At 42.2% G+C, this 144,179-nt stretch overlaps 1 protein-coding gene and 1 non-coding gene across 2 annotated transcripts; one reads left to right on the forward strand and one right to left on the reverse strand.

Moving 5' to 3' along the window:
• Window positions 1-2,909: 2,909 nt before the first annotated feature.
• FOXO1 (forkhead box O1) lies at window positions 2,910-102,031 on the forward strand. Its single transcript, XM_032314322.1, has 3 exons — window positions 2,910-4,014; window positions 96,867-98,221; window positions 98,671-102,031. The coding sequence occupies exons 1-2, from the start codon at window positions 3,364-3,366 to the stop codon at window positions 98,202-98,204; spliced, it is 1,989 nt and encodes a 662-aa protein (XP_032170213.1). The 5' UTR covers window positions 2,910-3,363; the 3' UTR covers window positions 98,205-98,221; window positions 98,671-102,031.
• Window positions 66,816-66,922, reverse strand: LOC116574622. The gene has a single exon (XR_004279401.1). It is a non-coding gene; the product is annotated as a U6 spliceosomal RNA (small nuclear RNA).
• Window positions 102,032-144,179: the final 42,148 nt, after the last annotated feature.

A 144,179-nucleotide genomic window follows, 5' to 3' on the forward strand; every position in this document is an offset into this window, starting at 1 on the left:
TTGATGGGAAAGCAGAAAATTCCAGCCATGGCAGCAGCACTCGCTTCTGTGTGACTTTGGGCAAATCAGCCTCTCTGTGCTCTGATTTCCTTATGGAGAAATTAAAGGAGGCCACCAAGGTGATCTCTGTCTACTTTCAATTTTAAAAATTTTAACATTAATTTAACAAATTTAACATCAGTTTTAACATTAACATTCTGTGGATCTAGCTGAAAAGAACCTTTAGGGATTAGCTTGATACAACTCTTATGGAATGCAATTTGACAGTGTGTCTCAAAATTGCAAATGCATTTAACTGCTGACCCAGTGATCTCTTTTCTGGACATTCCTCCTGTGTATATACTTACACAGATGCGAAATGAGTTATGTATGGTTATTCATTACAGAATAGCTTGTGCAAGCTGAAGATTGGAAACAGGCCAAATGTTCACCAGCACCCTAAGGTTCAGTAAGTAGAGTAGGCAGCTGGAAGCTAGAAACACCTTAAACATACGTTCAGTGTTTTTGGAACTGTTGTGTCAGGGACGTTGGCCCTCTAGGTACTCTGTGCCTACTTCGAGTCAAATTTCATAACAAGGCCAAAGAAAAGCAAACTACAACACTTAAAACAATTAGGCAGGACTGTTCAGATTTCAAGGGCCTGAGTAAAGTCTGTAAGAAAACTTCCTTCACCAAGTACTGTCCTCTCATTGAAGCCATGAAAAACCGGAATTGAAAGGAAGGCAAAGCCAAATTTGCAGCTGGTTTCCTTTGCCAAGAATGATCCACTAGGGCACCGCCTATTTGCAGGGTGCGGCCATCTGAATGGGGGCTGCCTCTGCAGAGCTTGATTGGCGAGGTTGAGGGTATCAACAGTTCCACATTAACCTCCTTCCTCTGAGCTCATCATCTGGGTTACTGAGGTCCCCTAGCGGCTGGCAGAGGAGGCCCAAACTGTCCAAGTTTGATAGTAGATACAGAGACCACAGGTGGAGGAGGGTGGGAACTAACCCGATCCTTCATCCATCAGGCTCACGACCTTCTCCCCCAGCCCCCCATTATCCGTGGGAAGCTCTTGCGATAAGTGGATTATGAAGAAATAGGGGTCTGAACTAGGGAGATGATAGTGAGAAGGTAAAGGAAGAAATAAATCTCTAAGTTCTTTCAAACTTTTGTAAAGGAGGCCCAAGTTTTTTTAGACACGACTTTTTTAATTGAAGAATTAAACCTGTAAGGAAAAGGGGATTTTTAAAGTAATTGGGAGCTGTCATTTTGCTTTTCTTTCTTTCTTTCTTTCTTTTTTTTTTTTTAAATATTTTATTTATTTATTTGACAGAGAGAGATCACAAGTAGGCAAAGAGGCAGGCAGAGGCAAAGCGGGAAGCAGGCTCCCTGCCTAGCAGAGAGCCCCAAATCGGACTCATCCCATGACCCTAAGACCATGACCCCAGCGGAAGGCAGAGGCTTAATCCACTGAGCCCTCATTTTGCACAAGATATTTAAGACTCTGTCAATCTTCCAACCTGAGGGATCCCATCCCGAGGAAAGGAAATGCCTTCCATATTCTTCCTAAAAAACCAAACCAAAACAAACAAACAAACAAAACCCTGTTTCTTGAAAACTGCTTCTTTTGCTCCGTAGCACACAGGGATCATTGTCTTCCTACTTTTGGCCCCACTGATCTTCACAGGACCGGGAGCCCAAACGTGGGGTTGGGTGGGTGATGGGCTTACTGACACTCGAGGCGAACAGTTTAGAGGAAACTGGGTTTGGGGCAGGGCTGAGCCCCAAGGCTTTCGTCTTACCCTTTGGGCGCTTTTACTTCTCGACCGACACCTTGCCAATTCCAGCTTCCACAGCAAGGAAATAACAAGCAAATAGTGGAAGTGTATTGGGGGTAAGTAATAAAGTGACGAGGTTCTGTCTACATGCTCTTCTCTGATTCCTCCCCCGCCGCCCCTGGATTATTAGTCTGAGGTTCCCGCCGAGGGGAAGATGTTCCCACAGAGGGAATGAGGTCTAGGATGCTTGAGTCTGGGTGTGCATGTGAAATAGGATTGTCTTCGGCCGCGCTGAGTCCCCTTTCCCTCATTTCTAGCCTTTTAGGTCAAGAATGGAGTGAACCCAGCTGGCGGCTGGTGGGCTGAACGCCTGGCCCTCGGCCAGAGGGAACCGCAGAGGCTCCGCTTGGGGTTGCGGACAGGTGGGTTCCGGGCTCGGGGGCGTGGGGAGGGCGGCCGCCGCGCGGACTCCACCGCCGGGACCCTGGTGCGGGGGGAGGTTTGCTGTGCAGCCCGCGTGGGGGCTGGAGAATTTGACAGGTCGCAGGGAAAGAGAACAAAAAACAAACACAAAACGCACCGATTTCCCCACGTTTCTCTGCAAAAGAATCGTGGGTGGAGCTGAAAAGGGGGGCGACTGAGTAGAATTCCGCGAGGCCACCTCCGCCGCCCACCTAGCGCCTGGCGGAGCGAGGAGCGTTCCCCCGGCCCCCGCCCCGCCCCACTCTGGGCCCCGAGAGGAGGTCGAGGCGAAGCAAGAGACTCGTTCCACTCGAGCTTCCCGAGTACTCGGCTTTGCTCCTCAGTAGTAAACAAAGTGTCGCCGCCGCCTCCACGCTGGTTTGCCTCCTAGCAATCAAAACACTGAGAGGGCGAGAGACTCACAGAAACACTTGAGAATTACCAGAAAATAAAAACAGAGATCCAAAAAAAAGAAAAAGGAGAGAGAGAGAAAGAGAGAGAAAGAAAGAGAGAGAGAGAGAGAGAGTGAAAGAGAAAAACACCCCACTACCCCCCACCAAACCACTGCCGCCTCCCGGTGGAAAACCGGCCCCCGCCCAGGCGGGCGACCATTGGCTGCCTGGGCGGCGGCGCCGCGCGCTCATTGGTAGCGCGCGCTGTCCGTCAGGGGCGGGCCGGCGCGCGCGCCGCCGCGGGCGGGGGGCGGCGGCAGATCCCGTAAGTCGGGCGGCAGCGTAGTCGCTGCAGCCGCCGCCGCCGCCGCCGCCACATTCAACAGGCAGCAGCGCCGCGGTCGCGCCGCGGGGAGAGCGAGCGGCCCGCTGCGTCCGTCCGTCCTCCTGTTTGCGGGCCCTGTCAGCAGGAGTACGACGCCGACCGCTGTCCGGCCCAGTGACTCTGGCCTGCAGTCCTGCCGGTGCAGCGGACCTGGAAGAGCCTAGATGTTGATGGACCCGCGAAGTTAAGTTCGGGGCTCGCGCTTCCACTCCGCCGCGCCTTCCTCCCGGTTTTCGTCGGCTCGAGGCACGGACCTCGCCCCCCCAAATCTCGGACCGGCTCTTCGCACCCCCTCCCCCTCGGCCCCGTGTGGTGCGCTCGACCCCTTGGCTCTCCCGCGGCTGGGGGAGGGGTGGGGGTCACCATGGCCGAAGCGCCCCAGGTGGTGGAGATCGACCCGGACTTCGAGCCGCTGCCGCGGCCGCGCTCGTGCACCTGGCCGCTGCCCAGGCCGGAGTTTAGCCAGTCCAACTCGGCCACCTCCAGCCCGGCGCCGTCGGGCGGCGCGGCCGCGAACCCCGACGCCGCCGCGGGCCTGCCCTCGGCCTCGGCGGCCGCTGTCAACGCTGACTTCATGAGCAACCTGAGCCTGCTGGAGGAGCCCGGGGACTTCCCGCAGGCGCCCGGCTCCGTGGCGGCGGCCGCAGCGGCGGCCGCAGCGGTGGCGGCGGCGGCGGCCGCTGCTGCTGCCACCGGGGGTCTTTGCGGGGACTTCCAGAGCCCGGAGGCGGGCTGCCTGCACCCGGCGCCGCCGCAGCCTCCGCCGCCTGGGCCGCTGTCTCAGCACCCGCCGGTGCCCCCAGCCGCCGCCGGGCCGCTTGCCGGGCAGCCGCGAAAGAGCAGCTCGTCCCGCCGCAACGCGTGGGGCAACCTGTCCTACGCCGACCTCATCACCAAGGCCATCGAGAGCTCAGCGGAGAAGCGGCTCACGCTGTCGCAGATCTACGAGTGGATGGTCAAGAGCGTGCCCTACTTCAAGGATAAGGGTGACAGCAACAGCTCGGCGGGCTGGAAGGTGAGTGGCCTCGGGGCGCAAGGCTGGACAGGGAGCGAGGGGGCGCGGGGAGCCCTGCCTCCACCCCAGGTCGTGGTGGGGCACATGACGGGGCCACTGTGGAAGTTTGCTTGCCCTCAAAGTGCAAGGCATGCGGGCGGCGCGTGCAGAGAGAGCGCGAGAAGTGGCAGACGTGAGTGGTGGGCTTGCCTGGGACCCGTCGGGGGACAGGAATAAGTGTGTGTGAGCGCGCTCAAGTGAGAGTTCGAGTGGGACGGGGAAGGGGGCTCACTTGGGAATTAGGAGTGAAAAAAGTACGGTAAGAAGTGGACATCAGAGAAGGCAGAAAAGTTCGCCGGTGGGGGGAGGAAGGGGTTCACTGGGGTCTGCTCCCCCACGACTGGAGGGGACTCGTGCCATTACTCCTTTTCCTCCAGGACCTTGGGGGGTGAGGGCGGCTCCTCTCGGTCTCCTGCGGTGCGCGTCCCACCAGCTTTGGGCTACGCAGCAGAGCAGTTTCCGCCGCGCTGGGCGGAGGAGGGTGCGGCGGGGCTCTTCGGGGGCCCCGCCGCCCAAGCACCGAGCTGTAGGTGGAGGGGACAGACAGGTCCCCAGCCGGCCCCTGGGGGCAGGCAGCGCAGTTTTTGGAGGCCGGTGTGCATTTTGCTTTGTTTTTATTTTATCCGAAGTGGCCGCGAGTGCAGGAGGCCGGGCGAGCCGAGCTGGAGGTAGTGCATCCGACACGTGCGAAGAGGCTGCCACCGCTTGCGCAGCGCGGGCGCTGGGCCGCGCGGGGAGAGCTAAAGTTCAAGTGTGACCCTCGGCGGAGGCGGGGGCGGGGGCGGGAGCTGGAGCTGCGATGGAGAGGGAGGGGCCGCAGGCGTAGGAAGAGAGCGCCTTTAAAGGGCCAGCGCGCGCCCCGCGGCGGTGCGCAGCTCCCGGCCCGGCTGCGGGGCTGCGTGGCCGGCACTTCTCTGCGCAAGAAATGCCCCCAAACTTGGCCTCGCCCATGGTCCGAGGCCTTTAATTAGGCATGAAGAGGCTGCTCTGGGTGACGAGAGTTGGAGATGTGTGTACCTTCTCTCTCGCTTTGCCACCTCAGCGTTACCGAGCGTGGAAGTACAGACGTGGCAGGGGTCTTTGTGACAAGCGTTTCGGGCGAGTGGGAGTGGAGGTGCGCATGAAAGGAATGTGTGGGGACGTCCTGCTTCAGTAGAGGACTATAGATGAGGCGCCTCTGGTTCTTTCTTAGTTTTCAGAGAGAGGAGACTCAGAGGTTCTCAGGGCCGGGACAGGTACTTCCCTACTTGCGGGTCGAAAAGACCCGGGGGCTCTCAGGACAGGCTGTGGGCAGGCTTACCGGGGGTCCGTTCGCAGTGTGGCCTTCTGAAGCTGACGGTTTCTCAGTGTCGCAGGTGGAGGGATCCATACGAAAGTTAAGTTGAGAACTTCTTCCTCATCCCTTATCCTGACTGTGTAGCATAATCAAGATTGATCTTTGCTACGCAGTTGGTTACACCACGGTGGTTTTACATACGCTGTCATGTTTGTGGTTAATGTGTGTCAAAAAGGTTAACTTACTCATATCTTATTGAAGTTCCTGGAGGAGGAGCCAGGATTTTATTTTTTTCCAACGTGTGTTTTAGAGTAAAAGTAACTACTTACAATCTCATTCCTAGGCATTGCGTGCAGTTTTACTGTTTGAAAAAGCTTGGTATGTATTCTTTCAAGTCACAAAATCCAGATCCAGTTTTACTTAACATTTGAGTTTAAGTATTTGACTTGCTCATCTGGCAACCCTGCTTGACCTATTTATTATAAACTATTTGCCATTAAAAATTTTTTTTTTTTTGAACATTGAAAGTACCGTGTGTACGTAAACCATTCTTTTATGTCCTTGGAAAATGGATACAATCTACTTCAGTTTGCTGGAGTGCTTTCCTTCAAAGATGGAGAAGGGCATTGTTTGGGGATTATATTTAGTTTTGCCTCTCATAGGGTCTTAAATCAGAGTATTCTTCTTAAACTAGGAGTATAACCTAGACTTTTAAGATTAAGTGCTTTTAAAAAAAAATAGATATTAAGGCCAAATCAAAGCCCCAAACTTTTTTTTATTAGGTTCTTTCTTGTTATAATTTTTTTTTTACCTAAATGGAATTCTAATTTTTTCTTTAAAAATACACTTACTGTAGGTAGAAGATCCATCAAGTGATAGTAAGAATTGTTACTATTTGTTCAGAATTGGAGGCCCAGTGACAGTTCCTGGTGGAAACCAAGTGGGGCTTTGGGAGGGAGCGGGCTGCTGTTCTCAAGTGAGTAAATGTTTCAGGTGTAGTGAGAGTCCGTTGGTACAAGTCAGATTACAGCAAGTGCATTTTCACTTTGAGTAAAAGGATATTTTAAGAAGAAAAGAAACAACCTTAAGTATTCTAACTCATAACTGGTCTTCTGGTTAGAGTTTTCATAAAAATGAGTTAGTTGTTAAAACCAAGTTTCTCAGATTTGAAAGACTCATCTGTTACAGATTCATAAAAGGGACACATTTTACTATGACTTTTAGCTTAAAAAAGAAATCGAATTCTAAAATGCAAATCAACCCAAACCTAACTTTTAGAACTGAGGAGAGGCTGGTTTGGAACTAAATATTTCCTGTGATTTACTACTGGGAATTAGACTGAATCTTTAATTAAATGCAGTTTCTTGTGCTTTAACTTCCTGGGGCCTGCCAGAGATTTTGAAAGTCATTTGCATAGGACAGAATAGTTGAAAAGCTGATAAAGAGTTCATAAACTTCTAGTTCCTTAGACACTAGTTGTATTTGTGGGATGTGCATTTTATGTTTGTAGGGATGGTATATTACATCTGTTTTACACTTGCTTTGTTATTGGCCATAAGTGTCATAAGGTTACACTCAAAGTGGAAGCTAAAACTTTTGGAAAACCCGGGATCTTTTAAAGCATGTACAGTATTTATAAATAGTGAAACTTCATTTCCATGACCTGTCCCCCTCCCCCACCCTCCCACCCGCAGAGAGCTTTCTAGAGCTTGGGAAGTAGTATTGTGAGCTCTGGTTCCACTTCCCCTCCCCCCTTTTAATGGCAGTTTTAAGTTGACTCTTGTTTTTTGTTTTGACATTATTTGGAACACCTGGGTTAAAAGAATGTTTCAACAATAAGACTTGATACCTAAAGAAAATTTTAAATTGTTTTATATATCTCAGATATTTGGTTTGGAATGACTTTTCTTAATTTGGCCTATGAACTGACAGTACTTTAAAAAAATTTTTTTATTTTAAAATTCACATTTTGGAGGTGAGTGATTTAAATCCTACAGAGTCCTTGGCACAGGGATGACAGATGTTTTCTTGCTGCATACTCACATTTGACTTAAAGAATGGCCTCTTGGTGAGGCTAATTGCAGTTTATTACTGAAGTTACCTTAAAGAAAACCTTGTTTTACAGTGGAGTGACAATTTCCGTATATGTATTTGGGGAAGGGAGCATGAGGTAAGAGAATTAAAAATGAGTAGGGGAATTAATGCAGCAAAATTGATAAGCATATTTGCTGAAGACTGAAAAAGGTGTGTGGGACTAATGGGACAGTTCTTACGGCTGGTACTTTTTTCCAGAAATTCCAAAATCGGTGTCGGTGTCAAGTGTGAATCCCTTCATTGGTGATTATCAGAATTTTATTTTTATTTTACCTATGTTTTTATGGCAGGTCCTTGGGAGAGATGTGGCCAGAGTGGCGACTTTTATTTTTTTTGTGTCCCCCCCCCCCCCGATTTTATTTTCTCAGAGTGGCAAATATTTGGATACTGGAAAGAAGACATTTTTAATTCTCATGTAAATTTTTAAAAAAGGTTAAAGTACATTGAGACCCTTTTCCCCCTGCCCCACAATAACTTAGAAGCTATTACATTAGCAGTGGGCACAAATACGGCTAGATACCATATACTGCACAGAGAATCTTTTAAGGGACATATAAACTGGGGGGTGGGGATGGAATACTCAGTGGTGAGTTAGAATCCCTGATAGCTTGAAAGTGTTTTGCCTGTTTTTGTGTGTTACCATTCGAGCTCCCTAAACTACTATTCTATATGATTTTCTAAGACAGCAGCTGTCTGTATTTGCCTGGAATTTCTTTGGAGAGCCTGAATTATTTGCATTTTTCTAGAACACTCTGCCCTTGGAAACTACCCAGTAAACTGGCATCATGGGAATTTAATCAGCTGTTTTTTTTTTTTTCCTCCCCCCGTATGTGCCATAACTTTGGGGCTTCCTGGAATCCTTTTGGAGAAGCACTGTAAACCCAGTGGTGACTGGCGAGGGCAAAGGAGTATTTAGTTGTACAGAGCATTGGAACATTGAGTAGAGTGGATCTAGCCTTGGTTCTTTCAACATTTGCCTTGGCCTTCATAATAACAACTTGTAGAGACCTGCCCTTGGCCCAGCCTCGGGGACCTCCTTTGGGTCAGATAACTACCTTTTCTTGCTGTGTACAAGATTCTGAAGTTAGTATGGGTTCCTTCTCAGTTGTCAGAGGATTGGATGAACTTGGAAAGTTTTTATTTTGTTGTCTAAGGGGTGAGGGCTTGTGTTCCAGTGAATATGCTGTATATAAGAGCACTAAAGTTTGGAGAAATTCACCCTTTTTGCTAAATTCCTGATAAGGACTAACAGAACTCATGTCAGTGCTGCAGAAATTCTTTGCAGAGAATTACTGCTTGTTATCTGTGGTCTTCTAAGGAACATACGAAATGTGAAAATGGATTTTTATATATTAGTGATTTCACGTGGTTCAGGTTTTTAATAAACCACCCTCTTCATGGCATCCCACTTTATTCCACTCAGTCTATGTATGGTTTATAAACTTGTGGGGTAAGCACTGCAATTACTGAGACTTGATTTGAATTATTCTTGCCACTTGGAAGGCTTTTTTGGGGGGATGCTTTTCTCCCCACTCTTTTTCTTTTTTATTCATCCTTGTATAGCTTTGACATAAGCTCTTAAGAAGAGCGAACTAGTTTTGATATTATGCCAAATAAGATCAGAAAGCTAAATTTGCTGTCCCTTTCCAGTTTATTATGTAGTGAATTTTCACCTTAATGCATTACTTTAAATAAGGACAGAAATTCAACAAGTGTCCTTTATTTCAGGCTGTATTTATTACAGGAAAAAAAAAGTGAGGTAGAGCTGTGTGATGAGCTTCTGTAGCCCCCAGTTTTTGGTTTCTGATGATTGCTGAAGCTTGCCATCTTTATGGTCAGAGGTCACTAAGGCTGACAGGGGAGTGTCCAGGTCTTCCCCTTTTGCAGTTTACCGTTGACCACCCAGTCCATTCTGACTGGGCACTCAGTTATATGGACAGTATGGCTTCTCCTCCAGTTGGTTCACTTATTTATAATTTTTTTCTTCTATGCTCAAACCTAAAGATACCCCAGGACAAGTTGCAGACTTTTTCTCATTTTTTTCCCCCCCTAGATAATTTAACCCCTCTATTGTCCTGGTCTCCAGTTACTTAAAGGCCATAAATGTCCCACTTTCACCTCAAATTGAACACATTTAAACCCAAGCATGCTGTATTTCCTCTTACTCTGAGATGAGGTTCCCATCTTGAGTTTCCTGATTTGGTTAGTGGTCTAGTTAGTTAACCATTTACCTAGTTTTCAGACTTGGAAGTCCTCTTCAGCACACTCTTTTCATGCTGTTCAGTGCCCAGAGTCTCTCCCCTCTTCTTTCTCAGTCTGCTGAGACATTGACTTCCTGACCCCTACCTGTTACAGGTTAGGTCTCTTCTTTAAGTTCTAAAAAACCATCGTGTCCCCAGGACTTGGATCATTTTGTGCCTTTACTGGAGGTTTTGAAAATTTTGCTTAGTATGCAAAGCTCACACATCTGTTTGCCAACTTCCAGTCTTGGTTCCTGCCTGAAGGCATTTTTGCCTTCTTATAGTGAATGCCTGGTGATCTCTTGATTTCATGCTGCTTTGTATTATAACTTAACTTTAATGCCTGCAGTTATATTGTAAATATATGGTTGGGAAAAAGTTTTTCTTGAACTACGGATCTTTTCTATTTTAGCTTTCTGTGTTTTCACAATGTGATAATGTTTATATTAGTATAACTATAAAGTTCTGTGATGGTTTTATTTTCTGGAGATGGTCACAGTATCTTATTTTTTCTCCATTTGTTGTATGATTATTGGATTATTGGTATAATGAATGTTTACAGGATGTTGTATTAGATGTATCTGAATGATAGAAAAATGATTTAAACATGGATCCTGTAGGGATATATGAGGTATGACAAGTAAGTAACTGTATAATACACTGTAGAAAGGATTATGTGCCTTCAAGAAAAACTGAGTTCTGTGTTGGCTATTGAGATGGACCTTGAAAATGGGATGTTAGTCTCCCACGATTTCATTATAAAATTTTCAAATGTTAAGCAAAGTTGAAAGAATTCTACATTGAACACCTGTATACCTGCCATCTAGTTTCTATGACTAACATTTTATTGTACTTGCTTCACTGTGTATCTGTTGTTGGCACATCCATTTTTCTATCCATCATGTTTTTATGCTTTTAAAGATTCCATTTATTTATTAGAGCACAAGAAGAGGGAGAAGCAGGCTTGCCAGTGAGTGGGGAGCCCGATGTGGGGCTCAGTCCCAGGTCTCTGGGACCATAACCTGAGCTGAAGGCAGACACTTAGCTGACGGAGCCACCTGGGTGCCTCCCATCAGATTATTTTTTAAATTGATTTTCTAAATGATGGTTTGGCATTCATAAAGGCATGCAAATAGGGGAGCATCAGTTTCTCTGAGTGATACGTAAAACCTAGGAAGTTTGAAAAAGTATAGGTAGACTATTGTCAGATTGAAATTGGACTTGGTATATAGTATGAAAATAATGTTACAGAGGTGCCTGGGTGGCTCAGTCATTAAGTGTCTGCCTTTGGCTCAGGTCGTGACCCCAGAGTCCTGGGATAGAGCCCCACATCGGAGCCCCGCATTGGGCTCCCTGCTCAGCAGGAAGCCTGCTTCTTCCTCTCCCACTCACCCTGCTTGTGTTCCCTCTCTCACCGTGTCTTCTATCAAATAAATAAATAAAATCTTAAAAAAAAATCCTCTTGGGGCCCCTGGGTGACTCAGTGGGTTAAGGCCTCAGCCTTTGGCTCAGGTCATGATCTCAGGGTCCTGGGATTGAGCCCTGCATCGGGCTCTCTGCTCAGCAGGGAGCCTGCTTCCTCCTCTCTCTCTTCGCCTGCCTCTCTGCCTATTTGTGATTTGTCAAATAAATAAATAGAATCTTTTAAAAAAATCCTCTTAAAAAAGTTATAGATTAAATTTTTCTATGAAATTGTATTTTTTAATAAAATAAGAAATTATGAAAATATGGTCACATTTTTAGTTCTTAAAATTCAATTTCTTCGGGGGCACCTGGGCGGCTCAGTCGTTAAGTGTCTGCTTCAGCTTGGGTCATGATTCCAGAGTCCTGCTATGGAGCCCTGCATCTGGCCTGCTTCTTCCTCTCCCGCTCCTGCTGTTTTGTGTTCCTGCTGTTTTGTGTTCCTTCTCTTGCTGTGTCTGTCTTTGTCAAATAAATAAATAAAAACTTTAAAAAAATCCAATTTCTTAGAGATGCTCATATAAATATAGAAACCCATGGAATGCAAATAAAGACAAGGTATTACATTTGGTTTAAAATTCATACATAGAATTTGGTGATGGAACACATTATATAATTAATTTAATATGAATAGTAGGCATGGGGCTCCTGGGTGGTACAGTCAGTTAAGTGTCTGACTCTTGGTTTTTGTGTTTGTTTGTTTAATATTTTATTTATTTATTTGACAGAGAGAGACCTCGAGAGGGGGAACACAAGCAGGGGGTGAGGGCGAGGGAGAAGCTGACTCACAGTGGAGCAGGGAGCTCAGTGCCAGGCTCAATCCCAGGATCTTGGATCACAACCTGAGGCAAAGACAGATGCTTAACAACTGAGCCACCCAGGTGCCCCAAGTGTCTGACTCTTGAAACAGACTCTTGGTTTCAGCTGGGTTCATAATCTGAGGAGAAATCTTAGGCTCTCAGGATCGTGTCTTTCTGGCTCTGTGCTCAGGGCAGAGTCTGTTTGGGATTTTCTTCTTCTGTACCCCTTCCCTGTGCCCCCCACTAAAAAAATAAGAAAAGTATATGAACAGTAGGCATTTACATAATATTTAGCTTTTTGTTTGGTCTGCTCTTTAAAACTAATATTTAGGGGCTGCCTGGCTGGCTCAGTATGGTGGAGCGTGTAATTCCTGATCTCATGGTGGTGAATTTGCGCCCCACCTTGGGGGTAGAGTTTATTTAAAACAAAAAAACAAAAACCTGAACTTCATACTTTTCTGTCCTGGGAGAGTGATTTAAACAAGGAAAGCTCATTGTTGTTGGTTTTATCTTTTTAAAATATTTTATTTACTTATTAGAGAGAGTGAGAGAGAGAAGACGAGCGGTGGCAAAGGCAGAGGGAGAAGCAGATTCCCAGGTCATGGGATCATGACTGGAGCCAAAGGCAGATGCCCAGCTGATTGAGCCAACTAGGTACACCGCACCCCCCACCTCTTTTTTAAAGATTTTACTCATCCATTTCAGAGAGAGCAAGAATGAGGAGGGGGGGAAGGGGTAGAGAGAGAGAGAGAACCATACACCCCCCACCCCCCACCGTGTGCTGAGCAGGAAGCCCAACACAGGCCTCAGGCCTCACCCCGCCCTGATCCCAGGACCAAGAGATAATGATCTGAGCTGAAGGCAGATGCCCAACTGACTGAGCCACCCAGGTGCCCCAGAAAGCTCATTGTTATACATTATTATTATTATTATTTTAAATGAGAAATCCTAAAGCTGGAGTTAGCAATCTCAAAATATACCTAGGGCAATTGTGAGGCAAAGTTATATTGGCTTAAAAAGATGCCTCAAAATTTACATCAGTTCTAGTATTGCATTAGCGAAATACTAGAAATTCTTGAGAGCTTTCTCATTTTAATATGTTTTTACCCGGGGGGCCTGGGTGGCTCAGTGGATTAAAGCCTCTGCCTTTGGCTCAGGTAATGATCCTGCTTCCTCTGCTCTCTGCCTGCCTCTCTGCCTACTTATGATCTCTGTCAAATAAATAAATAAAATCTTAAAAAAAAAATACGTCTTTACCCACTGACCTTAGTATAGGATGAAGGTAATAATGAGATACTTCAGTGGATCCAAAGGGAGTTAAATTTTGATGTGCTAAACCTAAAAGTGATATCAGGCAGACAGACATGGAACTGAGTGCATCCTGAATCCTTGTGTGAGTGAGCCTGGCTAGCTCATGGAGAACTTAAAGATCTATGCAGTATAAAATGTACTCGGTGATAGCAAATGGCACAAATTCACACCTATTAGAACTTATTAGCCATGTTAGAAATAACAAGTGTTGAAGAAATGCAGAAAGCTATTTTAGTATTATATACATACCTGTAGTAGCAGACAGCATATCATTTAAAAGGTACCTTGCTTTGGGGAGTGAGGGACAGGGAATCAAAAACAAAGAGCTCACTACTATGAGGTTTTATTAAATGTGTAAGTTACATTCCACGTGGACAAAATAGCTTTCGTAGCACACCAGGATACACTTGTGAGATCAAGTGAGGTTCAGAATTGTAGCTCATCTTTGGTCTTTTCATTCTGTAAGTTGAGAGAGATGTAAAATATCTTCATCCTTTAACTTGTGTCTTATCTTAGTTGTGATCATGAAGGACAGCAATGTGGGGTCTTAGCTCCTAAGACGAGAGGCAGAGTCAATTTGTAGATCTGTGGGAGGGAAGGTCATTTTTTTCCAAGGTAGCTTATCCCTACTGACACTAAGTCACAGGAGTTCTTGAATTCTTAGGGATGGTGGATGGCACATTTCTCCAGAAGAGAATGCCACTTCTAAAGCCTGTGGTGCATTGGTGTGCAACTGTAGTGCCTGTGACCTGGGATGTGTGCTCTTATCTCCTACAACCCATGTTCCTTGTACACTCTCCTGTTGGCCACGTACGTGGGAGTCCCCAGGCTGCCACCTTTGTGAGTGTGGCTGGTTCCCACATCTCTGTATGGATTTTTGAGACCTGAAAACAGAATCTATTTCAGCCTTGAAAAAGATTTCAGCCTAAAAAAAAAAAAAAGATTTCAGCCTTACCTTCTCCCCCTAGTTGATGCTGGTTTTAATTACAGTGTGTCACTTTGTGTGGCTTAAGTTAGGAACTGATCCTGATGCTAAATCCTGTGACCTTAATGGCTGTGGAGATGCTGCTTACCTCTTCTGATTAAAGGAGAGCTGTTATGCGAAAGAGGGTGGGAAGAAGGGGTGGCCTGTATTCTTTTGTTGGATTAAACACATTTCTTGGATAAACAGAGTTTTCTCAATTGCCATTCCTCATAAATCTAGAAAATGGGTCATAGTTTCCTGAATCTCTTCTTTTTATTGTACCAAAATGTTTTTCTCCTTATAACGGGGATCCCGAAGTTGTTACAGAGCTGCCTGTGCACTGCTGGTGAGAGGCCTCCAATTACTGGTTTGCTGAGTTAACAGTCTGAAAGTAGCTAAAGGAACCTGACTTCAGGAAGGGGAGGGGACCTCAGTGGTTGCATTTTATAACTGCAGTAGAAAAGTCTTGAAGAGCAGGATTAACCCTCTCAGTTTTACTTGGACTCCAGCTAAGAGAGAGGCCTAATGAAGGAAGGAGGAAGAGGAGAACCAGCATGGATTCTTTGGGCAGATAAAGATCTTTTCATTTCAGTATCTCGCAAATGGTTATCTGAGGCCGGGAGGCACTTACCTTTTAGCTTTGCTTCCCGTGTTCCTCCCTGTGCAACACCCTCCACCCCACAAGTATTCCTTTTTTTTTTTTTTCTTTTGTAGTCTCTGTGCCCACCATGGATGGGGCTTGGGCTCACAAACCCTAGTTCAAGAGTCGCATGCTCTACTGACTGAGCCATATAGGCGCCCCCAGTTTTCCTTTTTTTAATCTAGAAAATTAGTGCTTTTCCTCTACCAGTTTCATGCTGCAGAAAGCCTGCCATGCAGGTGTCTTTAGAGAGGAACCATCTTGTTGTCTAGGTGAGAAATCCCTGCATACAGAATGGGAGAATACATACATCCTGCATACAGAATGGATTTCAGATCCAATTTGAAGAGAAATTAAAATGAATTGCATAATTCCTAGGGTTGTAAATATTGTGTCCTTCAAAGCTTGAAAACAAAATAACCACATATGTATTTGGGAATGGTCTGTACAAGTACATATCAAATACCTTAGACAGTTTGGTTGCTTGGAAGCAAGGTCAAAGGAAATGGTTTGCATATGGTTTAGCTAGAGGCTCTTATTTTGGCAGATTCTTGAGGTAGTGATAAGTCAAAATGTGGATGTTATTGTACTATTTTGACATGAAAGGAATTTTTTTTCCTGTTGTTCTCATATAACCTTAAATGTAGGGTTGCATCAGGATAAATCAGTCAAATTTTTTTTCAGAGATGATGTAGTTTCTTGAATTTGTGACTTGTAATTTGCAGAATCATCAATTTGTCACACCAGTGAAGTTTCAATGTCAGGTTCAGCCCACCATACTGTGATTTGAATGTAGGAGAAACCCACCTACCTGAAGGCAACTGTTACATCACCTGTCTGCATCTGGAACCTCTCTTGTCTCTCAGTCTGAGGGGCCAGCTCTGAAGTGGGGGGAGGAGAACTCGCCAAACTTGTAAATACTATCTAAGGTTGTTTGTGTACTGGGTACCAAGCTGGTTGCATCTCTCTAAATTTGAATGTAAACCTTTTTTCTCTGGATGGGTAGATATGCATGCCATCTTGAAATTTACATGCAGTGAATGTGAAAGCTTCCTGTGGACCATCCTGCTGACTTTTATGTAATCTGTGGCACTGAATTGGTTTCTCCTTTCTTTTTAATGTCCCATTATAACATTTGCATATACTGAATGTGAAAGATTCCTACACCTCTGTTACTGGTTTGTCTTAAGTGGTTTCTTAAACCTCTTAGAATTCATAAAATAGAATTGATTATATAGAGCCTAGATTTATGTCTATTATATATATTTGCATTAACAGGCGGCAAATTTGTGTATTTGGCGGGGAGGGGGGGATGGTATGTATATGACACTGATTTCAAACACAGTATTTGATAGCTTTACATTTTAGAAGAGATCACCAAATGGTTTTTATTGCTATTTTCTGAAGTATTGGGGAAAGTTAAAAAAATAAACACTAAGGAAAGGTGTTAGGGTTAAAAATTCCGGTAATTAGTTGTGTTTTGATGTGATTTACATCATCTTTTTTGGTTCTGTAATGGGTACTTCCCCAGCTGTGATCTCAGTGCTTTCTAGTAGCACTGTAATACTATATCCTAGTATTCCTGGATATTTCCTTAAGGTGCTTTGTATTTCATGAAGTGCCGTTTGATATCTTTGAATAGTTACATAGAGGACATTCTAAAAACAAACAAACAACCCCCCCACAAAACCCCCAGAACACAAGAAAGCGGATTTAGAATTACCAAAAAAGAAATTTTAGAATCACGGTTGCATGGTTGTAACAGCTTTCATAAGCTTACACTTTGGTGTTTAGATGGGTCCTGTGTATTTGGGGGCTAGTCCCCACACTGTCTGTTTTCACTTTTTCAGAGACAGACCTTCTGTATGATCCTTTTAGCCTGTGGTGTTTAACTCAGAAGTAAATATTCTGGAATCATCTTTCCAGGTTAGTTGGGTTTCAAGCCATTTAATAAGAAGTTTGAATATTGTCATTGCATTCCTTAGTGTAATTGCTTTATTTTTGCTTTATTTTGAGCTAAAGGTAGAGGATGTGGGAGAGAGATACAGGATAAAATGGAGAGAATATTATATTGATACATATGTAGCTCACATTACTTGTTCATTCTGCTCCGCAGACTAAGGGAAGGTGCATGTTTGCGAGTCAGTTTCAGAATTCATTACCATTGGATTGCATGGTTTATAAATTATATTTCTAAGAAATATAAAATTATATTTTATTTAAAAACACTAAAATAATGGCTATTGTGCCATGTGATTCTGTTGAACAGTGTAAATGATCTTGGGTTATATCATTTGCTGAATTCATTCGTAGAAAGACCCTTTTTAATTTCTTTTGCGATGAAATTTTGGAGACATTTTAATCAAAGACAAGCTGTTGAAGGCTATGGTTCTTAGACTAACCATGACTTCCGCCTGTGTTTGTATAAAAGGAAAGAAGAGAAAAAAGGAAAACACATGTAGTCACGGAAGTCAAGAGCTGAGGTCATTCTCCTTCCATTGACAGCTCGGGGCCTCCAGTTAAGCTCTTTCACACTTCCCACCCCCATTTGTGTTTCAGATAACTTTTAAAGAGGACCGGGAGAAAGAGTAAAGGTGTCAGAGACATAAAGTGAAAACTTTAAACATCTCAGATTTTAAGGTACTGCATCAGAGGGATTCCTTTCCTGATAAAATTCTTTTTGTGATCCTTAACTGTGAATATTATATCTGGGATTTGAAATGGAGAGCCCTCCTTTAGTTACATGCCTTTTTAAGCTGAGACTGTTTTAAGGACTCACTTAAATAAAAAAAAAATGACATTGAATTTTATTAAGCAAACTTTGGAGTCTTGTGACTTGCCTTTTGCACAAAGCGCATCTCTCCTGGTGAGGTCGGCCTGCTCCCTCAGGCTATTTTGTTACTCCGGCTTGAAACAAGTGAGCAGCAGCTTTCCTGCAGACCTTCGCAGGGCTTGTCCCGTCAGGGGCACACTGATAAGAGCATAATGACTTGTTAGACCATATTTATTTTGCAGATGAGCTTGGAGGTCGCCGGGACTGCACGCGTGTGTAGGCTTAAAAACTTCTGAATTTAATGCCTCTTCCATCTTTACTCCGGTTATAGCTTTTGAATTTTTTTATTCGTTCTAGCTATAAATATATTAATAGTATTTTTCTTTGGCCAAATATGGGGTATGACCTTTGACATCCTGCTTGGCTGTGCCTGGGAATTTAACATCCTTCAGTTTAGATGGAATTCCCTTGCTTTGTTTCCTGTGATAGTGTGGGGAATACACATTTTGGCTCTTTCAACCAGTGGTGGAGGAAGACAGGAAAAAAATAAAAATTGAACCACACAAAGAGGGTCTTAATTATTTCTGCTGGGTGTGGTTCAGAAACAAGCGTGCTCTTTACAGGAGTTTGAGTCTACAAAATTATTTAATGCAGAATATTAGGAAAATATTATAATGATATTTAGTTTTATTTATTTTTTTGATCTGGGTTTAATTTTTTGACTAGTTAGATATTTTAGGGTCTTTGAAATCTTGTATTTATAGTAGTATATAAACTATAGTATATTATATATACTGTATATATATAATATATATATTATATATATTATATATTATACTATACTGTATTATATAGTCTTGGGGTGCCTGGGTGGCTCAGTGGGTTAAAGCCTCTGCCTTGGGCTCAGGTCATGATCCCAGGGTCCTGAGCCTGCTTCCTTTCTAACCTCTCTGCCTACTTGTGATCTCTTTCTTTCAAATAAATAAATAAAATCTTTAAAAAAGGAGAAAGGAAGAAAGAAAATCTCTTTTTGTGATGCTTTTATATGTCTTAAGTATGCTCTCAATAGCAGAGAAAGCTGCAAAAGGGAACATATCACTCCTCTCCCCTGAGCAGGAGAGCGTTTTGCTGTTACTAAGTTTACATGTGTGATTGTTTTCCTGAACCACTGTTAGAACCTCCATCAAAAATTATTCCTTCCGAATTGTCATAAAATTCAGTACCTAAAATTTGTTGAGGTAAAGAGAAGTGTTGAAGCCAGACTTTTGCAGTATTCCCTTTTTAGAAGTCACAGAATTCCACTTTTGCCTTAAGTGCTTTAAACAGAAAATCATGACACCCTGTTTATGACACCCTTCTTGGCTACTGCCCTCCCACCCCCCAGCCCCTGCATTAAAAGGCTTTTTGTTCATTAATTTTCTCGTGGCCCATCTAAGGCTGATACCTGGGGTAGATTAGTTAAAAATGTGGGATGTAGGGAATCTATCTGATCTGGTCTCAATTAATTCACTAAATGAAGAATGCCACATAATCTGAGCTTTTGAGGGTACAGATCTAAATGGCTTATATTAGAAGGGTCTTTTTGATCATCTCCTACTTCTCCCCTCCTTATATTTTCATTTCCTTTTTGCGTTCTTTTTTTCAGTCCCCTAATTTATTTAATTTGAATAAATTTCTCCAACCTATTAATGTAAATCAGGTGAAACATTTATTCCAAGGTTATTGCTGGTTACTGGTACATTTTTACTTCGTTAAAACAACCCTATTGTATCAATTACTGCCATGGGAAATGGTCACTAAATTATTAATAGATCTAATCCCATTCAAAAGTATTTATAAGTAGAATATTTAATGTCTGACAAATTGTATAGGAGTTAGGTTAAAGTGTTTGGATTCTCATTTATTTCCTAGTTCTTGAATTTTGGCTTGGGCTTTCAAGTTCCTTTCAAGTTTGTGTAATGAAGGTATGACGAATCATGGAGACTATTTTTTTTTTAAGTAATCTCTATATCTTATGTGGGGTTCAGACTCCCAACCCCGAGATCAAGAGTTGCATGCTCTGCTGATGGAGCCAGCCAGGTGCCCCTGAAGTTTCATTTCGAACAAATTTTAGAACTACCCATCTGAAACAGAAGCCTCTCTTCGACCTTTTGCGGATTTTGAGTATCTTTTACTTCCCACACTGCTATAAGCCTAGGTGTTTGCCTATAATTCCTCCCTCCCCTACCCCTGGCTTGCTTCTGGTTCTGGATTTGGGAGCCATCTTGAATTAGCTTAATTTATTTTCCCTCTGGAACAGGAAGCCAGTTCCTATAATTATTCTTTTCCCAGCTAACTAGTTCTAACTCTTTAATAAGGCTTTCAGAAGACTTAGATTTCTATGTGTTGACAAAACAGAATCCCAAACCTAGTCTTCTGTTGTGGGTGGGGAATGACCAGTGAAGTACACAGCAGGGTTGCTGGTGCCCTTGTTTGGGCACCATGCTTCTGGGAGGGTGGCTTGAGCCTGTGCTAGTTTTTATATGCTGCCGCCATTTGACATAGAAGATCTGTAGTAGACTGTAGGGGCATAGGGACGTGTGCTTCTAACCTGTGTTTGGAGGGTGGTAGTACGGTGCCTCATCAGAGCATGTTCCACATTAAGCAAGGCCTATAAAGAGGAGAGTAACTGAGAGGGGTAAGCTAAATGGAAAAAACTCAGTGTACTGTAGTCTTTAAGCTAAAAAAATCTGTAATTGTGTGTTTACCTGTCTTGAAAATACATATATTTTTTAAAGAGGTTTTTTTTTTTTTTTCCTTAAGATATTTATTTATTTATTTAGCAGAGACACAGTGAGACAAGGAACACAAGCAGGGGGAGGGGGAGAGGGAGAAGCGGGCTTCTTGTGGGGTAGGGAGCCTGATGTGGGGCTCTATCCCAGGACGCCAGGATCATGACCTGAGCCAAAGGCAGACACTTAATGACTGAGCCACCCAGGTGCCCCCCCTTTTAAATATTTTTATTTTATGTATTTGATAGAGAAGGGAGTACAAGCAGGGAGAGGGAGAAGCAGGCTCTTGCTGAGCAGAGAGCCCAACGTGGGGCTCTATCCCAGGACTGACCTGAGCTAAAGGCAGATGCTTAACCAACTGAGCCACCCAGGTGCCCCAAAAGATAGTTTTACTAAAATTCAGCTTGTACCGGTAGATAGGCAGGGAAGGGAAGGGAACAGCTTTTCTGGCATCAGATAGTCTAGTTGTATAGATGTCAATTTCCATTGAATCTGCACTATCAAATCCATCCTGTTATGTGATGTGTAGTTAACCTGTATTTGACACTTGGAAAGAGAGAACCAACAAAGGTGCAAGATAATAAGTAAATACAGCTGTATCAGTGTTAATTCTGGGTGCATTTTTTTTTTTTAAGATCTTAAAGTAACCTCTACCATTGTGGGGCTTGAACTCACAACCCCAAAAGAGTCACATGCTCTTCTGACGGAGCCAGCCAGGTGTCCCTTTAGGTGCATACTGTTACTACTTGTCCTCGTGGAGTTAAAAGTGTATCTTCATGCTGTGCATTGGTGACTCCTAAACTGTGGAGCCATAATCTGGTCTAGCAGACTTTGCAGCCTTCCCGTCCCATGTGTTAAATCCAGAAATTACTAATTTGGAGATGGATGGTGTTGGCTGACTTCACATTCTGATATATCTCTGTGTTACCATAGTCTGTACATTAGTAAAAGGAGTTAAAAATCGCAGGGTTGTATGGTTTTTGTGCTTTAATGAGTATGAGCAAGAATGCTGTCCCTGTTTTGCTTTAATACTTGGCATGGACATTTTTGTCTGTTGATTACAGAGATTTGACCGTATCAAACCAGGCAGGCTTTATGGAGTTGGCATCTCCAGTGCTAAGGGCTCCAAGCTCCTGTAAACTGCTTGGGAAGTGCCTGAGCCAGCATTGCATGTGTGACCTGTTACATGCCTTGGGATGACCCATGTACAGATACTGTGCTATGAATATTTCTTCAGCTGCATTGGATTGGGTGTTCATTTCGTCTCTGCCTTCATCATCATCTCCCTACCCCTCCTAATAGTTCCCTTTCTGTTAGAAGCGGTGAAGTTCCCACGTTCCTCTGTTAGTCGATGTGGAAATTTTGCCTACTTGGCTTCATTTGAGGTGAGCTGAGGTGGGAGAGGAATACTAGTCTTAATCAGAGGTTGTTGGGATTGTGTGTTTTAATTTCCTTCTGTCTCCATTTTCCCATCTGTGATTTTAGATAGTCTAATTGGCTGGCCAGTGCCAGCGCCTGCAAAACATGCTCGGAGGTCTTTAGTCAGATCAGTTTTCTTACACCTCTGGAAGGATGTCCTTAAATTACCAAGGTGTTCCTGAACTGATGTTGGGACCATTGCAGAGCCATCAGAATTCCTAACATTTGTGTTTTATCAAATGACCTCAAGAGCCTCACCCAGATCTGTAATATTGTGGTAAATATTAGGAGTCCTGGATTCTGTTTTCAGATTGGTAACCAGATAATTTATATTTAGATAAATCACATCACTGCTGTACTAGTTTCTTGATCTGTGAAATGGGGTTAACAATTCCACCGGGAAGAACTTGATAGGACAAATGGAAGTGTTTAGAGCAGGAGCTGTATAATTACGCCATATTACACACTTCAGCATTAATCAGAACAGTTGGACTTAAAATTCAGAGTAGCTGAGAGTTTGGGGCTTTCATTTTTCCGTTTATGGGCTTCTGGATTATATGGAATATTCTTGTTTATTTATTAAAGAGGTTTTATTTAATTATTTATTCATGAGAGACAGAGATAGGCAGAGGCAAAGGGAGAAGCAGTCTGTCTCCCTGCAGAGCAGGGAGCCCAATGTGGGACTTGATCCCAGGACCCTTGGATCATGATGTGAGCCCTAAGGCAGACACCCAACCAACTGAGCCACCCAGATGCCCTGGGATATTTATATTTATTTATTTAAATTTATATATTTTTTAAAAAAATTTATTTGACAGAGCATGTATAAGCAGGGGGAGTTGCCGGCAGAGGGAGGCTCTCCCCTTGGCCCCCATCTGGGTCTCTTCTATGGAATATTTTCAGGTAAAAAGCACAGATCAGAACCAAAGAGCCAAAATACCTAGCTATCTTTCCTAATAGTACAGCATTGAGTTTGATAGGGACATTCTGGAAGACTTGTTTTGTATTTTGGAAGAGCTTCTGATGGCATGGGAAAATACCTAGCAACATGAAAAAGCAGAATATAAAATGGTATATAAATTGATCTGACTGTATGAAATACCTTTCAATTTCCGGTTGTGTCAAAAATCTGAAGGAAGTAATACCCAGATGTTAATGGTGGAAAGTATTTGGATTTTATAAATATGGGTAATTTATTTTTCCTTTATATATATATTTTTTTTTTTTTAATAATTTTTTTTAAGATTTTTTATTTATTTATCAGAGAGAGAGAGGGGGAGAGAGCGAGCACAGGCAGACAGAATGGCAGGCAGAGGCAGAGGGAGAAGCAGGCCCCCCGCTGAGCAAGGAGCCCGATGCGGGACTCGATCCCAGGACGCTGGGATCATGACCTGAGCCGAAGGCAGCTGCCCAACCAACTGAGCCATTTTGACTGCCTTTTCACATTTTAAGCACCAAACACATTAGAAGCATGTAAGCTTTTTGAAATGAAAATTAATTTTATGGTTTTCCATTCCTCTTTGAGAGAGTATATTGGATTCAAGCAAGTGTTGATTAGTTTTACTGTTAAAGGAAGGAGAAGAGGATGGGAATTAGACTGCATATTTATTATTCAATTGCATAAGCATACCAGGTAGATATTGTTACTATCCCCATTTTTAATTATTTTTCCTTTTGTTTTTACTATTTTTTTAAGTATTTATTCGTTTAAGCAATTTCTTTTCTTTTTTTTTTTTTTTTTAAAGATTTTATTTATTTATTTGTCAGAGTGAATGAGCATAGACAGACAGAGTGGCAGGCAGAGGCAGAGGGAGAAGCAGGCTCCCTGCTGGGCAAGGAGCCTGACTCGGGACTGGATCCCAGGATGCTGGGACCACGACCTGAGCCGAAGGCAGCCGCTTAACCAACTGAGCCACCCAGGCGCCCCGTTTAAGCAATTTCTACACCCGAGGGGCTTGTACTCATGACCCCAAGATCAAGAGTCTCATGCTTCTCTGACTGAGCCAGCCAGGTGCCCTCTATCCCCATTTTTTAGTTGAGGAAACTGAGGCACAGAATGAATTGCCCAATGTTACGTAGTAAGTAATGGTACCAAGCAAGATGTCAGTGGTTATTTATTATAAAACTCAGGCTTTCAACCACTTCACTGTGCTACATCAGAGAGAATGATTATCTTTGGACTCTTGGAGAACAAAACTAGAACTCAAGGGATACCTGGGTGGCTCAGTGGGTTAAGCCTCTGCCTTCAGCTCAAGTCATGATCTCAGGGTCCTGGGATAGAGCCCTACATCGGGCTCTCTGTTCAGTGGGGAGCCTGCTTCCCCCTCTCTCTCTGCCTGCCTCTCTGCCTACTTGTGATCTCTCTGTCAAATAAATAAATTAAAATCTTAAAACCCCACAAAAAACAGAACTAGAACTTAAATTTAAAATTGGAAATACAAGGGTAAAATAATACTAATGGATACTAATCAGTTAATTAACAGAATCTAAACTGTTAATGCAGAAACTGGCAATCCCAAGACAAATTTTTTTTGACTGTTCCAGTTGGTTAACTTTTTTGTTTTTTTAAAATTTTATTTATTTTATTGGCAGAGAGAGACACAGTGAGAGGGGGAGAAGCAGGCTCCCTGCAGAGCAGGGATCCTGATTCTGGGCTTGATCCCAGCACCCTGGGATCATGACCTGAGCTGAAGGCAGCTGCTTAATGACTGAGCCACCCAGGCGCCTCAAGCTGGTTAACTCTTGAGGATGACAAAGTACTTTGATGGAAAGAACCTTTGGGTTAGTGGGTTTTTTCCTCTTCTGAGGAGAGGAAAGAGTGCATTTGTGGTGATGATTAATGAGTGGTTGGGAAGAGATGACCAGGTGACCCCACATGGCTCACAGTGTGGCCAGAAGGAGTTGCCCGGTGTTTTCCTTTGTAGGTGAATGGGTGGACTTTACTCCTTTGTGCTGGGGACTCTGTCATTCCCTCCACATACTGCTTAAAAGAAGGAAAGTAGTTCCTTTCACAGATGGACTTGGCTTGCTGATGCTCTATGGTTGACAAATAGAACAAGCACTGACCCATTTGGACAGAAAAGACTTTGTTCTTGGGGTGAGCTTAAGCTTCAAAAAGCTTACTGAGTCCTCATTTGAAAGGCAAGGATGAGGTAAAATTCTCAAGCTATTTTTTTTTTTTTTAAAGATTTTTATTTATTTGACAGAGAGAGATGACAGGCAGAGAGGCAGGCAGAGAGGCAGGTAGAGAGAGAGGCAGGCAGAGGCAGGCAGAGAGAGGGAGAAGCAGACTCCCCGCTGAGCAGAGAGCCCGATGCGGGGCTCGATCCCAGGACCCTGAGATCATGACCTGAGCCGAAGGCAGCGGCTTAACCCACTGAGTCACCCAGGTGCCCCAAAATTCTCAAGCTATTAACTAAACTTCGCTAAGTGCTAGTCAGTCTTCCTTACCATTTGGCAGTGTCTCCAATGCATGGATAGGAAACTGAGGCCAAGGGAGGCCTTGGGGCTTGCTCCAGACCACCCTCCTGGCAACTCGTAGGAGTTGTGGATTGCCAAGCCTTCTTACTAGATCATCAGTTGACCTGTATAACTACTGGGATTTCCCTTGTTTAGAGAAATTGTTTCGGTGTTGCTTTGCAATATGTATGAAGAGAGTTGTGTGGTTCAGAGGCAGTGAGTACCTACTTGCCTTTGGATCTTGCTTCCAAATAATGTTCATTCCCATATAACTTTTAAGAAATCATGTTAGCTTAACAGTGGTTCTTTCTTTTCACTGCTTCTGTATGTTGCTTGTGTGAAGAGGTGGTATTTTAGATGTTCCTAAACAAGTAGTTCATAATAGATGGACAGGATTTGTGCCAGTGTAGCATGAGATTATGTAGGTTATTAATATTTGTTTTTTAAAGATTTTATTGTTTATTTATTTGACAGAGAGATCATAAGTAGGCAGAGAGGCAGGCAGAGAGAGAGGGGGAAGCAGGCTCCCCACTGAGCAGAGAGCGGAATGCAGGGCTCTATCCCAGGACCCTGAGATCATGACCTGATCTGAAGGCAGAGGCTTAATCTTAATCCACTGAGCCACCCAGGTGCTCCGTAATACTTGTTTTATTAAAAAAATTTCTTCTTTTTTAACAAGATTTTATTTATTTGACACAGAGAGCGAGATGACAAGTAGGTAGAGAGGCAAGCAGAAAGAGAGGGAAGCTGGCTCCCCACTGAGCAGACCCTCTGAGCCACCCAGGCGACCCAAAGTGATAGAATTTCTATTTACCTATGTAAAAGGGCTCCTTGGGGCAGTAAGTAGTGTTTAGAACCTTGAGTATTGTCACCAAATTTATTCAAGGTTGTTGAACTTAGTCGAACTTATTCATTAAGTATGGGTTTCTTCATCTCTGAAATGAGAATAATACTTCCTGGGGTTGTTGTGAGGGCTGAGATTGGGGTTGCCACGTAAGGAGGCAGAGGTTGCTGTCTCCCCTGTCCTCTATCCATTTTATCCACAGAGATTTTTTCAGATAGAGGGAGAAAGGAAAAAATTCTAAGTATTTCTGCATTCTTGTATAAAAGCCTAGGCTGGTTGTTCTCAACTGGGAAGGAGTTTGCCCCCCAGGGCACATTTGGCAATTAGGGAAAGACTTTTGGTTGTGGAAATGGGGCAGGAGGGGGTCACTACTGGCATATCTAGAGGCAAAAGGCCAGAGTTATTGCTAAACATCCAGCAGTGCTCTGGACAGCCCCTCAACAGAGAATGATCTGGTCTCAAATGGCTAATACTGCTGAGATTGAGAAACCTTGCTCTGTGCAAAATTACCCTATATATTTTCCCTATACTAAAATCCCTTTATTTATTGATCATTAAGTGTCTGCAAAACTCAGAATGGCATGGATATAAAGTTTGCTTCAGTTCTTCTCCTCATCGTCCTAAGAGGTCAATAGATATTCAGGACCCTTGCTGCCTTCTGAGACCTTGGGTTCCCCAGGTGTGTGTTAGCAAAATGCTCATCCCAGGCCTGGTTCTTCACAGAATGCGCATTGCTCTCACTGTGCTTCCTTCCTCCTCCCACACAACCTCTTTTACCACCTCCTTTATAAGCTTTTTTTGATTTCCTCAATGGAATTTCTCCCTTGGATTCCTCATAACAGGTGTGCTTTCTCATGGAGATTCTCCTGGATTTGTCTCTTGCTTCCTGTGTCTCATTAGGCTCTGAGCTCTGTAGGGCAATACTCTTCCTTCTCTTTCCTGGTTCTGGAAACACCTGAGTTTAGTTCCTCACACATAATGGCCGTGAAACAGACATTTAAAAAATAACACTTTGTGTTTTTCTTGATGAGGATGTGAAACTGTTTTATTCTTTAAAGTTCTGTCTTCCTCCTATTTCTTTACTGTTCCTCTGTAAGTTACATGATGATGATGATGATGATGAGAATGATGATGTCATCAGAGGTTCTCATCTGACTTCACATGTTTTTCTAGAGTAACCATTTAAATTATCAGGTCCACTGTTGCTCTTGGACTAACCTAACCTAACCTAACCTAACCCAGTCTATATGATTCTTACATGTAGAAAGGAAGAGAGTATTTCAACCTTTTCTGCCACTGTACTGTGCTGGTAGGAAAAGAAATTTCAAGAATTTTTTAAAAAAAAAGTACAGTTAAAGTAGGCAGACATACCATTGTTAAGGAAGCAGGTAGACTCTAGATAAACATGTGTATTGTAGCTTGGAAATAACTCTAAAGTGCTTAAAAATTTTAGTTTCGCCTATAATTGATTTATAGAGAAACAGAATGTTCTGAAATTCTGTAGTATTGGTTATCTAAACCATAGATTGAAGTTATTCTCATAAAGGTACTAGTTGCTGAGAAGTCGGTGGACTAGAGTGGCCAAAATCTTGGTTTCTGCTGGTCACACTGCTTGGCTCAACTTCTGCCTTTAGTACTTTGTTACTTGGGCAAGCCACCTCACTGTGCTGTAGCTTCTCATCTGAAAATGTGAATAGTAATTCTCCTCTAAGTTGTGAGAATTCAGTAAAATGTAGAATGTCCTAGTGAGGTGTTTGGTATGTAGGAAGTGTTTTATAAATGGTAGCTATTGTCATTACTTTAGCATAGAAGAGATTATAGAAGGGAGAAAATAGGAAGGACATTGACATATTTTGAGTTTGGAAGACTCAGGTCAAGGGTGAGCTCGGCATGTGGAACTGCTGCGAGGATTTATACTAATGTTATTAGCCATTCCATACCTCCGTTGCTGCAGGGCGAGCATTGTAAATAGTTTCTCCCATTCCGTGGATTGTCTTTTCACTTCCTTGGTATTTTTATCTTTTTTTTTTTGAATTATGGTCAACTACATGTAAAGTCACCATTGTAACCATGTTTAAGTGTGTAGTCCATGGCGTTCAGTAGTGTCATTTTGTTGAGCAGCCATCACCATCTTTCTCCAGTGTTCTTTTCATCTTGCAAAAGTGAAACTCTTTACCCATTAAACAGTAACTCCCCATACCCACCTATCGTCAGCCCCTGGCCACCAGCATTCTACTGTTTCTGAATTTGAATACGCTTATTTCACTTAATATAAGGTCTTCAAGCATATACTATAGCATGTAACAGACTGTCCTTTTAAAATGCCAAATAATATTCCATTGCATATACTACATTTCCATTCATCTGCCAATGGACACTTGGGTTCCTTCCATTTTTTTGCTCCTGCTGCCATGAACATGGATGTAGAATATGTAGTGGTGTTCTTGGAAATAAAAAAGGGGTTTTGTTTTTGTTTTTGTTTTTTTTGGTTGTTGTTATTTTAAGATTTTATTTATTTATTTGAGAAAGACACAGTGAGAGAGGAAACACAAGCCAGGAGGGAAGGAGAGGGAGAAGCAGACTTCCTGCTGATCAGGGAGCACTGTGCGGGGCTTGATCCCAGGACCCTCTAATCATGACCAGAGCCGAAGGCAGATGCTTAATGACTGAGCCACCCAGGCACCCCAGAAATAAAAAAGGTTTTAAGAGTTTTTGGTGGAGGCCTATTTATCTATATTTTTGTGGGTGTTGCTTATGCTTTTGATGTTGTGTCAGAGAAACTCATTGCCTAATCCAAGGTCACAAAGATTTCTGCTTATATTTTCTTTTAAGAGTTCAATAGCGTTAGTTCTTATATTTAAGTCTGATACTTTTGAGTTAATTTCAGTATATAGTATGAGTTCCCATTCATATTTTTATGGACTGTTGACTTTAAATGTGTTCTCCTGTTGTCCAGTCTGCTTTGGTTATGCTGCAAGTTTGGAGCATAAACACTTCTGACGGGGACCCTTCTTCACCACCTGCTACAGGACCCCGAGACCGCCCTCTCCTAGCCCCAGAGGACTGAGAAGTGTGGAGCAGAGACTTTGGCAGTTACTTATTTTTGCACCGTCTTCATGTTTCTTTATTCAGCATAATAGCTTCATTCTTTCTCACTAACCTCCACAGCATACTTTATGTTAGGTAGAAGACTTCCCCCTCCATGTAAGCCTCTTTGGGACTCGGAAGTCCCGCCTGTGTGAATGCACGTCCCTTTTCTCTTCTGACCACACTCCAGCATAGTGGTGTGCCAAGAGGGATCTTAGTGTTGTACCTCAAGGCAGCTTCCCTCCCTCCCATTTAAGAAATTTAAAACAAAATGACAGTGGTGTTGCCAAAGGATGTAGCCTTTATAGTACTTCAGTAGATTGTTTTAGGCCCTTTTCTTGTTTACCAGACCAGTCATTAGATGACAAGTCTCTCCTGGTTTTTCCAGTGTCGACAAGTAAGTTTTGCTCTTCAGTAGGAACAAAAATAGCCCAGGACTGTTTTTGAAGGATTCCCCCTGGCTTGTGTGTGTATGAACTACATGCAGAGTTTCTATACAATAGAGATTTTCAGGGTTTCAGTTCCCCTTGCATAGTACTTGAATTCCAAGAACAAAGTGCCTAGCATTTTGGAGGTCTGGGGTTCCTGGTTTTAGCTAATTATGTTTTAAAACCTCTTTCCCTGGGTGCCTGGGTGGCTCAGTCAGTTAAACATCTTCCTTCAGCCCAGGTCATGATCCCAAGGTTCTGCTCAGTTGGGAATCTGGTTCTCCCTCTGCCTGCCACTCTCCCTGCTTGTGCTCGCTCTCTTTCTCTCTGTCAAATAAATAAATAAAATCTTAAAAACAAAAACAAAAACTCAAACACAGAAAGCCAAAAACCTTCCCTTAGTTTTTGGAGGTAGATAGCCAGTTTTTAAGTGGTGAGCATTCTTTAGTAAGTTAAAAATACTAAATGAAGCCTAACTAAAGGTTCTTATTGCACCATATGTTGATGGGCTTGAGTTGCTGAGCATGAGAAAATCTTGGTGACCACCAGTTCCTATCTGCCTTCTAGGTCCTCTGGTTTCAGAATGATGCACATTCATTTCATTGTCCTGAATCCTGTCATCTGTAGCTTCCTCTTGAGAAACACAGTGTCCCCCAGAGAGCCATGTGGAGGCCAGTGCCCCATAGGGCAACTGGATCTGTGGTCTTTTTTCAGGCCCACCCACAGCACAGTATGTGAAAGGAGGGTCTGTGGTGGATGGGCCCCACATCCAGCCACTTTATACACCCACAGACTGCGAATGAAGTTGAGGCAGTAGAGAGCTTACTGCTCTAACCACCCATTGCCACTTACTGCCTGGGGCTGTTCACTGACCACAGTTGGATCACTGCAGTTCATTATGTTCCTGAATTTAGACATGGAGCTCTTAGGAAGCGCACAAGCCATAGGAAGCATAGGAAGATGAGGTTTAGAGGGAACAGGGGGAAAGGGAGAAGCAGGCTCCCTGCTGAGCAGGACCCTGGGATCATGACCAACTGAGCCACCCAGGCACCCCCATGTGGTATTGTGATGAATGTGGTAGACCACAGATGGTCTACCAGAGGATCAGGGACAGTTCTGTTTTAATTCAGGGGAGAGGGGAGTCTGTTTCCAAGCAGGCGCTGGGGGGGTAAACTTTGGGCTTTCAATATGTGGAGGTAATGATGCTCAACATTATTTTGTATTATTTCAGTTTACACAGTACTGTCATACTTTCAACCTCAGTTACTTGGACCTTAGCCACTCTGCCAGTTGCCAACTGCATCTTGTCAGTAGGTGGCCATAATCCCCATTTCACAGATCAGAAAGTGGGCTTCTCATTGCGCATTTGACACATCTTCGATTTGCATCTGGCTGCGAGTCCAAATTCCACTATTCCTTTTCCAGAAAGTAGTAGTAGAATGAGCAAAACAGCAGAAGAAAGACAAGCTCAGATAGTACAGTGAGTCCTTCAGGATTGTGGAAAGGAGGGGTGAAGAGTAAAGGGAACAGAGGCCCATGTGATCATAAGGTACGGTGAGACAAGTTGTCAGCCCAGAAGACTGAAACCCTCAGGCTTTGAGTGTGTGTGTTTTTAAGAAACCGCTTTTTGAGGTGTAACTCAGTACATAAACTGCACATATTTTAAGTACACAGTTTGATAAGTTTTGACGTACAGATGCACATGCGAAACATTACCACATTCAAGATAATGAACATATCTATCACTGAAAAGCTTCCTTATGCCCCCTCAAAGGGCTTTTTAAAAAACAAAACAACCTTTTGTTTAGAAATATTTTCGAGGGGCGCCTGGGTGGCTCAGTGGGTTAAAGCCTCTGCCTTTGGCTCAGGTCATGATCCCAGGGTCCTGGGATCAAGCCCCATGTCAGGCTCTCTGCTCGGCAGGGAGCCTGCTTCCCCCTCTCTCTGACTGCCTCTCTGCCTACTTGTGATCTCTCTCTGTGTGTCAAATAAATAAATAAATAAAGTCTTTAAAAAATATATTTTCGAAAGGTAAGCTTAAAAATATAAAGAATTTATGTGCACCCTTTATCCAGATTCACCAGTTTTTAACATCTGCCACATTTGTTTGCATTCCTATGTATATATACATGTATGTGTAAATTTATATAGACATATGCACACATTTTTCCCTGACCCATTCAGGAGTAGCTTACATAAAATGGTGTTGCTTCATTCATCCCTTAATGTTTCAGTGTGTATTTCCAAATATATAGTATTTCCTATATATCCATGGTACAGCTGGCACATTTAGGAAATTTACTACTTTTTCTTCCTACTTTAATTTATTTTTTAAAATTTTTAAATTTATGTTTTTGGGATGCCTGGGTGGTTCAGTGGTTTAGTTTAAGTGTCTGCCTGAGGCACAGGTCATGATCCCAGGATCCTGGGATCAAGTCCTTGCTCAGTGGGGAGCTGTCTTCTCCTCCTAGCTGCAGCTCCCTCTGATTGTGCTTGCACACTGTCTCTCTCAAATAAACAAATAAAATCTTTAAAAAAAATAAAAATAAATCATCTATTTAAAAATTTTATTTTCTGGGACGCCTGGGTGGCTCAGTTTGTTAAGCAGCTGCTTTCGGCTCAGGTCGTGATCCCAGGGTCCTGGGATCGAGTCCCACATCTGGCTCCTGACTCAGCGGAGAGCCTGCTTCTCCCTCCCACTCTGCCTGCTGCTCTCCCTGCTTGTACTCTCCCTTTCTGTTAAATGAATAATTAAAACCTTAAAAACAATTCTTTAAAAAAAATTATTTTCTTTAGACTTTATTCATTTTTTAAACATTTTATTTATTTATTTTAGAGGGTATGGGGGGCAGGGCAGAGGGAAAGAGAGTGGAAGAAAGAAAGAATCCCAAGCAGATGCCTCCCTGAGCCAGTTCCATGCAAGGCTGGTCTCACCACCCTGAGATCACAGCCCCAGCTGAAACCAAGAGCTGGAAGCTCAACCACAGAGCCACCCAGACACCCCTAGATTTCTTTCTTTCTTTCTTTCTTTTTATTTTTCCAAAGAGTAATCTCTGTCCCCAATGTGGGATTTAAACTCACAACCCCAGGATCAAGAGTTGCATGCTTAACCGACTAAGCCAGGTGCCCCCAAAATTTATTAATACAGTGCTTTTCATTCCTTTTTTTTTTTTTTTTAAGATTTTATTTATTATTTGACAGAGACACAGTGAGAGAGGGAACACAAGCGGGGGAGTGGGAGAAGGAGAAGCAGGCTTCCCACTGAGCAGAGAGCCCGATGCTGGGCTTGATCCCAGGACCCTGGGATCATGACCCGAGCCGAAGGCAGACGCCTAATGACTGAGCCACCCAGGTGCCCCTTCATTCCATTTTTTAATTCCATGTTCCACATTTGTCAGCTTCCCAGTAGCATCCTTACTAGTGGTGTGCTTTTTCTCCTGGTACAGGATCCAGTGCCTGGTTGCACCGTGCACTGAAGCATTAGTTTCTTCAGTAATGCCTTTGAACAGTTTCTCAGTTTCATCTCTCATGCAGTTGACAGTTGAAGGGACACACAGCAGTTAGATTAAAGAGTGTGAGGCTTTTGAGCAGGTGGTTGAAGTGATCCCTCTGGGTCCAGGGAACTTGAACAGGGTCAGGATGGGCAAAGAGAGGGTCTGGGGCAACGGTCTTGTTGAGATTCAGAGAGGTCTAGGTTAGGCTAGAGGAAGTGCTGATAAAATTGCTTGGCTGTGGGTAGAACTGGGGAAGTGCAGAAGAGATTGCAGGGTTCTAGTAATGCTCATGATTTAGCAAATTGAAGAAATACAGAGGAGGGAGGAGTAAAGAAAAATTGGACAAGGGCAGATTCATGTCCCCGAGTCATATACGTACGTTTCTTAATTCTTGACATCATGACACCTCTGGCCAGTGTTAACTTTGTTTAGAAAGAGGTGGTGAAATGTTAGAAGTTCTGGATCTTGTGGCAAGGTAGATAGAAGTTTGTTACACAAAGGGCAATTGTCAGCAAAGTCTCCCTTGGGCGCGTGTTGATAGCTGGTCGTCCTTCAGCTTTGGATGGAGGGAAGTTGGTCCTCTGACTCTAAGGAATCACAGCTAATGTCATTTTGGGTAGCAGAGTCTGGCTACCCAGTTTTAGGGAAGTTCATGAGCCCCTTGTCAGCTGTGAAACCACAACTCAGTACACATTTGGAAAGGAGAGAGGTGTAGGTGGAGTTTACAACTTTGTAATATAGACTACTTTAACTTCCTTTCGGTATTTAACACTGCACTAAGGGTAAGGAGTTACCTCTAGGTTTTCTGTGTAATACAGTTGAGTCAAGAAAATTTGGGAATCTAAACTGACATGGGAGGCACCTGGCTGGCTCAGTTGGTAGAGCATGCGATTCTTGATAATCCGGGTCGTGAGTTGAAGCCCCACTTAGGGATTACTTAAAAAAAAAAAAAAAGTATTAAACGGACTAGGAATTATTTTTATAACCCTTCTATAACCCTTGAGAAACCCTTGCGGGGTTTGGGGCAGGTCTCTCACTGATAGGACAGCTTTAGAAACAGTGTTACATTTCCAATTTTATAAAAGCTTATTGCTTTGTATTGAACTGTTATAACCATCTAAGATCAGTGAACTTATTTGGTTCCTTTGTCAGGAGATTGGGAGTATCTTTGAAAGTTTTTACAATATCTTAGTAGTGGGATTAGTTAAAAATATATCCTGTTGCTACTAGAATGCCTGTTGGTGGGATTTCTTTTTTTATTTGATTTTAGTTGAATATAGACTGCCCCTGATACATAATGGTTTGACTTAAATGATTTTCCAACTTTACAGTGGTGCAGAAGCCATACGCATTCAGTAGAAACCCATACTTTGAATTTTGAATTTGGATCCTTTCCCAGCTGGGCAGCAACGCCTCCCAGTCAGCCACGTGATGACGGGGGTAAACAATAGATACACTTATAGTCATCTGTACCCATATGACCACTCTTTTTCACTTTCAGTACAGTATTCAATAAACTACCCGAGATATTCAACACTGTTTTAAGATAAGCTTTATGTTAGATGACTTTGCCCAACTGTAGCCTAATGTCCATGTTCTGAGTGCATTTAAGGTAGGCAAGGCTAAACTGTGATGTTCAAAAACTGGTTAAACTGGGTGTATAAATGCATTTTCGGCTTAGGGTATTTACTTTACTTTTTTTTTTTTTAAGATTTTATGTGACACACAGAGAGAGAGACAGTGAGAGGGGACACAAGCAAGGGAAGTGGGAGAGGGAGAAGCAGGCTCCCCACTGAGCAGGGAACCCAATATGATCTCAGGATCCTGGGATCATGACCTGAACCAAAGGCAGATGCTTATCAACTGAGCTACCCAGGCATCCCTCAACTTAGGATATTTTCAGTTTACAGAAGGTTTAATCAGGATGTAACCCCATCGTAAGTTGGGGGAGGATTTATATTTCTTAGAACAGGTATTTGCTCTTTCTTTTCTCCTTCCTTCTTTCCTTCCTTCCTTCCTTCCAAACAGGTATTTTCTAAAATAGAGAGTAGTAAAGATGAAAAAAGCTTTCCACCCAGATCCCAGGTGCCCTCATTTAAACTCTCTTGTTTCAGTTTCAGCATATATAAAATAGAGCTGATAATCCATACTGTCCTGGATTGCTCTTAAAAGTGTACACGTGATGTCTTCAGGTAGCAGTAGGGAAGGTAGCTATCTATGTAACATCCCTACCATGAGCCACATTTTCCTTTAATTTGCACTTTAAATATATATATATTTTTTTAGATTTTATTTATTTATTTGACAGAGAGAGAACACAAGTAGGCAAAGAGGAAGGCAGAGAGAGAGAGGAAGGGAAGCAGGCTCCCCACCAAGCAGAGAGCCCGATGCAGGGCTTGATCCCAGGACCCTGAAATCGTGACCTGAGCTGGAGGCAGAAGCTTAATCTACTGAGCTACACAGGCGTCCTGATACCATTCTTTTTGATGGCCGAGTAATATGCCATTATATACTTACCACATCTTTAGCCGTTCATCTTTCAGTGGACACTTGGGCTGCTTCCATAGTTTGGCTATTGTAAATAATGCTGCAATAAACATAAGGGTGTATGTATCCTTTTGAATGAGTGTTTTTGTATTTTTTGGGGTAAATGCCTGGTGGTATGATTGCTGGATTGTAGGGTAGTTCTACTTTTAACTTTCTGAGGATCCTCCATACAGTTTTCCATGGTGGCTGCACTGGTGTGCACTCCCACCAGCAGTGCAGTGGGGTTCTTTTTTTTTTTTTTTTCCCCTATCTTCACCAACACTTATTGTTTCTTGTGTTTTTGATTTTGTTGCCAGTAGCTTTGATAACACTACTGTTCTGCTTTCTGTTGACGGCACTACCAGGCTGCGATGTGGTAACACTCCAGGGGCACGACATCTTAGAATTGAGACTAGGTTATATCTCCTTCCAGCCTCTCCTGCAGAAGTCACTTAGTCCCTGTTTATCTGCAGAAATGAGGGCTTTTTTGACCATATAGTTTATATTGTTATACTATTATTATAGTTTGCACTTTCAGCCTCCATTCCTTTTATGAGATGCACTCTCATTTACCAGTGTCCTTCTTGGGGTGTGCCAGTCAAGAGCTCACCTATCCTCTGGCTATGATGTGGTTAGTTTTGAGCACAGTGGGACTTTAATTTCCTGTGATCTTCCTTTGATTAATGCAGCCTAAGACCCTAACAGAACCTCACTGATGGTTCAATTGAAGTTTGCAGTCAGCAAGTGTTTCTGTTTCTCACATCTTTGTTTTATAATTCTGTTGAACTTTCAATTTCATCTTGATTTTTAACCCAGCATTCTAACTTGTCAGTGTAATTTAATTCTGTTGTTGGTTTTCTTGCTTGTCTCATTTTACTTCTTGTCAAGTTTTCTGGTCTTCTAGGTTATCATGTGATACACAGAGGTATACACATGGAATAAGAAAAGGTTTATTAGTAAGAGTCAGCAGTAAGAACTAATGCCCCAGGTGTTCCCCAGGGTCACGTTAAAAAGCCTGTGTTCATAGAGTGGCCTACCAATGGATTAATGTTTTATGGTCATGTTTTTGATAGAGAAATGTATTTCAGTATGATTGTGTAGTTTTTCAGAAGTCAATTTACCATCTTCATTGTTCTCTTCCCCTTTATCTACATTTCATTTTTTTTTTTTAACTTTACCATTGGAGGATTAAAGGAAAGGTGAATAAATGCAAATGAGGTTTGTTTTGATTTAGCAGGACTCTTGATAAAAGGTATTCTTTCAGCTGAGAATTTGTGTGAATGTGTTAACCATTAGCATACTTAAAGCCAAATAAAATGATTGGCATAGGCTTAAATCTCCCAAGTCTGAGCCTGGAAGCAGGGAGTGCCCTAGTGGGTCTTCTCCTGTGTGAAGGTTAGTAATGAGTAGAGCACTCTTCCTCTTCCATGCTTAGTTACAGCTCTAGCAATTTTTGGGAAATGGGCAGTATAGGAGTAAATTGGGAAATAATTTTTAAAGGATTGGAATTTTTCAGATGCCTGGGTGGGTGGCTCAGTTAGTTAAGCGTCTGCCTTGGGTTCAGGTAATGATCCCAGGGTCCTGGGATCAAGTCCTACCCACGTCCTTGCTCTGCAGGGAGCCTGCTTCTCCCTCTACCTGCCAGTCCGCATGCTTGTACTCTTTTTCTCTGACAAATAAATAAATAGAATCTTAAAAAATATTTTTTTAAGGATTGAAATATTTCAGTAAATAATAAAAGAGCTAACATTTTAAAAAAGATTTTATTTATTTATTTGTCAGAGAGATAGCACAAGCAGCGGGAGCAGCAGGCAGAGCAGGCAGAGGGAGAAGCAGGCTCTCCGCTGAGCAGAGAGCTTGAGATGACTCAATCCCAGGACCCCAGCATCATGACCTGAGCTGAAGGCAGACACCTAACCGACTGAGCCACCCAGGCGTCCCAAGCTAACTTTTTTTTTTAATTGCTTTATCTGTCACTAGGTACTTCGTGTATATTATTTTATTTAATCATTAAACATCACTGAAATAACTACCTACTGTCCCTGTTTTGTAGTTGTGGAAATGGGCTTAGGGAATAGTGGAATTATGTGGAATTGGCAGAAAGTTTGGTTACTTTTGTGGAGATAAATCTTGGATTTGAGAAAGGCAGATTGCCTTTTGCCAGAAAAGAAAAAACTCCATGGGTGAGCTGTTATCCAGGAGTGATATCTCATGGTGTCATGTTGAGGCTTAGTCATTTGAATCAGAGATTTTTTTGTTTTTTTAATAAAACCCCCCTTTATTTTTTAATTTTGTATTTAGTTATTCTTAAAGATTTTATTTATTTATTTATTTGACAGAGAGAGAGAGAGAGAGAGTGAGAGTGAGTGCGCACGCACGGGAGCACAAGCAGGGGGAGTGGCAGGCAGAGGGAGGAGGAGAAGAAGCAGGGTCCCTGCAGGGCAGGGGGAACCCGACTTGGGACTTGAACTTGATCATGACCTGAGCTGAAGGAAGTTGCCCAACCAACTGAGTCACCCAGGAGTCCACACACCCACTTTATAAGTGTAGCATTTTCCACAACTGTGAAATTTGAGATTTTAATTTTAGAATGAAGAAGTCTTTAATGGAATATAGTCTGTACCTAAGAGAGAAGTGTCAAGCTCGTTAGTTAGGATACAAATCTTTTTAAAATAACTGTATATAAATAATTACATAATACTGAGGAATAATATTAATACATCAGATCTCTTTTGAGGAACCTCAAGTCATATACAGAGTACTTCAGGGTTTTAAGGATTTGGAGGAACTCCAGTTTTGTACTGCTTTCTACTGCTGGAATGCTGATGGAAATAAAAATTGAGCTTAATGGGGCACCTGGGTGGCTCAGTTGTTAAGCGTGCCATCCACTTGGGTCATGCTCCCAGAGTCCTGGGATCCAGCCCCACATCAGGCTCCCTGCTCAGCGGGAAGTCTGCTCCTCCCTCTCCTACTTCCCCTGCTTGTGTTCCCTCTCTCACTGTGTCTCTATCAAATAAATAAATAAAATCTTTAAAAAAAAATGGAGCTTAAGCCATAGATGAGCTAATGACATAGCTGCTTTTTATTTGATACTTCTTTTGTACTAAGGGCATCAGTAGTTCTAATTCTTACTCCAGCCATACAAAGTAGATGATGTTGCTATTCCCCTTCTTTGAAGTGGAAATCAAGGCTTAGATAATTCATGCAATAATGCAGTTAATAGAAAGAACAGACTGGGATCAAATCTAGGTCTGTCGGTCTCCAAGGCTCTTAGTTTCTATTATTGTACTACCATCAGTTTTGTAGTTCTGGTCTTCAATAAAATGAAAGTACTCCTCTCTCTGCCTTTATCATCGATTTGAGCAGAATCATCCACCATAACATAATCCCACAACATGGAACACAGCTCTTGGGAGCTTAGAAAAACGAAGTGTTTATTTTATTTTGAACTGTATTTACACGTGTACTTTTAAAGTTCTTAAATCTTGAACTGGTCTGGAAGGAATGTTTGGAAATGTGGATAATATCATTTTGACAGGTGTTGTTACTTGTTGGTTTCTGTTTTGTCAATGAGAGGATGGGGTTGAAGTGGCAATTACTTGTTCAGTGGTCCAAAATGTGTGAGAGGACTTGACCTCTTCATTTCTTATTCATGATAATCTTAGGCTTACACTCTAGTTTCCATTCTCTCCAGATATTTTCACATATAGTACACCTCCTTTGTCATACCGAGTGCCATGTTGTGCCGTGTGGGGTGTAGTCTACTCATGCTTTCCTTGCTTTAGAAAAACTGAAATTAAAAATTAAATACTCTTTGGTTTTGCTTTCTTCTTATTCAGCATTGTTAACGTGTCTCTTTCCGTTTTTACATCGTGATTTCTTTCTTTCTTCTTTTCTTTTCTTTTTTTTTTTTTTAAAGATTTTATGTATTTGTTTGGCAAAGAGGGAGAGATCGCAAGTAGGCAGAGCAGCAGGCAGAGAGAGAAGGGAAAGCAGGCTCCTGCTGGGCAGAGAGCCTGATGCAGGGATTGATCCCAGGATGCTGAGATCATGACCTGAGCCGAAGGCAGACCCACTGAGCCGCCCAGGCGCCTCCAGATCGTGATTTCTTTTCCTCCTAACAACTCATTTGATAGATATTTTTTGTTCCTTCATCCAAATACAAGTTAGGATCGCAGAAATGCTGGCCTCTTGAGGCTTGTGTGCTGGGGCTCCTTGTCTCTACTAGCTTGGACTGTATTTCCCACCTGGCCCTTGCATACCGAGGACATGTTATTTGGTCGTCTTTTCTGTCAGAAGATTCTGTGGTCTGCGGTGATGTCACCTTTCTTTTTGTGGTAAATGTTTTTAAAAACCTTTCACCTTTTCCAGTTCCCTTATTCATTAGGGATAGTTGGTTCCCTAAAATACACTTTCTCTTCCTATTATCCCATTTGGATTCTATGCAGAAATTCTAATTAAAGTATCCACGTAAAGATGAATATTTTTGTATAATATTTAAAAAATCTGTTTAGTTTTTTCTTTTTAATTGAAAATTGTTTGGATTCAGCAAGGTGGGTAAGGGATGTCATTGTATGTATTTGTGTGTTAGGGTTCTAGAGCAGAAGGGATGTAACTTGGAAAAAGAACACCTGAAAAACTCGGAATTTGTCTTGTGTTTCCTGTATTAAGCAGCCAACCACTACCAGTTAATTGCAGTTTGAACTGGGGGTTTAGTTGCTACTTTTCCCACATACCTGCCCCCCACCACCCCCATCCAGACTACCAAGTACTGCCAGTTTATTTGAATTCTTGGGTCTCTTTTAGGTCTTAATTTCACTGTGCTTCTTTGCCTTTGCATCCACCCTAACTCACTGGTCTATTCTGTCCTTCAGCACAGAAACAAAGCTTCATCTCTCTCCTCTGTATTTCAGGTGGGTTCCATTCCCGTGGTAGCTTTTAACACTTAACCTCTTCCAACCTCTTACAGAGTAACATTGCTGATCACAGGCTTTTCGTACATCAGGTGTCTCTCTGTTACGAAGTGCCCTTTCTGCTACTCCTGTTTACGATTTTACTGATAGACCTCTTGTCCTAACCCGTGTGTTTTGCCCTCTCTTTGAGCCTCTTCATCTGAAATACTGTTTCCCTGTCTCTTCATTAGACCTACATTGTCTCATCCTCAAGACTCATTTCCTTCTTAAGAACTTTCTAGAGGTACGTGTTTTGATTCTTATTTCTGTCAATTAGTATTTCCATCTCTCTCCTTCGTACTTCTTCAAACATTAGTGTCTTTGTAGAGCTCTTCTGAGAGAGCTCAGTGTGGTCTACTAAAGATATTTGTGTTCCATTCAAGTAAATATTCCAGATAATACTTTTGAATTCAGAAAGACCTTTTTCTTTTCCCTCTCCATCCCATGTGCGATTTTATCAGCAAATTCTGCTCTCTCTAACCTTAGAGTGTTCAGATTTCCTTCCCACGTCTCACCTCCTCTATCCCTGGCCCTTGGTCCAAGCCGTATGATTTTTCACCAGTTGCTTGCTGTGTCTCCTAACTGGTTTCCTGCCTGTGCCTTTGCCTCTGGTCAGCCTGGCCCTCTCAGTGTAAACGCTGAGATTCCTCCAATGGCCTGTGAGGCTCCCGTGGCCTGATCCTGCAGTCATTTCTCTGACGTCCTTTTGCTCTCCTTGGTAACCTTCTGATCACATTGACCTCCTTGCAGGCTGGCATCTTCCTTCCCCTAGGCCTTTGGCACCATCCTTTGCCTCTGTTTGTAATGCTCTTCTCCAGGTATTCCCAGCATTCTCCTCTTTACTCTATTTTTCATGGTGGCATGTATTGTCACCTGACCCACTGCATGTATTCTGCTTGTCTGTCTCCCCTCTAGAGCCAGATGCCACGAAGACCAGCATTTTCTGTTATGCTCATTCCTTTGAACCTGGCACAAAGTAGGTGTTTGCAGCTGTTTGTTGCATGAATATACCTTTTTCTGTACCTCCAAGTTCACTGTGCCTTCTGTCTTACTGGGGAGGATTGGGATGGTCTTTGGGAACATCCACTTGTTTTGTGTTGTGTCCTAATGCTTTCTGGAGCTTTTGAAACCCCTCTTCACTTGTGCATTGATTGATCCCTCACTCCTTAAAAGTGGTCGTCAAATTAGCAAGGAATGAGGTTCTCAGGAGAACCTGTATAAACAGTGTTAAATAACTGAGCTTACTTTATACAAAGTTTAAGCAAGCTCCAGATGACGGTCTGAGAGGGTCTTTGTGCTTTGTAGGTTAGTAGTCGGTTTTCATTCTTTCCTTTCTGTCCTGACTTTCTGGTTCATGTTTGTCCAAATAGTCTAAACGTTTTCTGCTGGAAGGCTGCCTCCAGAGAAGGGGGCTGTTGCTGTGCTTTGTAGTCTGCCTCTCCAGGGCCTAGGGCATGGGTCTTCCACTGAGTGCACTGCACTGGAATTCCTCTAGCATCATTCTCAGTAACAAAACCCTCTACGTGAAGATTTGCTCTCAGGAGCCGTCTGTGCCTTAGTTTTAGAAAAGTGAGGGGGGCCTGACTGTGTTTTTAAGTCTTTTACAATTCCAGTGACCTTGAATCACTTAGGCCACTCTCTACGTGGCGATTTCAGATGAATTACACGTGCTGCCATCCTGCCTCAGGATTGTGCTCTGAAATGGAGGGCCACATTCCTAGCAGTGCTCTCCTCTTTCTAAAGTAGCCTTAGCTGGTGGTCAGCACATATTCTGATGGGTAGAGATGTCTAGCCTCGGAATTTCAGCCACTGGAGGAGGTGGGGACAGTAGGGCCCAAGTGTACAGCCCTCGGTTTGGTATTCAGAAGCACCCTGGCATGGCTGGGCGCACACGCACGTAACGAACCACTGACGCTAAGTCAGTTCCCGGGGACTTTTCCAATATTTGTCTCCGTATTGAATTTTGTTCTTATTCCTGAAACAGAATGGCTACTGAAATCAGGAACTAGATTGTTGGAAAATACCTTTGGAAACCACTGTGTTACATGGTAGAGGAAAGGTAACCACAAGTTGGTCAAATGCTGGGTTGGATGCTAGGACTTTTTTGTTTTGTCTATCCCCCACCCCCACCCCCTTCAGAGAGGGGCTTTGATTTGCTTTCTCTTCTGTCTGCTAAAGCTCTTCACAGACTTTTTAAAAAATGAGCCATTTAATGGTGCCAGCCATTAGGGTGCAGCTTGAAATGCTGTGAGCGCCATCCTGGCGGTCCTGGTCACTGGGCTCTGAGGAAGACTGCAGAACTGAAAAAGGGGGGCTGCCAGGCGGTCAGGCAGATGGTTCTGGTGTGGCCTACACTCATGTTTGTTCAAGTGACCTGAATGTGCTTCCTCTTTGGGGACCTGCTTTAAATGCAGATGCTAACACCCCATAATCACCCACTAAACTCAGCCAAGTGAGAGCCAGGAAATTCAAATTCATAGTGCCTGTGACTTGGCCGCATTGCCCACACACATATCAAGGTCTTAAATCAGAGAGACTACCATATACAGTAACACTCAAATTGCAGATGGGAGCAGAGTTGCTGTTGCTGTGGGAACTGCAACTTTGAAGTTCCAGACTTTGATGTGATTAAAGTCTCAGACTTAAAGTCCCTCTGTGTGTGGTAATCCTTTTTTTTTTTTTTTTAAACACCAAACTGAAAATAAAAATTGATTTAGATTGGGGATGGGTTGGCGAAGCAGCGTGTAAAGGGAGGAGGCCTCTTGCAAACCACATGTAACTGTGTCACATCTTTATGTGCTTAAGGAAGAGTGAGGTGACAGGCCACTGACCTTTTCACTGTCTCTTTCTGCTTCTAGCCATTTGTTCCTCACACCCTGCCCCCAACACACAGGCCCCTTCCTGCCAAAAGGAGGACACTTTGGACTTTGCTGTGTTTCACTGACCTGCTTGATCATCCTGATGGAGACATAAGAGTTTATATGCATTAGGTGTTTGTTTTAACAAAGATCCCAGGGTTCAGGTACTTGGGATCAATCTGGCGAGTTTCTTAAAATTCTGGCTGGTAAAAGTTTACTTCTTTGACTTCATGTTGCTGAGGAAAGAAGTATGGGAAAGCAGAGTTTGTGGATCATTTCCTTTTGAAGACGTTGCCATTAAAATTCTAGACCCCTTGATACCAGTAATGGAACTGACTTTAACAAAACAAGAAATTTTTGTGCCTAGGACTTTAAAATACCTTGGCCGCAGAAATTGTGGGGTGAGCTTTGTTTTGAAAAGAGTCTTGGGTATTCTTGCTCTTGTGTATGTATTTGTGTGTGTTTGTATGTGTAACACACGCACATATATATCAAAATCCCTTCTATTTTTTAAGGTTGAAACCCTGAGGTGTCATCCTCATACTTAATTTCGCAGACTCACAGACACCCTTTAACATTAATGGCACGTTCCCTTAATATTTCAGTGTCTGCCATGTGCTTGTGCACCTGCGCTGCTCTGTCCCTTTTGATCTTTATAGAACCGCATGCGAGAGGTGGTGAAGCCTAGATTTTGTGGAGGAGACTCGAGGTCTCCACAGTTGTGACTACTAGAAAATGCAGGATGAAGAGTGGGAACTCTGCAGGGCAGTTCTTGGCCAGGCCTCTAAGAATCTGTTGTCTCTGTCCTTGGTAATTCCTGCAGGGAGGCAGGGCAAAGTTCAGTCCCCTAGTTCTTGATTTTTGTATTGATAATACTAGCTGTGATAGGAGTGAGGTAACAGGGCTTATGAGAGAGCATAGTTTGTGCCTTTTAAAACTCTTGAAAATGAGAACAGCACTCCAAAATGTGCCTTCTGCTATTTGCCTTTCTTCATTCCCCCATTCATGGTTAGGGACATAAGGAGAGTCAGGTGAGAAGGGTAAGGCAGTAGGAACATTGGCAGGTTTTTCTCTCTCTTAGCACCTTTCAAGGGACATCTGGGTGGCTCAGACGTTAAGTGTGTGCCTTCGGCTTGGGTTGTGCTCCTGGGGTCCTGGAATCCAGGCCCCACATTGGGCTCCCTGTTCAGCAGGAAGCCTGCTTCTCCCTCTGCACCCCTCATTGCCCCACTCCCCTGCTCGTGTTCCTTCTCTCACTCTATCTCTCTCTGTCAAATAAAAAGCATTTAAAAAAAAAAAGGAGATGGAATGATGGCTTAAGTCTCTCAATGTGAACGTTCAGCAGAGCTATGGATTCTTTGTATTCAAATGTATTACGCACTGAGAGCCATATATAATTCTAAGTTAGTCATACCATGAAGCACATATATACCTAATATTGGCTACCATTTTGGATAACAAACAAGATTGCATTCTGAAGTGTTATCATCAGTGGTCTCTAGAACCCATAAGATTCCCACAGAATGAATTTAAGTAGCAGGACGGAACAAACTCATTGTTCCTAGAATGCCCTTCTCACTCACTGTGGTTATTTTATCTGCAGCCATGATGGTCTTAACGGTTTTGTATGCACTGTAGATGTCATTGGATAAGCATTTATTATGGCAAAGGTGTCCTTTTCCCCCTGACTTTAGTTGGGAGGTTTTGGTAGCCATGACTTTGGGTTCTGGAATGTATGTATATATTTGTGTATACATAAATGTAGTTTTATCAAACCTGGCAACCTTAACAAGTGGTGGCAAAATTTTTTGGTCATCTTTTAACAGTATTATCATGTGGTTGACAGTTTAAATAAGCAGCACTTTATCTTGATAAAAACAAATGCATTTTATTGGTTATCTTGGCCCACCAGGGTGTTTGTTGGTCAAAAATTTAATTTTCTTTCTGGGTGTTTATATTATTTTTCCTTCTAGATGTTTGCAAGGTATTGTTTTTATAGCTTATGTGGAAAACATGCTTTTTCTTTTTAAAGTGGATTGTAGTATAGAGCTTTGTTAATAAAACTAAAATAAAAATGGTAAGGCGGAATGACTTAGTTATTTTTATATTTTCCTGTAAAAACAGCCTCAGTGAAGTGAGCCACAATGAGCCATGATGTATTTCCTCCATCAGGATGGAAAATAAGCCATTTATTATTTCAGGTCTGACTCACAGTGAACCTGCTGACACTGGGATGTTTTAAAATCATAATCATAAGGAACAGGTTAGGGCAGAAACTTGGACGCTGGGTCTAGGATTACCTGCTTATTACAATGTTTTACAACTTGGATGCTTTAGGTTTTCTGGCACAATGTCCTAAACCTCACACACTAAACACCCCCTTGTTGTACAATTATTGCTTGCTGATTTTAGATGGTGCCAAACAGACAGATGCCTCATCATAATTACCCTTTTTTAATTTCACTGTTTTACACACACACACACACACACACACACACACACACACACACTGTTCTCTCCTCTCCCTTCCTCCAGTGTGCTCATCTCTCTCCGCATTCAGGATATTCTCAGTTAATAAGGACTGGAGAGTCAGAGTTGGAGCCCAGGGTACAGCACAAGTGATTGTGAAGAAAGCCAGTTATAGTGGGTACATTTATTGTAGGGCAGTAGATGTGCTTCTTTATCAGTATATTAAAATAACAGGATCTTTTGGTGAGTCATCGTAATTCTGAGGTAACTCATTACAAATAAATATTTTGAATTTTTGATAGCAATTCTAATGTGGAGATACCAAACTTCCATTGGTGCCAAAGTCGCAGGAACTGCTAATACTATGTTGTATTGCAAGTAATGCTAAATCTCAGTGAGAGGTTAGCTTGAAAGAAAGTGTATGTTGTTTGTTGCCCCCCAGTTACTACATCCCTGTTTTGCTCTGTGTTAGGAAATTTGGCTTCGAGGGATTTCCCTCACCCCCTGAAGAATATTTTTATCATTTTGAATATATGTAAGTAAGTAGTCTTTCATGAAGACTGTGCCATTTTCCTGGTCTTGATTCAGAAATGGGGAGCAGTGTTTAACTTGGTTTTCCTGGCCAAATTTTAATGAACCATCTGTAGACCACAATGGACTTCATTTTTTTAAAGAAGAGCACCAATTCGTTTGACATTAAAAAAAAGAAAAAAAAAAAGATGCCTTCAAACTTGTATTCTTTTTTTTTTTTTTTAAGATTTTATTTATTTATTTGACAGACAGAGGTCACAAGTAGGCAGAGAGGCAGGCAGGTGAGGGGGAGCGGGCTCCCCAACGCGGAGCTTGGTCCCAGGACCCTGAGATCACGACCTGAGCCAAAGGCAAAGGCTTATTAACCCACTGAGCCACCCAGGCACACCCAAACCTGTATTTTTTTGTGCTATTACATGAATGGACTCACAGGTGCCTGGACTCATGTGTAATTCTGTACATAGTCCAGGCATATAATACAGTGTATACTGTTGGATGAACTTGGAAGTTACGTCCTTTCGAAGGGAAGTATGTCCTCATTTTGTATACAGAAGAACAAAGAGAGGTGACACATTAACCTTGTCATGGCAACCAGAAGGAGAAATCAGCAGTAGGTTTCTCGTTTGGTATTTTACCCTCCAGATGACATAGAGTGTTCTGTGGGTCGAGATGTAGTCTTATTTCAAGTCTACTCAGCTTAAAAAATTACAGATGATAACTATAATTAATTAAGCTGTAGTAGTTTTAACAACATTGAACTATGTGCTGGAATAAGAGATGGCTACATTGAAGGACATTTACATGGGCCTTATCGTTTTAATATTACCCTGATTTGAGGCCCTTTAAAAATACCAGAATTAATTCAGTGCATTTTAACATTAATCGTAGTTGAGGGTTTTAAAGCAGCCTTTTAAAAGTCTTTAAGTACCTGTGCTGAAAGATGCATGTACTCCCTTCCTATCATATGAGCTGAGAATTATTTTTAATAAATTAGCTGTGAGGGTGACAAATCTTACTGCTTTGAAGGGGAAAGAAGACATTTTATGAGATGATACTGACAGAATATGTTTTCCCCCACTCTCACAATGCCTACCTTAAGAATCCGTAAAACATCTGGAGATGACACTGTAATTTGGAGACTTGTTCTTTCTGCAGGTAATTCAAATAGAAGATGGCCCTGAGGAATTAGTAAAATGGAAATAAAAAAGAGTAAAGTAATTGCTACTTAAACAGCAAGCTGATATTCTAAGGAGATATAGCCCTGACAGGTTACCCTAAGTATGCATTTTTTACTTGATGGTTAAGACAGTGTATCAGGCATCTTTTTCTGCATAACAAACCACCTCAAAATCTCTGTGGCATGCACCTGCCAAGCATTTATTTCTTGTTCATGTGTATGCAGTTGCCTGGGGCTGTTCTGTTTCTCACTTTGAGGGCCACACTGGAAGGTCAGTAACTCTGGGATAAGTTCCTCTCATGATGATGATAGATGCTCAGGAGAGGGAGGGAACCTTACTGTGCAAATCATTTCAAGCCTGTTAGTGCCAGGTTCACTACCATCCCCACTGGCCAAAATAAGTCATGGCCAAGTCTGAAATCAAGGAGTGGGGAAATGTACTTCAGCCAGCAAGAGGCCATAGAAATAGCCACATGGGAACAATTGGGATCAACAATTCTATTTACCACAAATGCTAAAAATGTTAGCAGCTGAGGAAGCATTTGGTTATGAGATTATATGGTGCTACCTTGTTGTCTTTGGCTTTTACCATTTCCCATGCTCCAAGAAATACCAGTTAGGTTTTCATGTGACTGTGGACTGAATTTAACACATCACAGAGGACATGTTACTATCAGGTAAGGGGTGAGCTGAGATTTAGAGATTTGGATTCTAAATCTGGTTTAGCCATTTACCTGTTGGAGGACCCTAGGCAGTTCTTGAAATTTGTCTCTGCCTTGGGCCGTTTGTTTGTAAAATGAAGATGTTGGGCTATTCTGTCTCTGTAGTTCTTCTACCAGGAGCATTTAAATTCCATTCTTTTATCTGTACGTGCAGGTTTCATTTATTGTCACCTCCTGTCCTTGCCAGGTATGGGAAGGGTGTAAAGCTTTAGGAAATGCTCAAGAGCAACAGTTACGATTTTATAGCCAAAGGAATTTCAGTAGCGGACAAGAATAAAAGCATTAAACGTGTGGGGATTGATCATTTGTGTGTATTGTACTAAGTAGTGTGGAATAGTGACTGCTGTATGCTGTATTTGGGGCTGTAGAAGGCCCCAGTAGGATCTAAACTCCCTGAGAGTGGAGACAGTGCTGTTTACTTTATCATTCATTCATAGTGCCTAGTACAGTGCCCGACATGTAGTAGAGCACATTGGAACAAATGAAGGTTGTAAGAAGCCCCAAATAGGAAATTAATGGAATTATATCTTAAAAGTGTTTCCAAGAAGAATCAGGGTTTTCTGGTGTTCCTGTTTAGTTGTTTATCTCTGGGGATTTGTGGTGTTACAGTAGTCCAAGATTGCAACACTGATGTGGACACATACACTCTTTGGTTTCTTGCTGTGTCTGCAGTATTTTGTTAAGTACTGAGGATGCAGAAGAAGGAAGCAGTCCCTGTCCTGCAGTTTCCCAGGTGTTGAGACTTTCTGTACCATGTGCCTCTTTCTGTAGCAGAGGCCTGGACAAGGCACAGGGAGAGACATGGCCAGAGGCAGCAGTGACCTCTGGTCAGGAGGAGCAAAGAGACCTCACTCAGAAGAAACTTGAGGGGTTTATGGAGAGCTTCTGGGAAGCACGAAATCTCACAGTATGTTTTGGTGGCCCATACAAAGTCAGGAGGGTGAGACAAGGCTGCAGAGAGGCAGGCAGGGTCAGATCTGAGAACCTTGCATGAACTTGATCTTTACCTGGTGGTACCTGTACCTTGATCTTCACCTTTCTAATCTGGGAAAAGAAAGGCACGAAGGGGTTTTAAGCAGGGTCAGGATGTGATCAGATTTTAGAAAGTGGGGAATAGCAGCGAAGTTGGATGGTGGTGACACAGGACCCTCAGATGATAGTATGTCTGAGGAGAGTGGAGGGACCGGGTAGATACCTGACACAGGTAGTTCGGGATGAACAGCCACTTCCATAGCCCTGCCCTTCTAAAAAACGAACACACAATGTGCAATCATTTAAGACCCCTTTTTCATAAGCTGACAGTAGCTAGTGTACTATTCTGAAATATTACTAGTTCTTGAAATAGTCTGTTTTAAGTTAGCTTCAGGTGACAGGATGGGTGTGGTATAGTCTCAGTATTGAAGGATGTTAAAACCTCACTTTGGTAAATTGTCAACTTGGTATGTTTGAAACCACCTTGGTACTAGAGTAATGGATTTTTTTTTTTTGATCTTCAGTTTTTACTTTGCTTTATCTTGCTATCAGACATTTGGAAAACTTGTTTTTTGTAGTATTTTGGTTAAGTAGACATGCCTTTCAGTCAATTCCACTGTATTATTGTGTCAGGGTATCTTTTTTCTGTTGCAGATTTGTTGATATTTTTATTTTTTATTATTGATATTTTTATTATTTATCATGTATCTCTTCTAGATTATTAGGTTCATGCTCAACTAGCTTACTTGTCAGCTGATATAAGAGGCATCTTTTAGTGGTTAGTGTTGGCAGTATTATTGGTATCATTTGTGGTATCCTTCCACATTAGTTGGTTGCATTGCTAGCCCTGTGTCTTCACTGATCACCAGTGGTGTCCCTTCCCTCTGTGATGTTACTGATGACACAGCCTCTTCCATGAGAGGCTAACCACTGGTCAGGGCTCCTGTAGCTACTGGCCTGCAGGTATGGTGGGCATGTGACTAGAGAGAAATGTAAAAGGGAATGCCATGGGGCTCCAGGGACTGGAAAGGTCATGTTGGTGGAAGCACCAGGAAAAGTACTGCCCTCCCCCTCTTAAATGGGTGCTGAAGTAAGGGTAGAATTTCAACAGGCTGAGGCAGTATTTGGGCCAGAAAGGAGGAAATACTGGGTAGTAGGAGCGGGCGTGACCAAAGGGATGCTTGTGGTAGAGGATGAGAGTGATAAAGTAATTGAGAAGTGCGCTGCAGTTGGAATTGGGTATACTAGAGATGAAGCTGGAAAAGTGAGGGCCATGTCCCCATCATATCTATTTGAGAGTAGGGCGTTTTGGGGAGTATGTGTATCGTTGACAATAATACTGTTAAAGTTTTAGATTTTTTCTTTTTTCTTCTTATTTTAAAGATTTAATTTTTTATTTGACGGAGAGAGAGAGAGAGAGAGAGAGAGAGCGAGCTTACAAGCAGGCAGAGAGGCAGGCAGAAAGAGGTGGAAGCAGGCTCCCAGCTGAGCAGAGAGCCTGATGCAGAGCTTGATCCCAGGACCCTGAGATCATGACCTGAGTCAAAGGTAGAGGCTTAACCCACTGGGCCACCCAGGCGCTCCTAGATTTTTTCTTTATTTAAGGGGGGGGGCACAAGCAGTGGGGAGGGACAGAGAGAGAAGCAGGCTCCCTGCTAAGCAGGGAGCCGGACACAGGGCTCCAGCCCAGGACCCTGAGATCATGACCTGAGCCGAAGGCAGGTGCTCAATTACTATTAGTTTTAAGCACCAGCTGTGACACGCTGGACTTCGTAGAATTGTAATGCAGCATCTACAGACAGATTGAAATTTACCTCAGAATATCCTGGAAGTTACTCACTTACTCCTTAATAAGGGAATAAAATGATATGATTAAGTGGTGGATTTTAAGAGTATTTTTCTGTTTTAGTTATTTCTTTTAATACTGACTTTTTCTACAGCATGTGGTTTTGCAGGCTGAGAAAAAGGACTGGATTACAGTTAATCAAAAGTGTGTGTGTGTGCTTGCATGCATTTTGAATAAATTGCAGTTTTGTTAATCTGAAAGCACACTTAAAAGGACTTTAACATAGGACTCATGGGTGGCTCAGTCGGTTAAGCATCTGGTTTTGACTCAGTCTTGATGTCAGGGTGCTGGGATTGAGCCCTGCTTTGGGTTCCCTACTCAGTGGGGAGTCTGCTTCTCCCTCGCCCTCTGACCCTCCCCTCCCACTCATGTTCTCCTTTTCTCTCTTTCAAATAAATAAATAAATAAATAAATAAATAAATAACATCTTTTTTTTTTTTAAAGGACTTTAACATAACTAAGCATAATTAGTTTTCCTAGGAATGCCCTTTCTTTTGCTGTTAGAAACTTGAGTTTTAGAAAATGTTAAATCATATTTTTTGAGTAAACAATGAGGAACAGCACTACCCAGTATTATTTGTTGGATTTTTAGTGAATCACAAAATATGTACCAGTTTTTAAATTCTGGAAACAAAGAGTTCAGGTTTCTATGGCATTTAACAAATGTGATTATTCATAGCAAAATTTGCATTCCTGAAGCAGTTTAGAAGGAAAGAATTTCTGTCAAAGAGGAACCAGTTGGATTTTAGGAGGAATTAAACATAGAGCTGGTTAACTCTCTATAATGTTAAATACATACACTTTCAGTGTCTGTCTGGGGGGAAAAATATTTTAACCCAGTGGCTTGTGGTTTATTCTTCCACATAGAACTGTATTTAGGGATGGCAGTAATATTTACAAATATGTGAACAAATACAGAGCTGTCTGGTTTAGAGCCATATTGCCTGTTAGGACATTTTCAGAGAAACCTTCCTGCAGGAAAGGGCTGTGATGATTAGCCTCACCTTTCAGTCCTCTGCATATGGGTTGTATGTCTCCCCTTTCATTGATGCTGGTGGCTTGGTGTCGTTGCCTAGTACTGCTCTGATACTGGGCTGAAAGCATCCTACTCAGTTCTAGTAGAGATATGTAGAACACCCAGGAGGGTGAACATATGAAGAGAACCACATACGGAAAATAACTATGTATTCCGAAGTTTAGGAGAATTAGAAAAAAAATTATCTGGTCAAGGTAATTATGAAATATTGGGAGTTACATGTCGTCATAGGTGCACATGAACACACGCGCACACATGTGCGTGCACACACACACACACACACACACAGTACCACTGTTCAGATTTTCCAGAAGGTGGACTTGCAGGAACAAGTAACATGCAACTCTTACACACTTAAAAAGTGTTCATATAAAGTGCTTCTTGGGTGGCAAGTTTTTTGTTTTTTTGTCCCCCCCCCCCCCCATAATGGAGCTCGAAACAATTCAGGCTAATTCTATCAGTTTAAACCTAAATCAGACATTAAAAAAACAAAACAAAACACCTTTTTATCCCCGTTTGGCACAAAAGTGTTTAGGGTATGTCTTGGTGGCCACACCAGCATCTACTGTTAGAAGCTCCTCTAGTTGGCTTTCACTGGTCAAGGTAATTATGGTAATAATTACCTTGGTAATAATCCATGCTCTCCATTCCCTCCCCATAAAACCCCTTACTGCTTGAGCTACCCTCTGCCTTAGTTGATTTTCTTTTGAAACTTCGTTGTGCTTTTTCAGACATGTTTGTGCAGCTTTACTTGTTTTCCCAATTAATAAAAATTATTGAATGAACCCATTAAATACGAATGAAATAATGGTTTTTAGGAAAACTACATTGAACATTTTGGGAAGACTTAAGTTGCTATTAAGTTAGGTGTGATCCGACCCTATAAAAGATTGGGGGGAAAGCATGAAGAATTCTGTAGTTGGATTGCTATGCTAGGGGCAGATTCCTTCTCTACTTTAGAGAAATAAAAAATGCAAGTATTTGGTGACAGTGCATTGTAGATTGATAAAGACTAGAAATCCAACCAGAGGAACTTGCCTCAAAGAAACTTTTTGTTGCTGTTATTTTGTTTTTTTACTTTATCTCAAGCACTTTTACATGTATATTTTTAAGTTAAATGTTTAAATCCTATATTCCTTTAAAAAAAATTCTGTACTTTTTTTTGTGGGGGAGATTAATTGACCAAGAAGGGTTTTGATCTAGTTTGGATTTGATTGGATAACAGACCTGTTTTGACCTAAGGGTCAGTGTTACTAAGAATATCAACTACTGGGATGCTTGAGTGGATCACTGGGTTGAGTGTCTGACTTGTGGTTTCAGCTCAGGTCATGATCTCAGGGTCATGAAATCAAGCCCCATGTTTGGCTCTGTACTCTGCAGGGAGTCTACTTGAGGTTCTCTCTCTGCCTATCCTCCTGCTTGTGTATTCTTGCCCCCCCCCCCAATAAATAAATCTTAAAAAAGCAAAAAACAGAAACTACTAAAAAGCCACATCACCTACTTTGTGATATGTCTTGTTTCACCTTATCACCGTGTATTGAAATGGTAGATTTATCTTTTAAGATGTGCTGAGAGAAGTAACATACAAATAAAAGGCATAGGCATAGTAAATTGAAAGAGACTTGAAAGATTATTAGCAGGGCCTTCAGTTAAATGACCAAGGAGATGGCCCTAACAGTGGTGTAGCTGTTGAGTGACTAAGACAGTGAGTGGGTGAGTTGAATGTATTGTGTTCACATTCATCCCTTACTCATCCCACACAAAATTGCCTCTAGATTGGGACCTTGAACTCTGCGCCGATTTTATGGTAGTATGAGTAACATGCAGAAAATTGTGCTCATCAAGTCGACAAGCTTGGTAGTATGGTTTGGTAGTTGGTAGTATGCTGTTTTTTATTGCATTTGGGACTATCTTACATGTGTCAGCTCAAAAGAGTATGTTGTTAATCTCTGGTACAAATCCTGGAAAAGACTTAAAATGATTGGCAGTTACTGGCCAGAGATGGTAAATTATGCCTGCTAGATGGGATGCATTGTGTTGGGATGAAATTAAAGTAACAGGGTTTTTTTCTTTAAATTTTTGGTGATTTAAAAAATTTATTTATTTTTATTTTTTGGAAAGATTTAATTTGAGAGACAGAGAGCGAGCGCATGAGCACACGAGCAGGGGGAAGGGGAGAGGGAGAAGATTTCCTAGTATGCTGGGAATCTGTCAGGACTCAATCCCCGGACCCTAGGATCATGACCTAAGCGGAAGGCAGTTGCTTAACTGACTGAGCCACTCAGGTGCCCTATTTTTATATTTTTTTAAAGTAACTGTAGGACCAACGTGGGGCTTGAATTTATAAACCCAAGATCAAGAGTCTTTTACTCTTATTAACTGAGGCAGCCAGATGCCCCTCTAAATGATTTTGTCTAGAAAAACATGGGCTTTAAAAAAAAAACTGTAGTATCAATTGAAGGTAAATACCTCTCTGTTGGTATTTGAAATAATCTTTTATATTGCTTCTGTGAATTTCATTCTCTCTTACATTAAACATGTACATTTATTATGCATCTTCCCATATTCTTCTCATTGAACCCCAAGAGATCTGTATTAATGAGTTTTATGCTTTGAACTTAAACTTTTTTCCTTGTCCTCATAAGAGACTGGGTAGAAAAAGGAGGAGGGTTTTTCATATTTCCTTTGAGAGCTTTTTTTTAATCTTATGAACCTATTTCTTTTGAGAATTTTTCAATTGCACAGCAGGCCTAATTTTTTTTGCAGATGACTAGTTTAAATACCTGAAAATAGATCCACTGTCCCTTGGTTGTTTACTTCCCAGTTCCTTCACTAATCCTAGATGTAAGTTCATTATTAAATCTGAAGCTGGTTTAAAAAAATTTTTTTAAAACTTAATTTGTTCCTAATGATGATGGAACTGAAAATAAAAAGAAAACCAGAATGCTTGTCTTTTGTGAAAGTTTACATGAGTTTTTTCTGTGTGTGATTTTAACCAGTGCCTGTTCACTTGAAAATTTATATATATAATAATTTCTTTAACAGCATATGTTCTTCCAGGGATGTCTGGGTGGCTCAGTTGGTTAAGTGTCTGACTTCAGCTCAGGTCAGGAGCCCAGGGTGCTGGGATTGAGCCCTGCATTGGGCTCCTTGCTCCGTAGGGAACCTGCTTCCCCTTCTGCCTGCTGCTTCCCCTACTTGTGCATGCTTTCTCTCTCTCTCTGACAAATAAATAAAATTTTTTTTAAAAATGGACTTCCATAGAGTACCAGTTACCTTTTTTTTTTTTTTAATGATTTTATTTTTAAGTGATATCTGCATCTTATGTGGAACTTGAATTCATAACCCTGAGATCAGGAGTTGCATGCTGTGTGGGCTGAGCCAGCCAGGCACCCACCTTATTTTTTTTAACCATAAACCTTACAGTTTGTTTGTTTTTGGATTACCTAACAGGTCTGGACTGAGGATCTTTGATGATATGTCCATTTCAAGGTATTTATCTAGTCAAGATTAAAAAAAAATTTTTTTATTCACTTGAGAGTGTGCCCACATGGGGGGGGGAGGGAGAGGGAGAAGTGGACTCCCCACTGAGCAAGGAGCCCAGGAGGGGCATGCAGGGCTTTATCCCAGGACCTGGGGTCATGACCTGAGCTGAAGGCAGACATTTAACCATCTGAGTCTCCCAGGGACCCCTCAAGTCAAGATGTTAATGATTAAAAACTGTGCTTGTACAAAGATATAGTTAGTTACTGCTTTATCATTTTCAAAAGAATAACATAGCACAAGTAACATCTTATAAAACATACACCAAAAAGTGCCAGTCTGACCAAAAAGAGCCATTTAACCACTGAGAATTTTTATAAGTATTCTGAAATGGGGTTATAGTGAAGTGTCCGTGTTTAGCATATTGGGCAGTTCAGAAGATTAATTTGTTCAGATTTGCTTGGAGACTTGATGAGAACAAATTTGGCTTTAAATTTGTGTTTATAATTATAAAAATGATTTAAAGAAAATTTGAAAAATAAGAGTGTGCTTTATTTCTTTAATGAAACACCTGAATGTTTTAGCTAATGCTTCTGCTTTCTGTGCACTGTCTTTTAAAAATCACTGCTTAATGCCATGTATAAAACTTGCCAACTTGCTTTTGATTAATAGAGTAAGTTCACTGAGGGAATAATGTAAAATATCATTGGCAGCGTGACTGGAAGTGGCTTGAGCAAGTAAAACTTAGTTTCAAGTCAACAGCTAAATAAACAGAAAAGAAGCATGCCTCATTGTAGGGATTCTTATTTAATATCTCCTAAAGGCTGGACTTTAAGCAAACCAATTTATTATTTGTCATTTGGTAGAAGTTAGAGTCTGGTGAAGGGGGAGATGAGTGCAGAGCAGGCAAACAGAGAGGGGGGGTTGCGTTATAATTAGTGCCTGTGGGATAATTTTACACACAGACTGGATATGGCTCAGGCTCATGTTTTCAGGCATTGTTTCTGTGCAGGCATTGATCTTGGATTTTCTTTTTTAGCTTTTATTTGTAGCGGATTTCTTGAAGAAGGGCCACTGTTTGATTGGTTGTTAATCATCTAGAATTTGTGGGGCACCTAGATAGCTCATTTGGTTAAGGGGCTGCCTTCAGCTCAGGTCATGATCTCCAGGTCTTGGGGTCCTGTGATCCTGGGATCAAGCCCCGAATAGGGCTTCCTGCTCAGCGGGGAGTCTGCTTGTCTGCTTCTCCCTCTCTCTCTGCCCCTCCCCCAGCTTGTGCGCTCTCTCTCTGTCACACTTTCTCAAATAAATAAATAAAATCATTAAAAAATTATCTAGACTTTGTTATGATTAGGAAGTCTAAATAAAATATTAGGTCTGTTTGATTTGGTCAGAAATTTGAATGCTTGGTTTCATGGATTGCCTTTTAATCATCATTGGTGATATGCAGATTGAGCTACAGTGTTAAATATGAACAGTACCTTAGGAGTAAATTAGACAGTTTGGAAGCTCCATTAACTCTTTCGGAGTACTAGGCTGCTGTTTAGTTTACCCAAACAGTAATTTACTAAGTTTAGCATACCCAGACAGTAATTTGCAAAGTAATATCTTGAAGATGCTAGAAAGAGTTAATGAAGCTTCTGAAGTACCTAGGGTTTGCTTGGAGAGCCTGCTTCAGCATTTACAGTGGTTGTACTTGAGAAAAAATGTCTTTAAATTGAATGCCCATTGCAGGAATTGTTGCTAAATTTATGCTCCCATCTTTCCATTTTTATCTAGTTCCTACCCTGTCCTCTGCCCTTTTTTGCAAGACTCCTTTTCCTTATTCTGAGTAAGGGTTCCCCAGGGTTCAGTCCTGTGGTTTCTCTCCTCACTGGGGTTAGCCAGGTGAGAACAAACACATGGTTTCTGGAGATCCATTTAGTTCTTGCTGTCTTGTTCACCTCCTGTATTCTCCTGTATCTGCGTCTTTCCATCTTTGTCCCGAGGTTTAGTCTGACTTTTCAGCCAGCTGGTGACCACATGGTGTTGAACTCACCTTCCTCCCTGAAACCAGTTTCCCCTACTGCCTACATTATATTTTCAGTCGCACTTACCACCATTCTTTAAAGAGTCTCATCCTGGAGCTCTGGAAAACAACTCCTCCCGTCAACTGCAGCCTCTCTGTCAAGTGTCAGGATGGAACTCTCTTGGGGTTTTGTGTCTCTCCTTCCCAGAGGTGCTCACCATCTCCTATCTGGACCTCTACACCCCAGACTTTAACTGGGCTTGCTGCCTCCAGTTTCCTTCTTCACTCTACCCTGGACTGGCTACCAGAACAGATTTCTTTACATGTCACTTTAATCATATCATTTATCTCAAACACCTCAGACACTGCTGGCGTTCCAGGCTACTCACATTTGAAAGGCCCAGCTTTCCAGCTTCCTTTCCTACAGACTCTTCTACTAGCCCACCTTGCATGCTGTAAGACACTCACCTGTCCCCTACAGTTTTACAGTTACTCATTCTCCACTCCCAGCTGGACATGCCCTTTTCCTTGTCCACGCTGATCTGTCTGGAACTGTTCACTGGAAGAAGTCAGGCTCAGAAAGGTGTATTCTGCAAGATTCCGTGTGTTTGAATTTCAGTAAAGAAAACTGGTTTGTGTGGTAGAAGGCAGAACACTGGGGAAGGGGCTGCTGAGTAAGAGAGCCTCCTGCTAGGGTTCTGGAATTGCTTGCGGGGGGGTGCGGGGGGGTGTTGCATGGGGATAAACATGTAAAAATTCGTATAGCTGTACCCAGCAGGTATCCGCTCTTAGCTTAATGTAAATTAACCTCAGTGAAACAGACTAGAACAGTGCCCACCTTCTGTGGGCTGTGATGGGCTTAAATTAGTTAATGGGTTTAAAATGCCAGGCATAGAGACTGGCACATGGGAAAAATTACCCATGCTGCAGTTCCATGGTTGTTTTTCTCCTTCTGATGTGTGGAACAGCTATTCCCCAACAAGACTAATTTGCAAATAATTTGACCTTGAAGACCTTTTTTGGGTATTCTTTTCTTCACTTGAATCTTTTATTGCCATGTTTATTGCTTAGTTGATATTGTTGATTTAATGTGGATACCTGCTTGTATTTTTTAGCATACACTTCTGATGGTCAATAGAAATAGTGGCAAGTGTGGTGTGTTATGGAATGCTTGCAATAGTTTTAATGTTTCTTATCCCCCAAAACATTGTGCACATCAAAAGAAAAATTTTGGTTTTGTTTTAAAAGTATTTTATGCAAACTTAACTTTTATTTCCCTGAGTATTCTCATTACTAGGGAAGCATAAATGGGACTTAGGGGAAGGCATATTATATAGTTCAATGTAGGGAAGACTTTCTTAGAAGAGCTGTTAAAATGGGCTTAAATGATTTTTAAATAATAAATGTCTTGCAAGATGGTGGTTAGCAAACTTCAGTGTGTGTATGAATTGCCTGGGGATGGTGTACAAATGTAGGTTCTGACTCATTAGGTCTGAGGTGAAGCCTAAGGTCGTGCATTTGCAACCAGCTTTCAGGTGCTGCTGCGGGTCTCTGGACCACACTTTGAGTAGCAGGGAATGAGTGACATTACGGAGGGCAAAGCAAGAACAACTTAGAACTTAGCTCATGAAAACCGCCCCACCAGTTTGGGTGGATAGTGACCGGGTGAGCCATATTTGTGTAAATATTCCTGAAAGAACCCATTCAAGAAAGTACTAACTCTTTTAAAGTTTTAATGTCAAGTGAATTTTTTTCATACTGGTGGCCCAAACTGGTTTATTTCATCAATTTGTTTTTGTTCCCTCTTGAAAATAATGTTGTATTAGTTGAAAGGGTCATGAGTTCAATCAGAACTTTTAGGGAAAGAAATTTAAAAATAACTTGGAATCATTTGTGACTGCCTCTCCTTAAAAATAAAATTAAAAAACCAGACAAACTGAACTAAATACCACTGGCAAGACACAGTCCTTCCCTATTTGTCACCATATTCCATGAACAAAACTTGACAAAATCACCACCACTCTGCGGTATGCCATTTAAAGAGCCAATTTCACTACTTTGTGTTTTCTCTCTTATGGCGGGGTAAATTTCCATTCCCCTTCTCTGAATTGGGACCTCTTTTATTCTGTTGTTCCCTCTTGCTTATCGTATTCTTGACTCAGTAGAGGATGATTCTATACCCTATCAGACTTCAACATCTGTCAGGCTATGATTTGAGAAAAATCCAAGTTACAAATTGACGATGAGCTCCAACCCTTTGATGTTGGGAAAGCAGTGCTGTGAGAGGACTTGTCCCCAGAGCAGCGCCTGCCAGGCCGCTGCTAGCCTGCCTGCTGTTACAGGGTAACAGGAAGAACGTGGCTCTGCCTGCTGGCTCTTGGGCACATTCCTTTCTGTTTGGGACTGAGGTACCAGACGCACACATTATTAAATTACTTAACGAAGATTTTCTAGCACATCTCTAATACTTTTGAGAGGCCTTCTCAGCACAAGAAGGGTGTGTGGGCAGAGGGCTTGAGAGGAGAGGGAGAGAAGGGAGATTTCACACTGGTGAACAGGGTCCTCCTGGATTCTCAGGGTGCATGTGGGTGCCCCAAGGCTGGCTGTTTCTTTTCATCCCTGAATTGGCAGAAGGGACTGATGCATGCTCAAGGGAAGGTTCTTTATAGGGCAGGACCCATTACCAGGGTTTTGGCTTCAACCTTGATACAGCGTTGCCATTTATAGTCTGACACAGGAGACTTTGTTCAAAATTTTTTTAAAGGGGGCGCCTGGGTGGCTCCCTAGGTTTAAGCCTCTGCCTTCAAGTCAGGTCATGATCTCAGGGTCCTGGGATCGAGCCCCACATTGGGCTCTCAGCTCAGCGGGGAGCCTGCTTCCCCTCTCTTTCTGCCTACGTCTCTGCCTACTTGTGACCTCTGTCAAATGAATAAATAAAATCTTTTTTAAAAATGTGTGTTTTTTTTTTTTTAAGAAGATTTTATTTACTTACTTGACACAGACAGAGAGCCCAGCAGGGGGAGAGTAGAGGGAGAAGCAGGCTCCCCACCCAGCAGGGAGCTGGATGAGCATGAGGAGGGGGGCTTGATCCCAGGACTCCAGGATCATGACTTGAGTGGAAGGCAGATGTTTAACTGACTGAGCCACCAAGGCGCCCAGGAGACCTTGTTTAAACTATGATTAAGGGCCTCCACGTGGTGGGCTGTGGTTTACAGGCCCTGATAACTTAGAGGGATGCAGCTCACACTGATAAAAGTGGGCTCCAGTGGTCTCTGTCAGAATCCGATGTAATTGAATTATGTAGATGGTTCCAGTAACAAAGGTGGTTCACCTCCCTTTCACCTTACTGGGGAGATCTCTGTCTTAGAGACCAAGAAGATACAGAAAGACTGGGTGGCCATGAACTTGTCTCTTACATTAAACTCTGTGAGATTTTTCTGTAATAATAAGAATAGTGATCCTAAATACACAAGGTTATTGTTAGGATTGATTGAGATAATAATGTATAGAAGACTGGAACTTAAAGTTTTAATCTCACACACATATTTGTAAATAATGGTCTTCCAGGGTTTTGCTTTGTGTAATTAGTCTTCCCCATGTGATCAGTACTAAATTGGGAGAAAAAAAGGCAACCCATTCCTGCTTACACAGTGCTGGTGGAGATATGGAGTATTTTGGGATGCTGTGCTGTCTTCAGACAGAATGAGGCTAACATGAGGGAAGACAGAGGAGGATTAGTGAGATGGTATTGGGGACAGTGAAGAGAACGGTTGTGTGTATTGCAGACTTTCTTTCCTAAATACCATAGTGCTTGGGAGATTATGAAGAAATCAAGAACTATGTGATATTTAAGAAGTGAGAGTGACTTCCATGTGTTGTTGGCTTAGAATGTAAGCCAACTGAGAACAGAGCCCACCAGTGATGTGTGTGTGTATTTAGCACCATGTGAATTTGGGATTGGTTGGTTCAGTTGGAGAAGGTGGCCCTGACCCTAACAGTGATAATCCTGCCCTTGAACCTCACTGAGCCAGCCCCTGAGCTGCTAAGGAGCTCAAAGTACGTGATCTGTTGTCCTCATTTTATAGTGGAAGAAACAGAAGGGTTAAATAATTTATCTAAGGTCATACAGCTTGCAACTGGCAGGCATTTGAGTAAAGATCTCTAAAGAAAGCCACATTGCTTCCTAAGGCTAGGTTTTAAAATTTTATTCCTCAAGTATGGATTAGCCCACAAAGACTTGAGGATAGTCTTCAGAAGGCTTATGTTTTCACTAAGGCACCACGAGACCAGGGACAGAAATGGTAGTACCGTTAATAATTTTGTACCTGGATTAGAACAACCCAGCTCCATTGTCTTGGCCCAGGCAGCTGGGCTGTCAGAATGAAAGCCTCAGGACTCCTGGAAAACAACACAGTGCCCATTTGAGAGCAGATGGGTGTTATTTTCTTTTCTGTAAGGAAAGATGAGCTTTCATGCAAATGAATAGTAGGTCCATTTGGCCACTCAAGAGGACTTAAATCAGATTCCATAACTATCAACCTTGACTGTCTCTTTGTCATATGACAAAATACATAGACTGTGTTATTCCCTGCTGAGCCCAGAGCAAATTCTGTTGTATTAAATAATCACACTGCTTTTATACTTAATTGGACTGAAACTCCTTCCTCCCCTCTGAAAAGTTATATTCACATTTCTACAGACCCAGTCAGTCACCAAAAGGAGAACTCAAATGTCAGTGTTTTGGGGGGACCTGCCTACACTGTGGTGAGAATGCAAGCTGGTGCAACCACTCTGGAAAACAGCATGGAAGTTCCTCAAAAACTTGAAAATAGAGCTATCCTATGACCCAGCAATAGCACTACTAGTTATTTACCCTAAAGATACAAATGTAGTGATCTGAAGGGACACGTGCACCCGAATGTTTATAGCAGCAGTGTCCACAATAGCCAAACTATGGAAAGAACCTAGATGTCCATCAACAGATGAATGGATAAAGAAGATGTGGCATATATACACAATGGAATACTATGCAGCCATCAAAAGAAATGAAATCTTGCCATTTGTGACGAGGTGGATGGAACTGGAGGGTATTATGCTAAGCGAAATAAGTCAGTCAGAGAAGGACAATTATCATATATGAACTCCCTGATATGAGGAAGTTGAGAGGCGACGTAGGGGGTTTTGGGGGGTAGGAAAAGAATAAATGAAACAAGATGGGATCAGGAGGGAGACAAACCATAAGAGACTCTTAATCTCACAAAACAAACTGAGGGTTGCCTGGGGGTGAGGGGTAGGGAGAGGGTGGTGGGATTATGGACATTAGGAAGGGTATGTGCTCTGGTGAGTGCTGTGAAGTATAAACCTGGTGATGCACAGACCTGTACCCCTGGGGCTAATAATACACTATATGTTCATTTTTAAAAAAAGAAAGGAAAGAAAAATGTCACTGTTTTGTAGCTAGCAGACCAAGATGTGAAATAAATATACCTTGAAATGTAACTTTCATACTTCGTGTTTTTTATGCCTTGATACTTGAAGTATGGTTCATGGATTGGGTTGATGGCATCAGCATCACCAGAGAGCTTGTTAGAATCTAAGGCTTGATCCCAGGCATACTGAATCAGCCTGTCTTTTGACAAGATCCTGGGTGATTCCTATGCATGTTCAAGTATGAGAAGCACTGGTTTTTATGGTACTCAACCCCCTCCAAGTTAAGGGTTAAGCTTACTGAATGGAAGCTTTCTTCTTCTCTACAAAGTTCATTTCAAGGATAAAATTTTGTATTTTGAGCCCTAAAGAATAGAAATGTCAGGTTTGGCTGTTTAGCATCAAGGGGCATCTTTCCATTTCTAACATAGTCTGAATTATTTATTAAACCTCTTAATCTCAGTTTTTCTATACTGTCTTTGTATTCTGTTTGTAATGTAAAGCTAGTAGGGTGTTTCTTTATTTGCGGGGAGAAGAGTTAATCTTGGCCTCTTGAGAGTATACAAATCTCAACCAAATTACAGACATATCTCCTGTCCATCCCACTCAAGAGGGAAGCTGGTAACCACTCATCGTATCCCGCTGGCTTCTCCAGCAGCACATCTTTTCTCTGGGCTCCCACCTCTTGGTTTATTGTCTATGCATCCTCCCCTCTTTTTTTTTTTTTTTTTTTTTTTAAGGATTTTATTTATTTATTTGACAGAGATCACAAGTAGATGGAGAGGCAGACAGAGAGAGAGAGAGAGGAGGAAGCAGGCTCCCTGCTGAGCAGAGAGCCCGACGCGGGACTCGATCCCAGGATCCTGAGATCATGACCCGAGCCGAAGGCAGCGGCTTAACCCACCGAGCCACCCAGGCGCCCCTGCATCCTCCCCTCTTAGCAGGTGACCTGGGCCTGACTCCTGTCACTTACTGCCTTTGTGACCAGGGCCTCAGTTTCCTCACCCCCACAATGAAGTTGTTGGATTCCTACACTCCGGAGAGCCTCACCAGCCCATTTTTGCCCTCTCCAGCCAGCTCTTCCATGACCTGTGGCCACGTCTGCCTGAGCTCCTGACACTTCTTCTTTCTTCTCTTACCTTCCTTCTCCAACCCTACTGCCCTGCCTTCTGCTAGGCTCTTCCTGCTCTCACACATCTCCTTAAACTCCAGAATAGCCTAGAAGTGATCAATATGTGGTTTTTTTGTACTGTCAAGGAGGAGGGAGATTCCATGTTCAAGGACTCAGAGTTAACTTGTGAATTTATTTGAATTCATATTAAGTCTCCACTTGATGATTGTACAGTTCTCTCCGAAGTGCTTCAAGCAGAAGCACCCCTTTATGAAATAATGCCTCTCCCCCTCCTATTTTTAGGGAGGAGTCTCACTTAAGTTTTTTAAATTCAGAGAAAGTAGGAAATCTTGGATCATTTTAGTATTAGCTGTGGGTTGTTGTCAAGCCAGCCCTTGTCTAAGGGGACCTCATTAGGCAGTGCTCTATAATGGTGACAGGGCGGCTTAAAATGTCTAAGTAAATGTAAATGATCTCAGAGCCAGTAGTTGAGTTTCACTTGAAAGCCAATGAAACATCTAATTAAGGAGCAAAGAAGGATGTCAGAAGGATCCAAAGGCCTGCATTTTTGTTATATTGTGGTAGATTTTACTGGAAGCCAGAGGATTCTTTATATAATAAATCTGAAAAAAAAAAAGAGAAGCAAATAACAAAAAATTTCCCTTTTCTTTACTTGTGGTGTAAACAGAAACAGCTCATAGATGGGAATGTCCAGTAGTTTGTATTACTTATTACCAGGTTCAAATTTGAACTTGAAATATTTTTTAAGATACGGGAGGAGTAGGGAGAGAGAGAGAGAGGATCTTAAGTAGGCTCCATGCTCAGCACGGAGTTCCACAGGGCTAGATCCAAGGACCCTGAGATCATGACCTGAGCTGAAATCAAGAGTTGGACAGTTAATTGACTGAGCCACCCAGGTGCCTGAAACATTCTACAGTGGTAAAAGCTTTTCTTTACAACATGTATAATTACCTTGCTAAGCTTTTTTAACATTACATAAGGAGAAAACAGTAACGTCTTGGAATGATTGTAAACTGGCACTTAAGACCCTGGAAGTGAACGGTTTTCTAATTACTGTATTATATGTGTGACTCGATTCCGTACTCCTCCTCCTTGGATCTTAGGTTTTTAAATAGTCTTATTCAAAATGCTTCCTTCTATTCTTGAGGCATAGTTGATATTTTAGCAGTGTTCAGTTTTATATACATAATTGTGTGTAGGCTGTGAAATTATTGCTTATTAGATTGGTAATATCATAAGCTATGTACCTTTTAATTATGTTTAATAGTGTGAGACCCAGAAATGTCCCCTGTGTACTCCTTTAATACTTCATGGCAGGACAGTAGGGGCGTACCATCACTGTAATGTAGTAAAAGGAACTGGGAAATGGGAATTGGGGTTATTGAGCCTGGAAAACATGAGAAAGTAACTTGTAGATTCTTTCTGGTGATGAAAGGTTTGGTTTCCTGACTCTGTTGAGTCCTGCAGAAGGACGAACAAGGGTAAGGCAGAGTTTTAGTCCTTCAGGAGCTCACAAACCAGGCAGAGCTCAGTTGATGTTACAGTTCTAGCTGTTGGATTGGAGCTATTCAGAAAATATTCTGAGGCATGTAGAAATCCAGGCATTCTTCTGTCTTGCTTTCACTGCTGTTCAAAAAGCATATGTTCTTTGTTCTGGATCTGTGAAATATGGATTGATCTGTTGCTTTTCAAAATTTAAGATAACTCCCTGAAAGCTAGGGAGTAGGCCTGATTCACTAAGCAAATTGTGGACAGGAAGAACTTTATCTGTATCCTGAGTTTTGATGGTCTGTCTCCCACCCCTCACCCCCAGAGGACTAGGTACACAGGTTCTCAAATTAATTTGTTTGGTGTTGAGTCATCTGAGAGCTTTTGGAGGAGGAGGTGAGAATAGCATGAGATTTAAATAAGATGGGCATTGCACATTATGGTGTCTCCAACTTGGAAGAGTAAGATGTATATAGCATTGTTGGATGAAGACGTCAGTCTGTGAGTATTCAGCACGCCTAATCATTTATTTCATTTAATCTACTTGTAAAGGGTTAACTTATTTATTGACCTATAGCAACCAAGAATTTTGAATCGTCTTTGCTCTGGTTTTAAGTTATGTGCATCCCCCAGGAGATACATAACCAGCAGCTTGTGGGGAAGGGATGAGGAGGAAGAGAGATTGAGTAACACCGGCCATATTACAGTGGTGTGCACAACCTTTTGGGTTTTGTTTTTTAGTGGTGTTAACCCTGTTTTTTTTTTTTTTTTTAAACTATAACCGTTTTTGTGCAGCTTTGTTTTTTGTTTTTTAAAGTATGTGACCATTTATGTGCCATTCTGGAACTGTGAAAATAAGCTATGGTGAATAAAATCATAATCGAGGGTGCCATTGTTGGAGGAGTGGAGTTGGCAGAATGCTGCTGAATCAACAGGAAAAGAACACAAGGAGACATTCAGGAGTGACAGAAGTGTCCTTTTCTTGATTGGGCTGGTGGGCCACGGGGTATGCAGTTGTCAAACTCAATCGTCTGTTAAGATCTGTGCATTTAATTTACTATAAATTGTACCTTCTCCCATAGGGCACACTTCATGAATTTGTGTGTTATCCTTGCACAGGGGCCGTGTTAATCTTCTCTGTATCGTTCCACTATTAGTATATGTACTGCTGAAGCAAGTAGAGTATAACCTCTCTTGTTACTTGAAATTTTAAAGTTTTTTTTCCGCCCATATGAGATTTAAACAATACAGTGATTGGAAAGATGATGCAGCCACACTTTGAAATATCTGTAATGATTTCTACGTAACATAAAATAATGCATTGGAACTTCTTATCAAAAGTAGAATTTCACAAAAGTCATTGAAGGAAAAAGCCTTCGTTATCACAGGTCTTCCTTCTGAGATATACGAGGGCAACATTCAGTGTTTCTGTAGAAAAGTCCTGTTTCTCTTGGAGCTCTTGAAAAGGTAAAAAGTAACACATGCAAGATGAAAAGTATTTTAAATTTAGTATCATATATGAATTCCTACATCAGTGACCTTGTCAAGAATATGCAGAGACTTTTCTCACCATACCTCCTTATTCATGGCGTCACTGTGTACTATAACACATAGCCGGGGGGCTGGTAACCGAGCAGTACACAGCACTCACAAAATTCATACCCATGTGGAGTTTACAATCCCAGCAGGAGAGATAGATAATGATTAGATAAGTATAATGTGAAGTAAATTATGGTGGTAAGTGCTTTGGAAAAAATTATGCAAGTGGGGCATCTGGGTGGCTCAGTTGGTTAAGTGTCTGTCTCTTGATCTCAGCTCATATCTTGATTGTGAGTTCAAGCCCCATGGTGGGCTCCACAGTGGGCATGGAGCCTACTAAAAAAAATGTTAAGCAAGGAAAGTGGGGTTTGGGGCAACCCTGGATTGGAGGATGGCCTTAATTGGGGTACATTTATGTAGAGACCTGAAATGGTGAGGTCTTCTTTCAAATCTTGAACCACATACATAGATTTCTTCTTCACAAATATATATTTTTAAAGATTTATTTACTTGAGAGTAAGAGGGAGAGAGCGTCTTTTTTTTTTTTAAGATTTTATTTATTTATTTGACAGACAGAGATCACAAGTAGGCAGAGAAGCAGGCAGAGAGAGGAGGAAGCAGGCTCCCTGATGAGCAGAGAGCTGGATGCAGGACTGAATCCCAGGACCCTGGGATCATGACCTGAGCCGAAGGCAGAGGCTTTAACCCACTGAGCCACCCTGGCGCCCCTTGAGTGTGTCTTTTTTTTTTTTTTTTTTTTTTAAGATTTTAAAAATTTATTTGAGAGAGAGAGTGAGAGAGAGCATGAGCTGGGGAGAAGCAGAGGGAGAGGGAGAGTTAGACTCCCCACTAAGCAGGGAGCCTAACGCAGGGCTCAATACCAGGACCCTGGGATCATGACATGACCCTAAGGGGGACAGTTAACCTACTGAGTCACCCAGGTGCCTGTGAGAGAGAGTCTTAAGCAGACTGCATGCTGAGTGCAGAGCCCAGCATGGGGCTCGATCCCATGATACTGAGATCATGACCTAAGCCCAAACCAAGAGTCAGATGCTTAACTGACTGTGCCATTCATGTGCCCTATCAGAAGTAAATATTAAGAAAAAACATAGTAAAAAAAGAAAAAGAAAAAAACACAGTATACCAGCTCTTGAGGGCGATGTCATTCTCTCAGGATCCTGCACCCTCATGAAGTTTTTGAGCCCAAAGATGAGAGTAGCTGCTATTGAGTTGTTTGGCTTTGTTCTTAAGGAAACTGTAATTTCAGTTGCTTAATTTTATATTGAAGGCTTCAGTGAAATGGGATATTTTTGCTATCAATTACTGAATAACAGCATATTCTGAAACTTAGAAAAGCTAAGCAACACAGTCTTTGTTTCAGTTTCTGTGTGGTCAGGAATCTGGGTCCTAGCTCAGCTAAGCGCCTGGAGGAGAGGAGATGACAGAGGGCCTGAATATCATGAGTATAACCTGAGGGTGTCTTAAGAGGCTGTCTCCTGTGTGATGTCGTTCAGTAGTGACTATCTCTGCGGGTTGGCCTTGAGAGTTACAGTTCTTCTTGGCGCCCCAAGGAAGGAGAAGAAACTATTTCCTGACTTTGTATCCAGTTATCCAATCAAATACAGCATACACCACGAGGAAATAAGAGTTGGCAAAAATAAAACAGTAGTAAAAATTACAAAATGACTGGCCTTGAATGGTTTTACACTTTCTCTGTTCATGGGACCCATTGGGTGCTTCCTCTGGCAGCCTCCACTCTGCTTTCTGTCCTTTCCGGCACCTGGTTGGCCTGCTGGGTAAGGACAGCACTGGGATTCCTGTTCTGGGCCTTGGGCTACCTTGCGCATTAACCTACTAGTCACTCCCTCCATTACCAGCTGTCTCTGGAGCTTCAGTTTCTCAGAATCGCTGTTTGGCTGAAGCTCCTTGCCAATGATGGTTTCTTTGGTGGGGCTTTCCTTGTCCATGAGCGGCTGTCTGTCTGGACCATGTCTGGACCTAGTTCTGGTGCTCTGTGTCTGGAAGGAGGGAAGCACGAGGAAACAGTCTTAAGTCACTGCCATCCTTCAGCAGCAAGGTGCCACCGTTCCCTCTTCCGAAGTGTGCATTCCCTCTTGGATTTCTCAGAGCTCCCCCTTCCTCCTCAGTTGTTGGCAGAAGGACCTCCTTATTTCTCAGTTGGCAGAGCAGAAATGATGGACTTCTGGTGAATCTTGCCATTTCAGTTTGAGACTGCTAGTCCTCTTGGCCTCTGCTCATTTTATATCCGTTAGTCATGCTCTGGACCTCCAGAGGTCTTGCAGAACCTGTGCCTTGTGTTTCAGGCAATACCTGCCACCTTAAAAATCAGAAAGGGATGAAAGGAAGTGGACTGTAGACATTACGTAGAAGAGGATTTTGCTGGCCAGTATGTTAAATGAAAAATTGCCAGGTGCCACGTGAAATGTTTAGTTAAATTAAGCTCACTCCCTTATCCAAGCAATTTGATTTTCTTGAAGAAGACTGCGCAGAAGGCATCAGTGCAGCTCTTGGTATGTTACTGAAGCTGGAATGACATTTCAGCGTATCTCTACTTCCTCATCGTGCCTCTGCTCCCAGCAAGTCTGAGCCATAGGAGCAGGTTCTGGACTTTGAGACTGCTGGACGACCTGTGCTGTGGAGATGGAAAGCTAACCTTTATCTGTTGCATTTTCTGGATTTGTGCTGTGTTTGGTTCATCTTTGATGTCACTGGTTCTGGATCTAAGTTGATATAATTCTTACTGGGCTACCACTGGGGATAGTTAGTATCCGTCCTGCAGAGTGTTCTTAGGTCCCTCCCTCTGTTTCCTCAGACTGGGTGGGATTACTAAAGTGGGGTCCTATTTTTTTTAGACTGACTTTTATAAGAGTTGAAGGGTCTTGGGAGGCCATCTATTTACTCGAGGGACAGACTGCGTAGCAGAGAGGCTAAGGCACATTATGCCCAAGGTTGCCAGGCTGGTTAATGACACCAGGCAGAGTAGGATTTCTTGGCTGCCTGCACAGTATCCTCTCCTACACTTCTTCCCAGCTGTGTCGCCTTGAAAGCAGGCTGAAGGAAATCTCTGTTTCCATTTTGCACCCTTGACAGATGAACACTTCTCTAAAACTTGAGTTAGTTTAACTCTGGAAGGAGTGGGCCTTTGGATAATGGGCATTTTGGAGAGAAAGCTATTTGAGGAACGGTAACGGCCAGGATTCATTATGTAAGAAGGGACCCAAGAGTCTCAGCAAGGAGAGGATTTCCCTGTTTGTGGTATTTAAGTTGTGGTATGAATTCCTCCCATGGTGTTTGGTTTGCATCATTTGGCTTAGATATTGTTAGATGTTACTGATCTAATCCAATCCCTTGTTTTATGAAAATAGGTTTTTTGTTTCTCTAAGTGGACTTCTCTTTGTCAGTGTGCTGGAATAGTCATTCTTGGACCGAATTGATGACTTTTGAATCTCTCTGTTATGTTTTCAGGCATGCCTTAAGGGTCCTAAGATAATACTGTTGTTACTGGGAGGAGTTGGGTAAGGGCGGTAAACACTCCAGAGAGATAGGAGACAGGCTGCTTTAGGACAAAATTGCAGACTTCTGCTAAAACTTCTTGATTGCAAGTTACGGCAAAAGAGTATGACTTATGTAGCTCTTCAGATTCTAGTCCTTAGGTCCTCACATTGCTGTTTCCAAGCCCCCCTCAAACATCTGCTGCTTCGGGCTTTGTGCAGTCATGCTCTAGTGGCCAGCCCCAGAAGTCTGACACCTCTTCCTGTCTCAGCTCACGGCAGCCCCGAACAGCTGGGCTCCCGACACACAGAACAATGGGGCTCCTGAAGACATTCCTGCTGTTGACCTACAGAAGCACTTTTCCTCTTCTGAACTTCCAAGGGTTCTCTGTTAACCTATTCTGACTTATTTAGGAGGCAGGGACGTTCATTATTTATGTTAGTGGTTAGTTAACCAAACTAGAACATGTTTTCTTTTTATACCTGAACGCTGAGAGAGTAACAAAAACCAAATATTTTATAACCCAGATCCTTGAATTTGCTCTGATAATACTGTATTTTATTTTGCAGCAACTTCCGGTTTTAGAGACAATTAAATATTTCTCTTATTGGGGAGTTTCACATTTTAAGTAAATTGAAATGGAAATGAAAGCTTTCTAAAAATAATGCTGGTTGTGTTTATGTGAGTTTTTCTCTCTCTCTCTCTCTCTTTTTTTCTTTCTTTTTGAAATTCCATGTCACTGGTGGGGAAAGTCTTGATTGGGGAGAAAATGTAAATTTCATGCCAGTCTCTTTTTGTTTAGAATTGACGAGAATTAGATTGAACGGTTTGTGAGAATAGATGGAAGTGTATGAGATTTCGTTTACTGTTGCACACTCTAACAGTCATTGCTTGATGATCTACCTTTACTGTCCTGTGGATACATCAAAGGCACTTCTGAGTCACTGTCGTCTTGTTGACTCTGAAGGACCGGCCCTTTATTCTACCAAGGAAGCTTCCATAGCTGCTCATTCTGAATTCTCTAGAGACAATTCGGTTGATCAGGGTGATCAGGCTGGTACCTTCTACCAGTGTGGCTTAGGAGATTAGGAGGATAAAAGGGAAATCATCATATTGCTTCCCAGGCCTTTTTTTAAGTGTGTGGGGGAGTGTCTTAGGGTGATTTTTTTTTTTTTTTTTTTTTTTTTTTTGGCTTGGGAGTAAATCCTTTCCCCCCTTGACCTCAGTCTTGTCCACTCATTCAAATAGAAGGGTGAAGATGTATTCCAAAGGTTAATGTTGGCTGTGGTTGGGGGGGCGTTGGGGGGATATCTGGATTTTGGGATTCTGTGAGCATTTGGCGATTGTAGAGGGTTTAACACCCTTGTTTTAATTAGCTAACTCAGTGGAAGGTGACAGGTTGGTAGGGAATTTAGTTTCACTTGTGACATCACTTGGCTTATTCAGATCAGGTGAATCGGGGGTGGTAATGAAAGAGCTCTATTCTCCAGATTCACCTGACCTTGCTGAGAAGTGTAGTTCAGGGAATTACAGCCAGAGCCTGTCCTAGGAACACACTGTGATCAGCTGGAGAGGAAAGGTTGGGGAGGAGAAGAGGGGTCAGCCTACCTTAATCCTCCTTTCTCAGTCTCTTTAGGGTTAAATTATTTAAATGTGGGATTCTGTTTGCCCAAACCCCTAAACTTCTGTTCCTTGAATTTAATCTGTGAGATTATAGGCTTTCTGTGTATACCACAGGAGATGTGGGGATATGGGGCATAAATGTAGTATTCTGTAGTCTGCATTATGTAATTTGAAGGTAGTTTAGAAAGCACTGTTATATCATGAAACAGTTTGTACATTGATTCTCTTGTCTAATGGACAACCCTATGGTCTCTGCAGAGGCGGAGACCAATTTCCATTACCAAACTGCTAGCGGTTTTCAAAGGCAGGCAAAGGATACTGTGCATGCCTAAGACAACACTCTAAATTGGGTGAGCTTCATAATTAATGTCTCCTTAAGTGAAGACTTTTGTTCATTTGTCTTTCTCGACCATTTGGTAGAAATTGCAGAGGAACAGGGGAACAACAGCACATCTCAGTGGGCAGTTGGTAAGAGCAGACGTGGAAGTGCCAGCTCCTTTGTTTAAAGGTGTCTGTTTCCTTCGAGCATTTGAAGGAGATTGGGTTTTCATCTACTGAGCTGTGCTGTGGGTGTTGACTGACAGCCTTTGGGAACATCCTAGTAATTATTATGGGTGGTATCAGGTTCTCCCTCAGTTCTTGTGTTCTTTTAACAAAAATGACTTTTTATTTTATGAGGGTACCAAACCCTGGAGAGAAGATGAAACTTGGATAAATATTTATTTATTATTTCTGTATTTGAAGGGGAAGATAAAAACTATTCATGTAAATAACTGGCTTATCTGGGTTTTACCATCCTTTTTGTGTCTTGCCTCTTTTGGATCATTGACCATCGGAGTATGGTTGGTGCCTGGGGAACTTCTCCCACTGGTCTTCTCTCTTCTTTTCTTCTGCGTTTTGCACCTTTCCCAGGCAGAGGAGGTCAGGTAGGTACACGTGCCTTTCAGAAGGAGGTGGTGGGAAAATATGGAATAATGAGCCCTTCTGACTTTGGATTCAGCAGTTTAGCGTTGGTGCAGTAGGTGGAGTTATTCTTGGAGCCCCAGTTTGAAGATTGCTGTGCAGAAACCCATCTGTGCCACTGGTTGCCAACATTTCTGGTACAAATATTGTCATTTGCTCTTGAGGCAATCTGCTATTTCAGTCCTAGATGCAGTTTTATAATATGCTGGGCAAAATAGTGGAGAAAAAAATATCTTAAGTGGTGGTATAATCTTCAGTTTAAAAACACTTTAGCAATGTTTCCAGTAGAGGATTGTTCAGCGTGTCTCCTTTCCTCCTTCCCTTGGCTGTAAACATAATCCAAATTTCATTTTTTTTTTTCCTCACTTGCCTGAGCCATGGTTTCCTTGTGCTGCACCTACCCAGAGAAAAGATGGAGGGAGAGATGAAAGGCTTAAGTAATAGTACTTTAAAATTGCACTCTGTGAAGGTTTAACATGCCCTGTTCCTTCTGTTGATAAGAACATAACTTGCTCAGAAGTTACTTGCTTAAAAACTGTCCAGCATGGTACTACACAGCCCTTTCCCATTGTACACCCTTCCTTGCTTCAGGGGGAAAGGAGCATATTGGCCTTGTGGGCCACGAGTACAGGACCCTTCTGTTGCCTGTGCAGAGTGGGAGCTCCCTGAAGGTTATGGGACATTGCCAGAAGCCCTGGCGTAGCTATTCTACCATTTGACTGGGCTTTATCAATAAACCTTCTCTAGAGCGGGAAAACATGTCCTCCGGAAAGCAGTACTTTTTTTCTGTTCTGTGGCTTTCTCAAAGTTTTTCCCCCAGCCCGATGTGTAGTAAGAAATCCAGTTCATATTATGACTCAGTGTACATGTGCACACATATGATACAAGAGTTTTACAAAATAGTACTGTACTTGCCCTTTTGAGTGAGATATGCTCTGTTTTACTAATTTTAAAAAATTCTGGCCTCAGTCCTCAAAATTGATTTTACTGCTTTATGGATTGTGATCCAGAGTTTTTGGCCTGAGGGCTTTCCCACATTTATTCTTTTAAGACCTTCATGTCATGGCAGCAGTAGTGGAGTTAGGGGAGAAGAGGTGGGTGCATCTGTATGTGGAAGACTGGCCTACAGGCATGAAGCAAGGAGGAGGGAGTTCATGACTCACTGGGTGCACACGGAAAGGATTTGGGCTCCACTAAGAAAGTAGTGCCTCTTTGAATTGGTCTCAAACATGGAACTAGTTAAAATGATGCACTAACTGAAAGACCCCGGAAGCTGTTTGATGTGATTTGAGCCCTAATGTGCCAGGATAGTTTTATACTTATCTGGATATCCTTATTATTTAGATTTTGGATTCAGTCCTTGAAAACTGGCAGTTGGTTTGGATCCACTTGGCTGGATGGGGTTTCGTGCTCCTCTTCTGCATTAACCTAAATCAGGCTTATTTGACTGATGCTCAGTTGTCTGCAGAACCTTTGATCCCATGAAAAGTATGTTCCACTCTTCATTTCCTCAGAGCACATGTGAAGTCCACCTTCACCCTGGAGTCACCCAGGTTGTTGTCAATGTAAAGGAATTTTAGCTGTTATCAGTGTTTAATAAGAAATCATTACCCTTTCTCTGCGAAGCAGGAGCTATTAAAACCAGGGTCGTCAGGCTGCAGTCACGTTCCTCCCACCGAGTCCCTGACTGGCCTGCTGGTATCTGGAGCAATGATCTTGTAAGGACTCCATTGTGAAGTTGGCTGTGTGTGTGTCCAAGGGAAATACTAAAGGGGAAAGCGGGGGAGGAAAATTCCAGGAAGTTGAAAGGTGAGGTTGACACGTCCTCATTCACTAACGATGCTTCTGTTTTTCTTTCTGGAAAACAATGATGATTTAAAAATTGATCTCAGAATTAACTGGCTTTTATCCATAACCGTATAATTATACTTTTAAACATCTTTTCTTAGTCATCTATTAAATAACATCATACTCATAAATAACCTTTTATTATTTGGTGTTAGTGACCCAAAGTACCACTAACACCACATTTCTCAAACTCGCCTATCATACGAGATATTTAATAAGAATATATGGGATTTCATCCTCTTGCTATTGAATCAGAATTTTTATGAAATAACACAGTTGAGTTATTTTCTTAGAATATCAGAACTGAAAGGAAGGTTGGTCATTAAGCTAGTCCATTTGTTTTCAAACCTGGTGAATATTTTAATACAGGTTCCTGGTCCTGTTTCATTCTTTACCTGTTGAATCCCAGCCCCTGAGCCAAGAGGTTTAAGTGTTTTCTGTTTTCAGCATGCTTTCTAGAAGATTCTGATTATTGGTTTGGAGTGATAACTACTCTTCTGTTCAGACTCCTTCAGGAGAGGAAAATTGACTTAATGTGCTTGGTTATTGAGCTAGATAATAGGACGAAGAATCCTCTTCTGCTTATCTGTTGATTTATTCAGATAATATTTACATCTCAGGTACCAACTAGATAGATGAGTGTGGGCAGTTTCGAGATGAGTGAGTAGCATCCCTGCCCTTGAGAGTGGATTGTTACTCAGCCTTTCTCAAGGGATGAGTTTGGGGATGGCATGAGAATCATTTGGGGAGCCTTTCAAACCCCAGCAGTCAGATGGGTGTGTGCCTGTGTGGTGGGGCCAAGAAAGTACAGGGGCCAGCTCTCCTTCGCTTGCTGGCTGCTGGCCATCCTCCATTTGTCTTGATTTTAAAACTCTATGAACTATTTTATTGATTTATTTGACAGAGATCACAAGTAGGCAGAGAGGCAGGCAGAGAGAGAGGAAGGGAAGCAGGCTCCCCTGTTGAGCAGAGAGCCCAGATGTGGGGCTTGATCCCAGGACCGTGAGATCATGACCTGAGCCGAAGGCAGAGGCTTTAACCCCCTGAGCCACCCAGGCACCCCTGAACTATTTTAAACATATAGGAAAGCATAGAGGCTAACATAATTAGCACCCACGTGACCCTGCCAGGTTTTAAGAAATGTCAGTCATCTTGCCTAAGTCTTCTTGCGTTGGAGGGTCCCTTTACTTCAGGAAGTCTGCCTCCTGGCTGGGCTGATCCACAGAGGTCCATCTACCCTATAGAGGAATGGCCATTGCTGCCTCCCCCTCCCTTTACATAAATGTTGTCATAACGTTTATATAAGTGTTGTCAGTTAACATAGGTATCATTCTGCAACTTGATTTTTTTAAAGTCAGCATTATGTTTTTAAGATTTATCCATTGTTGTTACATGACCTGACATGACCGCATACTTAACAGTAAAATCAGGAAATTGAAGCCAGACAGCTTGAAAACCTTCTTAATGGAAAAAATTCAAGAAGATGTGGGTGGGAGAGAGTTTCTGTTGAATTTTTAGTATAGAACATTGTTATTTATGGGAAAATAGTTGATTTGAATTATGCACTATTTTGAATAACCCAATATGAGCTTAATGAGAATTAATTGCATGTTGTATGAAAATTTAATTGCTTTTATTTACTGTGGGTATAGTTACTGCAGTTTGGTCCAAACAGGTGAAAGTTAAGATTTGCGGCATAAAACAGGAAGCAGATGGGGGCTAATTAAAGTTCTGTTGTTGATAAAAGGATGACTGATCAAGGAGCAGCTGGTTTCCCAATTTAAACTCAATTTGTACTCTCCTTTGAGGGCAGCCCTCTGCAAGCCATCATGAGTATCTTTTCAAAGGTGGAGGAATGCATTTCAGCAACAAGTGGGAAGGCTGTTGTGCTCTATTTTTGTTCACCTTTTTGCCTTCAAGCAGTGTCTCTTCAGGGTTTGTCTAAGATAAGGGAAGGGATCACCAATCCGGCTACACTTTTCAGTGGAAAGCCTAAATCCTCTTCTGTATTCTTGTATTCTCCAAGAAAGTGCCCTAGCATTTGATTTAATGTTGTCATTCTTGTTATTTCTTCCAATATGCTCTCCGGGCCTTAACACAGGAAGGCCCATGTCTCCCTAACTGAAGCACTCGCTCTGTGTGCAGGAGCACTAAGAGGTGCAGGAGAGGCTGTTTTGAAGCCATGTGTGTTTGAGCTTCTGGCTGAACTTACTTTGCTTGATTGCGCCCTGGATGACTTTCACCTTTATTTTTTTATTTTTTTATTTTTTTAAAGATTTTATTTATTTATTTGACAGAGAGAAATCACAAATAGATGGAGAGGCAGGCAGAGAGAGAGAAAGGGAAGCAGGCTCTCTGCTGAGCAGAGAGCCCGATGCGGGACTCGATCCCAGGACTCTGAGATCATGACCTGAGCCGAAGGCAGCGGCTCAACCCACTGAGCCACCCAGGCGCCCTGACTTTCACCTTTAAATGGCAGCATCTTTTGTTGCTACTGCTAATAATGGTTGGATAAACATTAAGAACCAGTACCCTGGATGTGTTTTGCCTAAAAGAACAAATCAGCACTGGGTGCTTTTTGAATTTGTTCGGGGAGGTAATATGAGGTCAGATGAAAGTGTAGCCTTTGCCTGTAGTCAGAGACTAGACATTGCTTGACATTTTGTTCTTAACAAGTGCTTTGTGCGATTATGTAATTTTAATCCTTATAAAAAAACCTGTGTTGTAGTGGCAAGTATAATGCCCACTTTGCAGATGAGGCCTTTGAAGCATGGAGAGGTTAAGTGACTCAGCCAAGGTCACACATGTGCTAAGTCCCAAGACTGGGTTAGAATCCAGGTTTGTCTGATAACAAGCCCATGTTCCTCAACCACTGTACCCTACCAGTTTTGTGTAACAGTATTGTTTTTTCCGCTTCCTGCTCAAGGAAAGAACTATTGTTTCCTGGAAAAACAAAAATCTTAGGATATGGTTTGTGAACTTCATTTTATTTGATTATGTAAGAGTTGTGTGTGTGTGTGTGTGTGTGTGTGTGTTTATCACATTGATACAGGTCCTGGCACTTGATAGGAAATCAGTGTTAACATGTTATTTTTATTTTTTGAATGAATGCCTGAAAGAATAGGCCTAAGTATTTTATTTGGCCTCCACTTTCACCCCCCAAAGGAAATATTTGCTTTATTCCGATTATAAAAGTTATACAGGCTCTTTCTTTTAACAGTGGCAAAAATGATAACATGTAAAGGTAAACTAGAAAGTGAAAATCCCCATAACCTTGCCCATCCAGAGACAACATCATTATATTCATTAAAATATCTTGTAAAAGAAATAATTGACAATGCAGATCTTACGTAACTGGCAATGAAGAGCACCATTTGTATTAGCTACAGATTCTAATAAAGCATGCACTAGAGGTTTCAGGGACGTCATAATTGACATTCCTTGTCAGAGAACTCTCAGGATTCTTTGCTATTTGTTTAATTCAGCTGTCTTCCAAGCAAATCAGCCTGCTACAGTTCTCCCATGTTTCCTCTTCCTTTCTCTTCTGCTTCCTGTGTCTTGTCTGTCTCTTCCTCTCACAAAAGCATTTAGGGAGATGGAAGAGATTTGGAAATGAAATGAGAGTGGGCCCATTCTTCTTCCCTGGTAGCTCTGCCTTGTGTATTTTTTAAAGATTTAATTATGAGAGAGAGAATGTGCAGGGGGAGGGGAGGCAGACTCCCTGCTGAGCAGGGATACCAACGTGGGTATGACCTGACCTGACCATGACTTGAGCCAAAGGCAGACACTCAACCGACTGAGTCACCCAGGCGCCCCTGCCTTGTGTATTTTGAAGACACTGTTGCTGACTGTTAACTGTGTGATGTTTGGGGAGGGTTCTATGGAAGACCCGCTGCATACAGAGCAATCTGACCTGGTAGGACAGTCAGTGTCTCCTTCATTCCTCCAAGAATAAGAGGTATGGTTCACAGTGCACCTGGGCTTTCCAGGGTAACTGGGAGAGCTGGTTCTTTGGTAGGAAGTTTGGGGGCAGCTCTCCAGCTTCATATTAGTGTCCCCTTCTGCCCTGGGCACAATCCTAAAATCTCACAAATGCGTAGTAACTTGGTTTATGCTTTTTGAAGCAGTGGTATCCATTATGCCTTTTCATAATGGATAGTTATGAAAGGCAGTTAGGAAAAGCATTATTTTTTCCACTTTGTAGACAAGAAAGCTGAGACACAGGATATAAAATGTGTTCAAAGTGCTACATACAAAGACAGAGTTAGACTTAGGTCTTCCTTTTCACCACCATCTTGCCATTGGGGCAGCATTTTTCAAAGTGTGTGCCACTAAACATTGGTTTCACAGCAGAGTCTGTCAAGAATCACTGGGGTGGGGGTGGTGTGTGTGTGTAGGGCAGGGTATGTATTACTGCATCTACCAAACAAAAAGTGTACTAGAGGGTGTTTTTTGCTTTGCTTTGTGTATTAGTGTGAAGAATTTTTGTGACCACACGTCCGGACTGTATGTCCTCCATGAGCTCTTTTCACCTTGAGAGGAATCATGGTTGTTCGGAGCTCAGGTTCAGGATGCTTCACTGTACTGTGAATGTGCTTCTCAGTCCTGGGCTTACTTTAGAAGTGTGCCAGGAGACCTCAGTGGTTAGAGGAAAATTTAATCTGCAGGGATCTGGAGGGAAAATCCAGGGGATGCTGTTACATGGGCAGTGATTGGGGATGATGGTGGGGAGTGAACACTGCCCTGGGGGTGGAGTAGGAGGCTGGCCACGGGGAATCCTTGTGATCACGTCCTGGTCAGCAGTTCTGGAGGAGCTTCACGGAGGAGGGTTCTTAATCAACGGGATCAGCATTCTGGGACCAGTTGTCTGGGTTGTCAGGTAAAGATCCATGAACTGTAACCTACCTGACAGCTGCACTGTTGGCAAGGATGGACTTAAGAAATCTCGACCAGAACAGCATGCTGCTGCATCTTGGCACACGTTTGACAAGGCACATTCCCTGTATGAAGCCACTGCATCAACACACCTACCCCCAGCTTTCTTTAATATTTAATAGTCAACTTTGCACTTGTTACTCTTACTAGATTGGCTATAATGTTGGGGGTGATGATAAAGGTGCAAGTGGCAGATTCTGCAGACATCTCATTAATCAGCTTTGCTCCTTCCTTTCAGCAGAAGCAGAACTTCTAACAAAACTCCTTTATTTTGAAGTGAATTGTTCCAACCAGTGAGAAATGATGGATTATTTTGCATTGAAATCTCAGACCAAGGAAGCAAGTCCAGCTTCTTAGAACTGATCTTGGATATCATACTTGACTTTTTTCTTTAAAAATTTTATTTATTCATTTATTTGACAGAGATCACAAGTAGGCAGAGAGGTGAGGGGGTAGGGGGTGGAGAGGGTGGGAAGAAGGTTCCCTGCTGAGCATAGAGCCCAATGTGGGAATGCAGGACTCTATCCCAGGACCCTGAGATCATGACCTGAGCTGAAGGCAGAGGCTCATTAACCCACTGAGCTACCTAGGTGCCCCTGGTTTTTCCCCCCCTTTTCTGTTTCCTTCCTAATAGCAGAGAATCTACCTACTTTCATCCTAAACTGTTCCAGGAATTGAGTGTAGATCAAAAGTTATAGTACAGTAGTATTTTTAAATCAGAAAATAGAAACTCTGAATTAATTGCAAGTGTTTTGTTTGGTTTTGTTTTGGTGTGGATAGTAAAATGATCCAGTGGGAGGACTGACTGGGAGAAGGCTCTGTGAAGTAGATGGGAAAGTTAACAACCTAAGGTGTGACCTTCTTCTCGGCAAGTGGTCTTCAGCTGTCCCTCTGGAAAAGTGATGAGAGAACACAAGACACTGTGTGACCTACATTTTATAAAATATTTCCACTGTCTGCTGTTGTTTCTTTGTTTGCTAGTGAAGTTGTGACTTGTCAACCTGATTGCAAATTGGGTGGCACTAATTTACTTTGGGACAGAAAGGAAAGGAGGCAGGAAGCAGGTAGAGGCTTGGGCATCTTTGTCGTGGAAGAAGAAAAAGTCTGTGGGGTGGTAGGGTGGTAGGGTTTATGCCCACCATCATGTGCTTTTACAATCAAATTCTGATGGGATAATCAGCTAATAAATAATAAGTTCCCCAAATTTAGACCTCTTACCTTTGTGCGTGTGTGTGTGGTGCCTTCCATGAGGGTGGGAGGCAGTGTTGTGTGGGGGACAGTTGGGGAGCCAGATGCCATCTGGGCTTACCGTCCCATCACTGTGGTCAGCTGTAGTGGGCCATTTTGGGCCCTGGATTTCATGTACCCGCACCAGAATACTGACTTAACTAGTGAATAATTTGTTGTAGTTTTATCCATGTTTATGTCAAACAGTTCGTGGTTACATTGTAGGGCATTATTTCCTTTAATTTCCTTTAGCAGTTCAAAACAACCTGAAAGATGTTATGGTTGAGCCCAGACAATGACCTCAAGAAACAAAAATAAATCTTTGAAAAAGTGAGAATGGAATTTGAATGCCAAATGTTGTGAATGATGGATGAAAGTATGGAAACACACTGGACTTCAGGAGGGGAGAGTTTTAAAATTTGTTTTGAAAACAAATGTTCCTGCCCCCCCCAGATCCTGCCCTCCTGTGACTAGGAAAAAAATCAGAGATTATGCCATGAGTTCTAGAACAACCAAGTCGTATTCAAGTCATGAGACAAAAGCCACATAGCTGCTTGATTGTAAAACTTCATCATTTTCCGATAGATTGGGTCCCAAGGATGACAGCTGTGAGGCTGGCTCTGTGCACGGGTCTCTCCACGAGAGCTGTGGCCGTGTCCCCTTAGCGGGTGGAACCATGGACACCTCTTGGGGTGGGGAAGAATGGTGCCGAAATAGCACCTCCCTGAGAGGCTTCTGCTTAGCAAGAAAAGTGTATATGCATATTAAAATACAGGCACCCACACATATTTACGTTTTTGGACAAAGAAGCCTCTACTTTCCAAGCAGGACACAGACTCTTCCCTCCCACCATCTTGCAGGGAGGTAGGTTGGTACTTTACTCCAGGTTCCACGTCATACTTCATTCTGATCTTTCGTCTGCTCTTTATTACATGTTGGATGCAATACAGCAGGCTCCTGGCTCCTAGTTTTTTGTTTTTGTTTTTTTTAAAGATTTTACTTACTTATTTGACAGAGAGACACAGTGAGAGAAGGAACAGAAGCAGGGGAGGGAGAAGCAAGCTTCCTTCTGAGCAGGGAGCTGGATGTGGGGCTCCATCGGAGGACCTTGGGATCGTGACCTGAGCCAAAGGCAGACGCCTAACAACTGAGCCATATCGTGTCCTGCTCCTAGTCTTTTTAAAAAGTAATTTCCCACCATTTTTCCCTCTGTCTGTGTTTGAACTCATTCCTCTGACTTCTATAGACATGTTCTGTTAGTGCTTTAAGATACTTTTTCTCAAAAATATTACTTAGCTTATATTTATTGGGTACTTTGCACATACTGAACAATCAGTAGAGTGAATCAATAAGATAAATACTGTAAGATGTGTGTCACTTGCATAGGAGTCTACATGCGGTATATGGTGGCAACTGGCTCGGGTCCAGGTTTCTGGTTTTAGAACACATGCTCTTAGCTACCACACAGTATGCTGTCAACTTTGATTCATGCTCTGCCCTCACATTAAGAATCCCTTTCCCTTTTTATTCAGCAATCCGAATCCTCCTCTGTTGTGCTGTCACCCATATATACATACACATACACATACACATATACATATATATACGCGTATACATATACAGGAAACAGGAAAGCTCATGCTTGGTTGCTTTTTAGTTTGGCCAAGTTTCAAACAGAAATATGAATGTAAAATTAATTTCTTATTTTAGTAAGATTGTCAGTAGATTTAAATGCTTTGCATTAGACTGATTTCAACTAGGCTTTGCTCAATTTCTTGATTAATTTTGGATGGATTTCCCAACTTCAAAACAAAGGTAAATAAAAGTGACTGGCATCTGGTCCTGTGAGATCCTTCCTTCTTCCTACACGGTGCCCCTCCTTCCTTGACAGTGGGCTGGGATTGACTGAGCATGTTCTATTCCAACCCTCATTCATCCTATGGTCTTTTTAGAACAGTCAGGTGTGTTTGTGCGCAAACACACACATAACCCAATCTAGAAAATTAAGTTTTGTTCTAAAATTATATGATACTCTGGCTTAATTTATAGCTACTTTGAGGACTGAAATGGTTATCCAATATATTGGTGTCTGTCTCCATGAATTCTTTAATAGAAATGTATTGTGGACTTTTAAAATGGTTAAGATGAAATCTTTATCTTCTGGGGCTAGGGTTGCACTGAAGAATGATTATTTCAGACTTTGTTCAATTCGGTAACAATTCTAAGCTATCCATTACAATCTTAAATAGGTGTTCAGAATTTGACTCAGTTGGGACGTTGGGTGGCTCAGGCAGTTAAGCGTCTGTGTTTAGATCAGGTCATGATTCCAGGGTCCTGCATCAAGCTCCTTGCTTGGTGGGTGGCCTGCTTTTCCCTCTGCCCCGTCCCCCCGCATGCACTCTTCTCTCTCTCTCTCTCTCTGACAAATAAAACATTTAAAAAAAGAGAATTTGACTGAATTGCTTTTCTCAGTAATAAAAAATTAATACCAAAGAGACTGCCATTGGTTTAGAGAAGAATGACTTTGAGAGGAGGTGACATGCTGAAGCTGTCTCTTAGATCGATGTCACTGCTTGTAGTTAAATATCCGTGATAACAGGAGTGACAACTTCTAGAAAACTTTATTACTTCTGTTCTGGAATATCAAGTTACAGAAGAATTCTCTTGTGCGGTGGAAGTTGTTAGTATCTTTTACATTTTGAATATTCTTCATGGTTTCCAAACATGTGCTCAGTCATCACGATGCTCCTTTGGGTGATATGGTGGCGAGGCCCTGGGGCACCATCTGACCTGTCATGTCAGATCAACCTTTGGAGTCCGTGACCTAACTTGGACCCGGTTACAGGACCTGCCCTGTGAGAAGGAAGACCCTTAATACTGACTCTTATTGGCAAATACGTAATTCTTAAAGATTAAGTGGAGGAAAGGGCATCCCTGAATATACTACATAAATAAATTGTGGTATAGATCCTAGCCGTGGTTCAGTATCCTTAAGTACAGTAGCTTGGGAGAGATGCAAAGCATTTGTACTGTGTGCAAGATTCCAGGCATGATGGTTGCTATTCACAGTTCCCTTTTGAAGGGAGTTGAGACCGAGAACAGGGAGCAATGAGTTCCAAAGAGGAGTTTAAGGTGTATCACCAACTTTGGGCTCAGGTGAGAAGTTCTAACTTACCATTGGTTTGAATCATCCTAGGAAGTGGTTCATTTATTCATTTCTCTTTGCTGGTTTCTAAGTGTTTAAGATAGAGCTAACTGTACAAAATTCTTCCTTTGCTTTTTCAGCTAAAAACAACAAATGAGCATTATGTGTAGTTAGTGCATTTTAAAAGATAATGCCTTCCTAAACACTATTTATTACTACTAGAAGTAGCTGTGAGGTTTTTGTCTTTGGCGATTTATAAACACAGTCTTGTACTTTTAATTCTTAGCTGCAGTGTTTGTGTTTCCAAAGAGGACATGAGTTGAAAGTGCAGCATTAGAGTAAAAAATAAAATGCAAGGAAAACTTTGCAGATGTAAAGTTTTGCTGATTGCTCAGGTGGGAGTCCTCAGGTGGTTTGGGATCCTTTTTATCTTGCCTGGATTTCTCTCCTCTCTCTGGAATATGGACCTGCCTAGCCCTGCAGCTGAGCTCAAAAACTAAGAAACACAAAGGATTCATAGTGGGATGTCCCGAGGTCATCTAAATCTGTTTCCAGGGCAGACTCAACTTGAAGGCTAGGGTCTTCCAGCATCCCCTGAACCCAAGGATGAACTTGGCCAAGTCCTTTCTCCCAGGACTTCTCTGAGGATTGACCTTCATCTTGACCCGAGACCTGACAGGTCAGGTGCCCAGAGCCAGTGGGCACCACTAACCTTAAATGCATTTAACTTCTGGTGGCGTGTCCATGACTGTGCAGGGGTGAGGCAACTGCTGCTCATAGCATGGGTGCTTATGATGGGGAAGAAAGCCAGTGCTACAAGTAAGCACAGTACTGTATTGCCCGGAGAGCCCTCTGTACAAATGCTGTTTGAGAGGTGGTTAGAGGATCTCTGCTGGTGGGCAGGTGTGGTTTTGGGGTGGACACATTGTGGGAGGCCTTGAAGGTTATATTTGGAGGCCTTTAGGTAACAATGAAGGCTGCATTTCTGAAACATTTGGGGTTCTTTTGGACTGCTGGTGGTGCTGAAGGAGCCTCATTTGGTTGGAAAGAAGGTGTGGAGAGTAGGGCTGTTACGCAGCATGTGGTCTGCTCGCTGAATTGGATCTGGGTATCTACAGGATGCTTGGAAACAGCCCTGGCTTGGGCCCAGGCTCCCATGGCAGGGGAGATTTTATTTTATCATGAAGCAGAAGGGCCCAAATGGTTTTGCTGTTATGTTAGGTTTTGGTGTTAAGTCAGCCAGTGACTTTTTTTTTTTTTTTTAAGCTATTTGATTTGGGACAAGAGTTTTTGGGAGGTGGCCCCCAAACAAAAAATAATGTATGCTTAACATTCATAACTCATTGTTGCTTTAGGCCCCTTAGCCAGAGTATTGGGCAAGCAAGCTATTTTCAAGATCTGTATAACTAAGGAAACTTTATTTTGTAGATAGTATATAATTCAGAATATTATTTTTGCAGTTTCTTTCCATTCTTTTTGTAATCTGGATTTGTGATATTTGAGTTCCAAAATAGAAAAAAGACACTTTGACTTCATACTTCTAAATTCTGTGCACTAAGAGTAGCAGTTCTTGGGTAGATAGATTATGCATTCAGTGGATTCATTTTCCCCTAGATTTTCCAGGCAGTGAACATATTTAGGGTAAAAAATAATTCTAGATCATATATTCTATGGATGGGTTGTTGTCCTAGAGATTTGATTTTATTTTGAAGATTTTAATTATTTATTTGACAGAGCAGAAGCAGGGGGAGCGGCAGGAAGAGGGAGAAGTGGGCTTCCCACCGAGCAGGGAGCCCGATGTGGGGCTCGATCCCAGGACCCTGAGATCATGATCTGAGCAAGGCAGACGCTTTACTGGCTGAGCCACCCAGGTGCCCCTATTCTAGAGATTTTAATCCATCAAAGTTTTGATGTTCTTGCCTTTGAATTTATATTCAGTTCATAAAGTTTTTCATCAGCTCTTGCCAAGAGTTGGGGCACATAACCAGAATAAACATTTCACCTAACATGAACAAATTGGATGGACTCATCACTAACCTCAACAATATATTTTAATGTTCACTTTGGTCCTTTAATAACTTTAGAAAACTTGAAAATTGATCAAACTGTGCTGTTTTCATTTTATGCCTAATCTGTGTTACTCATCAGAAGAAAATAACTTCTAAATTGTTCTTTTTTTTTTAAATTAAATTAATGTATTTATTTTCAGAAAAACAGTATTCATTATTTTTTTTACCACACCCAGTATTCCATGCAATCTGTGCCCTCTATAATACCCACCACCTGGTAACCCAGCCTCCCACCCCCCCCCCCACCCCCCACCCCCGCCACTTCAAACTGTTCTTTGTTTTTATTTTACCTTACTCTGGTAGCCAAATACAGAGGTAGTTAATTGCATTGCAAAGCAGAGCATTTGTAGAGCCATTGAGGATGCGAAAAATGGTATAGCCTACAAAGTGGACAAAAAGTTTAATTAGGAAACAGCAGGATCACTTCAGCAACAAATGAATTTCCTCTTAACATTATGCTGTGGTGCGGCCTTATGTGTCTGAGGCAGTCATAGGCAGCAGCAGCAAGAAGTCCGTATTCTGAGCAGAACAATTAAATTGGAGTTTCAGGAGCACCTGGATGGCTCAGTCAGTTAAGCATCTGACTCTAGATTTCTGCTCAGGTCATAATCTCAGGGTCATTAGACTGAGCCCCTGGTTGAGCTCCACACTGCGCTCAGAGACCAATCTTGGAAAATAGAAAAGTTTGAGAAAGGATGGGCTCCTTTAGGTCACCTAAATGGGCAGGTTGGGGAGTTGAAGCTCTCACTTGCCAAAGCCTGGTCTGTATGTCTCCCTGAGGAAGGAGGTGGGTTAGAGGTTTGCCAGGTATGCCTACACGCTGCACAGAAACAAAATTAATCCTGAGAGAAACAAGTTCTATGTTGAAATCCTTAGTTAGCCTATAGATCCCTTAAAGACACACACACACACACACACACACACACACGTTTAAGAGAATTCTAGCTAAATGAAATTTAGTCTCTCTCTGTCCACCACTGGGACCTAATTAGCCAGGATTGATGACACTCACTTGAGAGTGGCCTTGTTGGATTTTGTGGTGATCTGGCCTGAGTGTATGACAGCCTGAGGTAATTTCTGTTTTCTAGACTTAAAACAGGGGTCCACATTAGCAACATTTATGGAAGTCCTAGAAGGAGAGTGATTAAGATAAACACTCCATGATCTGGAACATGAGAAAAGATGCTTGTATCTATAGCTATAGCTAAGGTTTCAATCTTACCTGGATTTTTTGGAGTTTTGTATTTTGGGGTTCCTAGTTTCTGATGGTGTGTAAGACATGGGCGTTAAATGGTATAGGAAAGATTTTCCTTTCATGTTCTGAAAATTAGGGGCTTTACCCTTTCTTCCTAAGACAGTAACTTTCTTTGATACAGGGTTTTGCTGTAGGACACAGCAAGGGGAAGCACTTGCTTCTTTTTGATCATGACCTTCTGAAAAATCAAAGCTTGTGAGAGTTTTGTTATCATTAAGTAAATTTTCTGTTCTATCCCTGAAGATTTGTTCTTAAATCCTAAACCATTGAGGTTATTGGCTGGCATGTTATTCTGAAATATTTAGGCTTTTGACTAATATGAGAGCTTGTCAAAGATCAGGCAAGCATCGTCTTACATCCTCAGATGGTCATCTGTTTTCTGCATTGCAAGGTTTCTTCTTGTCCTTCCTTCAAGGCTGGGAGTGCCTGTCTTCCCTCATTGTTTACTAGTACTGTGGTCCCATTCACGTTTAGCTTACCTTTTTACAGATATTTTGTTCTGCAGTGTGTTTGTGAAATCCCCCACCTCTGAAGGGCTGTTATAGGGTTTCTTCTCAGCAAAGTAAATGGTGGTGAGTGACCTCTGTGAGAAGGAACGAGAAAGAGCACTGTTCTAATAATTGCCCTCCTGAATATAATCTGTCATCAATCAGCTGGTCTGTCTCCTTGAACAACCCCATGGGCACACATGTGTTCTGACATAGGTTATCCAAAAAGCCAACAGAACAGACTAGTTAAAGAATCACATTTTTGCATTTAAAATCTTAAGGGGCGAAAACAATTTTTCTGTAAGAGAAGGATTATAGTTCAGTTGTGAGGACATGGAAACAAGTCTGAGGAAGCCTGTTAAACAGGAAGTTTGTGATGAATGGTTTTTAATCAAGTTGTAGCCATTCACGATAGCTTTAAAATTCCTGTTTATATATCCCTTTGCTTCCTATCACAAAATAGCCAACCTTTATTTCCTCAGCTTTGTGTCCAGGGGTGCACTAAGTGCTTTCTATACACATGCTGCTGTTCAGTCCCTAAGCATCCTGTGTGACAATCCTGTGTAATCACTGTTTCACAAATGGCAAGACTGAGACTGAAGCTTAGCGAGATCAAGGCACTCACTCAGGGTGGGCTGGTAGTCAGCTTGACCCTGGGTTCTGCCTCTCTGTGTGCTTCCCCGCAAACGTGAAACTTCTAAGGGTACCCATGAGTTCTTACATTTGTCTTTTTGGTGGTGTTTTACATGAGAGCATAATCTCCCACATGCTTTTTTTTTTGCTGGAGCTTCTCTAATGTAGTCATATTTTCCTTCTTTGGAATGATTTGAGTCAGAGAAAGCTGTTTAGAGCTAAATGTGTATCTGTAGCCATTTGAGAATCTATAGCTAAGAATTGGCTTGGCTAGGGGAAGGACGGTGCACGTTCTTCATACTTGTTCTACATTTCTTCTCGGAGTAAAGCCCCATGTGCTTCTGCTTTTTGTAAATGAACATTCATAAATTTTTCATCTGCATTTTAATCTTTCCGAACTCTCTTTTCCCTAATGTGAAATGGGGATGTTAGGCCGGATGATCTTCCCAGTGCCTTCTAGTTTGCAAATACTATGAGGCTGTGAGTCCTTTCTTCACAGCCCTGGGCTCACTGGAGACACCTGAGTCCTCCTCAGTGCAGACCCTGGGGGAGAGTGGCTTATGGGAGCATTGGTGTCCAGACAAGAAGGATCGGTTGCTGGGCAGTGATGCCAGCCTTTTGGAAGAAGAGCTGAATGCTGCTGGAGCCTAATGTGTGAGCATGTAGATTAGCTATTCACAGCAAATCTTTTATTACAACACTTTTCAAAGTCGAATCTATATGCTGGCTATTGATAGCGTGTCTATTGACGTCACTTGTAAAAAGAACAGTTGGCAAATGGTCACGTTTTCCCTCTGTTTGCAGGCAAAATGGATTATTTTACAAAGTTGTTTTATTAGCAACTCTAATGGGAACTCTGTTGAATACAGATTATTCCGACTTTCTCCTTAGTTTGTTTTCACTCGTAGAAGTGCAGGAAGAGATGGTGTAAAAGAGAGGAAGCAGGAGGAGGGAGGCAAGTCCATGCTGGGAGTCTACAGAACAATTACATGCAATGGCAGAGTTCACAGAAATTAGATAAAATGCTTTTGGAAAAATCTGGTTTGTCTAGCATTTTGAAAGAATTTCTAGAATTTCTAGAACAACAAGTTCATTTAGTCATGTGTTCCAGTGTCTCAGTTTGAAGTTCTTTTTGTTTGACTCGGTGACTGTTGCTCACACCCACCCTGTGGCAGGGTGATGGGCAGTTCTAGGCTGCAGGGGCCCCTGGGGCCTTTCCGTTTTCCTTTGGGTCCCCACAGCCTCTTTACACACGCTTTCCCCAGGGTGCTGCTGGTACCTGAAGTTCACACTTAGCTGCTATGCTTTTCTGCCATAAAGTGTAACCCATTAGAATTAAAGCAAATCATAGTTTGTAAATTTATTATCCAGTGAGGCAGAAAATTAGTTTTGGAAACTGGTCTTTGTAAGCAGAATTATTTCCACTCCCTCAAGATGCATTCATATAACCTTAGTCTTAAGTATGTTCTTTTGCTTCTTCTTACTGATGGAGGAGCCAGGGAGGTGGGTTTTCTAGCTGGCAGCACTGCTACATGCAGACTCATGAAACCTTGGTCTGAATCCTGGTTGGACAGTTCATTTTCTGAGCCTCAGTTTTCCCATTTCTAAAACAGGTTCAGTAATATCTGCTTTATAATGATCTTCCAAGTGTGGGATCAGATGAGGACTTTTTTTTTTTTTTTTAAGATTTTATTCATTTGACAGAAAAAGAGAGAGCGAGCACAAGTAGGCAGAGAGGCAGGCAGTGGGGGGTGAGTAGCAGGCTCCCTGCTGAGTAGAGAGCCCGATGAATCCCAGGACCCTGAGATATGACCTGAGCTGAAGGCAGAGGCTTAACCCACTGAGCCACACCCAGCCGCCCCCAGATGAGGTTTTAAAAACAGTTGTGTATAAAGTAAAATTCAGACATAAAGTATGAAGGCCGTCTTAAGTTGATGGTTTTGTTTTATTTTTTGGTTAAACACAAAGACCAGAGTAGTCTTAGAACTGCCAAGCAGGAAAAAAAGTAGAGTGACGGCAAGAGCCATGGCCAAGAGGTGATGGTCTCCACGTACACCAGTGGAGAGGCTAGATGGAGCCAGCCTAAGTCAGACGGCAGAATTCAGGATGATGAGGGTCTAGGGTACAGAGAAGTGGTCAGGAAGGAGCCCGGGGCAGGGCAGGGGTGGTGGGGGGACGTAGACCAAGGGCTAAACTAGACCGTTTCTTCAACCCAGGTCTGGGGGGCCAAACAGTTTGCTAGACTTGACTCTGGGGCTGGTCTGCTCCCTAGATTTTATTCAGGCTTCTGGTAGACTAGAAGCCTACTATAATAGACTAGGAGTGTCTAAATGTTTTTGTAAAAATCACATACGCTCTCCAATGTTCCATTTATTAATTTGTAGTACAACAATACATCGCATACATTATGTAACGTATTTGCAATTATAGATTTAAAATGAATAAAAAACTTAAAAGTAAATGAAAAGTGGGGCACCTGGGTGGCTCAGTGGGTTAAGCCTCTGCGTTCGGCTCAGGTCATGATCTCTGGGTCCTGGAATCGAGCCCCTCATGGGGCTCTCTGCTCAGCCGGGAGCCTGCTTCCTCCTCTCTATCTGCCTACCTCTCTGCCTACTTGTGATTTCTGTCTGTCAAATAAATAAATGAAATCTTAAAAAAAAAAAAAGTAAATGAAAAGTGTGAAGATTTCTTCTTGCTTGTGCTTCAGTGACTCTCTGATCACTGCTTTAGACAGAGGGTTGGGAGCATCCTAGAGAGGGGCAATTCCTGGCCTGTGTCCTCAGGGTCTCTAGGGGCCAGCCTCAGAGCCTAGCTTAATTCCAGCCAGGGAGGCAGAGGACCAGCAGGGCGCAGTCATAACCACCCCTGAGGAGATACCAGACTGTGGTCTGTGGACTGTGGCCTGTGGCCCATGTAATCCCTGCCACTGCTTCCCCATCACACGCTGGCTTATCCCAGAGCGTGGCAAGCCCACAGCCGTGTGTGATGCCCACATGCAAGCCTCGGTGTCCACACCTTTGAGAAGATCAGGGTTCTCATGACACTTGCTGGCAAGGGTAGTAATCGACCAGCTTTGATATCTGAATTCCTTCCTTATTAACACCTGTCCACAGCACTCGAGACACTATCTAGTGCAGAGAAAACGTCTTAGCTCTTACCCCAAATTGGTCTATTTTTCCAGTACCTTACATGTAAAAGTCTTATGTTAGTGGCAACAGTGCAAGGTATGATCATAAATAAGACCAATGGTTATAATATAGATAAGTCTTTAAAACACAGAAGTGGGGGCGCCTGGGTGGCTCAGTGGTTTAAGCCTCTGCCTTCAGCTCAGGTCATGATCTCAGGGTCCTGGGATCGAGCCCCACATCGGGCTCTCTGCTCAGCGGGGAGCCTGCTTCCCCCCGCCCCCCGCCCCCTGCCTGCCTCTCTGCCTACTTGTGATCTCTCTCTGTCTATCAAATAAATAAATAAAAATCTTTTAAAAAAAATAAAACACAGAAGTGTAATTTTGTAGGTACCATCATCCTAATAATAACGGCAGCTAACACTGATTGAGGTAAGCACTTTACATGTGTTATCTCATTTCATCTCCACAACAACCCTGTAAACGCAGAACCCATTAACATAACCCATTCAACAGATACTTGAGTGCCTCTTGGTGATGGAGCTGTGAGGATACAGTGTATGAGAAGACAGACCAGGGCCCGAGCTCATGCAGCTTACAGTGTAGTGGGGAGCCAGGCCTTCCCTCTAGGGACCACACATAGCAGAATTGTAATTGTGGCGAGTAAACAAGGTCCTGTGTCAGAGAGCAGAGAGCCTTAGAATGGGATGGTTCCAGAAGAGAGGGACGTGTGGGCTGAGAGAGCAGTTGGAGGAGGTTGGTGGTGGTGAGCATTGGCAGGACAATGTCAGTGCACCTGGACAGTTGTTTGTGCATCATTTTTTGTCCCAAGTGGCTGTTCAGGTGGACTTGTTCTTGCCCCAGGTAGATCATAGATCATAAAACACCTAGAGGGCAGACTCTGCCTAATGCCTTCTCTTGCCCTTCCTTGCACCTAGCACAACATAGGTCCCAACAAATGTTATTTGCCATGAATCGGTGCATGGACAGATGGGTAAAGACGTGTAAGACATTACGTCTTCCCTGTGATGAGTTTGGGACAACTGTCAACAGACATGCGTTGTTTGTCTTGTGTGCGAAGCGTGTGTATTTGTGCGTGCACATGCCCGGAGCATCTTCTAGGAGCTTTCAGGTTAGGAAATAAAACCATCTTTCAGCCCTTGGCCTTTAAGCAGCTTGGAATCCATAGAGCTCATGAAATCGAGCACCTGGGTGTTAGAAGCAGGCCGAACAGTGAACACATACCTTGTGCAGCTGCTCCTGCCCCCAACACGACCCACTGGGTTCCTCAGATCTCAGGTGGGACTTCCCAAGAAGAACATGCTGCCTTGTTTGGGGGCACAGTCTGGGGAGCCGGCTGCGGAGAGGGTATGTGCAGAGGAAATCCAGCTCAGCATTAGTAAAAAGCCCAGGCTGCAGGGAAATACAGCTGGTGGAGAGGAAATTTGCTGATGTGTCTTTTTGTGGGGGAAAAAAACCCGAATGGTGTCATGTTAAAAACTCAGGATTTGGGTAAGTGGCTTGCATTGCCCGAGTTTTCTGTTTCCACAGCTTGCCTCGTTCCTCGGGTACTGTTTCGTTCATCAAGAGCTGAGTAGCTCCAAGCACCAGCAGTCATGTGTGGCTGTGCTGCATGGTTCACGGGAGCACTATGGTTCCCGCAGCCATGGCTGTGTCCCACAGGGATCTGCAGACATAATACCGTTAATAGCAGCACACATTTTTACAAGCTTTACCTATTGGCCGCCCCTGCCCCCTCCACCAGAGCCCCGCTGGCTGTATGAAAAACAGGAATTTTTGTAACAAGCCCTGCACAGCAAACCTTTTCCTGTTTGGAAAAAAAATTTTTCTAATTGTTGGCAAAGTTAGAAGACAGCTCTGTTACTCAAAGAGCGACCTGAAATGTCCTCTTAGAAAAATATGGAGCGTGATGTTTTGATAAGTAAGGGATTGCTGTGGACCCCCTTTTTGGCGGGGGGAAGTAGGTCTGAGTCTTAGTCGTGAGTTAGTGTATGTGCCACCTGAGTTAGTTGAATGCTTTCTAAACTTTTTAAAAGATTTCATCATTACGCATTCTACAGTCTTCTTAAAAATGTCCCCTAATTGCAGTCCCAATGATCTGATGTAATTATCGTGTGTTGGAGAGCTGCACCACCCTCTCAGGCAGTGCAGACAGCCAGGAAGCCGTTATCTGGGAGGATCTTCCCCCTTTATCATTAACTAAATGTGACAAGGACAGGAGTCAAGCTTCCTCTCCTCCAGAGATTTCGTGTGGCTTATCTGTGTGTCTGTTGTGTTCCAAGAACAAGATAGTCATGATGGAATATTGTGCAAACGTCCAGACTTCCACTCTATAGAACATGTCACAGGGGCGGAGCGCTTGGCTCCCTTCCAGGTCTACACCCCCCCACCCCCATCCCCGGCCCTGCTTCCTTCAGGACGGATTTAGAACTTGGTGTGCTGGTGGTGTTAGTGGGCCCCGGAGATGAGGCTGTGGCTCTTGGAGCATACATAGGTGTGTGTGTTTAAGATACGTCTGCAGGGTTTGGAGACTCTTTGGGAATAAAATAGACCATTGTAGAAATGTAGTCCTTGGCCTCTTTTAGGGGTTCTTATGTACTTAAAGTCTTCCTCAGAGCTTGACTGGAGTTGGGGATAGGTCAGGAGATGGGAAGGAAGGGGAAAGTTTAGAGAACAAAAGAGACTGGCTGCTACCCACTTGCACACCTACCCCGGCGGCGTCCAGCCCAGAAGCCCCGTGTCTGCCCCACACTGATGGTATGCACTGGCAGAAGGGCTTGTCATGTCGCTGCTCTGTTGCAATTCTTGGGTGGAATGTAGTACAGAGGGTCAGAGGGCATTTTGAAATAGGGATATCTCAGCCCTGGCTGTCTGGCCTTACTCTACTTAGACTTCACATCTCTTTTTAGAAAGGGAGATTTATTTTTCTTCTCTGTTTCCAGTTTCTTTTTAATAAGAAAGAACTTGAATTCATCGTTTTTGTTGAAGCCTTGCCTCGTCCTGCTGTGCAAAGGCTTTCCGGCACAGCGATGGGCACTCAAGCATCTACATCCCACATGGGTGGCAGAAGGATGTGGACATTGTGGCTGCATCCCCAGCTGACCACGATCCAGCCAGAGCCTTCTTGTGGTCGGGGAGAGAGGCCAGAAGAGGTCCAGGGGGCTCAGTCTGCTAAGCCTTGTTCCCAGTTGGCAGAGGGTGCCAGGGAAGCCTTGGAAGTCATGCACCAGGCCCTGCTCCCAGGTGTCTAGGACCCCCAGAATCCTTCTGGACCTGGACTCAGGGCCCTGATAACAGAGGCTGCTGAATGAGCAGCTAGGAAGGGTCTGCTGTGTGCCCTGTTCCATATGGGGAACAAAAAGCTACAAGAAAAGGGACAGGAGACCCTTGGAATCCTTCCTTTGGAACCCATTGTTTCTTTTCCTTATGTCCCAGGAGCTCCCCAGGTGCTGGCAGTCTCACCACCCATCCATTAGAGGAATCAGATTGGGTCTTCATTGTTTGCAGCCTGGCTTTGCTGCTTTTGCCCAAGCTTGAGACGGTCTCTGGCCTCCTGTATGTTTGGAGTTGTGGGGGTGTATGCTTGCCTTACCGCTAAGCTCCAACCCACACTCCCAGTGAATTGGAAGAGGGGAGCAGGGTTCAGATTGGCAATATCCTTGAGCCCCCAAAGTTGGGATCTGGTACCTACTTCTTGGGAACTGCTTACTATGTGCCAGACACCATCGGACATTTTATAAACTCTTGTCATTCAATCTCTCGCATAAACCCTAAGTGGGTTTATTATTTATCTCTGTTTTATAGCTAAGGAAGCCTAAGACAACTAGGGGCCAAGCAGTCTCCTAAAGTCAAGTTGATTTTCTTTACTAATTGTGTTAGCCATACCCGTGGCATGATTTAACCATGGAGCCCCTGTACTTAGCGGCTGAAGCATGGCACTTTGTACTGCCGACGCTGCTTCTTCCTGACCCAGGGGGTCTTTTTGGACAGAGCTTGACCTCTGATGCAGTGACTGATGTTCATTTAGTTGGCATGTACTACTGGTTGTTTTGGGGAAGAGGGGGTTGGTGAACAACACTGGCATTTAAATTCTCCCCCTTTTTGGCAGTTCAACTTTCTAAAATAAGAAATACAATCCTATTTGTCTTATGTTCACCTGTATTTGCCTAATGGATTTGAAAAATAGAAAGGAATTTAGATCTAACTAGTTTTTAGGCTTTTAATTCTTAACTAAGAATATACCCTGCTTCACTTCTTTCTTTTCCATAATCATGTGGGCTCAGTAATATAAAACTTCTCACTTGTGTAAATGGCATATGTGCAGTCTGAAGAGAACTGGCAGTAGTTTTAGGGATGGTAGAACAGGAAGGGTTTTTGATAGCACTTAGTTACGGAGTGCTGTTTGCATAGCATTGTAGCCAAGCAGAAACTTAAGTGGCTTTAAAACCAGTTCGTGTAATTGCCTTATAAAATATAGCTATATAAAAGATGCCTATAATAGTGCTTATTTAATTTTGTCCCCTCATTACAGTAAGATGCACATGCTGTTTTTAAGATAAGATACTGTTTCTCTTGTACTGGTTTGAGCTCTTTCATAGTGAAGTTCAGAACCCATATGATTGTATGGATTGAAATCTGTACCACACACTTAAAATTTTTTTTTTACTTGTCTACCTATACTGAATAGTAGGTATTCCAACTGGAGAAGTATTGTGTTTCTAACGTAATGTTTTGCTTTACAGAATTCAATTCGCCATAATCTGTCCCTACACAGCAAGTTCATTCGTGTGCAGAATGAAGGAACTGGAAAAAGTTCTTGGTGGATGCTCAATCCAGAGGGAGGCAAGAGTGGAAAATCCCCCCGGAGAAGAGCTGCTTCCATGGACAACAACAGTAAATTTGCTAAGAGCCGGGGGCGGGCTGCTAAGAAGAAAGCATCCCTCCAGTCTGGCCAGGAGGGTGCTGGGGACAGCCCAGGATCTCAGTTTTCTAAGTGGCCCGCGAGCCCTGGCTCTCACAGCAACGATGACTTTGATAACTGGAGTACATTTCGCCCTCGAACTAGCTCAAATGCTAGTACTATTAGTGGGAGACTTTCTCCCATTATGACCGAACAGGATGATCTTGGAGATGGGGATGTGCATTCTATGGTGTACCCGCCATCTGCTGCAAAGATGGCGTCTACTCTACCGAGTCTGTCTGAGATAAGCAATCCTGAAAATATGGAAAATCTTTTGGATAATCTCAACCTTCTCTCATCACCAACGCCATTAACTGTTTCCACCCAGTCTTCACCTGGCACCATGATGCAGCAGACACCATGCTACTCATTCGCACCGCCAAACACCAGTCTGAATTCACCCAGCCCAAACTACCAAAAATACACATACGGCCAGTCCAGCATGAGCCCTTTGCCCCAAATGCCTATGCAAACACTTCAGGACAACAAATCGAGCTATGGAGGTATGAATCAGTATAACTGTGCGCCAGGACTCTTGAAGGAGTTGCTTACTTCTGACTCTCCTCCTCATAATGACATTATGACAGCAGTTGATCCTGGGGTCGCCCAGCCCAACAGCCGGGTCCTTGGTCAGAATGTGTTGATGGGCCCTAATTCGGTCATGTCGACCTATGGCAGCCAGGCCTCTCACAACAAAATGATGAACCCCAGCTCCCACACTCACCCTGGACATAGCCAGCCAACATCTGCAGTTAATGGGCGTGCCTTGCCCCACGCGGTCAACACCATGCCCCACACCTCGGGTATGAACCGTTTGGCCCCAGTGAAGACAGCTTTACCAGTGCCTCTGTCCCACCCCATGCAGATGAACACCCTGGGGGCCTACTCCTCTATGAGCAGCTGCAATGGCTATGGCAGGATGGGCATTCTCCACCAGGAGAAGCTCCCCAGTGACTTGGACGGCATGTTTATTGAGCGCCTGGACTGTGACATGGAGTCCATCATTCGGAACGACCTCATGGATGGAGATACTTTGGATTTTAACTTTGACAATGTGTTGCCCAACCAAAGCTTCCCACACAGCGTCAAGACGACGACACATAGCTGGGTGTCAGGCTAAGAGTGAGTTATGAACAGGTAAGATCACCCCACTATCAAAAAACCTTCTGAAGCCAGAGCTTGAAAGAGAGGAACACAGTAACTTGCCGTGTATCTTCCACAGTTGGGCCTCCTCTGATGTCAGCTGGCTATTCCTTGCAGAGAGGCATCTTTTAGCATGCGTTCTCTGCCCTTTTTACAGCTCAAAATTTTTTTTTTTTTAAAGCATAAGGAAGCTTCCTTTGACTGCTTTAAAGATTTTCTTCTGACAGTTAGATGGCTGCATCTTTTTAGTAGCTCTTCCATAAGTGAATATGTTTGATGCAAATCAACTACTGCAGTTTTTTCTTAAGTTGAATGCCCCCCCCCAAATGATGTTGGAGCTGTTGAGAAAGCTCTAGCTTTACCCCCAAGCATGTCTGTCACTCTAATATGTTAAATTGAATTGATTTTAATTTGGCTGTATTTTCATTGTGTGTTTTTTCTAGGCTACACTTAAAAGTACTTCAGAGTGTCTGACAGCAGGAACTGAGAGAAGCAGTCCAAAGATGTCCTTCACCCCTCCTTTTCATTTCTTGATTTAAAAAAAAAAAAAAAAAAAAAAGTTTCTTTTTTCCTTTCGTCAGACTTGGCAGCGAAGACACTTTTCCTGTACAGGATGTCTGCCCGATGTTTGCAGGTTCTGTGCTGCTGTAGATAAGGACTGTGCCATTGGAAATTTCATTACAATGAAGTGCCAAACTCACTACACCATATAACTGCAGAAAAGACGTTTGAATCCTGGTGTGCTTTCAAGTTTTGTACATAAGCAGTAGCTACAGAATTGTATTTGTGTGTTTTTTGGTTTTTTTTTTGTTTGTTTTGTTTTTGTTTTTGTTTTTTAATATATCCATTTGGTCCAAGGAAAGTTTATACTCCTTTTGTAATACTGTGATGTTCTCATGTCTTTGATAAGTTAGACTTTCGTTTGTACTACCTGTGTTCCGCTGAACAGATGAACCACAGAGAACCAAGCTCTCCATCCTGGGCCTCCGTGGAATAGCTTTGGGCCTGTTCACACAGCCACACAATTCACATGAGAACCGATAGCCTGTTATCAGTCTGCTGAATTCATGGACTTGTCAAACACGTTTTTGGGGAGGGGGGGGTAGATTAAATGCCAGCCTTGTACAGGTCTTTTCTATTTTTTTTTTGTTTGTTATTTTGTTATTTGCAAATTTGTACAAACATTTAAATGGTTCTAATTTCCAGATAAATGATTTTTGATGTTATCGTTGGGACTTGAGATCATTTTGGAATAGATATTGAACTGTAATGTTTTCTTAAAACTAGAGTCTACTTTGTTACATAGTCTGCTTGTAAATTTGTGGAATCCCAGATATTTGAGGCAGCATCCATAATTTTCATTTTGTATTTCTAACTGGATTAGTACTAATTTTATACATGTTTAACTGGTTTGTACACTTTGGGATGCTACGCGGTGTTTCTGACTAATCTTAAAATCATTGTAATTAGTACTTGCATACTCAACATTTCGGGCTCTGTTTTGGCAGGAGAGTGATGTATAGTTACAGACATTTTGCGTTTCATGTCTAGGAGAACTTAATACTTTTTTAAATGTATGTATTTGAAAAAACTCCCATCTGCTCCTGTTTTCCCGTGAACTCTGTTAGATGCCTGTGTGCTGTGTTCCTTCAGTTGCTCCCGAGGGGCCTCGTGATGATGTCTGTGGCTCAGAAAGGGAGTCTTGCGTCTAAAACCGTGCTCATACTCCTCTCTCAGAACCGGGAGTTGGGGTCAACCTAACCTTTCTGCGCTGAGCTTCAGCAAATGTTTCTCCTCATCCTTCTGTGCTTTTATTTTGGTGTAGGTGGAGGTTGGTTTTGTAGCTCTGCCTCTTAAGGATTATGTTAAAACTCAAACACTTTTATCCCTCCCTCCCTTCTGTCCTGCAGATTACGTAGCGCACTGTGGAAATTTAGGTAGAAGGAGGAAAATTTAAAATAGGACTTTACTGATGTGCAGAACACATCCGTGTCCCTGAGTGCAGATGGCTACCAAAGGGACTAGAGCTTGTTAAAAAAAATTGGGGCAGTTAATTGGAAAACCCGACAAACCAGCTGTAAGTTGTCTTGAATTTATTTTCAAAGCTCTTAGTGTAAGTTAGAAATTGGGGGATTTCTTTAGCCTTTAGCAACCTCAGCTATAATTCTTTGTCATTATGTTTTAATATTTTGCAGTTACCTATAACTGACAGACCAGGATAATTGGCTTTGCATCCCATCAGTATTTTCAAGTCATGTGGAATGCCCTTAATCAGCACAATAAAAGGAGCAGGTGTACAAAAGTGTTCCTCTTGCATTTTTGAGAGGGCTCTGATCTCTTTCTGTGTACTTCGCCTGGATCTCACTTGCTTTGTCTTGCATGTGAATTTTGGATCTGTTGGCTTGGTTTTTCCTACATGTTTAACAAGAACACAATTGTTCCTGAAAGATTTCCTATACGAGGCCAGCTCTGTTGTAAGCTTCCCACTGTGACTTCTGCTATTTTGAAAATTCATTGAATAACCTCCTCTCCAGCCATCTTCACCGTTGGTCACTCCAAAATATGTCTGGTTTTGGAAACCATCGTTCCTCTAAGCAGTGCCTTCTGCATATGTGATAGAACTCGTTGGTGCCAGAGTCCTTGGGTTCCCAATCCTGTTCTGTGTCCACCTTCTCTCCTCCTCTTGTGCCCTCATACAACGAGCCTTAGAATCCCCCATTTGTTCATTAAAGAGGCAACTACAGCTGAAATCACTCTTAAAATCTTACTACATCCTAGAGTAACTTTTAAAAAGATGTTTCTTCCTCCTGAGTCTATGTAAATATCTTTTTTTCCTTCCTTCCAATTCTTTCTTTGTGTCGAGATTCTGACATAAGTCTTGGGTATCTCTCTGGGGTACAGTGAAGTCCAGTGAAAGGCACCTTGTCTATTTTGAAAACATACATCATGTGACCTCTGGTAATTCTTTTTCTGTACGAATACTGACTTTCTGGAGTAATTAGTATATCAGTTATTGTACATGATTGCTTTGTGAAATGTGCAAATGATATCACCTATGCAGCCTTGTTTGATTTATTTCCTCTGGTTTGTACTGTTATTAAAAGCATATTGTATTATAGAGCTATTCTGATATTTTAAATATAAAGTATTGTTTCCGTAATATAGACGTATGGAATATATTTAGGTAATAGATGCATTACTTGCAAAATTCTGCTTCAACAAACTGACAGTCTAAATTAATTAGCAAATGTTGTATCCCAGTGGGCAGTAAATCAATGGAACGTACCAAGAAGAGGAGAAGGACACTTAAAACGGGAAAGAAAAAAAAGTTTCCAAAAGTTATACAATTTGGACTTGTTCAACAACTGCTGGGTATATGTCACCAAGACCCCTCTCCCTCCCCCAGACTTACTTGAAATTCTCACATTCAGCTCTTAAGAGTGCTTAATTTATAACTGACTTCTAAATGAGAAGTTTCTCTTGTGGTTTTGGTTTGGGAGTAATCATTCATTAAAAAATGCTATGTGGTTTATGCAAACAAAACAGCCTTGCATTACTCTTGGCCTCCTCCTCTAGGGCGGTGCGCACAGCCTGGCATGGTGGCCAGGTGGCCAGAGGAGTCCGTCAGGATGCGGCCACGCCCTCCCGCATTTTACTACTCGAGTTCAGTAACAGTGCGGATTCCATGTTCCTGTTCCGAGACTCTCTGAGAAGTGCCTGATGATGCTGATGTACTTACAGACACAAGAACAATCTTTGCTATTATTGTATAAAGCCATAAATGTACATAAATTATGTTTAAATGGTTTGGTGTCTTTCTTTACTAATTGTGCAGAATAAGCTCTGTTATTAGTGGGTTTTTGTTGTTTTTTTGTTTGTTTTGTTTTTTGTTTTTTTGCTTGAGTTAAACCTTGTGAGCCCCAGTGCCATGGTGTCTTCAAATCTGGTATTTCCTTGGTGTGGGGGGTGGGGTGAGGGGATGCCAGCAGGAAATCGTCCCCCTAAGAGTTGAAGCCCCAAGAGTCAAACAAGTAAAAATTCTTGATAATCAGTGGCCCTGGAGTACTTTGTCTTTGGAATGTCTGAAACTACATTTTGTATAGTAATTCCTAGGCATATTAAATCTCGTGTCGAAACAGAGTGTGCTAAAGGTAAAAGGGCAAGTTAGAAGGGGCCTGGCTGGGAGGGCACCGAGCAGACGTTAGCTGGTGTGGAGGGAGCAGTGGCTTTCTGGGGCCACATGTGGCTCCTGTCCCTACTTCGCACCCCTTGCTGAAGGCGGAGGATTGTGTCCTTGAAGTGGCCACAGACTGGAGGTTTATATGATTGTTTTATTCAGAAAATGGGTGAGGAATGAGCTAGATTAATACGGTTACAATTTTGAAACCAGGACAAAGCGCTGTCTCCTTGCTCCTGACTCATTTACAAGGCAAGTGAATGAATGAATGAGAGTAGCAACAAGGAGATAGGTTATTCTAATGTATATAATGTTTTAGCACCAGAAGGTCAGTCCAGCTTTCAGGTTTGGTTGGTTGGTTTTCCCTGCTTCTAGCAAATAGAACCCTTCAAAACACATGATAGCTGGAAAGGTCGGAATGTAGAACAGATAAAAAGCATTTACTCCCAGACCCTGGGGCTCACACACAGATCACTTTGAAAACTGATTTAGCCCAAATGCAGAGAAGTGCCCTGATCATACCGTCAGAACACAAGCTGGCAGGCTCCTCTCATAACCCTCCCTGCGTATACACAGAATACTGCCTCTCGTGTCATTTATGGAGACCAGTTCCCAAGTTCTAACATCACTTAATGAGAGGATGCAGGGCAGCAGGATTTCTGGCAGCCCAGGGCTGGAGCTTGGCGCTTAAGGTGAAAGGAGAAACTTCTTGGGCCGTACCCTGTTCCCTCTGCGAGCAGACTGCTGACGGTAGAACCAGGAAGCGTACCTAGGATTGTTTCCTGACCAGTGGACCTGCCGCCCTGAAGGGCTCTGCGTCAGCTCTTGTCTGGTATTTGAGTTGGCCCCCAACAGTGATGGGCTCATTAAAGGCATGCTGGTTGGAGTGGTTGGGTAGGCGGAGGAGGGTCCTGAGACCTGTATCGCACTAAGTGGCAGTCTCCGAAGTAGACGCATTGCATGCGCATTGAGCTTTGATCTTTTAGTGCTCATTATGCTGTGAGCCTGTAGCCCGGTAGGGCCATGACCTTCCACCATGAGGGTGTGGTCATGCCAGGTGCCTTACTCCAATTTGCTCTTGTATTATTTTAGTGTAAAACACTGATGGAAGCACCTGGATGGCTCAGTCAGTGAAGCGTCTGATTCTTGGTTTCGGCTCAGGTCATTATCTCAGGGTCGTGGGGTCAGGCTCTGCACTCAGGGCAGAGTCTGCTGGAGAGTCTTTTCCCCCTCCTTCACCCTTCCCGTCTACTCTTCTCCCTGCTCTCTTTCTCTCTAAATAAAATCTTTATTTTTGTTTATTTATTTAGATTTTATTTGACATAGTACAAGTAAGCAGAGGGAATGGGAGAAAGCAGGCTCCCCGACTTGGGGCTTGATCCCAGGACCCTGGGATCACGACCTTAGCCATAGGCTGCCAGCTGCTTACCTGACTAAGCCACCCAGGAGCCCCTAAATAAAATCTTTTTAAAAAGTTTACACTGTGATAAATTACATACATGGAATCTAGGATGTTTTTCTATTTCCTTAAGCTGGAAAATGATATTTCTGTGGAATGGAAAGGAAGATAATGTTTGGTGGTGTGAGAGAAGAAAGAAGGCAGGGAGCCCCACTGGCAGTGGGTGACACATGAGGAAACCAGATGTGAAATGAGGACAGCTGTGGTGTGAGCTGAAGGTGTCCGGGTCCTTTGGAGGAAGGTACAAAGTGGCACAGGCATCCAGAAGTTCAAGAGAACTGCTAGTTACTACAGGTGGCTGGTGGTACGGACGCCTGGCTTTGACAGTATGGCTGTGAAGGGGGAGGCTCCACACTGAGAAGATGTGTCTGTTCCAGGAAAGGAGATTGGGGCCACCTTTTCTTAACTGATTGGTGGCGGGATGTAGTCTTCTCCCGTACCCCAGCCTCCCAGTCCACTGTGAACTCAAAGGCCAAATGAAATTTCTTGGCCTTAGTACCTTTGCCATCTTTCTGCCTTCCAAAAGTGCAAGTCTTGTTTGCACCAGAAACCACTGGTGGGAAATAAGGATTTACATCCTCCAGGAAGAAAGAGGGCAGCTTTGTGAGCTCAGCTACTCATTCTTTACCTCTCATTCCTTCCATGAGCTCCAGTCGCCCACCAGCCAATTTTTCAGAATTCGCAGAGAACTCACAAGTTGTGGATGGTAGCCTGGGAACCATGTTGGGCACCTGTACTGCTAGAGTTTGTGCAAACATGTTTGGAGTTGTAACCATAGGAAAATGTCTGGCCCATGGAGATGACCTTTGTTGAGACCGCTGCTTGGAGTAGGGCTTACAGGGGAGCATTTTAAGCTGGAGTTTTCTCTCTGTCTGATGCGTTGGGGCAAAAGGGAGGTCTGTCCTGCACTTAAGTGCTCAGTTGCAGAATGAGAGCAGAGCTTCCCATTGGTGTCGGGGACGCTCAGTAGGCTTGAAGAGTGTGATCTGCTCTGATGCCTGCGAAGTGATTGCCGCACAGATAAGCAAAGTGGAGGCTACCTTCTACTACCTGTCTCCCAGGTTTGATGCAAGGATTAGGGGATGAGGTAATGTCTGCAGATGGCTTCCTGTGTCGGGGAGAAAGACCTTGTACATGTAAGTTGGTGTCAGTGTAGGTAATAGTAGGCTTTGGGGATGTGTTTCCTTAATGGGGCTTTTGGACAGTCAGCGTTAACTGCGGGATGAGTGGGAGAGCCACTTGGTTCCTTTCCATCTTCGCTCTGCATTCTTTACTTGCACTCTTCAATCTCTCAGGCAGGGTGGGTGCAGACAGTTGGCCAGATCCATACTCGAAGGGAGTCGGTAGGCCTTTCTTTCCTTGGTAACTTGAGAAGGGAGCACTTGGTAAGTAGTAAGTTGTAAACCTGTTAAGTGCCCAATACAGACTACTGATACTGGTCTTCAAGAAGATTCGCATGTACCCATACGAAGAAAATTGAGAGACTTTTAGGCTGCTTGACCTTAACTTCACTCCAGTCATGTTTTCCCAGTAGACTGTGGAGGACGCCAATTCCATGTGTTCTTTTCAGACCATCCTGTGTGATAGGGAGAGGGGAGCAGGGGAAGGCCCAATGTTGTGGAGGCCGCAGTGAGGTATTAGAGCCTGACCCTCCAGTTCATGAGAAGTGGGGCTTAAATTTGCAGGGATTTTGAGAGCTGATTTTTTTTTCTTGTTCTTTTAAGGAGTAGGGGGAGGGGCAGAGGGAGAAGGGGAAAGAGAATCTTAAGCAGGGTCCAGGCCCAGAGATCATGACCTGAGCCGAAATCAAGAGTAAGATGCTCAATTGACTGAGCCACCCAGGCACCCCATTGAGAGCTGATTTTTAAATACCATCATTATTTACAATTAAATAAACTTAGTAGTGTAAGTTATATTAAGAACAACAAGAGTAGTAAATGCTCAAAACTCATCACTAAAGAGTTTTGTCCTAATGTACTACATTGTACTCTTGTCTGCCCTTGAGGTGTGTATGTGGCTGTGTCTGTCTGGTGGGAATACCATTTCCTGGTGTGCTTCTGCTCTGCTGAAGCCGAACAGTTTCAGTTGAATGAATATAATTTGAATGGGGGTAAGAAATAGTTTAACAGTAAATCGTATCAGTTAAATTTACTGGGGAAATACATTTATTGAGAAGAGAGTCCGTTGAGATGCAAGTCCACTCACCTAATCCGGGCTGAAACGCTGTCCTATGTTGGCACCAGATGAAAGAGTTGGGCAGATGTCAATGAAAGCATTTTGTGAGAATCAGTTGGCCTGACAGAATTTACACCAGAGAGTATGGTATATCATGTTGTTTGTAAATTGTATGCTACACATCCTTCATGGCAGTAAATTCACAATAAACTTCTGTATATCCAGGCATCCAAAGAGCAGGTTAAATATTGACAGCGTAATGAAGACACTAGAGGACTGGCAGTTTGGGTTATCTAGAACAAACAGGTAGAGTGGGAATAGGGCAGACAGAACAGGAAGTGGTGGCAAGGCCCAGGGTGTGGTCGGGGCACTGGGTGACTGAGCTGCTGTGAGGTACAGGTACGGGCCTTAGGGGGGATGAGGTCAGGGGAAGGTGAGGCCTGGCAGTCGCGTGGGGCGTGCACATTAGACTTACTTCAGAGCCAACGAAAGGGACGGCAGCAACACCTGGGGTGCAGAGGAAGTCTCAAATTCAAGTGCCAAAGCCTTTAATTTGGGGAAGAAACCAGGAGGCACGTGGCAGCTGGTTATCAGTGGCCAGGAAGGGCACACAGGAGGGTAGCTGGATGCCCTAAGCATCAACAGAGGCTTTGAAACTTGCTGGTGGAAGAAAAAGTTTCCGGAGTTGGAAGTGGAATGCAAAAGGATGCCAGTTCTGCTTTTGACTCAAGGTGTGTCACTTAGGGACCTGCTTACTGGAGTGAGCGGGGGAATTACATGACCCGAGTCAAGACCCCCTCACAACGCCTGGCACACAGGGCTCCAGAAATTGGGGTGACCAAACATTCTAGTTTGCCCAAGACAGGCTTGGGCAACTTGTGCCCGGCATAATTGTTACTGTTGCTCTTATCACTCTGAAGGTTTCAGGTTTGGGTGGTTAATTACATGTTCACTCTACCCATGAATAACTGCTGTTCGGTTTCTGCTTCCCGGAGTCCTCCCTTCACAGTGGATGTACTCAGAGCTCCAGTGGGTGAGCTCAATGAGGGCCCCCGGAAGAAGCTGCCTTGGGCTGGACGGTCGAAGTGTAATCCCAGGCAGATGAGGTCCTTTCCAGCCTTCTTTCCAGCCTTTTCATCTGCTGGACCATTTGTTTTGGGGGGAATGTCTTTCTCCTTTCCTTAAGCAAGGTACAGCTCAAAGCCTTCCCTACCGTTCAGCCCTACCCCAGCCTCCCCTCTCAGGGGGTTTACTTGAACAGGTGGGTTAGCTGAGTTTCAGGGCTCTTTCCCCACACACAAGTGTGGCTGTGATGAGCTCTAGCTAAATAATAATAATCCTTCGTAGTCCAAGGCAGCCCCGTAGCCATCTTAAAAAGAAGTTCGGAGCCAGGCCTGACTCACTTGGGTCATCACCAAGCTCCCAGGGAGCCGAAAGCAACTGGCCGGTACACTTGACCACCAGACACAGCCAAAGGCATTCTTTGGTGAGCCAGTGTGCGTCTGCCAACATTCCAACACATTAAAAACAGACCAAGAAGCCCAAGGTATTTTGACAGGTCTGGAACTGCTATTTGCTTTCTTCAACCAAGGAAAAGCTCAAAAAGACGGGAGAGGGGAAAGGAGCCATGATGAAATATCTATAAGAGATCATCAGCCTTCTTTCCAGCTGGTGGTCCCTATGGGTTGCAAAACCCTGCCTTTCCATATGGCTTTTCTCCGGGCTCAGGGGACAGAGCCAGTTCCTTGTATTTATCACCTACCTCCAAAGTTGCCATTAAGAACATAATGCCCATGCATCCGCTTACCGCCACCCCTGGAAGGGAAGCTGCGTGTCTGTAGCTACGGGTTGTGCCAATCCGTGTCAGTTTAGAAAACAGGTTGGGGTGGCGGGGGGGCGGGCAACTGTTCAGCCTTAGTTGCTGATGTGTTTTCATAGAACCTCCCCTGAAAAAGACGTAAAAGCTGTCATTTGTAATTTTTGTCTTAAAAATTGTTGCTGTGGCATTGGGTGGTCTCCACTTCTCCCCCTACCAAGTGGAATTAGATAAAATACGTGGACTTTTGCATCCTGATTTTTAAGAATATTATTTTGAAATTAATTTGAAATCTTCAAATATTTCTTGAAATAAAATATTTTGAAAGGGAGGTGATTTTCTCCTTTGAAAAACAAGAAGTTTTTCCTACTTCAGTTCACCGCACCTACCAAACCCAGGACTTGGTAAAAAGGAGACATTTCCTGAGGTCTGGCCATTTTGTTTAGAAATACTGTTGAAGCTGTTATAAGACATAACCTGAATAGAAAATGTCATTGATCCCTTTAAATGTATCTTAGGAGATCTCAAAATTCTTCGAGCCCTATGGGCTATACTTTAAATTAGTGTTATTTAAGGTTCCAGTTCCCTTCTGACTCTGTTTTCTGTCTTGAATAATTGATACTCCGTTAAAAGCATGAATAATTTTCAAAACCCTGGCTAGGACAGGCTGGAAGCATTTAACAGCTGTATGGAATCTCATGTAACCATCATGTGCCTTTCTTTTTTTTTTTTTTTTTTTTGAAACAACAATTGTCCTTGTCTTTTGTAAGAAAATCACATGATTAAAAAAATAGATGACTAGCAATAATTCTGCTGTCACTTGGTTACTGGCAGAAGTAGGGATAGGGAGGAAGACATAAGAAAAATGCATTCTTGGATCTCGCAGCCACACCAATCTGCAAACCTTCCTGGAGTAAATAATTTCCTTTGTCATTTCTGGGGAACTAAAAAAAGGCTTCGGAATGTTTCCAGGACTGGGCATTCTGTTGTGTAATACTTTTGGAGTCTGAGTTTACCTTCCTTTGCTCAAAGAGTTGGCTCCAAACCCAACCATCTTCCCCCCTCCTGGATCTGAGTGTTGGAGAAACTGATAGGAATCGAGTGAATGAAAATTCAGTCTTTCTTATGGACAATGATACTCCCTCTGGGGTTAGAATTTCTTAATGTATTTGACAGCAAAAAAAGTTTGAATCAGCTACGGATCCCAGAGATGCTGGTTGACCCAAGTGTCTTGGAATGAAGTGTGCCTTTGTTTCAATTGTTCCTGCTTGGGAAGAGAGCTGCAGAGTACCTGTGCCTCAAATTGAGTGACAGGGGAGATCTTCCTCGATTCCTGAGTATAAAAGTCCCAAATGTGAATGTTTGAAAGCAGCAGGGCTAGTCACTGACCTACACAAGGAAGGTGCTGGAATTGAGTATTTCTTGGTGAAATGAGCCCATATTTTTTTCCCAGGACAGTTCTAAGACTTGTGGACGGAAAACTATAATTAAGAAAAGTGCATGGGTTATTAGTAAAGGCCTCCTGTTCAGAAGGTTTCGTGAGTTCGGTAGCGCTTAGCATTTTGTAATGCCCTCCGTCAAAGGATCCCAAGCATCTGCTGATGTAAGGTCCTCCTCTTCCCTTTGAATTAAAAAGAGCAGAACAGTACCTGACTGGCTCAGTCAGTAGAGTGTGCAACTCTTGATCAGTTCGAGTTCAAGTCTCCCTGTTGGGTGTAGAGATTACTTGAAAACAAAACTAAATAAAGAGAGCAGAGCAAACCCACTCTAGGTGGACCACAGACTAGGGGAAAATGTCCCCTGGGCAGGGGACTCATGTTACTGGAGACCTGAGGGAACCTCGAAGTAGGAGTTACTCACTGTGGGCAATAAGATTATTTGGGGGGAATCTGTAGACATGCCCCTTCCAGGGCTCCTCCGAGACCTTCAGGCTCGGAATCTGCAATAAGAGTTACAGTGGCTGAGAAATTCGCATTTTAACTATTCTGGGTGATTTTTATGAATGGTGATGTTTGAGAACCGCCCCTCCTACCCCTACCCTGGTCTATGGGGGGTACTAATAACATTAACTGCCATTCATTCATCCGTCCAATGATTAAATGTCTATTGAGCACCTGTTGTGTCCCAGGCCTTCTGCAGAGGGCTAGGGTTAGTTACCCTGTGTGGTCGACAGGACAGGGGTAGACCTGTCAGCCACCCTCCTGAGGCTCCACGTCTCCTACTCTCTTCAGCTGTGGAGGGAGGTTTGCTCAACCAGAAAGACCTCATGAAGTATTCTTTAAAAATAGGCGACTTGGGGGGCGCCTGGGTGGCTCGGTTGGTTGGGCGGCTACCTTCTGCTTGGGTCATGATCCCAGGGTCCAGGGATCGAGTCCCACATCGGGCTCCAGGCTCTGCAGGGAGCCTGCTTCTCCCTCAGACCCTTTCCTCTCTCATGCTGTTTCTCTCTCTCTCTCACTCAAATAAATAAAATCTTAAAAATAGGCTACTTGGATCAGATAAATCCCGGGCTGATAACTGACCCTGAAACTCCAAAATTTCTGTCAGCCATCAAAGGCTTTTCTCTGCCTACCATTCTGGTGAGTGCTGAGTAAGTGGGCTGACTAGAGAGGACCCCTGTCCTCCAGGTGCTTACGAGTCGAGGCTTGGTTTGGCTTCTCACCAGCACGAGGCTCAATCCCTGAATAATGCTGTGGAGTGACCTTTAAGCAGCTTGAGCCCCAGAGGCAGACCTGGAAACACAGCCGATTTGATCTAGAGTGACCACAAGGCTGAGCTAAATGCTTCCAGGTCTAAGGAAAATAACCCAGCCCGTGAAGGATCTGTTTTCCATTGGAAATGAGCCTTAAAAAAAAAAAAAAAAAAAAAAAAAAAGTAATAATAATAAAGCTGTAGGAGAGAAGAAACTCATCTTGCAAAATCTTTGAAGGAACGTAAGCTGGACCTGGTTGTTCTGGCTGAGATGAGCTTACCATACAGACCTCTGTGGCCCAGGCTGGGCAAGTGTCTTTTTGCTCCCCGGCCAAGCCTGCTGCAGCTCCAGGGTGGGGAGCCTCTGTTCCAAAGCCCTGGTGAGGAGCAACAGCCACAGTGCGAACTGCCCTGGGGAGGATCAGACACTTGGTTGTGATAATGCATTGACACCTCATTTGGGTGGTGTCCTCAGGCTGAGCTCTGTTCCACACAAGGGAACGTTCCGGATTACAGGAAGTCGCTGCCCCTATGGCTGCCTGGATTTTTTCTTTTGTTTGAAAAGTGTCCCCCAAAGTAGGATGTAAATCTTGGTTGCAAAAAGAATCTTACCCAGTTCAACTTGACCTTTTTGGATGACATGACAGAATATCTGCAACTGAGCCAAGTTGGGGTTCAGAGATGTCCTCGCACCTTGACACAGATCTCGGTGTTGGGCCTTCTCTCCCTTCAACTCTCTCGCTGGGTCCCTCACTCTCCCTACTCTTTATCGTGGAAAATTTCCGACCTACACAAAAGCAGGGAGAATAGAAAATGCAGTGGTCCTCCATGTCCTCATCCCCTGGGTTGAACAGTTATCAATTCATGACCAAACTTGTTTTATATATACCCACCCTTCACCCTGAATTATTTTGAAAAAACTCCATATAGCACGTGATATCACCTGTTTAAAAGGTTTATCTGTATAATTATGTAGAGAAGAATCCTTTTAAGTGTTAAAATATTTTTGACATGTAGAACTGACATACGTTCGGACCCTCAGAACACAAGTGTACCATTCAGTGAATTTGGAAACTCCATCTCAAGGTAAATCACGTTTTCAGCATCTTGTCCCTTCGTGCCCTCCTCAGTCAGTTCCCTGCGTTGAGAAGCAACCACTGATCTGATTTTTATTGCTACTGGTTATTTTTGCCTATTTGAGAATTTCATATAGTGAGATCATCGTTCTGAACTCCTGGCTTCCTCTGGTGTACTATTTTTGCGATTCGGCCATGTCATTGCTTGTATTAGTGGTTTGACCCCTCTATTTTTGAGTAGTATTCCATTGAATAGATAGGTGAGTTGGTTGATCCATTCTTCTGTTGATGGATACCTGTGCTGTTTTCAGCTTTTGATTAGTATGAATAAAGCTGCTATAAACAGTCCTTTCCAAGGCTTGTGTGTATGTGTTTGTGTGTGTGCACATACAGTTTTATTTCTCTTGAGTAAATACCTAGGTTTGGGATTGCAGAGTCATAGGTATATTTACCTTTTTAAGAAAGTGCTGAATGGTTTCCCAAAGTGGTTGTCCCATTTTACACTCCCACCAGCAATGTTTGAGAGTTCTGGTTGTCCTACATCCTCTCCAAAATTTTGCATTTTTCATCTTCTTAACTTTAGCCATTCTGTTGCTTATAGTGGTATCTCATTATGATTTTAATTTGCATTTCTCTGGTGATTAATGTTGTTGAACCCCTTTTCATAGGCTTATTGGCCATTTGTACATCCTCTTTCATGAAGTGTCTATTCAAGTATTTTACTCATTTTTTTGATTGGGTTGTTTGTCTTTTTATTATTGAGTTTTGGAAGTTTTTATATATTGTGGGTACAAGATATGGGTGTTGTTCTGTTTGTCTTATCTATCTTTTCAGATCTAGGTGTTGCACATATATTCTCATAATGTGCTATCGATTTTCTTGACAGTGTCTTTTGATAAATAGTACTTTTAAGTCCACTTTGTTAACATTTTTCCTTTAAGATTTGTGCTTTCTGTGTTTTCACCAAGAAATCTTTATCCACCCCTGTGTTCTCTTATGTTTTCATCTAATCATTTTTTTTTGTTTATCTATAGGATCAAGAACAAAAACAACAACAAAAATATAATCATAATACCATTATCACACATACGGAGTAAGAAAAATCTTAATATTATTAAGGATCCAGTGAACACAATGTTAAAATTTTCTGTTATTTTCTAAATTTTCCTTAGAGTTTGTTTATTCAAATTAGAATCCCAATGACATTCTATATTGCTATTTTCATACGTCTCTAAGAGTCTTTCTTAATCTATATATCTTGCCTTTTTTTCTTTTTTTTTGCATTCTGTTGAAGAAACTGGATCATTGGTCTTGTAGACTACCCCATGATTTGGATTTCAGGTTGTATCTTCATGGGATCATTTAGTCTATTTCTCATCCCCTGGATGTCCTGAAAATTACTGGTTAGATCTCGAGCTATGATCATATCTATGTTCATTTTTTGTAAAGAATGTATCACAGTGTTCTGTGAATACATAGGAAGAGAAGTACATGACATTTGTGTCTCTTTCTCATGATTTTAGCAGCCACTGATGATCATTGTTGTCATGATTATTTTATTACGGGTTATAAAATGAGGATATTCTATCATTTCTTTTAAATTCATTAGCTGAAAACTTCTGTGAAGCGACCTTCCTGTAAGAACTATTTGGGCGCCCTATGGACTTTACCTTGAATAGTTCCCAGGACATCATTGATTTCAGCAGATCGCTAACCTGCTTTGTACCACCCGTTTTAAGTTCTCCCCACAGCGTTAGTCTGAAGTTGTTGCTTATTAGTATTTACAGCAACAGCAATAATAATCACTGTCTGCTGAGCACTTTTCAGGGCAGGTTCTAACCTAACTATTCAATGTAGGTCACTCATCAGATACTCTGAGGTGGAAATGATTACTCATAGATCCTCATGGCTTTCACCATAAGATAATGAATTTATTTATTTATTTATTTATTTGCAGATGGCTTTTTTTTTTTTTAAAGATTTTATTTATTTATTTGACAGAGAGAAAGATCACAAGTAGACAGAGAGGCAGGCAGAGAGAGAGAGGGGGTAGCAGGCTCCCTGCTGAGCAGAGAGCCTGATGCGGGGCTTGATCCCAGGACCCTGAGATCATGACCTGAGCCGAAGGCAGAGGCTTAACCCACTGAGTCACCCAGGCGCCCCCCGATAATGAATTTATTTCATCATCCCTGATCTTCCCTGTGGGCCATTGATTCCACTATGGATATGTGGAAGGCTTCCCTCCTCCCTTAACTTTTTAGGTTGAAAAGATTGATACCATGAAATGCCTTTCCCTGCATGGAAAAAATAAGACCTCAGGATAAACACTCCTATAACAGGATGTTGACTATCCCCATGAAAGGTGAAAGACTGTGGCTCCAGCATGCGTAATCCCAACTCTGGCTGCTTACTGACTCAAGCCAGAAATTTAACCAAGTCATGCCACCCTGACAAAGGCTCCATTTCCTCCTCGGTAGAATGGGAAAAATAATACCGGATTGTGACTTGTTGCCAAAGAGGTGTTTCCTACTACAGACCACATGGAGACAAGTTGGGTAGGTAGTGGAGTTTGTGACTGCTTGCTTCCAAATAAACATAGGAGAGCAACATCCCAGAGAACATACCCTCCCTGATGAGAGTCCCCATTTTTCCATCCTTGTGGCTTCATGTCTTTTAAAAGGAAATGACCTAAGTGACAAGATGTTTGAAGGAAATTATTAAACTGAATACTTGACTTTGACTTGAAAGAAGAAAGTGGTCAAGATTTGAAAGACGAATGAGCTTGTGCTACAGAGCAGTCCATTTTGCCAGGAGACATACCATTCACCTAGGGGATAGGCTGAGGTTTGCACTCTGTCTTGATTGGAGAAGGGGGATGATTTTTGTCTCTTAAGCAGCTTGTGCTTCCTAGCTCTCGATGCCCTTCCACAAATATAGCTTACGCACACCCAGCCAAGTTGCCATCCCCTTGGACATTTAACTCAGTTATGAAACAATTTATTTTCCCTTAAAACCTCAACCAAGGATTGCTGTGGTCTTTCCTGAAGATATACATATGTTCAAAAAATGTTTACCAGTCCCCACTGTTTTGTTTTGTTTTTCTTCCTTTTTTTTTTTTTTTTTTCAAGAGGGGAGCTGGGGGAGAGGCAGAGGAAGAGGGTGAGAGAGAATCTCAAGCAGGCTCCACACCCAGGGCAGACCTTGTTGCCAGGCTTGATCTCACGACCCCGAGATCATGACCTGAACTAAGATCAAGAGTCAGATGCTTAACTGACTGAGCCACCCAGGCACCCCCAGTCTCCATTGTTTTAAGCTAGGGATTCTGTTTTATATAGAATGATTATTCATACCGGTTTTCTCAGGACAGCTTCAACTTCTACTTGTTGGCCTCTGGTAGTTAATAATAGTATCCTCTTTCACTTTCAGAAGTGTTCTGGTTTGGGTATGTCATATGGACACCTACTTACACACAATAGTTTACCCGATACTTTTCTTCCGGCTCAGGTGTGAAGTGGTGGACTTGAGCATGTCCTCTTGGCTCCTCCTGGAGGAGGGACTCACTGGCGTTTCATGACTGTCCCCCTCTGATATAACCCATGAGACCAAGAGTGCCCCCCCCAGTCTTACTCAGCCTTCCTACTTCTAAATAACTGGAAATACTGTTTTTCCATTGAAGCCACTCTAAGTCTCCACCTTGCAGCTCATTCCAAGAGAGCATAGCAAGTATGTAGCAACTGCCATGTTTCATGTTAGCCTGTCCACGAGGATCTGAGCTGCAGTCTTACAGAATGAGGCCAGGTTCTCATGGCTGGGCATCATACTCCTGAAGCTTTTGCTCAACGAATGAGAACCACATTAAGAGGATGCTGTTCATTTCATTATTTTATTTTATTTTTTAAGAAAGATTCTATTTATTTATTCAAGAGAGAGAGTGCACAAGTTGGGGTGGCAGAGGGGGCGGATGGAGAGGGTCCCTGACGCTGGGCTCGATCCCAGAACCCTGGGATCATGGTCTGAGCTGAAGGTAGACGCTTCACCAACTGAGCCACCCAGGAGCCCCAAGGATGCTGTTCACATCAGACAGCTACCTCAGTGTACCATAATAGACCAGCACTGTCCAGGCCAGACAGAGGAGAGGCAAGGGAAATTCAGCTGGGTCTGAAACACAAACACACAAACAAAAACAACCTAAGATCTACCCATCAGAGTCCTATGCATAATCAGGCTGAGTCAAAAGTGGCAACTAGGGGCACCTCGGTGGTTCAGTCAGTTAAGTGTCTAACTTTTGATTTGGACTGGGGTCATGATCTCAGAGTCTGCTGAAGGTTCTCTCTCTCCCTCTCCTTCTGCCCATCCCCCTGTCATGTCCTGTCTCACTCTCAAGAAAAAAAGTCAACTATATAAAAATCAGAAACTTTAAAAAAAGGGGGAGGCAACTAGACATAGCTAAAATAATCAAGTATCTTGCCTGATGGGGGCCCCAGACTCAACTAAGGGAAGATAGATAAGATTTGAATTCCTAAGTGAGTTCAACTTGGGTGCCTCTTTGGGATATACACTGAAGCCACTCATGAATTACCCTGGTCGTTATTCATGTGTACATCCTTCTAACAATGTAACAATCAAGATAATAGATCTGAAAACACTTTAAAAACTGAAATGTGTGTAAATATTAAGTAGTATGATCCACTATATTTGTGGCATTGTGTTGAAGGCCTCTGGGAACAAACAACCAGTAAGACATGATTCTTACCTTCAAAAGCTTGTAATTCAGTAAAGCAAATCATTGCAACACAAATAAGGCTCCCAGCAGCCAAAGCTAGAACGATCTGGGCAACAAAATAAGTAATGGTAGTATTTATATTTAATATAATTTAATTCCTGAATAATATAAAATCTACAATGATAGAAGAGTATAATTATATATTCTGTGATGTAATACATAGTATAATTTAATGTTAATTTTAAATAGTACAAATACTTTGCAACTAATACTGAGAAGTGTAAATGAAATAAATAAGTATGTGAGGAGGAGACACACGCTTTCTTTACAGAAAAGTTCTAATGAATAAATACAGATGGAATGAGGGGAGTAAATGTCACCATTCGAGTATCCGAGTAATGATTGTTGCAGGAAGATCCACCTGATGAACGGTAAATTAGTGAAAGTTTAAGGAGAAACAGAATATCTGCATAGCCTCAAAATGTCTCCCCCACATATTTTCTTTTCAAATTTTAAAAAATTAACATATAATGTATTAGCCCCAGGAGTACAGGTCTGTTCTCTCATGTATTTCTAACTGTGAAGGGTGTACATAATGAGACCAGAGTGGAGAACTCTGGCAGGTGCCACCTTGGCCAAGCGATCAAGGTCAGCATCAACGGTAGTAAGACTCAGCGTCACCATGCACTTGCTGATGTGATGTCCTGAGAAGACGCATCCTGTCTGTGGTATTCTTGCCGAGAATGAACAACCTCAGTCTAGTGGTGAGAAGACATCAGACCAACCCAAGTTAAGAGACATTTTATAAAATACTTGATCAGTCTGTCTCTCAAAGTGTCCGGCTCACATCACAGATTTGGGGAGAGTAAGGAGACTTGATACCTGAATGCAGTGAGGGATCCTAGATTGGATCTCGTTACAGAGAAAAGGACCCTGGTAGAAAAAAAAATCCAAAAAACCCCTGTAGTTTAGGTAATAGTATTGTTCCAGTGTTAACTTCCTGGTTTGGACTGTTGTACAGTGGCTATATAGGTGTTAACACCAAGGGAAGTTGGATGAAATGTGTGCAAAACCCCTTTGTATTATTTTTATAACTCTTCTGTGTGTCTATAATTATCGTTAAAAATCAGTATATGTGCATGATAGCTAGGGGTAAACAGTTAGTGTGCTCACTCTGTCTCTCCCCTGTGGTACAAGCAAGATTCCTGGCATGTCCAGGAACCTCGCCTGCTCAGAATGAAAATAATCTCCTTGTCGGACTCTTCCGCACTCTGGAAACTGGCTTGTCGGCATGTTGGGGTCGCTGGGCCCAGCGTGTCCGGGAAGCCTCTGTGGGGTGGTTGGATGCCTGAAGTGTCCTACAGGGTTGCATGGTGCTTGGTTCCGTTCCTGTCGCTCCTGGGGGCCATGCTGTCTCTGGAGCTGCTTTCCCCAGGCCTGTGTAAGGTTGGGATTTTGGCATGAAGGCTCCTCCAGAGAAACATGCTGGAATCTTCTGTCATGGCTAGACAGCCCCCACTGGGCCTGTTTGCTGTCCCTTTCCCTTTGCTCCCAAGTGGTGTCAGGAGATTTGGGGAACTTCTGACTCATTTTAGCGAGTGACTGTGGCCATTCTGCTGAGACGCTGTGTCCCCAAGGGAAGAGGCAAGTGCTGCCTGGGAAGGTGTCTGCAGTCGCGTGGCTCCTTGGGACGACAAGCTCAAATAGGACTTTATGGCCACATGTCATGGAAACCATAATGTGATTTTTGGGAGCAGGGCGGTGCTGGTGGAGGGGGTATTTGGCTCTGCTTCTGTTTGAATGGTCTGTCAGCAGCTCCAAAGTGTAGCAGCGTGAAGTCTGTCATGCATGGCATGACTTTTAGATCTGCAGACTTGAGGCCAGAACATGAGCTTTAAAGAATCCAAGCCATGAGAAAGCGTGTACTCAGGGAAACTCTCATCTCTGCGTATTCGATTCTGGAAACTCTGCCGAGAGAGAGAGCAGCCCTTCCGTTAATTAATTTTCTGAAAAAAATGAACTTTAAATGGATTGTCATATTTTTTCTTCCAGGAGTTGGTCCCTAGATGCCAAATAAATATCCCCTTTATCTTGGGATATGTGTGTGTGTGTAGGGAGAGGGTGATGCTTTTACTTGGTCCCACTGTATGCAGTGCAACTAGGTCCTGCTTGGAGAGCTGGTAGCAAAGCTAGGGATGGGGGTTAGCCCGGTCCCACTACCCCCTCCTCTCTGTAACTGTGATAGAGGTTCATGAAACCACAGGGCTTAGGGGACACCTAAGATATTATGTCCCACAGGAAGGCAGTCTCTGGGCCTTTCTGCGTCCAAAGTGGGGAGCCGAGTGAGAAGGTAGAGAGGAATGGTTGGAGGGTTGGAATCTGTTCTGAGAGTCAGTGTCAAATCCTGGCTCTTTCGCCCAACAGTTATGTAACCCTGGGCAGGCACCTTCACCGACCTGAGCCCTTCTTTCCTCCCTGACGAAACAGGATAAAAAGTAATGCCTTCTTTTCGGGAGTGTTGTGAGGCTTACATAACACAGTGCTTGTAAGCCGCCCGTGGGGCACGGGGCACGGAGGATGGGCTCTTAGCTCCTGCCGTCCCTCCTGTGGGGCTTCCCTCTCACCCTCCCTCTCATCCAGGTGGATGTTTGCATCTTCATCTCCGGGGAGGGGGCCAGGGATGCACACAGGTCTGTCTGACTCCCTGGGCCAGTGTGCCTTCTCTCCATCACCAGGCTCACTCTGGAGCCCAATGAGGCGGGTGGTGTGGGCTCCGAGAGACTGCCGCCGACCTTGGAAGCCTTTTAAACAGCTTTGCCTATGCAGAATCATCCTTGGAAAAATCTGTTCATCAGCCATGTGCCCTGCCAGGTCGGCAGCAGCCCAAGTGCTTTATTTTCAATTTTTTTTCCCCCCAGTGAAACAGGCTGCAAGGCCCACCTCCAGTTCAGACCCCCACAAGTCTCAGTGCTAGAAAGCATCATGGTGAGTGGCTTTGGTGAACATGTCTTCTGTGCCACCACTGTGCTCAAAGCATTCCCTGCGTTATCCCATTTAAGCCCTGTGTCAGTCCTGAGAGGAAGGGGTTTTATTTCTATTTTCCTGATGAGGAGTCTGAGGATTAGAAAGGTTTAAGAATTCATTCCAGCTTGTCGAGCAGAGCTGGTCTACCTACAAGGCCATGTTCTTTACCACCATGCTGTGTTGTCCAACTCAGACCAATCCAGACGGAACGTTCAAGGTTTTCCTAAGCCGAGTGTCAAGGGCAAGTGACTGGATGCTCATATTTGGATACGGAAAAGCAGGGGGTGCCTGGGTGGCTCAGTCGGTGAAGCGTCTGCTTTTGGCTCAGGTCATGATCTCAGAGGGTCCTGGGATCGAGTCCCACATCTGGCTTCTCGCTCATTGGGGAGCCTGCTTCTCCCTCTGCCTGCTGCTCCCCCTGCTTGTCTTCTCTCTCTCTTCCTGGCAAATAAATAAATAAAATCTTAAAAAAAAAAAAAAAGATATGGAAAAGCCCATTACACACCTGACAGGTATAACCCAGCCAGGGCCACGCCTTCTGCACTCCTGGCCCGTGAAGATGAACTTAGGACTTTAACAGTGTTCTTCTACACGGAATGCCATCCCCTAACGTCTGGACTGATGATTCTGGAACGCATAATCCAGGATTCAGGGAAAAACGGGGGTTGGGTTGGAACAAACTGTATAAACCAATAAGCAGCCATTATGCAGCGCTGTGGTGAGAGCTTTGGACTCCGCAGGGCTGGTTTACCAAATTTGGCAGGGAAAGCACCTCTACTCAGAATCTTCCTGCTGAGATGTTACTCCTGGACGTGTACGCTCCGACTTCTGTGAGACGATGTAAAATATTTAAGAAGAATGCATTTGTTGGGTCCGGGGATCTTACTTCACCAGCTAGACTCTGGTAGATAATAGGACATCTGTGTGTGGCACCGGGAGCTTGTAAACCACGACGAAACCATGATCATATCATTGCTCAGCCGCGCGGCTCCCCTCCTGGGGTCAAACCCACACATTGGCGGTTGGTTTCCATTCTTGTTGCGACATCCCTGGGGTGGGAGGCAGCAGTCCCACACTTCATATAGTTTTGAAGATGTGGGACTTGAGTTACAGTGTTATTTTTTATATGCCATCCATTGCCACAAGGTATTTGCGTTAATATCAAAGGTGGAAAGAAGAGAAATAATTAAGCAACAGAGCACTGATTCGTTAAGAGACTCTCATACTCACTGTTTCTCTTTGTCAAATCATCCTGTTATACCTCGGTCTTTTTATTATAGAACATTTCTACCAGGCACAAATGTACACTAGTATAATGGCCCCACCTGCTTACTACCCAGCTGTAACACGTACAGTCCCCATTTACCCTACAGCAGAGTATTCTGAAAGCAATGCTTCCAATTCTCTGGATCTGTAAATACTTCAGTATTAATCTCTAAATGATAAAGGGCTCTTTAAAACAAAACAAAACAAAACAAAACAAAAAAACACCACAGTCTGATTATCATGCCTTAAAAAAATCAACAATAATTGTTTATTATCCATTAGCGTTCTTATTTTCCTGACATCTGACACACTTTTTTTTTTTCAGTTTTATTGGGGGATAATTTACAAACTATAAACTTCACTGATCGTAAATGTACAGCTTGATCTTCAGTGAATGTAAACAGTTGTGCAAACATGAACACAGTCCAGTCGTAAGGCATACATTCTTTTTTTTTTTTTTAAGATTTTATTTATTTGAGAGAGATCACAAGCAGGCAGAGAGGCAGGCAGAGAGAGAGGAGAGGAAGCAGACTCCCCACTGAGCAGAGAGCCCGACCTGGGGCTCAATCCCAGGACCTTGGGATCATGACCTGAGCCAAAGGCAGAGGCTTTAACCCACTGAGCCACCCAGGTGCCCCTTAAAGCATACATTCTTAATGGTTCGTTTGAGTCATAATTTTATTAGGGCTCCTATGTTGTGATTGCAAAAAAAAAAAAAAAAAAATTGAAAACTGAAAATAAGGCATTTGGGCTGCTGGACAATACCTATACATGAAAAGAGACTTAAAACACATCATTTAACATAAATGTTCACCTTTCCTATACTTCCTGTACGTTGGGTTTGGAGACTCACTGAGATTCAGGTTCCATTTCAAGGCGACATTATAGATGGTGTAGTATCCTTCCAATGGAACAGCATGGTGTGTGATTATCTTTTTTCTTGATTTTAGCAACCCTTGATAATTATTGCCTAAATCCCTTATTTCATGACGACTGCAAAATGATGGTTTGCTCATTTCATTTTCCTTCTGCCTTTATTACCTAGAAGGCTTCTGTAAGATAACCTTGCCCTTTTAAACTGCTTGGTATCCCAAGTTTGAATTCGAATATGAAAGCAGCATAAATGCCTCATCCTTTGCTTTATTGCTTTATTTACCCTTTTTCTTTTTTTTTTTTTTTTTTAATTCTTAGGAAGTTTAATGGATTAACATGAGTTTTGTTGAATTTTTAAAAATTTTTATTTTTTCTCAGTGTTCCAAAATTCATTGTTTAGGTACCACATCCAGTGCTCCATGCAATTCGTGCCCTCCATAATATTTACCATTTTTTCAAAATAATGGGTTGATTCGCCAGCAGGCTCCAAAGTAACCACTGAGTTTTGTTTGTTTTTTTAGTGTCTAATTAATGAAGTCAGAGATTCAGACACACTGGAAGTGTTTCCGTTTATGGTGTGGATATTGTCCTCTTTAATACTCAGTCATTCCACGTGGACAGTTGGAATCAAATCAACTTGGCACTTCCTTCTTTTGGACACAACTTAGTCGTTTTTGGTAGCTTCTTTTCTTTGTCTTTGGTATGACAAAAATTTTGGGCTCCTCTGGTACATTTTGTGCCACAGATCTGGAATCAGTCATTTCTTCAAAGAGTACTTGTTCTTTAAAGTGGAAACTTTTTTATATGCAGAGACCATAGTCTGGGTGCTAGGAGACTCATTACTACTGAACAGGTTATTTTTCACTAGGATTTTTAGTGGAAGAAGCTAGAAAAAAAAGGCTTGAGGTAAAATACATCATTAATTCCAATTAAAAACTCAGGACCACAAGATTTTTTTTTTATTTGACCTAATTGATTGTGCATTTGTATCTCCTTCCTCCACTGACAATTCTCATTTTCAACTACCGCGGTCCCTGAAAAACACAGTTGTGAAATATGCAGGTCCACTTACATGTGGCTTTTTTGGGGATACGGTACAGTACTGAAAATGTATTTTCTCATCCTTATGTTTTTCTTAATAACATTTTCTTTTCTCTAGCTTTCTTTATTGTAAGAACACAGTATATAATACATATACAAAATATGTAATAATGTTCATGTTATCGGTAAGTCTTCTGGTCAACAGTAGGTTATTAGTAGCTAACTTTTGGGGGAGTCAAAAGTTACACATGAATTTTTGACTCTTCAGGTGCTCAGACCCCTAACCCCAGCATTGTTCAAGGGTCAATTTTATAACAATATAATCATTTATTTGCATTATCAGCCCAAATTGCTATCTTAGAACTATACCAACACTATTACAAACAATATGCTTACTAAAAAACAGTTTAAACTTTTTAAAAAAAGTTTATTTATTTCTTTATGTAATCTATACACCCATCAGAGGACTTGAACTCACGACCTTGTGATCAAGAGTTGCATGCTCTTCTGACTGCGCCCCAAGAGTGCAATTTTTTTTTAAATGTTAGTCACCATACAGTACATCATTAGTTCAAGTTTTTAAAAATATTTTGTCCTTTGTTTGTTTTCCTTTTCAGGGATGTTCTACTAAGGAGTATACAATAATATCACAGAATTTTAAAGTCACTTGGAAATCATCTCTGTGTGATTACTCTACTAAAACATACAAATTTGAGTTTATTTGCTTTTTAAAATTTCATTTTTAGGTCATCCTTTTTTTAACAGCTTCATTGAGGTATAATTTACATATCATAAATTCACCCATTTTAAGTGTACAATTACATAATTTTTAGGAAATTTATAGAATTGTACAACCACCACTAAAATCCAATTTTGAACTTTTTTTTTTAATCACCCCCAAAGGATTCTTTGTACTAGTTTGTACTTACCTGCGCCCCCCGGCCCACACAAACATGATTTTGCTTTCTGGCTTTATAGATTGCTCTCACCTGGACATTCCATATGAACAGAGTCATCAATAAGTAATTTTTTTTCATTTCTTCCACACTGGATTTTATTGCTTCGTTAATACAGAGAGGGAAAACTGGTGACAACAGAGTGTTCTGTTCTTTGTTCTCCATTTCTTTTCCTAATTTCTCCATGTTGATCCATTCCATAATAAACTAGCTCACAGAAACAATAGTAAACTCCTAGAAGCTTAGAGGGGTAAATTTAAACATCAGATATATGAATGCTATATTTTGCTGGCATTTGGGTAAATATTTTTTAATTAACATATAATGTATTATTTGCCCCAGGGGTATAGGTCTGTGAATCATCAGTCTTACACATTTCACAGCACTCACCATAGCACATACCCTCCCCAGTGTCCATAACCCAGCCACCCTATGCCTCCTCCCCCACCCCCAGGCACCTTCAGTTTATTTCCTGAGATTAAGAGTCTCTCTGATGGTTTGTCTCCCTCCTGATCCAATCTTGTTTCATTTTTTCCCCTCCCCTCACCCCATGGCCCCCTGCCCTGCCTCTCAAATTCCTCATATCAGAGAGATCACATGATAATTGTTTTTCTCTGATTGACTTCTTTCGCTTAGCATAATATGCTCTAGTTCCATCTACGTTGTTGCAAATGGCAAGATTTCATTTTTTGATGGCTGCATAGTATTCCAGTGTGTGTGTGTGTGTGTGTGTGTGTGTGTGTGTGTGTGTGTGTGTGTATCTCACATCTTCTTTATCCATTCATCTGTTGATGGACATCTAGGGTCTTTCCGTAGTTTGGCTATTGTGGACATTGCTGCTATAAACGTTTGGGTGCATGTGCCTCTTTGGATCATTACATTTGTATCTTTGGGGTAGATACCAGTAGAGCAATTGCTGGGTCGTAGGGTAGCTCCATTTTCAACTTCTTGAAGAACCTCCATACTGTTTTCCAGAGTGGCTGCACCAGTTTGCATTCTCACCAACAGTGTAGGAAGGTTCCCCTCTCTCCGCATCCTCGCCAACATCTGTCATTCTGACTTGTTAATTTTAGCCATTCTGACTGGTGTGAGGTGGTAGTTCACTGTGGTGTTGATTTGTATTTCCCTGATGCCGAGTGATGTGGAGCACTTTTTCATGTGTCTGTTGGCTATTTGGATGTCTTCTTTGCAGAAGTGTCTATTCACATCTTCTGCCCATTTCTTGATTGGATTATTTGTTCTTTAGGTGTTGAGTGTGATAACTTCTTTATAGAATTTGGCTACTAGCCCTTTATCTGATATGTCCTTTGCAAATATCTTCTCCCATTCTGTTGGTTGTCTTTTGGTTTTGTTGACTGTTTAGTTTGCTGTGCAAAAGCTTTTGATCTTGATGGAGTCCCAATAGTTCATTTGTGCCCTTGCTTTCCTTGCCTTTGGTGATGTTTCTAGGAAGAAGTTTTTGCAGCTGAGGTCGAAGAGGTTGCTGCCTGTGTTCTCCTCAAGGATTTTTATGGATTCCTGTCTCACATTGAGGTCTTTTATCCATTTTGAGTCTATTTTTGTATGTGGTGTAAGGAAATGGTCCAGTTTCATTCTTCTGCATGTGGCTGTCCAATTTTCCCAACACCATTTGTTGAAGAGATGGTCTTTTTTTCCATTAGACATTCTTTCCTGCTTTGTCAAAGATTAGTTGATCTTAGAGTGGAGGGTCCATGTCTGGGCTCTCTATTCTGTTCCATTGATCTATGTGTCTGTTTTTGTGCCAGTACCATACTGTCATGATGATGACAGCTTTATAATAGAGCTTGAACTCTGAAATTGTGATGCTGCCAACTTTTGTTTTCTTTTTCAACTTTCCTCTGGCTATTGGGGTCTTTTCTGGTTACATATAAATTTTAGGATTATTTGTTTCATTTCTTTGAGAAACATTGATGGTATTTTGATAGGGATTGCATTAAATGTGTAGATTGCTTTAGGTAGCATAGACGTTTTCACAATATTTGTTCCTCCAATCCATGAGCATGGAACGTTTTTCCATTTCTTTGTGTCTTCCTCATTTCTTTCATTAGTATTCAATAGTTTTTTGAGTACAGATTCTTTGCATCTTTGGTTAGGTTTATTCCTAGGTATCTTATTGTTTTGGGTGCCATTGTAAATGGGATCGACTCCTTAATTTCTCTTTCTTCTGTCTTGCTATTGGTGTATAGAAATGCAACTGATTTCTGTGCATTGATTTTATATCCTGACACTTTACAGAATTCCTGTATGAGTTCTAGCAGTTTTGGAATGTAGTCTTTTGGGTTTTCCACTTAAAGTATCATATTATCTGTAGAGAGTGAGAGTTTGACTTCTTTGCCAGTTCAGGTGCCTTTTATTTCTTTTTGTTGTCTGATTGCTGAGGCTAGGACTTCTAGTACTATGTTGAATAGTAATCATGATAGTGGACAGCCCTGCCATGTACCTGGCCTTAGGGTGAAAGCTCTCAGTTTTTCTACATTGAGAATGATATTTCCTGTGGGTTTTTCATAGATGGCTTTGATGATATTGAGGTATGTACCCTCTATCCCTACACTGTGAAGAGTTTTGACCAAGAAAGGATGCTGTATTTTGACAAATGCTTTTCCAGCATCTATTGAGAGTATCATATGGTTCTTGTTCTTTCTTTTATTAATGTATTATATCACGTTGATTGATTTGCAGATATTGAACCAACCTTGCATCCCAGGAATAAATCCCATTTGATCGTGGTGAATAATCCTTTTAATGTACTGTTGGATCCTGTTGGCTAGTATTTTGGTGAGAATTTTTGCATCCACGTTCATCAAGGATATTGGTCTGTAATTCTTCTTTTTGGTGGTGTCTTTGTCTGGTTTTGGGATCAAGGTAATACTGGACTCATAAAATGAGTTTGGCAGTTGTCCTTCCATTTCTATTTTTTGGAACAGTTTCAGGAGAATAGGTATTAATTCTTCTTTAAACGTTTGGTAGAATTACCCTGGGAAGCCCTCTGGCCCTGGGCTTTTGTTTTTTGGGAGATTTTTGATGACTGCTTCAATTTTCCTGCTGGCAATGGGTCTGCTTAGGTCTTCTACTATTTCTTCCTGGTTTGGTTTTGGTAGTTTGTATGTCTCTTGGAATGCATTCATTTTTTCCAGATTGTCAAATTTGCTGGCTTATAGTTGCTCATGGTATGTTCTTATAATTGTTTGTATTTCTATGGTGCTGGTTGTGACCTTTCCTGTTTCATTCATGATTTTATTAATTTGGGTCCTTTCCCTTTTCTTTTTGATAAGTCTGACCAGGGGTTTATCAATCTTATTAATTCTTTCAAAGAACCAGCTCCTAATTTCATTGATTTGTTCTACTGTTCTTTTGGTTTCTATTTCATTGATTTCTGCTCTGTTCTTTATTCTTTTTCTTCTCCTGCTGGTTTTAGGCTGTCTTTGCTGTTCTTTCTCCAGCTCCGTTAGGTGTAGAGTTAGGTTGTGTACTTGAGACCTTTCTTGTTTCTTGAGAAAGGCTTGCATTGCTTTTTACTCTCCTCTCAGGACCGCCTTTGTTGTGTCCCAAAGATTTGAACAGTTGTGTTTTCATTTTCATTTGTTTCCATGAATTTTTTAAAATTTTTCTTTAATTTCCTGGTTGACCCAGTCGTTCTTTAGTAGGATGCTCTTTATCCTCCATGTATTTGAGTTCCTTTCAACTTTCTTCTTGCGATTCACTTCTAGTTTGAAAATATGTGGTCTGAAAATATGCAGAGAATGATCCCGATCTTTTGGTACCGGTTGAGATCTGATTTGTGGCCCAGGATGTGATCTATTCTGGAGAATGTTCCTCGTGCACTAGAGAAGAATGTGTATTCTGTTCCTTTGGGATAGAATGTTCTGAATATATCTGTGATGTCCATCTGGTCCAGTATGTCATTTAAAGTCTTTATATCCTTGTTGATCTTTTGCTTAGATGATCTGTCCATTTCAGTATGGGGGGTGGTGTTGAAATCCCCTACTATTATTATATTATTGTCAATGTGTTTCTTTGATTTTATTATTAATTGGTTCATATAATTGGCTGCTCCCATGTTAGGGGCATAGATATTTAAAATTGTTAGATCTTCTTACTGGACAGACCCTTTAAGTATGATACAGTATCCTTCTTCATCTCTTATTATAGTCTTCAACTTAAAATCTAATTTATCTGATGTAAGGATTGCCACCCAGCTTTCTTTTGGTGTCCATTAGCATGGTAAATTGTTTTCCACTCCCTCACTTTAAATCTGGAGGTGTCTTTGGGTATAAAAAGAGTTTCTTGCTGACAGCATATCAATGGGTGTTGTTTTTTTATCCATTCTGATACCCTGTGTCTTTTGATTGGGGCATTTAGCCCATTAACATTCAGGGTAACTATTTAAAGATATGAATTTAGTGCCATTGTATTGCCTGTAAGGTGACTGTTACTGTATATTGTTTCTGTTCCTTTTCAGTCTGTTACTTTTAGGCTCTCTCTTTGCTTAGAGGACCCCTTTCAATATTTCCTTTAGGGTTGGTTTGGTGTTTGCAAATTCTTTTAGTTTTTTTTTTTTTTGTCCTGGAAGCTTTTTATCTCTCCTTCTATTTTCAATGGCAGCCTAGCTAGATATAGTATTCTTGGCTGCATATTTTTCTCATTTAGTGCTCTGAATATATCATACCAGTTCTTTCTGGCTTGCCAGGTCCCTGTGGATAGGTCTGCTGCCAATCTAGTATTTTTACCATTGCATGTTACCGACCTCTTGTCACAAGCTGCTTTCAGGATTTTCTCTTTGTCACTGAGACTTGTAAGTTTTACTATTAGATGATGGTGTGTTGACCTAGTTTTATTGATTTTGAGGGGGTTCTCTGTGCCTCCTGGATCTTGATGCTTGTTCCCTTTGCCTTATTAGGGAAATTCTCTGCTATAATTTGCTCCCATATACCTTCTGCCCCCTCTCTCTCTTTCATCTTCTTTTGGAATCCCAATTATTCTAATATTGTTTTGTCTTATGGTATCACTTATCTCTCAAATTCTCCCCTTGTGGTCCAGTAGTTGTTTGTCTCTCTTTTGCTCAGCTTCTTTATTCTCCATCATTTGGTCTTTTATATTACTAATTCTCTCTTCTATTTCATTTATCCTAGGAGTAAGAGCCTCCATTTTTTTATTGCACCTCATTATAGCTTTTTTGTTCAACTTGGTTAGATTTTAGTTCTTTTATTTCTCCAGAAAGGGAAGTCGTTTCTCCAGAAAGTGTTTCTCTAGTATCTTACATGCTTTTTCTGAGCCCAGCTAGCACCTTGATAATTGTCATTCTGTCATTGATAAATGTCATTCTGACATCTTACTAATATTTGTATTGATTAAGTCCTGAGCCATTGGTACTACCTCTTGTTCTTTTTTTGAGGTGATCTTTCTGCCTTGTCATTTTATCCAGATAAGAATAGATGTATGAGAGAACAAAATACTACAAGGGTAGCAAGGACCCCAGAAAAATACACACCAACCAAATTGGAAGAGACCTGAAACTGGGGTGAGGGGGAGGAAGGGAGGAAAAAAATATATGTGTGTATGTGTATACATACATATATGTATATATGTGTGTATATATATACACACATATATTAGCCTGGTGAATAGAACTGAGCCACACACTTGATTTTGGTTTGCTAGAAGAAACTGCCTCCCAAAATTTTAAAGAATGAAAAAAATATATATAGAAAAATAAGGGAAACACAATGAAGGGATGGAATATGACTGCAAAGATGAACATTTAAAAAGTTCTAAATGAGTTGATAAGATAGGAAGTTGGTTGAAAAAAAGAAATAAAAAGAGGAAAGAATGTAATCAGGCTGGAGACTAGAACAAAACCATGTGCTAGATTTAGAGTATATTTTGATCTGTTAGAAGAAATTATATCCCAAAATTTTAAAGAAAGAGTAACACATATGTAGACCAAAAAAAAAAAAAAGTTTAAATACAATGAAGGGATAGAATATGACTATAAGAAAAAAATTTAAAAAGATTTTTTAAAAAGATATTGATGAGATAAAATAATTAAAAAGGTTAATATAGTAAAGAGAAAAAAATAGAATAAGAAAAAAATGAAATTAAAAAAATTTAAGTTTGAAAGACTAAAGAATCATGGGAAAACAGCCATGAATTTTATGCGTTGCTTTCCCCTAGCTCTGAAGTTCCGCTGTTCTCCTTGATCAGTGAGCTTGGACTTGGCTGGATGTTCTTGCTGATCTTCTGTAGGAGAGGCCTATTGCCATAATTTTCAAATGTCTTTGCCCGAGGTAGAATTGCACCACCCTTGCCAGGGGCCTGGCTAAGCAATGTGCTTGGGTTCATTCTTGGTAGCTTTTGTTCCCTGAATGCTTTGCACAGAGCTTTGGAGGGTGGGAATGAAAATGGCGGTCTCCAAATCTCCAGCCCAGAGGAGCCGAGAACTGGGGCCACACTCCTCAGTGCACCCTCAGAGAAAAGCAGTCAATCCCTCCCGTCTCCCTGGTCTCCAACTGCACTTTGAGCTCTCCCAGTCTGTGACAGAGCATTTCTATATCTGGCGCACGACCCCATTTGGAGTCTCCAAAACCAGCAGATTCCTGCCGTGCACTCCCACACCACTCCTCCTGGAAAAGGAAGGAGCAGGTCTCCCCAGATCTGCCACTTGTGATGTCCCTGCTCAAAGAATAGTGCCTGACTGTGCCACGGATCATAGTTTAAGGTAAACCCCAAGCTGAGAGGTCACTCCTCAGCTCTGTCTCTGTAGCCAGTTTCCCTGCTGTGGTACCTGGGAGTTCTGCATTCAGACATTTGTCCCCGCAAGGGCTCCACTCCCTGCTTAGCTTCTGGAGCGATGTCCCTCAGTGGAGCACGGTTTTAAAAGTTACAGTTTTGTGTTCCGCTGCTCCATGGCTTGCTGGGAGCCAGCCCCTCCCACCGCAATCTCTCTTTCTGTATGCCTTGGATTCACTTCGCTGCACATCCTACATTCCAGAAAGTGGTCATTTTTCTGTTCCTAGAATTGCTGCTCTTCTTCTCTTCAGTCTCCTCTTGAGTTTGTAGGTGTTCAGAATGTTTTGATGACTATCTAGCTGAATTCCTGGGACCCAATGATATTTAGGTCTCCTACTCCTCTGCCACCTTGCTCCCCTCAGTAGGTAATTTTTTGCATCTGGCTCCTTTCACTTAAAATAATGTTTTTGAGGTTTATCCATTTTGTAGCACATCCCAGCAGTATGAAACTTTTTCTTGACAAGTGGTGTTCCATTGTATGGATATAACGTATTTTGTGTATCCCTTTGCCAGCTTATAGACATTTGGGTAATTTTCATACTTTGGCCATTTTGAATAATGTAGCTATCAACATTCTTATACAAGTCTTTCTATGAACATATGTTTTAATTTCTCTTTGGCGGACACCTAAGTGTGGAATTCCTAGGTCACATAAGTTTATATTTAAAATTTTAAGCAACTCTTTTGAGAAGCTGTCCAACAGTTTTCCAAAATGGTTGTACCATTTCACACTCCCACTAGCAAGGTATATGAATTCCAGTTTCTCCACACCCTTGCCAACATTTCTTTGCCTTGTTCCCCATTTCTCATTTTGATTATAGCCATTTCCATGAATGTAACGTGCTTTCTCATTTTGGTTTTAACTTGCATTTCTCCAATGTTGAACATTTTTTTCAAGTGATTAACTGGCCATTTGCACATTTTCTTTGGCAAAATATGTATTTAAATCTTTTGCCTAATTTTAAAAATTGGGTCTTTGTCTCATTATTGAGTTCTATAAGTTCTTTATATGTTCTGGATATTGACCCATCGTCAGAAATATGATTTGCAAATATTTTCTCCCATACTGAGGATTGTCTTTTCTTTTCCTTAATGTTGTCTTTTGAAGTACAGAAATTTTTAATTTTTGATAAAGTCAACTTTAATAATTCTTTTATGGATCATATTTTTGGTGTGATTTCTAAATTTTTACCTACCCGAGGGTTATGTAGGTTTTCTATTATGCTTTCTTTCAGAACTTTTAAATTTTTTAGCTTTTATTTTTTAATATATCATTTTTAAAAATTTTATTTATTCAACAAAGAGAGAGCACAAACAGACAGAGTGGCAGGCAGAGGGAGAGGGAGAAGCAGGCTTCCTGCTGAGCAGGGAGCCTGATATGGGGCACCTGACTAAGAGACTTGATCCCAGGACCCCATGATTGTGACCTGAGTGGGAGGCAGATGCTTAATAAGGCGCCCACAATTTTAGCTTTAAATTTATCTCTTGGATCTGTTTTTTTTTTTTTTTTAAGTTAATTTTTGTGTATGGTGTGAGGTAAGGGTTTTTACTGTGGTATAATTGACATATAACATTATATTAGTTTCACATGTACAACATAATGATTTGGTATTTATATGTATTGCAAAATGATGACAATAAGTCTAGTTAACTTCTGTCACCATATGTAGCTACAAAATTTTTTCTTATGATTACAATGGAATATTATTCAATCTTAAAATAGAAGGAAATGCTGCTATTAGTAACAACATGAAGGGCATGTGCTAAGTGAAATTAGCCAAAGGCAGATACTGCATAGTATCACTTATCTGTAGAATGTTAAAAGCTGAATAAAGTCAAACTCACAGAAGCAGAGAGTAGAAAAGTGGTTGCCAGGGGATGGGAGCTAGAGGAAACAGGAAGAATTTGGTAAAATATTACAAACATTCAGTTATAAGATGAATATGACCTGAGGATCTAATGTATCACATGGTGACTATAATCGATAGCCCTGTATTGTATAATTGAGATTCTCTGAGTGAGTAGAAAAATATTCTCACCACAAAGGAAAAAAAGGGACACAAAATGTGTGAGGAAGTGTTAATTGGCTCAGTGAGGGGGAATTCCTTTCATAATATATATATATATATATACCAAATCATTACATTGTATGTAATGATATCTTACAATTTATTTGTCAGTTATACTTTAATTTTTAAAAAAATGAAGCCAGGATCTGGGCATTTGCTGTACTTGTATGTCGTTACTTCTCTCAGGTGATAGAGAAGGGAAATATATGTGTGTATATTAGTCAGTGTATGTAAACATACCAATAAATAATTCTCTATAAGCCATATATGTCCAGATTAAACCCAACATGAATTCCTGTTGAAATCTCCAGTTGTAGTCCATTACCACATGTGTCACTCCCCTTGCTTGTCTGTAACCTCCCACTCTAACAGACCTGTCTCCCACCATCCACCATTCATTTACTTAGTTGTTTAGTTCTAGTATACGTGTATAGCAGTATCAAATTTGTTAACTTTTACCCCTGTGGGAAACAGCTTTAACCATTAGAGTACTGTGCTTTCATGCAATTTCTTTTGTCTTTAGTCTTTAGTCTTATAGATTCCATTCATTTCCAAAGTTACTAGAACAACAACATCTTCCCACGTCCCCTTCAATAAGGTCATTTTATATATTCATGGTACAGTTAGATTGTTTTGTCACATTCTGTATTCCATTCTGTTGTCCCCCAACCTCCTAAATGATGTTTTTAAAGTTTGCATACATTAAGGCTCACTGTTTGTGCTGTTACGCTCTGTGAGTTTTGATAAATGCATAGTCATGTGTCCAGAATTACCCATATTACCCATGATACAAGTATCATACCCATAGTTTCACTACTCACATAAAATCCCTTGTGCATCACCTACCAATCCTACTTCTCTTAACCTGCATTACTGGCAACCACTGATCTTTCTATCATTGTCATAATTTTGTCTTTTTTTTGTTTTTTTTTTTCTTGAGAAAGAGATAGTGTATGTTCAGGAGCAGGGGTGGGGAGGGGCAGAGGGAGAGGAAGAGAATCCCAAGCAGGCTCCACCCTGGGCATCGAGCCCAGCATGGGGCTTGATCTCACAACTCTGAGATCATGACCTGAGCTGAAACCAAGAGTTGGATGATTAACCAACTGAGCCACCCAGGCTGGTTTGGTCTTTTTCAGACTGGCATATGTAGGAATATATGTTTATGAGTTGTCCATGTCTTTTTGTGATTTGATAGCTCATTTCTTTTTGTCACTGAATAAAGTTCCATTGCATGTATATGTGAAAATTTGTTCATACATTCACCTATTGAAGGACATCCTGATTGCTTTCAGGGTTTTTTTCTTTTTCCAGTGGGCTCTAGGCCCAATGTGGAAATTGAACTCACAGCCCTGAGATCAAAAGTTGCAGGCTGGGGTCACCTGGGTGGCTCAGTGGGTTAAGCCTCTGCCTTCAGCTTGGGTCGTGATCTCAGGGTCCTGGGATTGAGCCCCACATGGAGCCCCACATTGGGCTCTCTGCTTGGCGTTGAGCCTGCTTTCCCCTCTCTCTGCCTGCCTCTCTGCCCACTTGTGATCTCTGTCAAATAAATAAATAAAATCTTTAAAAAAAAAAAAAAGTTGCAGGCTGTACTCACTGATCCAGTCAGGCACACTGTTTTTAGTTTTTGATAATTGTGAATACAGCTGATAATTGTGAATATATATAATTGTGTATTTTGAATACACAATTTGATAATTATGAATGCAGATAATTGTGAAGACATACATTCACATGCACATTTTGTGTAGATACAAGTTTTCAAATCAGTTTAGTAAATACATAGGAGTGCGATTTCTGGGTTATTTGGTAAGAGTATGTTTGGTTTTGTAAGAACGTGCCAAACTGTCTTTCAAAGTGGTCACACCATTTTGCATTTTTTTTGCAGCAATGAATGAAGAGTTCCTATTGCTCTACCTCCTCATCAGTCATTTCAGATTAAAAAAATTTTTAGCCCTCCTAATATGTGTATAATGGTATCTTGTTTTAATTTGCGATTTTGTAGTGACATTGTTTAGCATATTTTTATTTGCTTAGTTGCCATCTATATATTTACTTGATGAGATGTCTGTTCAGATTTTTTGCCCATGTTTTAATTGTTCAATTTTGAGTTCTGTGTGTATTTGCTTATAAGACCTTTATCAAATATGTGTTTTTCAAATATTTTCTCCCAGTTGGTGGCTTGTCTTTCAATATTGTTAACAGTGCGTTTCACAGTTTTTAACTTAAATAAAATCCAGTTTTTCATTTTGTTTCCTTCATCAATCATGTTTTTGTTATCTATCTAAAAATTCATCGCCAAATCCAAGATCACCTAGATTTTCTCCTATGTTTTCTTTTAACAGTTTCCCACATTTGCATTTTACATTTCTCCATTGGATTACCTTTGCTTCTTTTTCAGAGGTCCGTTGATTATATTTGTATTGGTCTATTTCTAAGCTATATATTCTGTTGTTTTGATGTATGTGTCCATTCTTTTGCCAATACCATGCTGTCTTCATTATTGTGGCTTTACTGTAAGACTTGGAATCAGTGCAAGTCTTCCAAATTTGTTCTTTTCTTTAATATTGTGGTGGCTATTCTGTCTTTGCCTTTCCATATAATCTTTAGAAACATTTTGTCAATATCTACAAAAACACTTGCTGGAGTTTTTGGTTGGGGTTGCATTGAATCTTACAGATCAGTTTGGGAAGAACTGACATCTTTATAATGTAGAGTCTTTCAATTCATGAAAGATCTTAATCTTTGATTTCTTTCATCAAAGTTTCTGCATATAGACCTTGCATATAGTTTGTTAAATTCACACTTAATATTTCTTTTATTTTTGGTGTTTTTGTAGATGGCATTTTTTAAAGACTTCTTTTTTTTTTTTTAAGATCTTATTTATTTATTTGACAGAGATCACAAGTAGACAGAGAGGTGGGCAGAGAGAGAGGAGGAAGCAGGCCCCTCGCTGAGCAGAGAGCCCGATGCGGGGCTCGATCCCAGGACGCCAGGATCATGACCTGAGCCAAAGGCAGAGGCTTTAACCCGCTAAGCCACCCAGGCGCCCCTTAAAGACTTCTCATACCAGTTGCTAATTGCTAGAATAGGAAAACAGATGACTTTTCCATATTAAGCTTGTGTACTACAACCTTGCTATATTCAATTATTAGTTCTAAGAAATTTTTGGCATTTCTTTGGGATTTTTCTACATAAACAATCATGTCATCTGCAAAGTTCTATTTCTTCCTTGACAATCTGTATACCTTTTATTTCCTTTTTCCTATCTTATTGCATCTTTTAAGACTTCTAGTATAATGTTGATTATGAGTGTTGAAAGGGAACATTCTCACCTTGTTCCCAATCTTTAAAAAAATTTTTTAAAAAAGATTTGTATTTATTTATTTGACACAGAGAGAGCCAGCGAGAGAGGGAACACAAGCAGGAGGAGTGGCAGAGGGAGAAGCAGGCTTCTTGCTGAGCAGGGAGCCTGATGTGGGGCTCCATCCCAGGACCTTAGGATCATGACCTGAGCTGAAGGCAGATGTTTAATGACTGAGCCACCCAGGTGCCCCGCCTTGTTCCCAAGCTTAAGGAGAAATTGTCTACTTTCTCACCATTAAATATAATTGCTGCAGGATTTTTGTAGATGCTCTTTATCAAGTTGAGCAATTTTCTCTCTATTCCTAGTTTGCTGAGAGTGTTGGATTTTCTCAAATACTTTTGCTCCATCAACTGATAAAATCATATGATAATTCTTCTGTAGTTCTTTTTTTTTTTTTTAAGATTTTACTTATTTATTTGAGAGAGAGAGTGAGAGAGACCACATGAGCAGGGAGAAGGGCACAGGAAGAGTCAATGAATCTCAAGCAGACCCCATGCTGAACACAGAGTCTGAGTTGGGGCTCAACCCTACAACCCTGAGACCATGACTTGAGCTGAAACCAAGAGTTGGACACTCAACTGACTGAGCCATCCAGGTGCCCCACTTCTGTAGTCTTTTGATGTGGTAGATTACATTGATTGATTTTTGAATACTGAAACAGACTTGCATATCTAGAAGAAATCCTACTTGGTAGTGGTACATAATTCCTTTTATACATTGTTGGTTTGATTTGCTAATATTTTGTTGAGGAATTTTATGCCTATGGTCATGAGAGGTATTAGTCTGTATTATTCTTCTTTTGTAATATCTTTATTTGGCTTTGGTATTGGGGTAATCTTGGCCTCATAGAATGAGTTAGGAATTATTCCTTCTGCTTCTATTTTCTGGAGGACATTGTAGAGAATTGATACATTTCTTCCTTAAATGTTTGATAGAATTTACCTGTGAAACATTTGGGCCTAATGCTTATTGATTATTTATTCAATTTTTAAAAAGATTTTAGGGGTGCCTGGGTGGCTTAATGGGTTAAGCTTCTGCCTTTGGCTCAGGTCATGATCCCAGGGTCCTGGGATTGAGCCCCGCATCAGGCTCTCTGCTTGGCAGCCTCCCCCACGCCCCCGCCTGCCTCTCTGCCTACTTATGATCTCTCTCTCTCTGTCAAATAAATAAATAAAATCTTAAAAAAAAAAGAAAAGCTTTAAAAAAATAAAAAAAGATTTTATTTATTTATTTGAGAGAGAGAGAGAATGCAAAAGTGAGAGGAGGAGCAGAGGGAGAGGGAGAGAGAGAATCCCAAGCAGACTCTGTGCTGAGCACAGAGTCCCTCTCAGGGCTTGATCTGATGACCCTGAGATCCTGACCTGAGCTGAAATCAAGAGTTGGATGCTTTACCCACAAGCCACCCAAGTGCCCCTACTGAATTTTTTAAAATAGATTCAGATTTTCCATTTCTCCTTGTGTGAGTTTTGTTAGCTTGTGTGTTCCAAGGAATTGGTCCTTTTCATCTAAGTTATCAAATTTGTTGGCATAGATTGTATATAATACTCCTTTATTCCTTTTCATGTCCATAGGGTGGGTACTGTTGATTTTCACTACTTTTAAATGGATTTCTTTTTTTTCCTTATTTTTTTTTTTTTGAGAGAGAAGAGGGAGGGGCATAGGGAGAGGGAGAGAGGATCTTAAGCAGGCTCCAGGCCCAGCACAGAGCCTGATGTGGTGCTTGATCTCTTAACTTTGAGATCATGACCTGAGCCAAAATCAAGAGTCTGGTGCTGGGGGCGCCTGGGTGGCTCAGTGGGTTAAAGCCTCTGCTTTCGGCTCAGGTCATGATCCAGGGTCCTGGGATCGAGCCCCACATCAGGCTCTCTGCTCGGCAGGGAGCCTGCTTCCTCCTCTCTCTCTGCCTGCCTCTCTGCCTACTTGTGATCCCTGTCTGTCAAATAAATAAATAAAATCTTAAAAAAAAAAAAAAAGAGTCTGATGCTTAACTGACTCAGCCTTCCAGATACCCAGAAATGGATTTCTAAATATTATTAGTAGTAGTTATAAAGAATATAACTCCCTGCATATTGGGAAAAGTACTACTTTTATTAAAAAATTAATTATATAACTTTAAATATACATCTATTAGAATATGAATACCATATTAATTTGATATCTACCATTATCCATTTCAAAACTGCATAAACAAGCTCATTTTTAACTGTTGGAAATATTACATTTCTTTTTCTCTTTGAACTTATATATATTTTTTTAAGATTTTTTATTTTATTTTATTTATTTGACAGAGAGACATCACAAGTAGGCAGAGAAGCAGGCAGAGAGAGAGAGAGGAGGAAGCAGGCTTCCTGCTGAGCAGAGAGCCCGATGCGGGACTCGATCCCAGGACCCTGAGATCATGACCTGAGCCGAAGGCAGCGGCTTAACCCACTGAGCCACCCAGGCACCCTGAACTTAGATTTTTATCTCAGAATTTTATCTTAACATATTTTTATGCTTAAAAAATCTTTTTAAACTTAAATTCAATTTAGTTAACATATAGTGTATTTTTAGTTTCGGTGGTAGAATTCAGTGATTCATAAGTTGCGTATAATGCCCAGTGCTCATTACATCAAGTGCCCGCCTTAATGCCTATCACCCAATTTCCCCATCCCCCCACCCACTACCCAAAATCTTAATACTTTCTTATAAAGAAAAAGCAGAAATTTTTGTTTTCAATATATCTTGTTATAAAACAGACTTTGTCTTTCTTTCAAAATCACAGTTAGCTCAAATACTCGTGGCTGAATGATACAAGAGTTGACATCAATTCTGTTACTATTTCTTATTTTTATAGATGTAATTGCTAAAAAATCTTGTCTGCATATATAAGTAGATAAGAGTGGGAGGGTTCTGCTAGAGCAATGTCACTCAATTCTCTGAACTCCTTCTGAGTTAAATGCCAAAAATCGCTTGGTGATCTTTCATCAAAAATTATTTTTAGATATCTAGAGTGAATAACTCTATTAGGAACTCCTTCCATTTTGTCTAAAGCAATGAATTAGAACTACTTGAATGGCAAGAAGATATGTTATTTAGTCATCAGCGTCATGCACTTTCCCAAACGTGACCTCAACATTTCAAATAGTTCTTTGCCTGACACCTGGGAAGTTTCGCAGGGGGTAGGGGTGGGGGGCAATGCATCACTATTAGATTTGGGATGAGGGAGAGGTAAATATTTCTTTTGTAAAGTGAGAGGAAGGTTTATTGTGAAAGACGAGATGAGTGGAGGAATTTGTAGGATACTTGATCCTGGTCAAATTCAAGTTGAACAGTTTGGGAAAAGATGCAGGTAGAACTAGAGGCACTTCCCTTAATACTATGTATGTGCTTAGATAATCCTTGGAAAGATTTTGTGTTTCTGGAGGCATAAAACCTATTTTGAAGGCCCTTCTATGGAGGAGGCAGAAAGGCATCCTTAATAAGGTGACATTCAATGAGAGACCTGAAGGAAGTGAGGTCACGTGGAGCCATGTAGCTATTTGGGAGAAGACCACTTTAGGAAGAAAGAACTGCAAAGGCAAAAGTCTTGAGGTGGGAGGGGGCTTGGAATGTTCTGGCAATAGCAAGGAGGCCAGGGTTAGTTGTTGCAGAGAGTAAGGGAGAGTGGTAGGTTATGAGGTCAGAGAGGCAATCAGCATATTAGGGCCTAGAATCCAAGGTAGGAATTTGGGATTATACTCCGAGTGAGATGGGAAGAATGACTTCCCATTGAAGGGTTTTGAGCATGGGGGCGACATGACCTGACTTTCATTTTCCAAGCTCACCCAGGCTGCTTTGTTGAATATTACATGGAAATATTGCTGCTTTTATCATTTTCCAGTAGTTTTCCAACCATTCTTTCTGGGTTCACAACTGTGGATGACAGTTTTAACCACGTAAGACTGTGAAAATAACCTGAACCTTGAAGAATTTTGGCTGCTAACTTGGTCTGAGAGTGGTTTACTCAGTTTTTGTTTTTGTTTTTGTTTTTGTTTTCCCTCAGAATTCTTGTATTCAAAAGAGAACCACCTACTTTCTGACTGTCATTAGTTGCACTCCAGACATAAAAGTTGGGGTTTAGGAGTCAGGTAGGGGGCACTAGGGTCCCAGCTGATGACCTGCAGGTCATGGAAACACAGATACTATCCTAGGTCTGTTTCCAGGAACCTGACTTGGAAACCGCGTGGGAGAAGTTTATTGGTGTGCTCCTTTGGTCATAACCTACTAGGGACAAGGTTGGGGAGGGTGGTGGTGGGACCGGACAGAAGGAGATGCTGGACTATGATGCAGTTGCAACAGAGCTCTTGGCCATCATGAAAGAGGATGACTCTTCAGAGTTTTCCCCACCAAGGACTGTGGCCTGGGCCTTCATACCTTCTTCATCATCTAGTCAATGGTTGTCATTGGTGGTGGACCCTAGAAAACAAATACAAACTCAGGTCAAGAATAGTTTCTGGGCAGGGCGCCTGGGTGGCTCAGAGGGTTAAGCCTCTGCCTTCGGCTCAGGTCATGATCTCAGGATCCTGGGATCGAGTCCCACATCGGGCTCTCTGCTCAGCAGGGAGCCTGCTTCCTCCTCTCTCTCTCTCTGCCTGCCTCTCTACCTCCTTGTGATCTCTGTCTGTCAAATAAATAAATAAAATCTTTAAAAAAAAAAAAAAAAGAATAGTTTCTGGGGAGGGAGTCAGCTGGGAATCAGCAACAGCCAAGACTCCAGGCAGCCTGAGGAATGAGTACCCCTGTCTTGAAGGGGGTGTCTGGTGACATTAGCACCCTACTTTCTACCCAAGATTAGTCAGAGGAGACTTTTGAGGGTCACCATGCCTGTCCTCAACACCACCATTTTGAAGCTATAGAAACGGAGGCCCCGAGGGATTGCAAATATTGTTTATCTGTTACTCATTTTGTCTTGTTTTAATGACAAAACACAAAATGACTTCATCACATGCCTTCTTTCCTAAAGGAAGGAGAAGCTCAAACTTCGTCTTTAGTTTATAAAGTATTTGCATATTCCAGCCGAGAGTTTGCAGCTACTGTGAGTGCCGCATCTATTTATTCATTTATTTATTTTTAAGAAACACTTCTCTTACTTCCGAGCAGCCGCATGGACTCCTGAGACGGTCTCGGAGTTCACTTCTCACCCACTCCACGCACAGTCTGTTTCCCTCATCCGTCCCCGTGCTGTTCAGTACAATGAAAACCAGCTCTGTGCCTGCGGCAGAGACAGGAATCAGTTCCTAACACTGAAGTTTCAGCCAACGTGCGGTGCCCTGCGTGGATAAAGCGGTTTGCTTTGCTTGGCAGGGGGTGGGGGGTGGAAGGTGTGTGTGTGGGGGGGTCTCTCTTCCTGAGCTCATTGTGAAAGGGATGTCTTTGACCACCCATCAGTAATGTTCCCTTACCTATGAATTTTTTTTTTTCCCAAAAAAGAAATTGTATAGGACTGGAACAACCAGATTTTGTTAAGTGGGGACTGAATGCATTAACTTACTGAAAGAGATATGTTGGAGACATTTGGGGAAAATCAAATACATTAAGAAACACTGTTAAGGAATTATTATTGCTTTGCTTAGGAGTGATAAAGGATCTGTTGTCATGTTAAATTCAAATCTTTATGTATTAAGATCAATAGTGAAATATTCACAGATAATATAACATAAAGTCTGGGAATGGCTAAAAATACTCCAGAAAGTAAGAGGACTGGATGACACAAAGAGGGCCACATGTTGGTGATAGTTGGAGCCGGGTCATGGGACAGGGGGTTTCAGTTCTACCACTTTCTTGACTTTTGTGAGTGTTTGAAATTTTTCCTTAATAAAAAGTTAAAAAATTTTTTTTTCAGGTCTGGTTTTTAAATTTTCATCTTACTGGATAGAAGCTTAAATAAGGGGCTGTCCAGTTCAATATTGGACTTCTGGCAGTGTAAGTGTCCTAGTTTAGAGAAGAAGCATAGCCCAGCCTGCAAAAATGCTCGGCTGGACCCCATCTGCATATGCTCAGTCTCCCAGGCGCTCTGGGTCTCCCTCTAAGTGGCTGCAAGCGTGGCTAAATGAAGGGTGAGCTACAGAGCAAGAAGGCCTGGGTTCTAACCCTGAGTCCACCCTTCATAAGGAGAAAGATCTTACATATAAAATTTCTGTGCCCTCTCAATCTCATTTGTAAACTGGGACTTGTTTGGGGGTTAAAAATAGCGCATTGAAAGTCTTTATTGCATAGTTGGTGGATGGTAAAATGAAAGTCATTATTAATGAAAAGCTGCTCCTTCTCCCATCTTGGGAACTCGTTTTTTGTCTTACAGTAACTTAATCAGAAGGCAAAGAGCCATGTTGTGGGATAAGTTGATCCTGGGAGTTTACTTGTGTCTGGAAGGAGTGAGTCCTTGTTGCTAGATTTCTCCACTAGGGTCCCACATCACCCTGAACTAATACCCTTTAATTCTTTTATCCAGGTATATTTTCCAGTCTGTGCTTTGGATCAAGGTTGAGAATTTGAAATGTGTGTTTATTTTAAACATGAAGATACGGGAGGAAGCTTAAGACATCTTTTTGCTGTTGGGTTGGCCTCTCACATTTGTTTGCTCTCTTGGGATCTGCTGGCCACGGGGATCACCCAATGATGCTGATTCTTTGGCTGGGGCTCCATTCTCTAAAATGAGGGAATCTGCTCCTTGGTGCAAAGTGGGGACAAATAATAATAACATTAACAGCAACAGTAATGTTTTTGATTTTTAATCAGAAGATTTTTAATAAGATTTTTTAGTTGTATTTTTATTCTAATCTTTTTGCTTATAAAAGTAACACAACATGAAAATCCACTCAATTATTTTATATAATTTTTCATTTGTCTATTTCACAAGTACCTTTTCAAAGTATGTGTTTATCATTTCATTTTATTTATCCTAACCATATTCCTGTGAGCTAGGGAGGTAGGAAATAATATCATTGGGAGACAAAGAGGGCCAAGGTGAAGGACTTCATTTCAAACACAAGATCGTACTTCCACTCCAGCGTCCATCCATTAATTAGACCCAGGCTTTTCCACGGGCAGAGTACAATCTCCCCATTGATCTGGAAGTCACACCTGGTTAATTTCCCAGCTGACAACTGCCACCCGCTCCTCTCCCCATGGGAATTTCCCAAGGGGAACCTGGCCAGCACTGACTCAGCCAACCCACACCTCACCCAGCCTTCCAACAGCTACCACTTCACCCACCTTGATCATACTTGAAGGAGATCAAAAGTAACACCTTTTTGGGAAAGGGCTAGGCTTCTCACCACAGATAATATTGCCTCCCACTCAGCAGTTGGTGTCATGTTCATTCAGCCTCGAAGATCGTGTTGAGTTTTAAGAGCCGCTGTGCGGACCAGAACTAGGGAAAGAAGTTCATTTCCTGGTAGTCTGTGGGAGTGGTAAACTCTGGGTCTCTAAATCCCCTACTTCTTTGCTTGGGGATAGCAACAGTGGACATGACACTTGTTCCTCTCCCACTTACTTTCTCAATACATTTCTGAGGTTGAAGGTCTCAGCAGATAGCCTTTCGTGGACTAGCTATTCTTTCCTGGTTTTATGAGTTTGAGTTGGATGTTAATAGGAGCCATTATTTATTAAGCCTATACCATGCATCGGGCACTATGCTGAGCAAAATAGTCCTCCTGTCAACAATTATAGAGCCCCTGGTCTGAAGCTGTGAATGAAGCTCTCCCAAAGCTTATAATCCCTCAGGGGTGACAGCCACTGAACAACTGCTTATTTAAATGATTACAAGGAAGAGAAGCCTGGTGGAGGGGATGTCCAGGGCACTCTGGAGTCTGTGACTAACATTATGCTACTTCCTCTCTTCTATGGTAGCCCTGGGAGACAGGCGTTGCTGTCCATCGCTTTCCAGATGAGATACCTGATGCTGAGAGAAGCTAGGCGTTATCTTAGTGAAGGGGAGTGCTGGCATTTGACTCGAGATCTATCCAATGCCAAGGACCTGGTGTGCTCCTACCCTGTGTTCAATGCATATATATGCAAACAAAACTTCTCACCACTGTTGAAAGTGCAGTTCTTCTCTAAGTTCACTTTAGCCACATCATTGTTATATGTATTAGAAGATCAAAGGTTCTTATCCCTGGGAACCTGTGAAACTTCTGAAACGTTTTGCAAGTTTTAGGGAATTCATGCCTGTATTTCTCGGGAGAGGGTCCTTAGATCATAGCATGTTCTCTAAGGGATCAATGAGTTTGATAGCCACTGCATTAGCTGGTGTTTTCATGGCCATGCTCCTGACTCTGGCCTCAGCCCACCCAGCAGGTAGCTGAATACATCCAGTGCAGAAAGATGTGGGTGTCACTGGTCCTCACATGTTTGCAAGGTGCCAGTAAGGATGACCAAGAGTTCGCTCCCACCTCAGTATTGCTCCTCATTTTCCC

The sequence above is a fragment of the Mustela erminea genome, chromosome 15 (assembly GCF_009829155.1).
Source record: "Mustela erminea isolate mMusErm1 chromosome 15, mMusErm1.Pri, whole genome shotgun sequence".
NCBI lineage: Eukaryota > Metazoa > Chordata > Mammalia > Carnivora > Mustelidae > Mustela > Mustela erminea.

Excerpts from the sequence above, each read along its gene's own strand:
- FOXO1 (XM_032314322.1), top strand. The coding sequence starts at position 3,364 with ATGGCCGAAGCGCCCCAGGTGGTGGAGATCGACCCGGACTTCGAGCCG. Across the intron at positions 4,015-96,866 it reads ACAGCTCGGCGGGCTGGAAG|AATTCAATTCGCCATAATCT; the intron begins GTGAGTGGCCTC and ends TTTGCTTTACAG.